General features: G+C 47.9%; 1 protein-coding gene and 1 long non-coding RNA gene across 2 annotated transcripts; one reads left to right on the top strand and one right to left on the bottom strand.

Moving 5' to 3' along the window:
• Positions 1-46,621: 46,621 nt before the first annotated feature.
• EPAS1 (endothelial PAS domain protein 1) lies at positions 46,622-129,176 on the top strand. The gene is made up of 16 exons (XM_036121685.2): positions 46,622-47,189; positions 92,580-92,770; positions 100,989-101,140; positions 101,556-101,640; positions 105,071-105,189; positions 105,309-105,514; positions 114,201-114,307; positions 119,644-119,791; positions 120,470-120,684; positions 122,009-122,190; positions 122,650-122,760; positions 124,151-124,641; positions 125,373-125,499; positions 125,763-125,880; positions 126,199-126,366; positions 126,908-129,176. The coding sequence occupies exons 1-16, from the start codon at positions 47,164-47,166 to the stop codon at positions 127,057-127,059; spliced, it is 2,598 nt and encodes an 865-aa protein (XP_035977578.1). The 5' UTR covers positions 46,622-47,163; the 3' UTR covers positions 127,060-129,176.
• LOC144379237 (uncharacterized) lies at positions 91,648-93,838 on the bottom strand. The gene is made up of 2 exons (XR_013441837.1): positions 93,250-93,838; positions 91,648-91,882 (listed from the first exon to the last, which is right to left on the bottom strand). It is a non-coding gene; the product is annotated as an uncharacterized LOC144379237 (long non-coding RNA).
• Positions 129,177-143,625: the final 14,449 nt, after the last annotated feature.

The following is a 143,625-nucleotide window of genomic DNA, read 5'->3' as shown; positions in this document are numbered from 1 at the left end:
TTTCTATTCTTTAATGCTATTTTCTATGTTACCTTCTCTTCGACTGTGTTTTCCCCTTATTTGCACTGGTATAGAGAAATGCAATGGACTTTTGAGTATTGATTTCATATACGGGCAGCTTGATGAACTTTCTAGGTTTTGAGGATTTTTGTCTTTGTCTGCAGATAGGTGTGAGCCTTTCCATGTTCTTCCTCTTCGATACTCTAGAGGTCCTCTCGATCTGAGGCTGTTCAGTTCTCGTTTATTCTTTAATTTCAGGAAACACATCTCTGCTACTTCATAAGATGTTTACTCTTCTCCCTTTTTACTTCTGCCTCTTTCTGGTAACGCCTAATCCAGATACTAGCATTCCTACCTCTAAAATCCGTATCTCCTTAACTTTCTTTGCCTGGTTCCATTTCTTTCCCCTTTCTGTTGGAGAGTTTTTTTCCATTTCATCTTCTGGTTTATCAATTCATTTCTCAGTTGTGACCATCTGGCTATTTAACCATCTATTGTGTATTTTGTTCGAAACGGTATGTGTTCATAACTAATATTTCTACTTGGTTCCTTTTTTATGAGCTCTTCAAGTGGCCAGCTATTTTGTCTGGGGGCTAGTTTTCTCCTATGTGTATTGGCTACTTTGTTAGGCAGTAATTATGGTGGCTGGGCCAGGAAGATTCCAACAACTCAAGAGATGGCCAGTGAATAAAGCTCGAGGTGGAGAGAGCCTCAGGCAGCAGAAAACCGTAGTTCTCTATCCATCCGCCCCAGCAGGCATGGTGCCTGGGGTCCAGGATTCTTTCAAGGACCCATAAAAAATGTGTGATTCCTAATTCATTTTAATATAAGAAGAAAAAATGAACATAATAACAATGCATATATAATCATGAGTCCAGCCTGGATTATATTAATCTTCATATTAACACAATCCTAAAATACAATTTTTAATATATTTTAAAAAGGAAAGGTCCCCCAGATCCTTTAAGGTGAGCTCTGTCCACTCCCCGCGCCCCATAAAACATCACTGCTCACTCTCCAAAACAAGTCTCAGGTCAGGTCTGGTCTTCACCCTCCCCTCCACGCCCCAGACACAGAAGTGCTTTAGGAGGAGACACTCCTTAGAATGTAATTCACCACCCCTGGCGGTTGGAAGGAGATGGAATAAGCAAAGAAGCCCGTTGGTCCCCACCTGGTTTTGTCAGGTCCTCTTGAGGCCACAGCTCCGGCACTGCCCTAATTTCACCTCTGAGGCACCGTAAATATGGGGTTTGACTCAAGGAACTGCTTGTGGAAAAGCAATGGTGGACCGCCAACAGCTCTTTCTATTTGATCCTCCCAGGGAGCGCTAGAAGCTGGAGTGCTTGCGGCCCCAGGCCAAAGTCACCACCCCCACACAACAAATCAAAATAGCTCCTGTCATCCCTGGGGGTTCCCACAGTTTTCTATCTCACAGATCCTCTGGGTTGATCTTGGAGGAAGAAAGCCAGCACTTGTGCTCCTTAAAGATGCAAATCTTACTCTGTCACTGGCCTGGCTGAAGAGCACTCAGGGGTTTCCCATTGGGTTTCCGGATTCTTAGCTGAACTCCTTTAGCAGAAAGGAGAATTCATTATAACCTCCACTCTTAGCCTCTTCCTAGCTCTCCTCCAAGGAGAGTTACTAACCTGAACGCTCTAAGTTGAGAATTGCTGGTTTGGTTCCTAAGAGATGGGCGTAAATGCTGTGGATGAATGAGTCACATGCATTCACTTCTCTTTCCCCATCCGGATAGATAGGCAAGTTGATTTAGGAAATTAGACCGTGCCTTACTCTACAAACCTGGCCCTATAACTCCCGTCTCTCCTTGACTTCCTCCATACAGCCCAGACAGAAATTGGTGAGCTCACAAACTTTGGAAGTGGGCCTAGGAGGAAGTAGGAAGTCTTATTCAGCTTACAGTCTCAGCTTCCTGCCTCAACCCAGCTTTTGTTCAAGATCTGCGTATGTGCAGCATGTAAGTATAATTTTGATTCCCTTTTGGCTCCTGTTCCTTCCAATGGGAACTTTCTGGGGCTGAGAGGAAGAGAGAAGAAATGATACACAGGGCAGGATTCTGACTTCCCAGGATTCCTGACCACAAAGTCATCAAATACCAATAGCTCCTCTTTGTTCTGGATGGGAAAGGTTGAGCAGCCCCTCTCTTCCTGCCCTGTCATGACAGTCTTGTTGCCATTTCACCTCAGCCTGTGGTGTTCCTGACATACTGGTCCTTACTGAGTGTTCCCAACATTTGGCATGGGGTCTGGCACTTGGCGTGTGTGTGTGTGTGTGTGTGTGTGTGTGTGTGTAATGGATAAAGTTAAGTATCATTCCTCCATTTCCTGGCTATAGCTCAGAGAAGCTAAGTCATTTACCCAGAGTTACACAGATCTGGGACTGACATCAGATTGGTCTGATTCCCAGCGCCTTCTCCTCTCCACAGGGCCAGGCAGAGAGCTGCTTACCTGACATGGCGCCATTTTCATCAGGAGAGAGAAATTTGGGCTCACAGAGATTACCATGCCCCAGAGCTGACGGCTTGCTCTTCTTGTCCACTTATCTGCTGTCTATCTTCCTTACTAGCTGAGATACTGTGGGCATAGTTCTTATTAAATTAAGCATGAGATGAAATCATTTATTTAAAGCCTTTTACCTGTCCATTTCCCCAGGGCAGTCTTTTATTAAGTGATTTCTCACATTTTCCGAGTGACTCAGTTCGTTTGATGGATGGTATGCCGGGGGAAGATCGGGAGAGGAGAGAGACCAGGAGACAGAGAATGCTGTAACAAAGGCGGCCTGGGTAGCTGGAAAGGAGGCATGGAGATAGGAGAGGGTACCTGAAGCCTGTGGTGAAAGACCTCAGCTCCCAAGAGCCCTTGAAGTTCATAGAAAGTCTGCCCTTTCTGAGCCATTCCCTTTGAAGTGCTGATTTCCCCCAAAAGAAAAACACAGCTGCTCTTTAAAGGGGCAGCAGGAGGGCCTCAGGGCAGAAGACAGGTCCTATGTTTCCAGAGGCGTGGGAGAAAGTTGGAAGGGTCTAGAAAGACAGGGAGGTTGGAGGTAATACCAGAGGCCACACTTCATCCAGAGCAGAGTGTGGAGGAGACTGGGCCCCTGTGAGGAAGAAAGCCTCCCTCTATGTGATTCAAGTCCTGACATGGTGATAGGGCCCAGACAACCAAAAAATGGCCACAGTCTTACTACCACTACGATCAAGATTTTGGTAAACTCCAAAGTATGAGTTAGGAGAATTTTTGAGAAGGAGAAGCAACTAGACTGGGAACTAAGACACTGAGATGCTGGCTGTCACTCTGCTCTCTGGACTCAAAGTTCCCATTTATCAAATGGAGGTGTTAATCCAATGGCTCTGTTGGGTTCTTTAAGTGAGGTAGGGTCTTCTGCCTGGGTCGAAGCTTCCTGATGATGCTCTCTGGACCATGACCACCAACTTGATCCCTATGGGCATCCGTCACACCACCATGAATGGATCGCATGCAGGCTTCTTGAGACCCACACTCTGCCCTGAATCTCAGTGTATGCAAAACATTTTCTGACATGCTTCAGAGCTTGGAGCAGGCTGGCCCCTCAGGCAGCCTGATAAAATCAAGATTATTGACCTTAGATCAGGACACCTGGACCCTAAGACCAGGTCCCTGTAGGAACCAGGTTCCTAATATCAGGTTCTTAGTCAAGTCTCTGATGTTTCTGGGATTCAACTATAAAATGAAGAAAATAATGCTTATCCTTCTGTCCCACGGGGTTGACAGATCTGAATGGCATGACTATGTATGTGCTTAGAAGAACATAAAGTTCTCCTGCAGAGCACTAGTGTGACCAATGCTGACATTACTATACAACTGTGAAGAGGAGACTCTTCAGAAAAACAAACCCTTAATTGTATGAATGAAGAAATGCTTTCCTGGGGTTAATTTAAAAATATATCATTTCCCTTAAAGAAAGGGATTATTCCAAATTGGCCATACAAGGTGCTAGCCAGAAACACTGTCCCCTACTGGGAAGTCTGGATGCTGCTATGACCCCCCCACCCCCCGCTAGAGATTCTCATCTACATAGTCATCAGGCTCGGTGCCATATGACACCCCTTTTGGCTACAGCCAACAGGACAAGAGTGAGCAACCCTAGTCAGGCAAGATAGCAGGTGTGAAATCTCTGTCCCCTCCACCCAGCAGTGTGCTCCACTGGATGCTGATTGAGCAATCCACAACATATGTAGGTCCATCCCCCATCCCTGACACCTTCCTGCCACCCCACAACCTCGTGTAGCCATGGCCTCATTCTTTGGCTCCACTGTGTTTCACAATTCCTCGAGAGAGTTATCTACACTTGTTGTCTCCTGCAAGGAGAAATTCTTTACCTCGCCTTATTTTTTAAATTCATTCTAGTTAGACTTCTTTCCCCTAGCCTTCCACTCTTGAAGGAGCCATTCATGGCCTTCAGCTTGCAAAGCTGATGGCCAATTCTCAGTCCTCATCTCTCCCCACATCTCAGCAGTTCTTTACATGGTTGCTCACTCTTCTCTTCCTTGAGGTCTTTCTTCTTTTGATGTCCAAGGCCACTCTCTCTTGGTTCTCCTCCACGGTTGCTAGCAGCTCCTTCTTGATCTCTTTTGCAGGATCCACTTCATTTTCTTGATTTGTGAACACTGAGGGATCCCAGGGCTCAATCCTCAGCTCTTGTCTTCACCATCCATGCTTGCCTCTAGTTGAGCTCATGCAGTCCCGGGTTCAACCACATAACGCTGTTGATTCCAAATGTACTCTTCAGTCCAGATCTTTCCCTTAAGTACCACTCATATATTCCATTCCTATCCAAAATGTCCACTTGGATCTCAAACTAAATGTGTTCAACACCAAATTCCTGACACTTCCCGGCCCCCTCCACCCACCCCCAGTATTTCTCTATCTCAGCAACTTTTTTTCCCACTTACTCAAGCTATCAAGTCATCCTTGACTCTCCTCATTCTTCTTCTCTCTGTGTCATCCATCAGCAACTGTGTCAGTTCTACCTGGCCACTCTGTGCCACCACCCTGGCCCGCATCACCCTCGCCTCAGCGAGAGAGCTGCCATGGGCTCCCATCTGCTCCCCTCACTCCATCCCCATCCCCAGTGCCTATGCTCACTCATAGCTGCCAGGGTGATCCTTTTATAACACAAAAGTAGGTCCTGTTATACATGTCAAAACCCAGAGGATATGCACCAGGAAGGGTGAGGCCTACCATGAGTTATGGACTCTAGTTATAATGTGTCAGTATCAGCTTAGCAATTATAACAGACGTGCCACACTAAAGTAAGATGCAAATAATAGAGGAAGCTTGGGGAGGGGTGCGTTGGAACTCTGTACTGTACAGTTGATTTTTCTATAAACTGAGACTGCTCTAAAAAAAAATTATCTATTAATGTGGGGAAAAAAGTAGATGGCAGCACATCTCTAAACCCTCCGGGCTTCCACCTGGCTTTGGGCGGAGGGGAAAGGCCCCTATGATGATCCGCAAGACCACTTGGTGAGGGGCCTCCCATCTCTTCTCCCAGCCTCTCCTTCCCCCCTCGCCATGCTCCAGCCACAGTGGCCTCTCGCTCTTCCTTCAACACAGCAAGCAAGCTTCTCTGCCTCCCCACTGCCTGAGAAGCTGCCCCCCCCACCCCGGCCCTGCTATCTCCGTACTTCCCCCGCTTGCTGTGTTCAGATCCCACCTTGAAGTTCACCTTGTCAGAGAAATCTCCCTTCCTGCTCAGTGAAACACAGCATCTCCTCTCATTCTCTCTTCCTTCAAGATGCTTTCTCTTTCTCTGCATGTGGCACCATCTGGCATTTGACCTGGACGTGTGTGTAACTTTTTCTTGTCTTCCTTCACTAAAATGTAAACACCGTGATCATTACTGAAGATCATTACATTACTAAATGTAAACATCTCCCAGAGACTTGGCTACTTAGTACATTTAATGTTTCCTATTAGTTTTTTTTTGAAAAGCCTAAACATGTCTCCTCCATGCAACAGAAGGATCTAACTCACACAGAGAGGTAATAGAGCCATCCTCATGCTATGTCTAAAAATTCAGTATAATGTTTAAAATTATTTACCTGCTTATTTTCTTGACCAACCTCAACTTGTACCAGGTTGCTGGGAATCAAAAACCATAGGTGATAATACTGTCTCAGAATTTTTGATGTTACAAGTAACAGCTTTTAAAATAAGTCTTTCTTTCCATCTCAGACCATTTTTTTTTTCTCTTCCAAATGGCAGAACGGTTGAGTCTCTAGGGCTATGAATCCTGTTGCGCCCAAGTGTGAGGAAGGTTTCTTATGTTTTTTTCCCCCATCCTAAGTTATTCGTCAGAAAAGAGGGAATCATTCAGTCGTCAGGTGTTATGAATGCTTTTATTAGCAGTACTCCTTAAATTATTTTTAACAGCAAAGAACTGTTGGCAGAAAAAGATACATAAATCCAGTGCCTCTAAACTCTGGCTGGAATCCTAGGGGGATTTCGGAAAGTAGTGACTGGGTCCCACCTGAGAGCAGTCACATCAGAATCTCTGGGGGGTGGTGTTGGGCATTGGTCTTTTTTAAAGGCTTCCCAGCTGTTTCTGTGTGCAGCTAGGGCTGAGAGTCCCTGCCCTGAAATGACCTCAATCTTTGTTCATTTTGTATATTTATAAAAGTCACTTCTCAGAGTCAGTATTCAAGGAGCTAAAGAAATTTAGCTTGGATTTTGTCATTATTCTTGGGGTGTAACTTCCCTTCCTTCTTATCAATCCAGTCTCAGGAAACCGACAAGCTCAGTCACACTGAGGTGTCAATGCTGATAACAGTCATGTGTTAGTTAGCCTTTTGATAGGACACCCCTTGCCCCGAACATGAGGAGCCCTGGGGGTCTTCTGCATCCACGCCCCTTTAGCCTCCATCTAGGGGGTGAGTGCCTGCGTCCCATAAGGCTCATCTAGATTCCCAAGAGGTACTCTTGGGTTCCACCCATAAAAAAATAGGGCATTCCAGGGCCCATAATCAGCTCTGAGACTGTAAGCAGGGCAGTGTCCCTTTAATTTGCTGCTGGAATTGGGCAGTATCTGAGATCGAGACCTTTTGAAATATTTATCTGCTTGTTATTTATCTGGGCAGGGTGCAGAGGAGAAGAGAGGTCCTGGGAACTATGCCCAGAGCCAGAGAGAGTACAGGGAAAACTTTGCTAAATTTGTTTTAATAACTTTTACTGTATTTTTGTATTACAAAAGTAATAACTGCTTACTGGAGAAAACTTGGAGTATGCAAAAGTATAGAGAAGAAAACAATCACCCGTAATCCCACAACCCAGAGACATCCAATGTTAATGGTCTGGCATATTTCCATATAGACCTTTTTTAAGCACACACACAAGCACTGTATATAATTATACATAGTGTTGCATCCTGTTCTTTTTTCTTTTAACATTATATCATGAGCATATTGCTATGAAATTGGAAGGTTTTTTTTTTTAACGTAATTTGGAATGGCTCCAGAACTTTCCCTCATTGGCTATCTCACCATTTATTTCACTGATTTCCTATTGTTGGATATTTAGGTTATTTCCAAGGTTTCATTTTAATGAAGAGTAATGAGACTGGCATCCATCTACAGATCTGCTCACATTTCTGATTCATTTTTAGTTTAATCTGTGACTAGAAAGGTGACACGGTATAGGAAAAAAAAAAAAAAGCACATTTTTTTCTTCTTACTTTTTTTTTATCATTGAGGTAAAATTCACATAACATAAAATTCACCATTTTAATCCTTTTTAAGTATGTGATTCGGTGGTTTTTAGTACATGCACAATGTTATGCAATCATCACTAAGGTCTAAATCCAGAATGTTTTCAAAACCCCGAGAAGAAACCCTGTACCCATTAGACTCTCACTCCCCATTTCCCCCGTCACCCCCTGCACCCACTAATCGGTTTTTTGCCTCTGTGGCTTATAGCACACTGTCCTTGTACTCAGGAATACCACAGTTCGAGTCCTGATCCCCCTACCGACTAGGCTTGCCACGATAGCAAGTTCACTTAGCTTTCTTCAGCCTCAGAATCTTAGGTAAACAAACTGAGTTCTTGGCAACTTAAATGAGATACAATATGGGGAAACTAATGACACAGAGTAGATGCTCGATTATTTTAAAAATAAAAATACTACAGCGGAGGGGCACCTGGGTGACTCTTGGTGTTGGCTCAAGTCATGATCTCAGGGTTGTGAGATTGAGCTCCATGCTGAGTGTGGAGCTTGCTTAAGATTCTCTCTCTCTCTCTCCCTTTCTAAAATTAATTAATTAATTAATTAAATAAAATATTACAGCTGAGATGGACTTTTGACAATAATGTACTATAATCTACAGAAGAGGAAACTGAGAGCCCATGGGAGAAAGTAGCTAGGGTCCTCCCAACGTTGTGCTCGAGCTTCTGTCTACACTAGTTTGCAGATGTATTTTGGACTAACAATGCTCCACGTTTTGTGAAAAATACAGTCACTGCCAATGGTTGCCCATGGCCCTCGGACCCGGAGGTCAGCAGCTAGTAGAGATGTCTCCTTTTGCACACACACCTGCAAAGGTGTGAAATAAACCAAAGATGACAGTTGCAAAATATCACTCCATAGATTGCTTCCTGATCAGAAAGGGGGAAAGGCAGCTCTACAGTGGAGACACATACTGGAAACCACCTTAGCTACGTGGTGAAGCCTAGCATCCCCACTAATGGGACAAACTGACATCACGTCCTCAGGACACAATATCACCTAGGTAGTATTCTTGCCAAAAATGTCTGTCCTTCCACTCCTGAGGATCCAGAGACAAATCCAGAGACAGTCTCCAAATGACTGGCCTGGGGCTCTTCTAAACTATCACTGCAAAGAAAAGGAGACAGAGGACCTGGTGAAGAGTAAAGGACACTACAGATGTGTGTCCATCCGCATTAGGTAGCTGATTAAGAAAAAAAAAGAGTCACAAAGGAAAGTATTATGATAATTGGGGAAGTTTGAATATGGACTGTGTATTAGATGATATTGTATCATGTTTAGTTTGTTTCTTTCTCTTTTTCTTTTTTATTGATTTATAATTGGCATATAACATTATATTAGTTTCAGGTGTATAACGTAATAATTCAGTATTTGTATATATTGTGAAATGATCACCACAATATGTCCAGTGAACATTCCACCATCCATAGTTACAAAAACTTTTTTTTTCTGAGGAGGAGAACATGTTTAGTTTCTTCAATGTGATGATCATACTATAGTTAGGTAGAACTATATCCTATTCTTAGGAGATACATGCTTAAGTGTTTGGGGGGGAGGATCATGATGTATACAATTTATTCTCAAACATTTAGCAAAAAAGAAAGTGTGCATGTATATAAAGAGAGAGAAATAAAGCAAATGTAAAATGCTAACAGTAGGTGGGTCTAGATGAAGTGGGAATGGAGGGGTTCATCTTACTCTTCTTTCAACTTTCCTGGATTTGAAGTTTTTCCACATAATAAAGGTAGGGAAAATAAAAATAAAAAATAATGGAATCTTGTCCAAAGAAATATATTACTTGAATGAAAGTTCAAGCATTTAACAAATTTTAAGCCAATATTTAAACATTGAGGAATTTCACTTGAAAATCTAATTTCCAATTTGTTTTCTTAGAAAACTATCGAATTTGGCCACACTAAACCCATATTTTCAACAAGGCAACTCAACTACCAGCATTGTTGAGTGGTCTCTTTCTGCTTTAAAAGGTTGCCCCCACTCCAAGGATGCATGCTTAGGCTCTTATATTCACTGGCATTGACCAAGAAAACCTTGATGATGAAAAATTTGCACACCAAAATTTAAATGGAGAAGGAGCGGGTTCTGGACCAGAAGCACTCAGAAACCTACAGAGCAGGTTGGGTTGCCAACAGAGCCAACCAAACCTGGAGGCCCCTAAGAGCATAACCACGGCACTCCTCCCAGACAGATGGGAGGTTCACTGAGCCTCACCAAGGATGGGGGCTGAGCCTCCTACTTCACCTGGGGGCACCTCAAGGGCCCCATCCTCACCAAATGAGGGGCTTCTGTGAGAGCAGAAACCTGTAGGTTTCTGCCTTTATGTTCATGCCAGAGAAAGGTGTTTGCTAAGGCACAGCCTTGACAGCAGGCAACCAACTAACATTTTAGGAATCTCAACCACACCAACATGTACAGTGACTACTCCTAACAAAATATTTTTCTTGGAAGCCTATGAATTTGTTGGTGGCCAACCCATCACCATGGTGCCCATCATCTTGGCCAACCAATCACAGATCAAAGCAGGTTGTGGCAAGAGCAACAGTTCATGTCCTCACAGAAGATTATGACACTTAATTGACTAAAATGAATCTAATTAGGAGACACATATACATGCCTCACATGACATCATCATAATAGGATAATGTCCTTCACACTGGTGGAGGAGAGAGAAAATCCCAATTCTGGTCTCGGCTTCACCACTGACTCACTCTACAATCTTGGGTGAGGCACTTAACCCATCTGAACCCTGAAATGCCTCATCAATCAATTGGAGATAATTGTCCTGCCTTGCCTACTTCATAGGGATGTTGTCATGAAAGAATAAGATAATACATAAGAAGGGTTTTTTTTTTAATTTTATTTTATTATGTTATGTCACCATACAATACATCATTAGTTTTTGATGTAGTGATACACGATTCATTGTTTTTGTATAACACCCAGTGCTCCATGCAATACATGCCCTCCTTAATACCCATCACCCCCCTGCCCTCTAGAACCCTCATTTTGTTTCTCAGAGTCCATAGTCTCTCATGGTTCGTCTCTCCCTCCGATTTCCCCCCTTCATTTTTCCCTTCCTTCTCCTAATGTCCTCCATGCTATTCCTTATGTTCCACAAATAAGTGAAACCATATGATAATTGACTTTCTCTGCTTGACTTATTTCACTTAGCATAATCTCCTCCAGTCCTATCCATGTTGATGTAAAAGTTGGATATTCATCCCTTCTGATGTCTGAGTAATATTCCATTGTATATATGGACCACATCTTCTTTATCCATTCATCTGTTGAAGGGCATCTCGGCTCTTTCCACAGTTTGGCTATTGCGGACATTGCTGCTATGAACACTGGGGTGCATATGGCCCTTCTTTTCACTACATCTGTGTCTTTGGGGTAAATGCCCAATAGTGCAATTGCTGGGTCATAGGGTAGCTCTATTTTTAACTTTTTGAGGCACCTCCACACTGTTTTCCAAAGTGACTGTACCAACTTACATTCCCACCAACAGTGTAAGAAGGTTCCCCTTTCTCCACAACCTCTCCAACATTTGTTGTTTCTTGCCTTGTCCATTTTTGCCATTCTGACTGGTGTAACATGGTATCTCAATGTGGTTTTGATTTGAATTTCCCTGATGGCTAATGATGATGAACATTTTTTCATGTGTCTGTTAGCCATTTGTATGTCTTCTTTGGGGAAGTGTCTGTTCATGTCTTCTGCCCATTTTTTGACTTGATTATTTGTTTTTTTGGGTGTTGAGTTTGAGAAGTTCTTTATAGATCTTGGATACCAGCCCTTTATCTGTAGTGTCATTTGCAAATATCTTTTCCCATTCTGTGGGTTGCCTCTTTGTTTTGTTGACTGTTTCCTTTGTTGTGCAGAAGCTTTTTATCTTGATGAAGTCCCAAAAGTTCATTTTTGCTTTTGTTTCACTAGCCTTCGGAGATGTATCTTGAAAGAAATTGCTGTGGCCGATGTCAAAGAGGTTACTGCCTATGTTCTCCTCTAGGATTTTGATGGATTCCTGTCTCACACTGAGGTCTTCCATCCATTTTGAGTTTATCTTTGTGTATGGTGTTAGAGAATGGTCGAGTCTCATTCTTCTGCATGTGGTTGTCCAATTTTCCCAGCACCATTTATTGAAGAGAGTGTCTGGGCTTGTGGCCAGAGGAGAGAAAGGTCTTCCACTCTGTTGCATGCAGGTGGTTTGGGCAGCCTCCTTCTCTCACACCTGGTGACCCGGAAGCCAACTGGGCACGTAGAATGGGCTAATAAGGGGCTGTAGTCAGGAAGGGCTGAGAAACCCCACACCTCACCTGAGGCCTGATAAGAGGGCCCCCCAAAGTCACCACTTCAATGAACCAGATGGCATGAAAAAAGTTTCAAAGTAAAGCAGCCCAATTTTCCTCTTTGGATTTGTTTAAATTTCTTTGGGGTGGAAAGCTGTGGACAGGAAAAAAGACTCCCAAGCCGTCAAAGCACTCCAGTGATAAGAAAAGAGGCAAGAAATGGTTGAGGGAAAAGGTGGTCAGTGTGGGGCTAAGGTCATGCAGAGGAGGCACCCTGGCCCAGCACCCGCAGGAACGTGGAGGCTTCCAGAGCCGGGGAATGGGGAGAAGAGCATTAGATAATGGTTGTTTGAAATAAGCCTTTTTTAAAGAACAATGTTTTGCTTGTGTATAAGCACACACATGTAATGAGAGCAGTTTACTTTTTTTTTTAAGGTATTTATTTATTTATTTGAGAGAGAGCGAGAGTGAGAGAGCACAAAGCAGGAGGGGTGGCAGGCAGAGGGAGAGGGAGAAGCAGGCTCTCTGCTAAGCAGGGAGCCCGACGCGGGACTCGATCCCAGGACCCTGGGATCATGACCTGAGCCAAAGGCAGACGCTTAGCCCACTGAGCCACCCAGGCACCCCGAGAGCAGTATACTTTCATGTGGTTACTTCTAAATCCTAATCTGAAATGCTTCAAAACAAGCAAAGAGATGGAAAGATACAGTAGAAAAATGCAAGCTGTGTAAGTATGCATGCAGAATTACCAAATAAGTCCTTTTCTCCTCAAGTAATTACAGTTCTCGTCCTCCATCGGACTCCCTCCAATATGGTCACTGCTCTTAGGCAATCCTCTAGCACCTCTTCTGCTCATCACTTGTGGCACAAATCCCTTTCTTCTGGCACTAGTTATTCCCTTCACTCAACAAGTGTTTGGTTTTTGAGGACCTGTTACGTGCCCGGGCACTGTTCTAGAGGCTAGAGTGCATCATGAACAAAACAGATAGAAATCGATGCATCATAGGGTTTATATTCTAATGGGAACAGATGGGCACATAAATCAAGAAATAAAACGTCCTTATTTATAACATATGCCAGACAGTGACAGGTACTGTGGAGCAGCAGAAAGCAGGAAAGCGGAACAGGGAATGTGTGTGTGGAGGATGGGGGTATGGGTCCGGAGCCTCACTGAGGATGGGTTTGAGAAAGCCCTGGGGAGATTGAGGAGTGAGCCACATGACAATCTGGAGGAGGAGTGGTCCGGGCAAAGGCAACCGCAAGTGCAGAGCTCCTGAAGCAAGCGAGTATGAGCAGGAACAGCGGGGGCCAGCGTATTGAAGAGAGACTGTAGGGAACACAGGGGGAGATGACAGCAGTTTGGACCAAAGTGGTTGTGTCGTAGCTGATGAGACGTGGTCAGCTTCTGGATCTGTTCCAAGGTAAAGCCCACAGGTCTTGTTGATGAATTGAATGTGGGTATAAAAGAAAGCATGAAGTCAAGGTTGACTCCCAGATCTTAGGACTGGGCAACTAAAGAATGGGGTCACACTTAAGAGAGGGGAAAGATGAGAAGGGGTGGTGGGGGTTGGGGAAGAGCGGGAGGCTGGCTTTCGACATTTTGAGTTTGAGTTGTCTGTTGGAGATCCAAGTGGAGATGTTGGGTAGGCAGATGGATATGAGAGCACAATTTTGGGAAGTGGTCCAGGCCAAAGACCTAAGTTTAAGAGTTATCAAATTTATGTTATTTGTGTTCGGGTAGGTCCACTGGGACAAAAACCATGTCTTATTATTCGCTGAACTCCCACTTAACTTAGGAGTGATTTGCCTACCCATAGTAGAGATCCAGTAAATATTTATAAAATACCTGGATGCATCTGTCTGTGAAAATAAAGCCAAGATTAATGGAGATGTGAAAACAATGGCACCCCCCTTCCATCATGCACAGATAATGGCAAAAGCCCAAGATCTAGAATGAGCTGATCCAGACATGAGTCCTCGTTCTGCTGCTTCTAACAAGGTAGTCTTGGCCAAGTTACTTAACATCTCCAAGCCAGTTTCCTCATGTGTAGAGTGGGAGCAATTTCAATAGCTACATCAAGGGTGATTATGAAGATTTAAGGAGTCCATGAGTGTGAAATGTACAAGCACCTTACAGATGGGAATTAGCTGAGAGAACCAGGCAGGGCTTGGTAAAGACACAGTTCTGTTCTTCAGGCTTATGGCTACCTTCTTGTTCACCTGAAGGACTTTGAGTAGAAACCCTAGAAGCTGGGATTCAGAATGCAGCAGGGTGGTCCCTCCCCGGCCAGATACTCCTCACCCCTAAAGGGCGAGTTTAACACCATTACTCCCAGCCCAGCCCAGCCCACACTCTCACTGCCCAGGGAATTTTCTGGACCACCTCAGGCCAGACTGAGCTCTCCCTCCTCACCTCCTATAGCAATGGACTCCAAAGTACCAACAATTTATCTCCTACTTGGGTAAAGCTGGAAAATACTGGAGATTTACTCAGATTTATTTTTTTACCTTAAAGAATGAATAAATAAAAGATTGTCAACATCAGTCATTAGGGAATGCAAATTGAAACCATAATGAGATACCACTGCACACACATTGGAATAAAAACAAAACAAAACAAAAAACATAAATCCCCATGACCCTGCTAATACCAAGTGCTGGTAAGGATTTGGAGCAACCAGAAGTCTGATATGCTGCTGGTGGGAATGCAAATGGCACAGACATCATGGGAGATAGTTTGGCCATCATATAAAGTAAAATATACGCCTACCATATGATCCAGTAATCCTTCTCCTTGGGATTTACTGAAGAGAAACAAAAACTCATGTCACACAAATACCTGTATGCAAACGCTCATAGCGGCTTTATTCATAATTGGCCCAAACTGGAAACAACCCGGATGCCCTCAACTAGTGATGAACAAATGATGGTACATCCATGTAATGGATGGGAAACTGCTTAGCAATAAAAAGGAGCAAAGAATTGATTCAAACAACCTGGATGAATCTTAAATGTATTTTATAAGTGAAACAAGCCAGAGCCTTGAGGCTGCATGTTGCGTGATTCTGTTTATATGACATTCCAAAAAGGCAGAGAACAGATCAGTGGCGGCTGGAGGTTGGGAGGAGTTGGTGACAGAGAGCCAGAATGGGGGGACTTGGGAGTGATGGGATGTTCTGCATCGCGTGTTTGTCATGGTGGATACACTACTCTATGCATTTTCCAAAACCCATAGAAGTGAACATAATAAAAACTGAATTTTACAATATGTAAATTAAGAAAAAACCAACCAGGATATGGGATGAACTCAAAATAGAATACAAATTGTAATAAATGAACTTCAGTGTATTATAAATGGATAACGTCACTATACTCAAGGGGGTGAAGAAGGAAAGACCTAACCTATGTAATTCTGGAAACTGGTATTTTGACTGGATGTTGTCAGGTTAAAGGAAAAATAGACTGTATACAAAAATAATGTGGTTAATAAATTAGTTTCTCACAGGGATATGCATTAGCAATTCTGAAAATGGATATAATTATATTGGACAAATAAGTAAATATATTATAGATAAGGACAGCCCAATTTCTCACGGTCAGAGCAAGAAGTTACAAAAAAGGAAAAGGGGAAGGCCAGAATGAACTCTGTGGTGTTGGATCGGAATCAGAGGTATCAGCATGAAATCATGTTTCTTTGTTTGCATGGCATATTATACATAACATTTCCCATTTTAACCATTTTTAAGTGTAAAATTCATTGGCATTAAGTACATTCATAATGTTGTGCAACCATATCTACTATCCATTTCCAGAACTTTTTATTCCAAACAGAAACCCTGTAAGCATGAAATAATAATTCTCCATTCCTCTGTCCCTCCAGTCCCCGTTAAGCTCTATCGTATTATCTGTCTCTGTAGATATGTCTGTTATAGATTACTCATGTAAGTGCAATCATGCAATATTTGTTCTTCTGTGTCTTGCTTATTTCACTTAGTGTACTACTTTCTAGGTTCATCCGTATTGTGGCATGTATCAGAATTCCAACCCTTTTTAAGGCTGAGTGATATTCCACTGTATACTATAATGTCTACGCCATGTTTTATTTATTTATCCATTCATTTGTGGATGGACACTCATGTTTTTTTAAATTCATATTTATATACAGATAGAAATATGGAGACACGAGTGTCCATGTATTAGTACACAGACATATTTTCCTGTCTCTGTCTCCTGAGAGGGCCAAGAAGCAACTATTCTCCAGGGGTAATGAGCACACCTGGCACCCAGATCTTGGTTTATGAATACCATTTTTTTTTAAAGATTTTATTTATTTATTTGAGAAAGAGACACAGCGAGAGAGGGAACATAATCGGGGGGAGTGGGAGAGGGAGAAGCAGGTTTCCCGCAGAGCAGGGAGCCCGATGCGGGGCTCGATCCCAGGATCCTGGGACCATGACCTGAGCCGAAGGCAGACACTTAACGACTGAGCCACCCAGGTGCCCCTGAATACCGCTCTTCAGTAAAAGGAACCAGGGCTCTTTGGAGAAGTGGTTGATTGCAGGCCTGGGGCAGGGAAAATGTGAGATGAGTCTGAAGCATCTTGTGAACCCAGAGAGTTAGGAAATGCTTTTAAAAGGTCATGAGCATGTAAAAAGGTACAGAAGCCAACGTTGAAGGAGCTCCTGGTAGCCAAAGCCAGAACAATTGGAGGAATAAAATAAGTAATAACCTTAGATTATAACCACATCCATGAATTCATACCAATACAAATAATTGAATAAATAAATAAATGGAAGTGAAAGAACAGCTCTCCCTTTCAGAAGAATTTCAACTAATAAACGTAGAAAGAGTATATAAATGTGGAAAGAATGAAGGAAATGGGAAAACCACCATTAGAACACCACAGTAATCATTGTTACAGGCTAATCCGCGCAGATGCTGAGATTAGCGGGCAAAAGTCTGAGGAGAAAGTAAATATTTGCATAATGTCAAAGCACCTCTCCCAAGGTATTTGTCATTGACACAGGGGCACACTGTAGCTCGACAGTGGGGAAACCCAGCAGACACTCTCTCAAGCAAGACATGACCAGAAGTGAGCCCCTGAGGTGACACGCTGGAAAGAGCGCAAGGGCTCTGTGGTATTCTTGCCGAAAATATAGAACCACAATCTAAGCATCAGAAAACATCAGACAAATCCAGACTGAGGAAAATTCTATAAAATGTCGAAGTCAGGAGAGACACTGAAAGGCAGAAGCTATCACAGAGTGGACCAGGGGACAAAGGCAACATGACAAGTAAATACAGTGTGGGATTCTGGACTAGCTCCCAGAATAGAAAATGTATATTAGTGGGAAAATTAGTGAAAATCCAAATAAAGTCTGTCATTTGGTTAATAGTATTGTACCCATGTTACTATCTTTGTTTTGATAATTGTCCTATGATTATGTAAGACATTAACATTGGGAGAAACCGGGAGAAGGGTGTGTGGGAACTCTCTGTGCTATTTTTGCAACTTTTCTGGAAGTCTAAACTTGTCTGACTAGTGGGAGTTCACAGTCCGAAAGATCTGGAGACCACCGCCTTTCAGCCTGAGCAGAAAGTCCTGCAGCTATCGAGATTAGTCAAACTCACAGAGACAGAAAGTAGAAGAAGGTGGTTGCCAGGGGCTGGGGTGGAGGGGTGGAGAGATGGGGGTTTAGCGTTTAATGGGCACAGTTTCAGTTTTGCAAGATAAAAAAGTTCAGAAGTGGACAGTGGTGCGGGCTGCACAGCAGTGTGAATGTACTTAATGCCACTGAACTGTTTGCTTAAAAATAGTTCTGATGGTAAATTTTATGGTATGTGTATTTTACCACATTTAAAAACAAAACAAGGACTGCAGGGTTTATGGTCAGCCCTATACTATCTTGCTTCTGCATCTTTCTCACGGGTTAGACGTGTCTTCCCAACATGGCTTCACGAGAGCTGGGTCTGGAAGCCCACTTGTTCTTCAAGCCCGAGTATCAGTTCATGCTTAATCCACCGATAGGACTCGACAGGAGATGCGGAGGCTCAGAGGGCAGAAAGGCAAATTCTCTTGGGGGGAGCTATGAAAAGGTTTCATTGAAGGTTATCTTAATCTCCCAGAGACAAGATGCGCCTTCCCTCAGATCTCTGAGTCCTGGTGACTCAAGGCTCCAGGGGTGACCTGGGAGATGCTGCCTGCCTTCTGTCCCCCTTCTCCGCCTCCTTGAGGAGGAGGTTGTGTGTGTTCCTTGGCTCTGTGGGATTTCCCTTTGGGATTTATGCTCACTCCATGTGTATTTATGCACAAAGCCGTCTGCATAGGCAAGGTTCTGTTGTGGTAATAAACAATCCCCAACTTTCAGTGGTTGGAAACATCAGTTTGTTTCTTGCTCATTCTGCACATCCACCACAGGTTGGCCGGGGCTCCCTCTGGGTTCCAGGATGATGCCATAGCCATTATTGGGAACACAGAGGTAACTGTGGGTGGGGGCTCCAGCCTTTGCCTGGAAATGACCCAGGTCACTTCTGCTCACATTTCATTGCCTAAAGCATGTCATATGGCCCAGCATGACTTAAAATAGGTGGGAAATGACAATCCTCCTGCAGGGAGCTCACTGACTGTTGGGGGACAGTTGTACAGTGCACCGCACTGACCCAGCTCCCCAACACCTCCCTCACCCCTGGGGGAAGAAATCTGGGGCTGGAAAGAGCTCCATTCCCACCCCACCCTCACCCCACACACTCTGCTCCACTGAAAGAACTCTTAATGCCTCTACCTCCTGCAGTTGAGGACTCAAAGCCCAGTTAGGGGGATTTGTTGGTCCTCTCCATGTCTGTTCATTTCCTGTCCCATTCCCACACTCGGGGCTGGGTCTGCCCAAATGGTCGCCCGGGTCCCACCCTGCTCCTTTTGAGAGAAGATTCATGGTCATTCTCGAGGAGCACATATGGGCAGCTCACAGGGGCCACTGTGTGACTCATTTGGCTTCCCAGAAGCTAATCAACCAACTGGTGATTAGTGATACACCAGCCTATTTTCCCCTCTGTTCCTACTGGGAATCGGTGACTGCAATCCTGGAAGATTAGGAGAATCCCTATCACTTATTTACATTTTTAAGAGCAATAGTGTTACTGAGTTTCTTTTCTTTTTTTCTCTTTGATAATATAATGTAATCTTTATATAAGATTGGTCCCTTAGCAACAGATAAAGATGCAGGAGGGTTCAGTGAGTGTGTATCTGTGTGTGTGATTTAGTCAGATTTCACCTTACGCTAATTCAACAAATTACTCACTTTCTATACCAATTCACAGCATTCTTAAAATAGCCAGTTCCCCATTGTGCATTTAAAATACTAAATTGTTTTCACAAAACTCTGATTTACACCCAACTTTTCGGGAGCATTGTTCCTTTATAAAGCAAAGCCTTTGCTGATGTTTCTCAGCAAATTCCTAGAACTATAGACAATATGGAAATGGAAGGTCCTGGATACAATTGTAATATTCGTGACTCACCCAAAACTTGCTTCCCTTTTGGGATGGGGGATTTCTGGCAGGGAGGAAAAAGATTTATTCATTAATTCAACAAATATTTGTTTTGCTGAGTGGCTTCTAAGAGCTGAATACTCTGATAAGTAGTGCAGAAGATGCAAGGAAAGATTAGCACCCATTCCACCCTGCTTAGAGTTCACAGTGTGGCTGTGTGATTGTCTTTCATTTGCATGCCATCCTCCAGAGGCAGCTTCCCGCCTGGAGACCAGATGGGGAAACTGACCCCTGGACTGGTCTGGCCGCTGGCCCTGTCCCATACAGCCCCTAGCCGAGACCTCTTCCCTACCCTACTCTCCCTGGCACATGTCCCCTCAGTAGTCGTTCTTGGCACACACAGCTCCCTCCCCCAGCCCAGTGGCCCCCCAGGGCCCTGCCCTGGCCCCAAAGAAGGCAAATCACTCGACACAGGGAGCCTCGAAACTTGGGCTTCTCTTTTTGCTTAAGTTAATTCTTGGTTATTGTCGGGCATTTACATCGTACCACATCAGGGCCGAGCGTGATTGGCCTGTAGGTGCCGGTATAGGTAAGGGCTTCCCGGAGCGGGGCAGAAGCCTGGGCGGGCTCAGGAGCCAGCTCCGAGGTTCGCAGGTCTGTGTGGGGTCGGTGGTGGTGGTGCGGCCCCGAGCGCTTCCTCTTCGCCAGGACCTGCGAAACCTGGTCAGTCACAGTATCAGGCAGATGGGACTGTGTGACGGAGACAGGCCTCTGGAAAAGGTTGGTCCCTTCTCCAAAGTGAAAGCACTCGTTGCCCCAAAAGGGCAGATAATTCTAATATTCATGGAAGGGGGGACACTACTACATTGAGAAACTTCTCCTGACCTGCCGTTCAGTCGCAAGGCCTCAGATGTGGGACAGTGTTCCAGGGGGGTTAGGAAGATGACCTAGGCTCCTCAGAGGCTGACCTGAGGGAGGTCTATGACATCTGGGGAGCAGATCGTCCCAGAAAGCCAGTGAGAGCAGGGCAGGGCAGGGTGCAGCCCCGAAGAGACCCCTGGGGCCCGTGCAGAGGTGTCGCCTAAAGCAGACCGACTGACCGGGGCTTCTGTCGGACTGTCATTTCTCTCCCTGGGAGATTATTGCTGTACACACAAACATCCTGCAGTTAGTTCCAGGGTGGGATTTTAAGAGGTGATCTGACTAGCACCATCTTCTGCCTCCAGACAGGAGGATGTCATTTAAGCTTCCTTCGAAGTTTCTATGCTTTTCCTCTCCTCAGGGTTACCCTAAATCTGCTCACCTTCTTCAGAATGTGCCCCTGCAGGAACTACAAATCAAAACCACAATGAGCTAACACCTCACACCAGTCAGAATGGCTAGAATTAACAACTCAGGAAATGACAGATGTTGGCGAGAATGCGGAGAAAGGGGAACCCTCCTACACTGTTGGTGGGAATGCAAGCTGGTGCAGCCACTCTGGAAAACAGTATGGAGGTTCCTCAAAAAGTTGAAAATAGAGCTACCGTACGACCCAGCAATTGCACTACTGGGTATTTACCCCAAAGATACAAATGTAGGGATCCGAAGGGGTACGTGCACCCCAATGTTTATAGCAGCAATGTCCACAATAGCCAAACTGTGGAAAGAGCTCAGATGTGGTATACATACATATATATATATATATATATATATATGAATATATGTGATGGAATATTACTCAGCCATCAAAAAGGATGAATATTTACCATTTACATCAACATGGATGGAACTGGAGGGTATTATGCTGAGCAAAATAAGTCAATCAGAGAAAGATAATTATCATGTGGTTTCACTCATATGTGGAATATAAGAAAAGGCACAGAGGATCATAGGGGAAGGGAGGGAAAACTGAATGGGAAGAAATTAGAGAGACAGAGAGAGAGACAAACCATGAGAGACTCTTAACTATAGGAAACAAACCAGTTGCTGGAGGGGAGGTGGGGGGGGGATGGGGTAATTAGGTGATGGGTATTAAGGAGGGCACGTGATGTGATGAGCAATGGATGTTATAAGCAACTGATGAATTATTGAACTCTATATCTGAAACTAATGATGTACTATATGTTGGCTAATTGAATTTAAAAAAAAGAAGTAGAATGTACCCCTGTAGAAACATTGCTTCCCCTCTCTTTCTGCACTTGATTCCTCCATCAATCCCAGACTGGACAGTGGGACCCGGCTGTGGTGGGCAATGTAGAAGGCAGGAAGCTGCCATGCTCGACGTGGGCTCAGACCCTGCTGTTGCAAGGGGAGGCTCAGACTGTTACGGAATTGAGTTGAAGCCTGCATCCGTGCCCCGCCCAAGAGACTTACTGGCCTCCCGTAGTGACTCCTTTCCAACTTTCCCTGCCAATTCCTAACCAAAATTCTTTAACCCCATCTCAAATTTTTTTTTTCCTTAGAAATAAATTACTAGACAGAAGTTGGCTTCTTCCGTGCTCTTGTGGTTTTTATAGGAAGGAATTCTCTGTACCCTCACGGCCCCCTGCTCCACCCAAAACCCCTCCCCACAGAGGAGAGCCCGGTTAACTGAGTGAACAGTTAGGGAGGGGAGCAGTGTCCTGCCAGGAACCTGAGCTGACGTTTTTACTTCTATCTGCTGTTTCTGTATTTTGGAAATTTTGTGGGGAAAACATGGGTGTTATATATTGACCTCCTCAAGCCCCAGCAGACCCAGACAGAAACCACAGAGACATTTTCAAGAGCTGGCTTATGCCCCAGAGGCATATGGTAAGCTGGGTGCCCAAGGCCTGGCACCCCATGTTACCAAGTACCCTTTTGTGTCTCTAAACCCGTTCAATGTTGCTCTATCTCTGTAGAGTCTCCTGACATGTACGGATGCCTGGCTGGGTCCCAGAAGCTGCAGAGTGTTGAATTAGACACTGTGCCCAGCCCTGTGTAATTATCCAGAGTCAAAATGAGTCAGCAGGCAACCCAGATTAAAAACTGTGGCTCCTGACTCAGGCCCACACTCACAGCGCCCACAGTCTGCTGAAGGAAATCTCTGAAGGAAATCTGGGGGGGGCGGGGAGAGATAATGAGGAGCCACCAGGGAGCTAGACTAGATTCTGGGTGAGGCAGGAAGGATGATGAAGTGTCTCAGGAAGGAAGTCAGGACCCTCCAGCACCCATTCTTCCTTTGTAATTAGAACCCCCCTCCTCTCCCCCCCCACCACACCCCACTCCCCGCAGCTCTCTGCTCCAGTCTGATTCCCTGGAGATCAGAAGTACTGGCCAATACCTCCTGTTCACAAGAAGCATTTGCTGTAGCTGAATTCTGTGCCCAACCCCTGAAATGGTGACATATGGAGGGCCTTGTGAACCTAGATAAAACATGTTTTTAAAAGGATTTTAGGCTAAGCTACACTGTCTATTTTCTGAATTAATTGTGGAGGATTCCCTGAGGACTTGACACTTGATGACTTTCATGGAGCAGTAATTGGATGAATATTCCTGTAAAGAAGTCCTGAAATTTCTGAGCCCAGTGCGAGCCCAAATTAAACACTTTAGAAGACCACTCTGTCTTTAACCAACTCTATGACTTAGCCAACCCGGAAGTAAACAGCTCTGGGTGATTTGATAGCAGGGTGAATCCCAAGCTGTCATGTCCATGGCTAGTGGATTGATCACTTTTCAATCATCAGGGATTTCCAAGTACTCTTGGGAGCATCTTTGACATTGCACGGATCTGTTCAATCATAGAGTGGGAGACCTACGGGAGGAGCCAGGGCATTTAGCCTAGAGAAAGGAATACTCAGTCTACTAAAATGGGAAGGTTGCCTTGTGGATATGGATCAGGCATGTTTAGTAGGGCCCAGAGAACAGAACTGTTTTCAGTGGATGGAGGTAGTGAGTTTTCTGCCACTAGGGAATTTAAAGGGAGACTCCGTGTGCATCAGTCAGAGGGGCTGTTTATGGCACCCATCAGGGTTGGCCCCCAAGATGCTTCCCACCTGTTATGGGATTGAATGTTTGTGTCCCCCAAAATTCATCTATTGAAGCCCTAACTCCCAATGTAGTAGTATTAGGAGGTGGGGCAATTTAGGGGGTAATTAGATTTAGATGAAATCATGAGGGTGGAGCCCCCATGATAGGATTAGTGCCCTTCAAAGAAGAGGAACAGACACCAGAGCTGCTTCTCTCTGCCATGAAGTGAGAAGGTACTTGTCTACAAGTCAGGAAGCAGGCCCTCACCAAGAACGGAATCAGCCAGCACCTTGATCTTGGACTTGCCAGCCTCTAGAACTGTTGGCCACCCTGTCCGTGGTATTTAATACAGCAGCCCCAGCTAGGACACCCGCAGAGCCATTGATTTCATGGGAATTCAGGAGATGAGGTTGAGCCTACACCAACCTTAGGAGATGCCTAGAACATTGTAAAAATGAAAGCAAAGATGTCTCCTTTGTCCCCTCACATAAGCAGAAAAACCTGCGGTTCATACTTTCATTGGATTGTGGATAAACAGGAATCTGCAAAACTTCCATGTGTTTTCCTGGGATCTGGAGGGTGCTATTTAGAGGTGCTGGGTTTCACTGCATCTTCTAAATCCCCCACTCACTTGAAGATTGCAATGATAGATGTGGACCTGGGTTACCTGGAAGTGACAGCGGCTGGACCCCTCTTGCCAGAGACGACCTCTCAGGTGCCCTTTTCTGTCCTTCTACTTCCCCCACCCCCTCATTCATTCAGTGACAGTGGAGGTCTAGTTCAGAAGCAGAAAATAAAACTTGCAGGAAACCAAGGAAGTAGGTCGCTTTTTATGTGGGGAGAGCAGGTGAGCCTTGAGAGACCCTTAGAGAGTGTCTCTGCCTCCCACCCCCCTCCCTTCCACACCCAAACCCCTGCACATCCCTTCTACCCACAAAACTGTCCTGGCACCTTGGTCCCCAGAAGGCTGAAAGAGCAGCGCCAAGGCAGGAATCCAGGACGTTCACTCACTCAGCCAACCTCCAAGCAGTCATCATGGAAAAGAAAATAGGAATCTGGTCGCTCTTCCTTGTGCTGATTTTATTTTAAATCTTGACATATTTTAAAGTTATGAAAAAGTGGAAAGAATGATCTACCCAGCCACCTGGAGTTTCACCACCTAAAATTTAAGCTAAGATTTTTTCCCCCTTGGCTTTCAATCATTGAAAATTTCAGGTAGAGCTGAGTGCCCTTGTGTTCATGCCCCAATCCTAGTCTTACATTTCCGTGTGTTTGTGGAGCTTTCTGTTTATTTAAGTAAAAATAATGTAATTCTAAAATTACAAACGGGGCTGGGCCCCCATGATATTTTCTGCGCTTGGGGCCCTGCTGCGGGGGGGGGGGGTGGTCTCTGGGGCCGGCCGACCCCAAGTTGGTTCTCTCTGCCCCGCGAGCGGGCGGGAGCTACCGGCGAGGGGGGTGGGGGGCTTCCTAGAAAAGCCCGCCCAGGCTTCCGCGGCCTTGGCCTTCCCGCGGCGAGCCATTGTGCGCGCGCCTGGGGACCGCGCCGCGGGCCGGGGGGAGCCGTTTCCGGGACGCGCGGCCGGGCAGCCTGGCAGGGCGGCCCCGCCGAGGAAGCGCTCGATTCTCCGAGTGGCACGTTCGCCTCGGGCCCTGCCAAATGCCCCGCTGGGCGGAGGTGAGGGGGCGGCGCCACGCTGGGGTCCAAACCAGGCCCTGGGATTTGCAGGGGCAGCCGGGTGCGCTCACTTCTTGGCCTGGTCCTTCCTTCCTTCCTTCTCCTAATCGGTATAGTACTTCGGACTGCCAAGCTCTGTGTTGGCTGCTGGCATTACAAAGCTTGGTTTCTGCTTCATTCATTCGCTCATGCATTCGTTCCACGAGTCCTTACCGAGCTCTGCATGGGCCAGGCAGTGTTCTAGGCGCTGGGGATACCCGCACGGGTCCTTGCCCCTGAAGCTTTCATTCTAGCAGAGAGCCAGACTACGAGCAACAGATGTAATAAGTAAATATACCATACTGCCCGTGGTAAGTGCTGTGGAGGGAAAGAAAGAGGAGGAGGTGGGGAAACCAATAATGGGAGTGGAGGACCGATTTGCCAAACAGCTCTCTGAAGGAAGAACGTTCTAGGTAGAGGAAACAAGCAGTGGAAAGCTCTGAAGTGGGAGCTTGCCTGGCAGAATGTGACTTATACAGAGATGGGTTTTCCCCTCAACCACCTGTGCCTCACCTAGACCCCCGGAACTCAACTGAAGGAAAAAAATCTCCCTGAGACAGGGCCCACAGTGAGTGGCCGCATCTGTCCCCAGTGGCTCCCCTTGGTCTGCAGAATCACATTTCTTCCCCTTGGGATATGGAGGTATCCTCATTATCCAGGCTTGCTTTCTGTCTCCAGTCCCATGTCTGACCCCTCTCCACTTGCCGTGTGCCTTGCAGCTTGACAGGGGCCACCATGCTGCCTCAGGCCTTGGCACACAGCATCTTCTGGAATGCCGTACACATTCCTGAACCCGCGTCCACCTGACAAGCCCCTCTTCTTCCTTCAAGAGTCTGTTCAACATCACGTCGTCCATGAAGCCCCTTTTCACTTCCCCTTGAACGTTCCATCCCATCCTCTGCTTATGTGATGCCTGGCACAGACCTCGACGGGCAAGTGTCTGGCCACATGGCAGTTACGTGTTGACTTGTCGGTGGCCCCAATCGGCCATGGCCCTCTCTCCCCTCCCTCTATGACCTCAGCATCCGGCACCTGCCTGGCACGGAGTAGGTGCTCCGTAAAGGCAACTCGACGGAGTGAGTGAACACCACTTGGCTGTTTTGGTTCCCTGAGCACTCTGGGGCTGAAGCAACCAGTCCATGGCTTGCTCTTGGATATTTAACACACTGTATTCACAGCTGTGGACTCCCGGGTCACGGATTTCCTGTGGGTGAGGGACTGGCTGGGGGGAAAAGGTCTTCATTTTAACCACAGAAAATGGCTGGCTCGAGGGGCATTGTTGTCCGAGAGAATAGAAGAGGCTGCCCCCTTCCCTGACCCCACCCTAGCCCTGGGTGCCAGGCTGTGCCTGGCCACACAACTCCTGGAAACCCTGGTCAGAAATGGGCTTCCTCTCCCTCCCACCAGGACTCGGAGCACTCCCAGGGCAGCGGCACTGACGAAGAGTGCAGTGGACCGGCTGGCCAGCCATCCCTCAGCCCCCCAAGGCCTGCCTGCCTTCCCTTGAAAGTCATTGTCCTTTTCTTCCCATTCGGACATCCACAGTCCTGATCCATCCCCTGTCCTCGCACATGGATGGCCCAGAAGGTTTTCTGGCTCACCGCCTTGTCTCCATCCCCCATCAGTTCCTACCTTCTCCTGCCAATGTTAGAATCATCTTCAGACACTTCTGTTTTCCAAGTCTCCCAGCAGAGAGGTGACTCTTAGCGTCAAAAGTCAAAGTCTGGACACCCAAACCTGGTGTCCTGGGTCCTCTGAAAATTGAACCTGAACTCCCCTGTGTTCACTTTTTGTCTTTACTCTCCCCCGTCACCAGCCTCCTTGCAGCAGTCTACCTTTTAGCCTCTCAAGTACTGTCCCAGCTCTGAGCGTCACCTGTCCTGGATGCCTTCCCTGGGCCTCCCCACCTACCCAGTCCTCCCAAATGCTTCTGCATACAAACCTGTCTAGATAGCCCTGGGTCACTCGTCTCTGAGCCCTGGATCACGTATGCTTACTACCTATGACAGTCATTTAATACCTAGAGAGTTGACCTTGAGAGCTTTTAAGGTCCCTTCAGTCCTGCAGTTCTATTCTGCCCAGGTATTTTTGCTGTCATTTTTTACAAGTTTACTTCTCCATTCACAGAGTAAGGGTCTTAAGGACCAGACCTTACCTTGGTCAGTGGGCATGTTCTGTGCAATAGCAAAGCCGGGTACGCGGTCGTAGACTCAGTGTGGCTTTGCTGATGGGAAGTTTCCAGACCCCACCCCCAGATATTCCTGTCTTCAGTAGTTCCCTGCTCAGCCCTCATATGCTGGGACTGCCACACACATGCTTCTGAAGGGGAGCTGAGAAATGCATGCATATTGAGGGATCGGAGATTTCATACATTTGTCCTCCAAAGGGAATCTGCATCGCCAGAGGTGCCTGGGAAGAAAGAGCATGAGGACACCACCCTTGAGCTTTAATAGTGGAATGCCACTTATCAGCAAGGGAGGAATGGTTGGCATGGAAACCTTTCTTGGAGCCATTCACTCATACCCTGCTTAGACCCCCAGAACACCGTTCTAGACAGGGCAGGGGGCACGGGGCTGGGGGGCTGGTGGGGAACAGGATAGAAAGAGGAGAAAGGAACTGTCCATTTACAAGGAAACTCACCTCTAGGGCCTTTACTCCATGGAAACCTTACTTCCCTAGATGTGAGAAGAAACCTTGTGGCTGGGTTGTCTGGGAGGAGGCGAGCAGGTGTCATCCCTGCCCCTCTGTCCCCGGTCAGCAAGGCTGCCCAGAGGTCCTGCCAGCACCTTGCCCTGCGGAAGAGCTGTGGGAAGGAGCTGACTCAGTCCTCTTGGACCTGCGGACCCACTGGGGAGACAAACGTTACTCAACTGTAGGAGAGTGGGCCAGACTGCCAAGGGCACAGAAGATTCAGGATGGGAAAACCGGGTGTGGGGATGCAGAGGGAAGGAGGGATGAACTTGCATTTATTGAGCACCTATGGTGTGTCAGGCACTGTGCTAATCACATTGATGTCTGTTACCTCCTCTAATTTCCCCCCCAAATCTTGTGAGATAATTGTCATTAGCTGCATTCCCCAACACAGTTTATTTCCTCTCACACCCTTTCTCCATTGTTCTTTTTTCCTGTTTTTTTTTTTTTCTTTTCTGGTCATAAAGTAATTAGTGTTCATTATGGACATGGTATATGAAAATAATATAAAAGTACAAGGAAGAGAAGGAAAGTCATCTCTAAACTCACAACGAACATAAAGCCATTATTAGCACTTATATGTGCATATTCCAGTTTTTAAAATTCATCTTAAATATATGTGATATTACCTTGTACGCACAATTTTCTATTCGTTTTTTTTTTTTTACTAACTTTTATCCCAAAAATATTTTCATGTCATTAAAAATTCTAAAACAGCATCTGTAGCGCCTTCGTGGGGCCCCGTTCTGTGGATCCACAACTGATTTTCCTGTTTCCCAACTGCTAGGCATCTGTTTTTCTGTCATTTGAAATTATAAATAATGGTTCAGTAACATCTTGGTACTGACATCTTTCTATGAATTTCTGATTTTTTTTTTTTTAAGGATAGATTTGAAGAACAGTTAGGGGTCAAACAGTGTAATTGCGATTTTAAATAGCAGTTTTATTTTCTGACTTCAAATGTGAGAGTTGTTTATTGTGAAAAATTTGGAACACTTAAAAAAGAAAACAACATTCCTAACTTTTCAAGTGGCTATTATTAACATTTTGGAGTGTTTATTTCTCCGTCCTTTTTCCAATGACATTCATATGTAAGTATAAATAAATGTAGCTGCAAAAAATTGGTATTACATGGGATATCCCATGCTACAACCTGCTTATCAGCAAGCATTGTATTGTGATCATTATATTATTGATTATATTTGACAATATTACTTTTAATAGCTGCACAATTCCACTTTAAGGATACACCACACAAATTGAAGCATTCTTTTACTCATGGTCATTTAGAGTTTTGTTTCCAAAACTTTCCTATTAGTAACTCTGTTATGAATATGTGAACATCTTGAACATCTGTGAATATTAATCTGTGACCTCATCTCTGATCATATCCCTTCATACGCATTCCTAGAAGCGAAGTTACTAGGTCAAAGTATACGAGTGTTGTCAGAGCTGTTGGTACATCTTGCTTAAGTGTGTTCCAAAAAGCATCCTAATAACCAGAGATCGTCTGTCTTACCATACCATTGCAAAACTGATTATTATTCATTTCTTTAATTTTCACTTTTATTATTAACGATCATGTTTTGAAATGTTTATCAGCTACCTGTACTTCATTTTTTAGGAATGTTCATGAGTCCTATTCACCTTCCTGTTTTTGTCTTTAGTGTATTTCTTGATGTTTTAGATGAGCTCTTTATATTTTAAAGATATTAACCCTATGCTTATCATATTCATTCTTGAAGAATTTTCCAAGTAAAGAAGAAAAGATCTCCATTTTTATAAATGAGTAAACCAAGACTCAGTGAAGAAGTGAATTATCCAAGGTCGCCCAACTGGCAAGTGGTCTAGCTGGGATTTGAACCCACATCTTACTGGCTGTAGAACTCTTGATCAGAAAAAAACAAGAAGAGGAGAGGAAATAATGGTAGCTGTGGAAGCCTCGGTGGTGGAACTTGGGCATGTTCTGTAGGATGAGTAGAAGTCAGCTGCTGGAAGGGTGGGGGATGTTTATGAAGGAGGAGGAGGAACACAGTGCTGGGGGCCTGGAAGCCAGGAAGGGGCCTGGCCTGGTGCCAGCTGTGCATCTTTCTGCTCATTACGTCCGAGCTTAGGGACACGCTTCTGGCATCCCTGGTACCTTCATGACCCTTCAGAGGACTGCCTCCAGCAATTACCCACATCCTCTCCAGATCTGTGTGCCGTCCCACAACCTTTGGTTTGTCCTCACCTGTATGTTCCTGAGGCTTTGAGAGGCCCCTTGTTACCTCTTGCACTGGTACTTAGGGATGGGAGAGGCCCTGGAGGCCACATCCTCAGCAGGGTCCAGAATCAGAGGTCTTCGATCACCTTTTCTTACCCAGTTACATTTCTTCTAACCTTCATTTCTGTGGATGCTTGCTAATTGCCAGGGAAAGAAAGAGGAAGAAGGCAGAAGACTGGATTGTCGATTTCCTAACGATGGGTGCACACGGTCTCCCACCTAGTATAGAAGCTCCCCGACGTTCCTGCAGCCCCTCTCCACCTCTGCCCTTCCTGCCCCTAGCACAAGGCCTGCACTGAGACTGGGCTCAGTAAATGCTTGCAAATGACTGACAGGGGATGCAGCCTACTGTGGAAAGGCTGTCAGCTCTCCCCCCTCCTCCAGGAAGGACCGGATGTAAAAACAGCAAATAAATGCAGCAGTTTGATTTTTCATTCTGGGGTCAGGCAGATGCCCTTTAGAGAGAGGGCAGAGGCGGGGAAGGGGGAGGTGGCGTTGGAAGGGGAAAGAGGGGAGGCCTCTTGTTACTTGCCCTCTTCTCTTTCATGGCTCCACCTGGACCCATCCTCAGGGAGTTTGGAAATGCCTAACATTTTATCTTGCAGTTAACTGCACTATGGGAAATGGATGGAAACTTGCAGATTTTGGAGCCTTGGTGGAAGCAGGGATGGAAGGACAGAGAGGCTACAGTGTCCGTGGAGGCTGGAAGAGAATTGTGTTCTGCAGGTTGAAGGGAAATGAAAACACATGGAAGCATGATTCACCGAGCAGAATAAGGAGCATCAGAAATTATTATATGGGTGACTCTAAGAGAACAATTTCTCCATTCTTAATTTCTTTAAAAGGCGATGGTCTATAGCAATAACAACAACAATGTGTCCTGGGCTTATATTCAAGGAATAACATATGTGACAACAGAACAAAGGGGGGGGGGGGGATGGTAAAGGGTTTAAGTTCTCATATGCAAATTCCAGGTCAACTGTGCTAAATTGAGGGTGCATATTGTAATCTTTAGAACAAAAAGTTAAAAAATCAAACAAAGAGGCTTAGCTGCAAATCCCAGAGAGGAGGTAAAATAGAATACTAAATTATAACCCAAGACTGATCTGAAAGAGCACAAGAAAAATGAGCAAAGAACCAATGAGAAAGCAAACGGAAAATAAATGATAGCACCTATTAATTATACTATCATCCATGAAGGGAAGAAATGAGATGATCTCTAAGGTCTTTTCCAGCTTCTGGTGTCTCTGATTTTGGCCCACACCCCCGTGACAGTGCCTACTAATGGCTCGGAGGCGAGTTTATGAAGACGAGTTATGGCAGAATTGGGAGGAGAATGGGTCTGCTGGTTCGGGGGGCTGTGATTGGCCCCTTGAGACTGTAATTATGGGTCTGCCGTTGCGCTTAGTGTAGCAAGTTGAGGTGATGATGTGGGGCAGAGTTAGAGTCAGAGAAGCTGCCCATCAGGCCCAGGGCGCAGGCCCGGATTAGAGTCCGTCTGCTTGAAGTTCGCTGCTGGATTTGGCTTCACTGGCGGGCTCGGTGGGCTGAGAGGAGCCGGGCTCAGGACGGGGAGGCTGGGTGGGGCTGGGCTGACCCAGCAGAGCTCCTGCGGCCTCTCATAGCAGCTGCTTGAGGAAGGTAGGCCTGTGTTTCCCATCCTTAATAACCTCTCTCTCCCAGGACTTCTCTCTCTCTCTGCTAACAGTGCAGTGCGATAGCCATTCATTCAAAACCCTTTACTGATGACCTGATATTACCTGCTCACCCGCCGGGTGCTACTCTAGGTACTGGGCATGCTGCAGGAGCAAGACAAAGTCGCTGAGCCCAACCCCGCTGGGGTTCTGACGGGGGGAGACGGAAGCAAATGTGATTCCGGGGAGCAAAACCAGGCCGGCGGGTGGAAATGGAGAAGACCCCGTGCCTGCCCAGCGAGTGTGGTGAAGGGCCGGAGGGGAGGAGGGGCAGCGAGCACAGGAGGCCCGGAGCCCGGCGCCTTGAGGGCAGCAGGGCGGCCTGGGAGCTGGGCAGGACCGGAGCTCGGAGAAGGAGCTGCAGCTGTGCCAGGAAGGGACTGTCCTCCACTCCGGAGAGAAGCCACGTGAGGCTGTAAGGAAGGGAGTGACATGGTCTCGTCTAAGATTTAAAAGATGACTCTGTTGCTCTGAGGAGAATAGCCTGGAGCAGCGACCAGAGAAAACCAAACAAAGGAGAACAATGGGCAGCGAGATAGGAGTCCTGGATTCCTCAGTGTGCGGTGTGTGATCTTGGGTGCGTCACTTAGTCTCCCTCGCTCCTGTGTTATCTGTCTGTCAAATGCCAAGAGTAGGATCTAGGCTATTTACGTCATGGAGACATGGGAGCCAGCGGTGATTTAAAATAGTGCCTTTAAAGGACAAAGGGCTGTACAAAACAAAGGCGGTGGCATCTTCTTGCCCCTCAGGATATTGGGCACGCTAAATTCCGGGGATGAAATGGGGCCTGTGTAATAATAACTTGAGTTCGTTTCCTCCATGAACATCATGGCGGCATCTGAGACTTCCCTCGAGCGGGGGCTGGTTAGCTCATTTGGTGAATGAGGCCAAACTCAACTCCAGTGCCAGCCAGATTCTTCCCCTCCATTCCCATACCAGGTCACAGCTCATCAGACAGCTCTTAACTGGATGTCACTGGTCACACCGGCCCCACCGAACCAGTGGCCGCCCCCCACCGCTGAGGCAGCCCCCCATGCACGGGAATGAGCGCACCCCCCTGCCCCGGGGCTGAAGATCAGCTTCAAACCAGCCCCGCTGCTGAGCTGCTTCGGCCCGCCGAGGCAATGGCCTCTTGAGAATGGGGAGCCTCGCCCCGGCTTCTCACAGGGGCCTGTGGGATCCACAGAAACCCCTGGGGAGGGGTTGGCGTGTTAGCCATGTTGTTGCTTCTGCCAAGGGAACTACCTCTGTTGTCACTGGATTGGGAAAGAAAGCCTGTGACACATCCAGAAAGATTTCTGTGTTCCTCCAGCCCTGCAGGCTGGATTCCAGCGGAAGGCCATTTTGTGAAACACGTGCGCAAGGCAAAAACCAAACAAACAAAAAACCGCAAGAAGCCAGACTCTAGGCACACATACCCTTTGGGCGACATGGAGGTGATTTTTGGGCCTCTGCACTGCGTGTGCATTAAAGCTCACTTCGCCCTCACGGCATCCCTCCGAGTAGATATCATCATCCTCATTTTACAGACTGGGAAACTGGTATTCAGAGAAAGTAATGGATTTGTCCAAGGCTATCAGATGGGCTGCAGAGCTGGGAGTCAGCCCCGGTCAGCCTGATTCCAAAGCCGCGTGCACCCCAGGCCTTAGGCTTACAGCCCTAGAGCATTCAGCGTACCTCTCCATTGTTCTTTTTGTGAAGGCCAGCACTCCAGATATTCTGGGAAACCCTCAGGCCAGAGATGATTGAGGACAAAGTCAGACCTCTTGGGGCTGGTTTGTCATTTACTCCATCAAAAGACAAATACTCAATCAGCCAGCAAATATTCATTAGGGGGCCGGGCGAGAGGTCTAGCCGGCAGGCAGGCAGGAGGTGTGCAGATCCAAGAATAATTTTGAGAGCAAGATGCAACCATGTCTATACCCAGAGGAGAGACAGTGCTGGCCACTGAGGAAGAAGCTGACTAGGGGCTAACAGTGAGTCAGGGTCAATGAAATGCAGACAGGTGCAAAAGGCGGATGCTGTGGGCTCAGCTGCCACCATGGGAAAGCTAGAGGGCCTGACTGCTTCCCTTTCTGGCACCTGGGACTCGGGTCCTGGATCTCTCTGGAGTACAGCAGAAGGCCGACCCAAGGCCCCTGGGAGCGCCAAGCACAGACTGCATGCCCACCTCGGGCTAGCCCAGGTGCCCCAGGCACAGACCCTGACCCCACTATCCATTTTCCCTCTCAGCACTGCCAGCAGCTAGCTGATGACTGGCTGAGTGGTTGAGGCTGCCCAGAGCCTGGATGCAGGAGTTGAGCTAGGAAAAGGGATTTCTTCCTATGTAGGGGGGAAGCCCCTGGGGAAAAGGGAAAATCAGTGGGAAAGTCTATGTGGGGCCAGTGTAGTGCCCTCTAATGTGTGCGATTGGGCCCACAGCTCCTCCGGGGTGACAAGGTGACAGGGCGTGGGCTCACCTGCTTGGCCTGCTTCAGGACCTCAGGCAGGGAGAAAGGGCAGAAAAACCTGCCCTTCCTGCCATGTGGGCCTCCCTGCCTGCCTCCCTCCCTCCCTCTCTCTCAACACTATTTTAAAAATGTAACTAGAGGCTTACCTGGTCCCCACCCATCTGCTCAGGGAGAAGGGGAGGGAGTTCAGCTAGATAGCCCTACCCTAGTTGGTGGGGAGGGGGGAAAGTGGGTCCTCCCTTCCAGAATTAGGCTCATTTAGAAATGGCAAAGAGCAGAAGAGAGGGGTCTTTACTAACTCTTAAAAAAAAAAAAAAGGCCTCTTAATCTTAAATTGATTTAAAATTATATCGCATACTAAGCTTTAAATATATGAAATTTATATTAGCGTGCAAGATTTAGTGTTTTTTTAGTCTATTCTGAGACTATTCCATCTTGCTAATGCTTTCCCTTTGGAAACCCATAACAGTATAAGAAACTATGACATTGATAGGACATTAATCATCACATTTGTATCATGGTTTCTAAGGTGCTTCTGGGCACAGTGTTGCACCTGACCCCGTCCCTGAGTCTGTGAAGTAGGAACCGCTAGTATCCCCATCTTGCAGATGAGGATGCTGGGACTCAGAGATGTTGAATGCGTCCCTGACCACCTAAGAAGTGGAGACCAGAATCTGGGCTCGGGCTTGAGATTCCAGGCCCACAAGTGGGCTCCGCAGCACCTTCCTGTGCACAACCTCTGGACCCAAAGGAGAAAAGGGCAATGTTTAACCTGCCTGCTCTTCTAGCTCTGCCCCAGCCCAGAGCACTGAGCTCACACAGACCTGGGTCAGTCAGATTGGGTCCTTATGCTTATATAGAGCTTTAGACTTTCCCCATTCCGTGGCTCGTTAATGTCTTCACCTTTCTCTTAACTTGGAAGAAAAATGTCGGAACAAATGGGAAATGGGATGTGTTTGTTCCTCATGCCTTCTCTTGAGCTCTCTTGGCCAAACCTCCTCAGCATTTGTCGTCCCCATGCCCAGCCCAGTGCTGGGTTACTCAGCACTGGCCCGAGTGACTTCAAGCCACAGAAGCTGGCTGGACTGGCACCTCGCGTGTGTCTTTCCCACTGGTTCATCATAAACAGTCCAGGCAGGCCTGCGGAGAGGGGCCTCCTCACCTCTGCTCTCTCTTATGCAGATACTAGTGGAAGTGGCCTCCTTATCTCTGTGATCATCATGGCTGGGCAAAGTGTGGTCATTGAAAGCCTCAAACTCAGTAGAAACTTCTGAAGAAAAAAAAAGGAATATTTACTGGGAGAGAGGACTGGGGAGAGAGAAAGGAAGAAGTGTAGAGAAGAAGAGAAGCAATAAGCACAGGGAGCAGGTAGGGGGTGGGATTGCCCAGGGCAAGACATGCAGTAGAAACTTGCAGGGCCTGGGTCCCTCTGGGTCCACTCGTCACAGCTCTGGGCTTCCTCCATGCTGCTTACACCTAAATATCCCCTGAGCTGGACTGTGGGGAGAGTTTGAGTTGCCCTTGAACCTACTTAACACCCCCAAGATACTAAGGCCTCCACAGTCACCCATCTATACTCCCAGGGTCATGCATACAGACCAGCATCCCCTCAAACTTCAGGGCTGTAATAATTGGCTCCTTGCTTAGAGCGGGTATACCCAAGGAGATTCTAGAACCCACGGAATTTTGCTCTGATGTTAATACCTATTGTGCAAAATTCTAGTATAAATTGAGCATGAAGGTTTTGTAAAAAATTGAACTGAACAAGAAAGACAAACTGTCCTTATGAAGGCCTGGGAAAAGCTACCTGGTAACCTGAGCTAAGGGCCACCCAGGTCAAGGACATCCATGCTCCATTCCACATATGCTCCCAGAGTTTGCAGAGAAATACTCACCACTGGATATTGGTATCATTACTGCCACAATGGCCACGTAATTATTGGGAGCAAATTCATGGGGGGAAAGCTGGAATGTCATGGCTAACAGATGAGGGTCACATTCCTTTTCTAACCAGCACAGGTGTCATGGTCATCCTCCAAAGGCCCCATCAAGCATTATAAGACAGGTGTTCTAAGTGCTCCATAGCGCCAAGACGAGCTGGTAATCTCAGATGACCATAGTAACTAAACCTCCTCGAAGGGTCTCTTGTGTTGCTTCTGTATGCCCTGCCCTTTGCTTTGAGAGTGGTAAGAGAGGATTCAGTCCCTCCTCCCAGACCAAATGCTTTTCTGCCACTTCTCTGACTAGAAAACTCCAGGTCACCCTTGAAGACCCAGCCACAACGTCACCTGTTCTGCAGACTTTCCCTAACATCCCCACCCACAACCAGGCTGACAGAATCATTCTCCATTCTGAACTCCCAGAAAAACAGGGTTTTAAACTTACCTGTGTATTTTGTCTGTTCGAAAGTTTGTCTCCAACAGTGGACTGTGAGTTTAGAGGGTAGGGCTGTGTCTTATTCATCTTTCTAAGCTGAATTTCAACCACATTGATGAATAAGAGCAGGACATTTGATAAATGCTTAAGAAGGGAAGGATGAAGGAATAAATTTAATTAATTAAACAAAGATCGGAATACGTATAAAGGGGATGAGGCTTCAAGTGCAATGAAATTTGGAGAGAGAATTTGGAAAGGTACATTTTTATTTTTATCTATTTTTTTTAAGATTTTATTTATTTATTTATTTGACAAAGAGAGAGAGTACAAGTAGGCAGAGCGGCAGGCAGAGGGAGAGGGAGAAGCAGGCTCCCCGCAGAGCAGGGAGCCCGATGCAGTGCTCGATCCCAGGACCCTGGGATCATGACCTGAGCTGAAGGCAGCTGCTTAACCCACTGAGCCACCCAGGTGCCCCGGAAAGGTACATTTTTAAATGCTGTTGTTTTACTACTTTTAAAATGTGCTTTCTATTCTTTTTTTAAAAGATTTTTTATTTATTCATTTGAGAAAGAGAGAGAGAGTGAGCATGAGTGGGGGGGACAGGGCAGAGGGAAAGGGAGAAGCCGACTCTCCGTTGAGCAGGGAGCCCGATGCGGGGCTTGACCCCAGGACCCTGAGATCATGACGTGAGCCAAAGGCAGACACTTAACCAACTGAGCCACCCGGACGCCTCTGTGCTTTCTATTCTTAACAGGTAAAATTACTGTGGAGTCGTCTATGGGTCTTTCCAGAACTCTTCTAAATATGGCCTTACTTATGAACCTTGGGCATTATGAGTTTCACTTTCATACACAGTGAACTCTGGGCTCCCTGCCTTGGCATCATCTACCTAGAACTTTGCCACTGGCATGTTTTTATGTCACAAGGCATCTCTCTACCATAAATGACTGTTTGATGAAGGTCCACTTTAACTTAGCCTAAAATAGAATGATTAGGAGGGCTTATCTGCTGTAATGTAAAATTAACGATTAAGGTAAGGCATTGTCTAAAGGCTTTGAAACATCTGTGCCTCCGCTTGCCCTGGGGTGGGTCATTGAGCACACTGGTCTCAGCCGGGCTTGCGACCCCCAGCATCCATGCACCAGAGACTGCAGTCCTCGGAGGCAGACGGAGAGAAAAGCCTCAAAGTTTAAAATCTTAAGTATTTACAGGCACATTCTCAGCATTGCATCCCTGGTTTTCTTCAAAGGGCAAAGACAGAGGTATGCACTCAGAAAAATGAAGCATTTTAAATGGGGTTTGTGCAGGAACATATTTCTGGGCTTGGCACCTGTGCTCCATGTGCATGTATGTGTGTGAATGCATAGGTGCATTTGGGGCCGTGTTAGTGTGTGCCCCTGACGCTGTCCCCTCTAACCTCAGTGCCACAGAAGGACCCAGCTGCAGTCCCAGAACAATGCAGACAGGAAAAGCCTTTATGTGGCCATGGAAATCATAAAGGGGCAAACTGTTCCCTCATTCCTTGTATATTAATAAGTTTCAAAACCAAGTCCTGTAGTATCCAGACGCCCTAAATGTCACGTAAGCATCCTTCTCGCTTAACATAGATCCGAAGTCTCAATTGTCTCCTGCTATCTCTGACCATTTCTTGAATCTGCAGGCACTTTGCTGGGGAGACATGACGATGAGTTGTGGGTCAAGCCATTTCTGGGCTTGTGAGGCTTTTTCCTCCCATTTTCCTTTGTGCTTCTATTAGCCTAAATCTGAAATTTAAACCTGGAGAGTGGGCCAGCCAACACTATGAACTTCTCTCCGCAGCTAAGCCCCCTCGCAGACATTGCTGGGTGCTCTGTGGTCTGCCCCAGGGTTTCAGGATGGCAGGAGAACTGTTCTAAATGACATCAAGGGAAGGTGAGGTGAGACAGTGCTGGAAACCAGCTCCTGCCGAGTCAAACTTTAGCCAAGCACCTGCCTAGATAAGATGCCCAGAGTGATTAGTTTTCCGTGTAGGAAATGGAGGCCCTACAGAAGCAGTTTATGCCCTGACCTAAGTAGTCCACAGAGGGCCTCACATCTCTGCCAGCTGAGGCTTCTGGGGCAAAGACCACCACTTAATTCAATGATGCATAGCCAATCCAAACATCAGAGCCTAAAGGCTCTAAGATCCAGCCCTCTCACTTTAAAGAACAGGAAACTGAGGGCAGAGATAGAAAATTAGTTGTCAAGGACTTATTTTTTTTAATTTTTTTTTTTTAATTTGAGAGAGAGAGAGTGGGAGAATGAGAGAGCATGAGAAGGGGGAGGGTCAGAGGGAGAAGCAGACTCCCCGCTGAGCAGAGAGCCCGATACAGGACTTGATCCTGGGACTCTGGGATCATGACCTGAGCCAAAGGCAGATGCTTTACCGACTTAGCCACCCAGGTGCCCCCGTCACAGATTTCTTATCTGACTGGAAGTTCCTTGAGGAATGGCGCATGTCTCGTTGATCTTGGTATCACCAGTGCCTAGTAGGATAGCTGGCATATAGTGAACATTCACCAGATGCCGATCAAGTAAATACTGCATACAAATGAATGAGTGAATGAATGAATATATCAGCCAAGATTCTTACCTGCAAGTAACAGAGATTATCTCCAGCAATTTGAGAAGAAATGATTTATTAAAAAGGTTCTGGTTATCTCACAAAATCTCTGAGAGGGGTGTAACTGGAGGGTCAGGCTCAGAGGTGGAGGCAAGCAGGAATAAAGCCCCACACTGGAACCCCGCTGCAGGTGACTGTAGTTCACATGGCCAAGCCACCAACTCACGACTCTGGATGCTGATGCTAGAACTTCTGGCACCAAGATACTGTCAGCAAGGTGGCAACTGCTTTACAAGGTGCCTGCTTTCCCCAGATTCAGTGAGATTCAAAGTCTGGGTAGATGTGTCTGATTCAAAGAACCCGAGTCATATGTCCACACCACGGGTTCTAGAGAAGCTGAGATTATCTGGCATTTTTACTTTCTTTAGTGAAAGGCTTTTCTTTAGTGAAGCCTTGCTTCATAAGGTGAGTGAGGAACTCCCCAAACATAGAAAGGTTCTCAGGTTTGGATGCTAAGGAGCTAAGGAGAAAGATGTCCCTTACCACAAATAAATTAAGACAACGGAGGTGCAAGATGTAAATACATTGTGCATTTGGCTAACTCTTGCCTCTATTGGCCCCCATTTGGCTGACTCTTGCTGCAGGATGTCCCTCCCTCTTGCTCCTCAGTCTCCCCATGACTTATTTCTGGGAGGCCCTGGAGCATTTTTCACAGGTTCTGTCTGCAGCTGCCATTTTTTCCCTAGCCTTCTACAGCACTCCCTGTGATTTCCATAGTTAAGGCCCTCTACACAATTAGTCAGTACATTTGCCACTTGGGCCCAATGTTTTTCTGGTCACCTCTTGAAGCCCTTTCTTTTTTTTTTTTTTTTTTTTTTAAAGATTTTATTTATTTATTTGAGAGAGAGAGAGAATGAGAGAGAGCACATGAGAGGGGGGAGGGTCAGAGGGAGAAGCAGACTCCCTGCCGAGCAGGGAGCCCGATGCGGGACTCGATCCAGGGACTCCAGGATCATGACCTGAGCTGAAGGCAGTCGCTTAACCAACTGAGCCACCCAGGTGCCCCTCTTGAAGCCCTTTCAATAGATCACCAGCACTGTGGCTTCCGACATCAGCCACATGCAAAGCCCTGAAAGGGGCCTCAAGAACCCTGAAAGAGTTAGGTCAAACAACTGGGATCTGTATCATGCAATCAGAAGGCAACATTATTATTTTCTTCCATTAAACTTTTAAGTGGTCCGTTTGATGGACTATTTAGTTCCCACTTCAAATAAAATCTCAGTGAGGTCCCAAGACTTTTAAAGTCACTTTTTAGTAGTAAAAATAAAAATTCCTTTGCTCATACTAAATAAACACTGAAGTCCAGTAGGTAATGAAAATTCTCAGCTTTACCCCTACTTAAAGCTCTGTCCTCCCCAACTTAGATTTGCTTCAACCTGGAAACCTGAGCGGACAGGAGGGAAGATGCTATCTGTTGCTTGCACCCTAGGATTTTGGCTGATACATTAATTTGTTCATTTATACGTTTGTATATTTGTTTGGTCAGCTTTACTGAGTGCCCCTTTTATGCCAGATGCCTTGTTGGGCACTGAGGAGCTTCAGATATTTCCCTGCCTAGCACCTCTACACCTAATCCCTCCACTGGCCTACACTGGCCCCTCTAGCCTAGGAGAGGGGAAAAATAGAATAGGAAATGTCGTCATCTTCTTCTTCTTTCTCATCTTCTTCCTCTTCCCCCTCTTCTCCTTCTTCTCCTTCTTTTTACTAGCATGGGTGTAATTTCTCTTTGGTTTTCCCTGGCCATAGCAGCTATTTGCCTCTTCGGTATCTTTGTAGATTCCTTGGATAGTCTCCTCCAACAGCAATCCCTCATGGTTCCAGAAGGGCCCTCCTCCAGAGGGTCACTTGTGGTCTTCCTCAGCTTCTGCCTCCAATGGTACCTCCATCTCTTTCTGTTGAGACCTTTTTGAAGAGATGCACGTGGCAGGATCGTCTTAAAAATCCTCAGTGGGTATTCCTCCTGTGAATTCCACATCTGGTCTGGGAACATCATGCTCTGTATTGGACCTTCTAATCATTGTCCCGATACCCCTTCAGGAATGAAGGCCTTTTTCCCCCTGGGTGCTGTTGCCTAAGGCCACAGGCCTTGACTGATCAAGGCAGAGGTAGAAAGGCCTGACCCCTTTACTCCACTTTGGGACAACTCTGAAGAGCCATTCCAGCTTCAGACACCCTAGGGGTTGGATGAGACCTTTGTGGAGGCTCTACTTTGCCCTCTGCCCAGTCCTACTTCTGTCCCTTCCCTCCCACAGGCGCTGATCCCCAGGGCACTCCCTCATAAACCTGCTGAATGCTAATCTCCCTCTCTTGTTGACTTCCTGGGGAATCCAACCTGCAAACACACCACTGCCATGACTAGGTGAGTGGGAGTAAGCCTCAAACCCAGCCCTCCACATGGCTCCAACAGCCACTTTAGCCAGCCTCTCACGGGGGGGCGGGGGGGGGCAGTCTCCTGAGTCCCTCAAGCTGCAGGGGACGAGCATCAGGCTTTCCTGTGGTCTCCAGTAAGCCCCAGTCACTGGACTTGGAGATAGCTGAAAGGCAAAACTTTGTCCACGGTGTGGGGAGGGGAAATTCCATGATGTTGACAACTCCATCCTAGAAATCCAACTTCTAGTCCTTGTCTATATTGGTCCATACACTCCCTTGAGGTGGGCTTTGACTACAGCATGCAAAACCATTTCAAAAGCTCTTTTGCTAGTTCTATATTTCTGTATTTTGAAAGTGAGCTAGACAAAGTCCCATTTTGACACCCCTTACAGGCCAAAGCAACACTATAGGGGTGAGGAGGGTGTCTCTGACCCCCAATTTGTGCCATTCTTAGTTACCAGACTTCAGAGCAGTACTGCTTGAGGCCTAATGTCATCATCTCTCTTGATAGTAGCACCTTCATTTCTGCTCTAAGGTGGGGCTGGCACATCCTTCCTATAGGCCATTCCTCCCACAGAGATCGCACCCACCAGCCTAGCAGATGGGCCAGTCTGGGTGAGGCATCTCTTACTCCTAGCAGTGAAGATGGCTGGGACTCTAGCTTTATCTTCCTTATTCACTCTCTCCACCCTCCCACCCACCACCACCAAATCCTTACAACACCTATTGTTTAGAGCATATGATTTTGTGCTCAACTTTTATATTTAAAACGTTTTAAGAATATATAAATTATATATATATTAATTTAAAAGTAGTTTGGGAGAGGAAGAAAGGAATCATTACGTATTGATGCTCACTGATTTCAAAAGCCTTAAAAAATAAGTAAATGTGTATCTCATAATCTGGGAAATGCAGTGGGTGCACAACTGGATTGGCTTCTCCTGGAGGGAAGGGAACCACCGTCTCTCTCTCCCTCCAGATTGATTCCTTCCATTCTCCTTGAATCCGCATAACACAGTGGCCATGGACCAATGACTCCTTCACTATTTGGTGAATGACTAAATGACAAACACACAAGACCTTTCCTGGGCAAAGATATTAGTCTCTAAGTCACTGATAATCCAGGTGTGGGGTGGAGAAACTGGTTTCTTTAAAACTGGATCCTTCTTCTTGGTAAGCACTAAGAATTTAAGTAGAAACAAATGTTCAACCCTTTCCTCAATAAGAATCCCAAATTCTTTTTGAAAGATGGCAAAATCTGGATTTGTAGGGTCAAAAGTCATGTTTAACTGTAGATATAGCATATGTTCTGGCTTTGGCCTGAAGCCAAACACAGGAGGTATGGTTTTCTGGTCATAGAGTTCATTGATGAGCGTGAAGATAGACTCCTAAAGTCACAATTTAAGAGCCGGTTTTGTTTGGAGGACTAACAGGCAAATGTGAGGGAATGGGTGACTTCCCTTCCAACCCAATAAATGGCGGGACTAGGGCCCGATGGTTATTACATTAGATAACACATGTGCAGGGCCAGGGCTACTACCACCAGAGAGTGAATGCCCCCTGAAATTTTGCACCCCAGCCCTGACATGTGACAATACATTGAAAGTTGTAAAATACTAAAGAAATAGCCCAGACCTCCAAGATCTCCTCTCCTGTTAGATCCCACCCATCCCAACCTAATTTCCAACCACATCTTGGGTCATACTGTTACTTTAACAGGATTACCAAGGCCCTCTGTCTTCCACCTGCCCACCTCAGCCCAGGTGTCTGCTCTCTACCAAATCTGTAAGTTAACAATTTGTCTCCATCTATCCCATCCTCCTAAGGGTATGTATGCTCTACAGAGGAGAGAGGAAGCTAGAGACCCAGTCTCGTCCCGCATTAAAACAAGTCAGTATTCTCCTGGGGTCACAGACTGTGTTGCCAAGCTGTCCAGTCTAGGGTTGGGGGACAGGTAGAGAGATTTGCTGGGAAATGGGCAGCTGCTCCCATTTTAAGCAGCTTGGGAGTTTTGCCTAGTGATGCCCTCTGCTGCCCTCTGTGGCCAAAAGATCATTGTCTCTAGAGACACTCCTCTAAATCCTGGAATCCATCTCTTTCCGCCATCATCTTTTAAAGCTTTTCTCCTGCAGTGCTCCGTGGGCATTAAAAAGTAAAATGGGACACTCTAGCCACAGGCCTGTGTTGGGTTTACACTCTCAGCTCCTTCCTGCAGAGGTTGTTTAACTGAATCCTGGAAGAAATCTTAAGAGGTCTGCTCTAAGCAAGGCTGGGTCCAATCCTTCTATATAGGGCTTTTGGTGAATCTCTCAGACACTGCCAAAATCCCAGACTCTTCAAAGTTACTCCCTGGGATTTTCATAATATCCATCCAGTTGTTTATCGGAGCTTGGGGACCTTTCACTCAGAGGGCAAAATCCCAATTAGAAAGATGGGCAGTCTGGCCATGGGGAAGGAGCAATATTAATATGTAGATGTGTTGAGTGACCCTTTACCTTTCCTCTTTCTTTTTTTTTAAATACCAAAATATCTAATTTCATAAGCTCAGCATTGCTGAAATGTTCTGTGTAGGTTGGAGGTGTTGCTTTGTGACTTTTAAGCATAGCCCAGGACTCAGGAATTTTCTCCTTCCTCAGGCAGTAAACCATCTGAGCACCTGGAAGCCACCAAAGACCCTGTTTCTTCTCCCACTCCAGCACCAAGTGAGATAAGTAAGCTTATTGTCGATTAAGGAAGCACTGTGTCTTACCAATCTCTTTATTAAGATAAATAAATGTGTCCACTAGGACTGGGTGGCTGGAGAAGCCCAGTATGAAATCACTCCATTTCTGAAACCTACCAGCCTCAAGAAATGGCTCCCTAGAGAGATTTGCAATCTTTGTTTGAATCCCTTGACTGTCAGGCGTGATGTTTGATTTCAAAGTCTGTGTACACAGTGCTCATGGCTCTAGGAAAATGAGAAAATATGCCTGGTTCCCCAGTTCTCGGCAAGTTTTCTCCTCTTTTCTGCTTTCCAGTGCCTTCCAAAGGCCCCTGAAAAGTAGCCCCACCCCTCCTGGCGTGCAAGGGAAAAATATGTTTTCTTTGTATTTTGGTAATAACACAAACCTATACCAAAAAAAGTTCCATTTACGATTATTTTTTCTTGATATTTATTTTTGCATTGTGGTAGGAAAAAAAGCTAGCATTAAATTTACCACCCTAATCATTTTAAAGTGTACAGTGCAGTAGAGTTAAATATATTCACCTTTTGCACAAGATTCTAGAATTTTTTCATCTTGCAGAAGCAAAACTGTATACCCATTACACACTAATTCCCATCCCATCCCCCCACAACCACCTTTCTACTTTGTTCCTATGAATTTCGTTACTTCAGATACATCATAATAGCTGAATCATAAAGTATTTGTCCTTTTGTGAATGGCTCTGCTCACTTTGTATAAAGTCCTGGAGTTTCATTATGTAGATTATTTAATATAAAATCTGACAAGGCTTATGGGGAAAACGTAGAGCAAGGCTCTCAGTGCAAGGGCTACCAGTCCCGTGGCCCTTGCTTTCTCTTCTCTTCCACTCACACCTATGAAACTTTTCGCAAATCTTGGAAGACTGAGCCTTCCCTGTCCCATCCTGAGATCTGGATCAACATAATGCAGGTAGTAAATGGGGTGGGATTCTTGGGAGAGCCGATCGATCGGGTCGGGGCAGAGGCACGTGGAGCATAGGTGCCCGGGCCAGCATTTGTTGAAAGCAGAGTTTAAAGCGCAGCTGGAAAATCCAGGAGCTCTAATGGCCTGCCCCTTAGATCACTGATCTCTCTACACTCAACACCTGTAGACTTGATGTTCCTGGCGCTTCAATAAAACATTGGAGACACATAGGGCAGGCCTGAAATCCTGTGGCTTGAGGACACGCTGTCAATTCTTATCCCCAAATCACACTAGGAAGCCAGACTGACTTGTCCAATTCTGAATTGGCCCAGGCCCACGCCTTGATGGTCAGGTGTTGGGAGCAGGGCGCAGGAGGCCCTCGCTTGGAGCGAGGGCCCGCCTCTCCCGCATCCTCACCAAAGCCACACAGTCCAACACGACCCCGCAAGCAACAGGTCTACCAGTTGAGGGAAGGGAAGAGCAGGTAAAGCCCTAGCTCTATTTCACTGCACCGTTTTCCCCAGACCCCACAGGAGCAGGTGATCCGTCTCCCTGCCTCTTCTTTCAGACGGCAAAGTCAGCTGCGTTCTGCCGGGAAAAGCGCAACGCCTAGGCTCGGAGCGCCGCTGCTGGGCCCTCGGAATTATCCCGAGAGGGCCCGGGGGCGAGGCAGCAGAGCGAGGGACGCGGGAGCGGCACTGCGGAGCGGCTCCGCGTGGCGTGGCAGAGCGCGGGACCCTCGGGGCTCACAGTCCTGCCCCGGTCCCAAAGGTACGGCAAAGGAGAAAGGACGCCAGTGCAAAGGGGCACTCCCGCTGTCCGCAACACTCCCGGAGACCGACTTCTCGCTGCCGGCTAGCCCCACTTGGGTTGCGCTTGCCCGGTGCGGAGTCCCACCTTGCCACAAGCCACCCCGCCGACCTCATAAACAACTTCTGGAACTGCAGAAGGAGGAGGCGGGGCGGGCGGGCCGCGGCGGAGCCGAGCGCGGGGGCAGGGGGCGGGCCGGGGTCAGGGCAGAGGCTGCGGCCGCGCCTCCCCATTGGCCGGGACGCAGTGGGCTGCCCGGGCGCGCGGCGCGGCGCGGCGCGGCGCGGGCGGGGTGGGCGGGGTGGGCGGGGGCGGGGCCTGCCGGCGCACGCCCGCCCCCGCCCCCTGCGCCCGCGCCCCCAGCGCCCTCCCCCGCCCTCCCCCGCCCTCCCCCGCCCGGCCGCAGGAGTTTTTAAAGTGGGCTGGCGGCCCCGGGAGCCGGACATTTGAGAGCGGTTCACGACACAGCCCCTGTACCCAACACAGCGCTAGCCTGAGGCGGCTGTACAATCCTCGGCAGTGTCCTGAGACTGTATGGTCATCTCCGCGGTCGCGCCCGCCCGGCCTTGGACTCTTCCAACTCCAGTCGTTGCAGCCACTTCTTATTTTTATTTTTATTTTTGAAAACCCAGAAAAGTGACTCCTCTTCGTGGGAAAAAGGAACTAAGGTCCCGCTCTCGCGGCCCTCTTTTTGGGTTTGACAGCCTCCTCCCACTCCTTTCCCCGACCCCGCCTCCCCGTGCAGGTTCCTCCCCGGCACCTCTCTCCACCCTCCTCCCCGCACCTAGCCAGCAGCTCGCAAACTTCCACCTGACCGTGCGGGGCGCTCGGGACCTGCGAGCACCTAGGACCTTTAACACCGGCCCGGGCCACAAGGAGTAGGCGAGGGCCACAGCGAAGGCGGCGACTGCAATCCCCACCGGCCGGGGAGCTCAGGTGTCTGGCGTTTGAGAGCGCCACGGCGACAATGACAGCTGACAAGGAGAAGAAAAGGTAAGCGGGCGTCGGAGCTGGTCTAAGGGGGATGGCCACGCCGCACGGGGTGGGAGCGACCGAGAGCGGCTAGAAGAGGAGTCCGCAGGGGTCTTTGAGGCCCGAGGATCGGTGTGGAGGGCTTTGAGGGGGGAGAGCAGGTGCCCCGTCTGTGGACGCGGCGCTTCGGCTTCGCCGTGGAGGGCTCTGTGGCCCGAAGAAGTCGCGAATCTGCGCGCGCGATGAGGCCAGGAGGCCCAGGGAGATGGCCCTGGAGGTCGGAGGGGCTGTGGCGCGCGGAACCTTCCCAGATCGCCGCCGCTCCAGCCCCCCGCTCAAAATTCATGTGGCCAGCATGTTGAAATGTTTCTGGGTTGACTTGACCCAGGTCAACTTTGGACTTTCTCAGGTTTCGCATGGGGGGCACCATCCACTAGTCTCTTTTCCTTGGGACCCCACGGGTCCTTCCAAATGAGCTACTGTGCTCGCACTGCGCCCAATCTGGCCAGGGTCCGGAGGCGGAGCGCCGCGCTGGGACGCGCCTCCGCGGAGGGGCCAGAACGCAGCAAAGGGCCCTACTCCGGGTTTGCAGACCCCACTGAAGCTTCGAGAAGCCCCCTTCCTGATCCCGCACCTTGACTCGGGAGGAGAGTTGTGTGGTGGGCAGGGTTGCCTCGCGAGGGCAGATGCGTTGGTGTGCGGGGAGGGAATGGAGACACTGGGTGCCCCCGGCAGGTCCCAGTGTCTCTCTCTCAAGAGCACAGAGAAGGGCAGCCACGATCCGCCCGTCTGCCCTCGCGAGCCTCTCGGCACTGGGTGAGAGGCAACTCCGGCCAACTCTCACTGCCTTCCCGCCCCCGCCCCCGCCCGGCTTCTCCCCGCCCGGCCCTCTCCCGGCGCGGGTGTGAACGCACCGTGCGGCCACGCAGGCGTGGGTACGGCCTCGCCTCCCGCGAGCGTGCGAGGCTGGCTGCCTGGCCCCCTACTCCTCTGGTCTCCGCTGGGGCTGCCCCGGTGCGCTGGCGTTTTCAGCCCCGCCCTCCGCGGCGGCTTGGCGGGGCTGGGTTTCGCGGGTTGCGGGGCGGGGGGGGGGGTCAGAAATGGAATGAACGTGCGGCCTGAGCCCGGGCGGATCAGCCGCAGGGCTGCGGGGCGGTCGTGCGGGGATGGGGGACCGAGACGCGAAGGGAGCGGATGACTAGCCCCGAGAGCTCAGTGTCTGGGTTGATTTGCTCTTGTTCGGACTGCCACTGTGGGACCTGCGCCAGAAACCGTGTATCTTCTGGTGGAAAGCGGCGGTTCCCACCTCGGTGCGCGGAGAAGGATTTGATAAACGGGAGCGAATCGCGCGCGTTCTGGCCAGGCGCCGGGGCCCTCGCTCCTGGGTCTCTGGGGGACCCGGGTTCCCCTTCCCGGCCGCAGCTCTCCCTCCCGCGTCACGGTGGCGGCCCCGGACCTGAGCTGGGTGAGGGAGCGTGGGCCCCCGGGGCCTCGCAGCTCCCTTGGGGGCCTGTGTCTTTTGAGGGCGGCAAAGCAAGGAAGAGAGCTTAAGATCCCAACGCATTTTGTAAAACCAACATAGCCTGCATCCTGATGCCAATAATAATGACTGAACAACCAAAAAACAAAATTATAGTCAGCTCTTCTGAGCGCGCTTTGGGCTCTGGAGCCGGCGAGGGAATTTATGGTACATTATACAACTGTGATGCCTATCAGTGACTGTCGCAATCGCGGAGGTGGGGACTGATGGCAATCTTGACAGTTGTGTGAAGTGTTAGCTTCTCCCCGCGGCTCAGCGCCGGGTCCTTGTGTTATGTATATTAATCGTCGCCAGAAACTTGGGAGCAGGGGAAATAATTACTTTGACCCGCTGTAATGCCTCCTTCGTTGGAGAGGGAGGGAGCTGGAATAGGAGATGGAAAGAAATTGGGTAATCAGACTCCGAATTACTCTCCAGAGCGGCGGGTTTAAAGAACGGCCGCGGCGATCGCCTGGTGAGCCGCCTTGATGGCCGCTGCCGGGCCGCTGCGCGGAGCTGGTGGCCGCGCCGAGTGTGTCCGCCCTCGGCGACTTGCTTGGTTGTTTGGGTTGCAGACTGGCCGGACAAACAGCGTGCCCCTCGCCTTCCAGAGCCCCGTGAAGGGTTGTCTAATTTCTCTCGGGCTAATTGTTTTGAAATCTGTATTTACTTTTCGCGTCTGGCTGTTTGTTCGCTGCAGGCTCCTTGCGGGACCAAGGTGAACCAATACATTCAAAGTTAGTGTGTCATCTAAGTGTCTGTCCTTAGCTTTCCAGAAGTACCAAGTGCAGTGTGATACCTGCTGAAGGGGCTCTCATGATGATGATTCTGCAACATTGGTTCTTAAGATTTGTCATTCTTCTGGTTCAGCAGAGCCGTTTTCTTTCCCAAAATTCAAGATGCACAGAACACTTGCAGTGTTCCTTCTAACAACAGCCCTCAAGAAGTGGGCGAGATTATTTTTGTTCCAAAACGTTCATGCCTCGATGGATATGTTAATGTTTAATAATAAAGAGTTTGCTTTCTAAATGTTGGCTGGCCTGCTGGCCTCCATGGTGGATATCAAAGTGCATTTTGGTGGTAGTGGGCATTCCTATTGATCTCAGAGACAGTCAGAAGCGGAAGCTTGCTAAGGGTACTGCACACACTTACCTTTCTGTATCAATGTGTCAGGTGGAAGTGGTGTGTGTGGAGGGGTCTCATTAATTAAGGTTCTCTTCGGTGAAGAGCTAGAAAGTGTCTGGTGCGCCTGGTTGGCTGAGTCGGTTGAGCATCTGACTCTTGATTTCAGCTCAGGTCTTGATCTCAGGGTCCTGAGTTCAAGCTCAAGCTCAGCAGGCCATTGGGCTCCATGCTGGGTGTGGAGCCTACTTAAAAAGAGCTGGAAAGTGTCTCACTTCCTGAATAGAACAATTTCTGAGTCCTTTCCCTGAGAGAGAAGGGTTTGGATGTTCTTAGGTGTGTGGGGATTGGAGAGTGGTTCAGGTAAATGTAAATGAGATCTTTGGATAATCCAGGAGCAAAGTCCACTCCAAAGTCAGACCCAGCTCAGAGCACCTTTCTGGAATGCTTAGATCACTTAATGCAGGGCCAGCGGTGGAAGGGGAGTTGGAGACATGGACCAGAAGTTTTCAAACTACTCTTCCCCCCAACGCCACCCCCCCACCCTCACCAGCTGGACTTAGTTGTTCCTCTGCTAAAATAAAATCAAAGCCCACCTTTTCCCAATTCTGATGGGAAAACTATTGCTAGGCAGTTTTTCTCAATGTAGGTGTATTTTCTATAAATATTCCTTTATCATTTGATTTCTCTGTCCACAGCATTACCAGAAATCACCAGAATGCAGGGATGATAAGGAGTTGGTTTAACACCTTCTAGGTTCAGGCATTTCTTATTTAATTCATTACAGCTTTCACGAAGTTCAAAAAGAATGCTGTGGTCTCAGGTGTTTTTTCCGTGTTGCTGATGGGGAGCTTAACAATCATCTTATAAGCGCTCATGGAAATCATCTAGTTTGAGGCCCAGAGAGGTTCAGTGACTTTTCTGGTCACAAGGAAAGTTAGTGCTGGTAAGAATCAGAACCCTGGTTCATTGCTTTCAATTAATTATGTATTTTCCAATTGTTGACGAAATAGTATCCCCAGCCCTGAAATGCCTCTAAACAGTGAGAATGATTTCCAAAGGATTACAGTGCCCTCTCCCCCACCCCTGCCAAATCACTGAACCTTGTAGAAAGGAGATTTGCTCTTCTAGATAATTATAAAAGACTTCAAGCTGCAGCAGCAGTGGCTCTGTTTGCTTTTTGCAAAATAGGAAGCAGAGTTGGCGCAGGTTCCATTGTCTATAAACTTCGGGAAGTTTGAATTCAATTGTCTTAGTGCTCTCCCTTTATTTCACTTAGAAAAAAAATTTACTTATCTGTGGACCTCATTAAAGAAAACCAATGCAAGGACTGTTGCCCAGCAGAGCAGATTGCTTTGTGAAGTAGAGAGCCCCATGTCCGCGGAGACATTCAAGCAGCTGCTAGATTGACTCCTGTCCTGAGTTGGCATTTTCTCTGGGAGTGAGAACTGTGAGACTCAAACTATTTAATTCACTTAGAATGTAAATCAGTCAGTGTGTGTGTGTGTGTGTGTGTGTGTGTGTGTTGCATATGTGTGTGTAGGGTGATCCTCAACTCTCTCTAGGAATTTATGGTATAAAATGTTTACAGATAGAAGGAACCAATTAGATTAATTCTCAATGCTCCAGGATTCCAGCCCCATACATTTGAAAATACCTGCTGTCATGTGTTATCTCAAGATTTAGGCATTTCTCCTTTTCAAGAAATCTATCCAGTAGCATTTGCTTTTTATGTATTTTCCCCAGTTTTGTCTCATACCAACATGACTTTTCATTTTAACCTAATGAAGCTTCCCTTTTGCTTCTAGTACTGCCCATCACTGATAGTTCACCACTGATAGTTCACCTGGTAGGGTTTTTGCCAATGGTGTCAAGTTAGCGATGTTTCCTCACGGAGCCCCCAGTCCCATGATGTCTGTTTTCATGATGAAAAGCAGCTCTGCTGTTCACACCCTGATACAAATCAGTAAGACAACAAATGTGTGTTGAATACTTGCTCCTACTCTGGATAAAATGCTAAAGAAGAGACTAAGAAATAGGAGATATGGTGCTTTCAGTCGCTTAGTTTGATTGGTGGGGGGAGGAGGACACATAAGGAAGCTTATCCAAATATATAGATAGTAGCAGCTTACATGTAGCTTTTTTGTTGGGATCAAATCTTTTGAAGCTAAAGATGAGAAGCTCTTAGTAGCACTTCAGGCTGTAACAGTTATTGAAAAGTATTGTGTGGGTTGGTGGGTGGGAGAGGTGATCCATAGTTTTCCTTGGACTCATACAGGGCAGATGCTGACCACCAGCATGGAGACTGGCTCGGGTAGGGTCAAATGGGGGTAGTCAGGGTTGGGGGTAATGAGAGTAAAGAAAAGGCGGAGGGTTCAGGAGTGTTCCCTCTTGTGTACTTCCATATTATGGACAGAAAGGCCCCGAAGATGAATGTTTGCTGTTCTTTAGCACTTTTGGGTGAGGAGCACAGGAGGAGGTGTCCAGTAGGGCTCTGGGAGTGATAGGGTAGAGGTTGTGGTCCCTCTGAGGATAACAGTACAGACAGCTATGACTTCAAGAAGGCCAAGAAGAGAGAGGGAGCTTAACCTGGGCTTTGTGAGTAGGCTTCAGGGGGTGGTCTGTGAGCCTCTGAAATTGGGTGCAAGATATTATGTATATAAGCCATTTTTTTTTTTTTCCCTGAGGGAAGTCTGCCCAGCTCTCAGTAGCCTTTCAGAGCTTCTGTGATCTGAAAAGGACAAGCCCTTGTTCTTCAGCGTCTGGTTCGGTGACTGCCTTACATTTCAGGATCTTTCTGTTCAGGTCCCAGACAGTTCCCACATTTCACTGCCAGTGTCTCTCCCTGTCTTGGAGATGGGGGAGGGGTTTGGTGTGTGTGTATCTAGTAAAGATTTTGTGGTGCACTTTAAGCTTACCTGTACCTGGCTGGCCTGTCTACCTACCCACACAGCTGCCTTCAGTAATGGAAGGAAGGGGAGTGAGCGCACAGCACAGGGTTAGTTCTGGTGTGATTCATTTCCTTTTTCTTTTCTTTCTTTTTTTTGGGGGGGGGAGGGGCAGAGAGAGAATCTTAAGCAGGCTCCACAGCCAGCGTGAGCCCAATGTTGGGCTCCAGTCCCACAACGTGGAGATCATGACCCAAGCTGAAATCAAGAGTCAGCCGCTTAACCGACTGAGCCCCCCCAGGCACCCCATGATGTGGTTCATTTTCTTAATGCTCTTAAATCAGCCATGAAAATTTGTCCTCACATTTTCCATCATCCCCAAACAATTATTTGGAGGCCCTTTTATGCACTAAGAATGTGTGTGTCCTTAAGAGAAATAATATATGCAGTAGGACAAAACCATAAAACCTGAACATTTTAGTCTCCTTTGTGTAGGCTCTGTTCTCAGAACGTTACATGGATTAACTCTTTTAATCCTCCCAACAACCTTGTAGCATAAGCCCTGTTATTATCCCCATTTCACTGATGGGAAAGCTGAAGTATAGAAAGGTAACTGCCAAAGGTCAGATCGGTGGGAGTGGGATTTGAATTGGGCCAAGTGTCTCTAGATTCTATACATTTAACCAGAGGTCCATTCCCCTTTACCTTTTCTAAGCTGTCTATGAAGTATTTAATACCATGCCTGACCGTGGTAAGTACTCTATAATGATAACTGCTTTTGCTGTTGTAGTTATAATTATTATAATTACTTTTTTGTGACTCATCCCTGTATTGAACCTCACACACAGACAGGGATTGAAGATCTGAAGGGTGGACTTGGAAGTCCTGGAAATTCTTATTTTTCGTGGGTTTCCCTCAACTCTGACCGGAGGTGGTTCTCTACTGCCCCCAAGAAGTTCAAAGCTTTCCACCTCCCGCCCTTCACTGGTGGCAAGACTTCAATAATTACTTTAGCCTTCAGACTCCATTGTGCAGGAGAACCTGTTAGAAGTCTTCCTCTGTGGCTTCTGAAGAACCATCTCCAAATCAAGATGCACAAGACTTCCTCTGGCTCTTTTGATCTTTTGAAATTGCACGGACAGGAAGGAAAGAATGGATGGAGGAATAAAGAATAGCCAAGGCTGTTGCAATAATAATATGTTGCATTTTTATATACTCCTCTCCCTGAGAAGCCCTGAGCCTTCACAGCCATCCCAACACTGGCTCCGGCACTGTGAGCCTAGGAGGGTTTTCTGAGCTTTCCCCATGCTGTAAAATATAAGTGCACCAACACATCATAACCGAGAGAGAAGCAAGTCCTATGGGCAGTTGCATATCATCGTATGTGTGGTAGTTATGCATGGGTATGTGCTCCTCACAGCCTCTGTGATTTCCAGGCAGAGTTTGGGTGTACTTTGTTGCCAATTGTCTGGTCCTGTGTATTGAAAGCCACAGACTGGCATAGGAGTATGAAGTCAAGAAGGGTGGCAGGGCCCTTTGAGATCTCTGGATCCAAAGAGACAGGTGCAGAATGGGTTAGAATGTTATCTACTTGGAAGGGGCCTTTTGTTTTCCTAGTTTCTCTAGAAATACTGGTTTGCTTGACAGCCTCAGGCTGTTTCCAGGTGCCACGTGTACATCGGCAAAAACTCTTACATGGCAAGACCACCAGAAGCTTCACATGTTCCCAGGAGGCACACACTTCCCCCCTAATTTGAAAAAGTCTTCAGTTTTAACGTTATAAGTAACTTCTGTGCAAGATAATGACTCTGGGAAGCAGTTCCTTTTCTCATGTGGGAAGATACTTCAGAAAGGGTGGTTCGTTAGTAAGGAGAATGACCCATTAAAAAAAGGGTATTTATCTGTCACACACCCACCTGGCATTTCCCCAATTCTCCAAAGCCTTGGAAGTGGATCGTTAGAACTCTCTTCTTATATGCCTCCTGTGACTTCCTGCATCCCCTTTCCATGGCACCCTCCAATAAAAAAAAAAAAAAAAAAAAAAAAAAACAACGAAGAGGTTAGTTCAAGGAATCTTAGCAGATTAGTGGTTTTACTGAGTTAGGCTGTGTAATAAAACACATGAGCAAGGAAAATGACTCCATTGTGCTGTATTCGTGATGGCGCTGCTGGAGGGTACCCCCATCACTGTGTCGGCTTCCTGCGAATGCTGGGGGTACAGCCAATATTATAGTTTTTGTAGAAGTTAATCAACTCTGTGACTTTAGTTTGGTTGTGACTTTAGTTGACTCTCTCAGTCTCATTTTCAGTCTGAGACTCCCTGCTTTTGTGGGGAGTCAGTGGTTTGCTATGAATAAGAGACACGTGGGCTCAATCTGAGACCATTCAGAAGCCTTTTATAAATCCTTTAAAATACATCAGTTAAGGCATATGGTTATTGGTGGCAGTAATCCTTTAAGTCACTGTGCTGTGTCTAGCCATACAGTGTTTTTATCCTCTGTGTCTTGATGTTGTATTAACAGATACATGTATTGTACTTTGATACAAAATTTTCAAAAAAGTTTTTTTCATATTGTCACCACTGTGTATAATATTTGTCCTGACTGCCCCTGGGTTGGGGGCAGGGGGAAGGAAGGGCAAAACATTATCCTAATTTTATACTTGGGAAATTGAGCTGCTAACAGAAGCAAACCACACTGTCTGCAGTGAAACCTACCACTGGACCCAGGTGTCCTCGGTGAGGTTAGGCCCCTAGGCATCCCCTGGGGCTCCTGTTACAAGGTAATAAAGAACCAAGAGCACAAAAGGTGTGACTCAAACTTCAGTAGTAACTATTCTCATTACTAATGAGTAATTACAGCAAATATTTACAGGCCTCCTTCCTACCTTTACAACTTCCTGTTGCTGAAGCACTTTGGAGTATTGAGAAAGATTGTCCTGGAAAAAGACGTCATACATAGTTGCAGGAAAGAGTGGCTTTAAGCACACACCAAAAAAATTGGTTGCTTTGCTCTGTTTATGAATTCCACAGGGAAACAACAGAGAATTATGCTCCTGAGGGGCTGTTTGAGGATCCATTCCTAGGAACTTTAAAACAAATTTTTAAAAAATCAATTCTGGATGATCGAATATCTGGGAAAATGGGACCCAATATGTTTTTACAGATTATTCTAGAAATAAAAAGACTGCAAAGTAAAATGTTTGAGTTCAAGCACAGGTCATTTGGTCAACACTCTTTTGTGGACATAATCTCTACAATATTTTTCTGAATGAAGACAGTTGTGCATAATGGAGTCAGCCAGGATATATAAAATACACCATGTGGGTACCACAGGGAGCTAGAAGACTACCATTCACTTAATAAAGATTCCAGAGTAAATCCTGATAATGCTCATTTCCTATACACTTGGTTTAAAGAGCACTCCAGTGAAATTGCTTTCTTCAGTATCTAAGCCACTGTACCCTTCTATTTCTCTCCTGTGTTTCCAAGAGTCCTCAGATGCTATTTTCGAATGGCAGTATTCACTCCAGTACTGGCTAAGGCTGATGAAGCTAATTTTGGTGCCCCGGGTTAAGGGAGAGAGAAGTCCTCTACAGAGCCAAAAGGGCTTTCTGGTGCCTGGGGTTGGAGCAGCGTGGTGTTAGTAGACACACCACGGTTCACCTTTAGAACCTTTATTTGTGCGCTTGCACAACAAATGTTTACCCAGATATTAAGAAAAGTATGAAGGTCACATTTTGCTGGTAAGAGGGGAGCTTCTATAAATGTAATCATATCACTATGCAGCAGGAGGCTGTCTTTTATTCTATACCAGGGACTTAGGGGAATTAATGGTGGGTGAGGCATGGGAACCAGGCCCTTCTCTGTCTTTTGGCTTCCTTGCCTGCACGCTGCAGGTCCTGGCTCAGCTGATGTGCCCCTCCCATTAGGCGAGGCCCTTTGGGTTAGTCGAGAAGTCAGAGGAAATTGTAGTCCACTGTGTGGCCCCACTCTCTGGAGTCTTGTGGTGCTCCATGGAAATTGGTGCCCCGTCCATTTCCCTGCTATCTGACTGGCTGGGAAGCAGGCTGGCTACTAAAATAGCTTTCCTAGCCTCTCAGGAGAGGTTTGCATGGTGCTGATATTGCCCCTATTTTAGGCAGGGCTGTCATGTCCTGGGAGCACAGAGAGTCTTCAGGGTGGCAAAGGGGTTTCTTTTGTTGTGGATTTGAGTGTTTCTCCTAAAGATCTCCAAGGGTTAGCTTTGCTCAGAGCCTGAATGAAGACATGGATCCCTGGCCCAATTTCCTTCCCAAGGGCAGCCTGCATGGCAGTGCAAGTTCATTTCACTGACAGTAAGGGACCCCACCCCAGCTCTCCCCTCATCTACCATCCCTGGACATGCCTTCTGAACTCCAGCTATGCAGGCCCCCTCCCTCTGCCCTAAGAGCTTTCTCCCCCCAGGTCACAGGACTCCCTCCCATCAGGATCCCCTCAACCTCCTCCTTCCATCTTGGACTCTCCTCTCCTCTCCTTCTACTCAAATATCCCCCCACTTTCCTAGGGTGAGCCCAAGGGCTCCCACTCCAGCAAAGCCTTCCTAGTAATTCGCATGCTGGCACCTCCCCTCCACCCCTGCGTGGCTCTTCCTTAGGTTTGCCAAAGAGCCTGCCTGATTCTGTTTCCTTGTTATCTAACGACATTGTACGCGTTGTTGTCTTTCCAACTAGACTGCGTGCTGCTTAAGGGCTAGGATGTCTCATTTTCTGCTGTGCTCTGTCATACTTTCCACATTTTGAGTCCCTAAAATCATACTTCATTTTTAAAAATGATAGAATTGCTTTTTTTTTTTTTTTGCCGTCCCTTGGGTTACTTGGGAAGCCTGCCTCTTGGGTTCTGCTTTTCTCATTCATGTAGATTTGAGCCCTTTACTCATTTTCCTTTGAAAAGAAAGAAAAACTTGGGGGAACCACGGGCAGGTCTTGTTGATACAGGATTTTACATAAAATGCAAACATCAGGCTAGTATTATGTTAATGTTCCACACACCAAGGCAAGTGTCAGCCAAACAACAAAGTACTCCAGCTTTAGTCTCAAAGTTTAAAAGGCCGCATGGGAAAGCGTATGCAGGCAGAGTACACAGCTCTCAGCTCAGAAATCATCTTCCCTGGGGAGCCGTCCCTGAGCAGCTGTACATTGGTTACCCCTTATTTATGTAGTCTTCGGTCTGTACTTTATTATTTGTATAATGCTTTTATAACTTTTGAGTGTGTGTGTGTCTGTCCCTGAAAACATTTAGGTGGTAAGCCCTTCATAAGCAGGGACCAGTCATCTTTTTCTTTTCTTTTTTCATATTAAACGTGTAGTTTTATTCAGGTTTGATTTTAACAAATGTTTAACGAAAGAAAGCCCACAGGAAAGGGTGGAGCTCACTGATGCCCGAGGAGAAGGCAGGTCCCCTCCCCTCCCCTCTCCTCCTCTTCCCTCCCCAGCTAAGGGGATTTGAGAAGAGACAAAGGCAGGGGAGGGGGCTGGTCCCCAGTCTGTGGGGTGGGGCTTGGGGTAAAGGGCCATGGGGAACAAGGGGCGGTCCTCTTTTTCTGTTCTTTCTTCCCATATATGGCACCCAGAACACAGGCCCACATTTGGGCCTCAGTAATTCTGTGTCCAGAATTTGGGATGCTTAGTACAGAGGGTTAGAGGGACAGGAAGAAAGCTTCGCTCAGATCAACTTACTTATTTTCCTTGATCACCCAACAGGCATGTAGTGAGGTCTGTGTGTAAACATTTATAGGTTACCTGCCACATTCAGGTGTCATGCCATGCAATGAAGTTACAAAGAATCATTAGATGGACCCTGCCCTCAGGGATTATAGTCTAGTTTTGAGTTAAAGAGTCCCTAAAATTGTTTGAAACATTGCGAGATGGTTATGTTGATGGGGACCCTAGACCCCTCTTTAAGATGTCACTATCTTCTTGGGTAGTTGAAACTAGCTCAGATAAATGATGGAGCAAACAGAGGAATATTAGTAATTAAGTGAATGTGAATAAGGGGAAATAGATCTAGTGTGTTGCGAATAATTAGGAGATCAGCATTGATTAGAAGGCCATTTAACAGAGGAGCATTAAGATCTAGGTCTTCAACATTGGGTAGAACTTAAATAAGCATATGGGTATGGGGCATTCCAGTTGGGGTGAACAGCTTAAGTCAAATGAAGAGGCAGTAATAAACAGGTTGGGCATGCCAGGACTGGTGAGCTGGCTCCTTCCACAGCTGAGTCCAGAGCACTGTTAACGGACAGGAGGTGAGGACCAGGCCTGGGCTGGTATGGGGGAAGTAGGAATAGTCCTTCCTGAGTCATATTGTGATGGAATCTTTGGGCTGTCTTGGGGCCATGAGAGCATGCCTGCCTCTCTTGAGAATAAGTGAGACATGGGAGAGCTGCTCAGGGCACCTCTGTTACCTGCCAACCAGGAGCCTGGCTCTCGTGTGAACACCACAGGGTACCTGGAGGGGGCTGTGATTATTCTCCGTAAGAATGACCTCAAAGACTAGAAATGTCCCCCCGTATTGCTTAGGAGATCAGTCATTGCCAATGTGCCTGAATCACTCTGGAATATATATATTTGGACTGTACCATCCCTCAGGCAATAAATACCTCCCAGTGTACAAAACCAGAGCTGGAAGAGGACAGCTTACCGTATGCTAAAATAACTTCCTTCAGGCTCTGAGGAGGGGTGCAACCACCCTTATCCTGCATTCTCATTTTGATGATAAAGTCTCTGTGCCCTTAATACTTTGGTAAACCCGTCATTCTATCCCTGCTTGCTCTTTCTCATTCCAGATTCTAGGGCTTTGAATCTGATCATTGTAGAAAGATAGGGAAGTCCCTTCAACACAGCACTATTTACAGGGAGGGAGACAGCCACATCCAAGTCAGGTCACCCCTTTTGTCAGTCTCTACCGATAACTGTTAAGAGCATCCCTCGAGCAGAGCACTGCAACCAGGCTGTTCCTGGCCCCATCTCCTTCCTGTTACGTGGCTACCCCATTCCCTAAAGCCTGAGTTCTGCTGGTCTTGGGCAGATGCTGCCAGAAGAGAAAGAAAAGGAGTTGTCTGTGGAGTCACCAGGGTAGGGCCTTTTCCCTCCCCCAGCAGGTATAACCTTTCCCCCAGAGGTATTCAGAAGCACTTGAGGTCATGGTTGGACACTTGTGAGCAGGGCCCTGGCCAGAAATCCCGAGAAGCTCTGGAGAGGCTCTTACACCGGGGACCAGCAGAGTCCCTTCAGTGCATGCTGTCCAATGGTACTTTGAGGGAGGCTGTACCTCCCGAATGTGGTTAGCTTGGGATTTAATCTTATCGTGACATCGGTATGCCTCCATCTCTTAATCCTTCTCTGTCCCCTCAGTAATCAATCAGTAACTGGTCGTTGAAGTGGGAAACTGCCACCTAGTGCTGGCATGCTAGCTTTATTCAGTGGTATATGCTCAGTCATCAAAATACCTGCTCTGTGCAGGCCGCTGAACATTGGGGCTGAACCCAGAGAAGGGTCTCCGGAGGCAGGCGGAGGGAGCCTTCCTCATCGGGGATTGCAGGTGACCAAGAGCTGCAGAGCCCAGTGCAGCCCAGACGTAGGACTGTCTGTGCCTTGAGCAATCCCCAGGAAGCTGCCTTGGGGACATCCTAAGAAACCCCATTGGCCAGACAGTGGTGTTTACTCCAGTCTGGCCAGAGCTAGAAGTTTGAGTTTGGCATCTACCTAACCACAGCTCCAGGTAGGCCTCAGGAAGGAGAAGACAGGTGTCCTGACCAAGCTTATCTGTGACTACACCATTGGGGTCTGGAGTCTGTGAATATACCCTATCTATTCCTTTGTGGTTTTTTTCCCTTCCCTTCCAAAGTAAAAATTCCTTTTGAAAAAATTTCGACGTTGCCTGTGCTGAACTCCTAGCAAACTGCTCTCCCTGCTTAGACAAGAGTGGGGAGGGGACCCCGGGCACATTTGGTGGTGGTGTGGTCACCAGAGCCTCTGGCCAGCTCCGGGCCTTGGGATATCCTGGTGACCAGAGCATGCAGGCGGAAAGGAGCTCTGAGCTGACTGTGGACATTGATCCCTTCTCTCCGGAGCCGTTCATTTGAGCACACTTGAAACGATTTTCCGTATTCAGATGAACATAAGCCTTGTGATTCTACAGCACCTGTAGCCCCTTATATGGACTCCACTCGGACAGGATTAGTGACCACAGCCGTAACTCTCCTTGACTTAGGTCTTCTGGGCCTCAGCAGGGCACATGTTTATATTGGAAAGGGACAAACTTCCACCCGCCTGAATTTCTTTGCCTCCAAAGTCAGTGTCAAGGGATGACCACAAGAGTTCCATATTTCTTAGCCTTTGTTTCGCCAACCAGATTGTAAATGCTCCAGGGTATTTACAATCTGTTTGGCAAAACAGATTGTAAATCTTCACTTGTTTTGTGTCCCTGGCAAAGCTTGCCTCCCCACGAAGGTCACAGGAGCTCTCAAAAGTCCCTAGGAGTCGGAAAGACTGTTCTAGATCCCTTTCTGACTTGTGTGACCTAAAACAGGTAATTTAACCTCTCTGCGTGTTTCACATTCCAAAAGGGGGATTAGACACACTGACCGCTTTCTAAGAGTACTGTCAGGAGGTTGAAATGAGCTAGAGTTTCAGTAAAACCAGGCATTTAAAAAGCATATTACACTTCAAAAATCATTTTTGCAACCATTATCTCACTACAAAGACCTTTGAAAGGATAAAGTGCAGTCTGTTAAGGTACCATTATTAACAAGCACAGCGGTCTAATCATTCGGCACATCGTTACCTGTCGGAGTGACTTGACTGTAGTTGGAAGGGAGTGTCAGGAGAATCTGAAGGGAGATGCTTTTCAGGATTATGGGCTCTTACCAACAGTGATTTCGGGTTATGAGTTATATTTTTCCCATAGTCTGAGATGAGAGGAAATCTGATAACACCAAGAGACCAAGGAAACTTCCAAGACTCTTGAAAAATGGTCTGACTTGGGACGTGTCCCTTTCCATGCCTGGCCTGCTCTCCCCTCACCTGTGGAGATAGAGGGTCCATACCAGCTGCCATCTTGTGAAAAGTGGGAATTTCCCTTTGACTTTGCACTCCCAGATCTCTTGACCTAAAGGGCTGTACGCACACCCCATCTGCTCAGGTCCCACCTGCTGCTTTGCATCTTATGAGTAAGATCTCATTGTGGACTCCTGAAGGGACAGAGTCTTTAAAATAAAGGTCAGGCAACTTATGGCAAGATCCAGAAATGGGGGGCATACGAGTGCCATGACGATAACCTGGGCCTCCCGGTGTTACTGGAAGTGGGAAGAGGCTTTGGGTGTGAGGACCCTGGCTCTGCCACACAGGGACCATGATACTTGGCCTCAGATCTGCAGCATTCCTGCTACCTTTTGTGCCTGAACGTGCCCTTCCTGCATCCCCACGCGCATCCAGCCAGAGACTTGAGCCTGAGGTCTCAGCTTCAGTATCACCTCCTTGGGAAGCCTTTCCCAACCTTCCTCGGTTAACTTCCTTCCCTCCATTCCTGTTCTCCTGTTTATTTTTTGTAACAAGACTTCCCACATGCTGTTGTTGTTGTTGTTATTATTATTATTTTGGTCTACTTATTATCTTTTGCTCCCCTCTAGTTTTAAGATTCTAGAGGGCAGGGACTGTGCTGATTTGCTCACCACTGTATCCATAGTGTTCGGGGAGTGCCAGGCACATATTAGATGCTCCTGAAAATAATTGCTAAGTGAAATAATTTATCTAGGATTGCTGGGTCTTTGTCCTCAACTCTACACTTCTGTTTCTTACATGTGTTTGGTGCTTAATTTTTTTTTTTTTCCAAAGCTGATGATGTAGATTAAAGTAGTTGTCATTCTCATCATGTAGATGAAACCATTGTGACATAAAAATGTGATCACAAAGCCAGAAAGTGGTGGAGCCCATGTTAACAAACCCCCAGGCCTAGCCTCTTTCTACTGTCTCTCTGGGCACCCGATTTTTGTGCTGTGGTGGTATTGTTTGTCCTGTTTGGCAATGTTTACACCGGAGGAGTAGGGGCCATTGTGTGTTGGTGGCGTCTGGAAATACACAAGAGAGTCCCAGGAGAACACCACTGGTGGTTCTTACCACGATTAGCAATTTGTCAGGCCAGGGGCAGTGACTGGGTGGGTGTCCCTCCCTATGTGGCTGGTCTTGCCTGCTCCTGACAGAGGCAAAGGGGAGTGGGAATCCTTGGACCCCAGCCCCATTTCTGTCTGGTCCCGTCTGTCCCACCTCTCACATCTAGTCCCTTTTTGCTTGGGGAGTGTCCTGTTTGGGTATCTAGTGGAATTTCTGTGGTCTGGTGGAGAGGAAAGAGGAGTGCTAACTGGCTCAGTGACCTCTGAGCATCAGTTTCTTCACCTTTAAAATGGACCAGTAGGTGGGAACCAGACACCAAGATCCCTTTCAGGGTTCTAATTCCATTGTGAAGTGAAGTCCAAGGGGAGCCTGGTTTCCAGTGCTTCCTTAGGGAAGGAGGATGAGCTGTTAGAGGTGATCAGCGGGAGCCTGGAGGAAGCCTCTCCAATTTCCTTGAACACCGCCCCCCCAACTCCAAGAGGAGGTTCTGTTAAAGTGGACAGGGGCCGAGACGTGGCAGTCACTATTGGGCATGGAGTGATGCTCCAGAAGAGGGCTGGGTCCACTTCCACAATAGCAGCAGGACCGTCCTTGAGAAGGAAGGGGGGTGAAGTGTGACAGAATGCACACTGCGCAGTGGTTTCTACCGAGGGAACAGCTATGTTATCAGGAGGAGCAGTGGCTCATCTCCTAATGCCTGAGGAGAGGGAGGCGGGCTGCTAAGAGAACTGGCTCCCACCTGCCGCAACCACGCCGCAGTCTGTCGCGGACCCCCTCTGAGCCTCTGTTTTCCACACTGTTAGAAGTCTGCTCTTGTCTCTGCCTGCCGATTGGATTGGGCTGGGAAAACAGAAATTGCTGCTGGGGGTTGGGGTTGTTACTGCCACGACTCCTATATGCAGGAATAGTTATTTATAGATGTGTGTGTATAAATGAACAAATCTGGAGTGCTCAGGCTTGATAGGGACATGGGACAATGGACACAAGCCCCCTGATCTGAGGCAGTGAGCAGCAAGCCTGAGTTAGGAAACCGGGGGCCTGGAGAGGAGCAGGCTCAAACATTACCGAATGGAGTCGGGTTGTACTGGGGGGAGGGGAGCACACTGTGGGACAGAGGTGAGTCACCATGCATGAGTGTTGGGGAGTCACCTTGAACTTGGGCCAAAAAAGTAGAAATATTGGGATTTGGGTTTATCTGCCTTTAATCAGGTACATCAAGTTCTGGATGGCCGCCCACTGGCCAGAGACCTGGGGTGGACGGCTCTGCCTTGCCGCCCTGGGAAGGCTTTCTGCTGGCTTCAGCCCCGCTGAGCAAAGTCCGCTTGTTCACTGGAGTTCACACAGACTCCTTGCCAGGCCTGCCCAGAATCCTGTCTCCTCTGACTTCCTGTGCTCTTGCATAATATTTCCTTGCTTCTTGAATGGCTGCCCCCAGCGCGGGGGCAGCTCACTGACCGACGCTGCTGGCTGGAGAGCAGGATATGGAGGGAGGATGGGTGCGCATGGACATCACCCAGGGGTGCTCTGGGCCCTGTGGGTCGAGGGTAGGAGGGACGGTGCTCCCCATAGTGGTTGGTGGAAGATTTTAGCATAAGGGTAGTTAGGGAGACTGTTCAGGTATGTACACACACACATACACCAGTCCCCACACATCTCTCCTGTAAAATTATTTTTAAAGTAGCTAAGTTTTTTTTTAATTATAAAAACTATACATGTTCCCTGTAAAAAGACCTAGTATAGGAGGGTATCAAGATTAAAAATCAGCAAAATTTTACCACCCAGAGGTAACCACTGTTAACATTTTCTTGAACCTACTTCTACATAATAAATATGGATGTGTAATCCAGAATGCTATTATATCTTGTGAAAAATGCATTTTCTATACAGCAATATATCAGAATTATCTCATAGCTATCATGGTACATGGATTTACTAAGTAGCTGTATTAAGTTCCACTTACAGATGTATCATAATGCAACCCCCATTCACTGACATGTCTAGGCTCAGAAAACAAGCTATAACCAGCCCAAAGATTATTCTCAAACCTGAAAAGCAGCATCTCTCCCATATTCCTGACCAGTGTGTTAGCTCTGGTATCCCAGAAATAACTGCAAATTAAAAGGTGTTTTTTTTTTTTTAAACCCATATAGGGTTTTCTCTAGGCTTAGAATAATTCACATGGTTGCATAGATGAGACTGGGACGATAGGGCTGTCAGGGCTGGGCTGGGTCTCACTTTGGATAAGATGATCTCCCAGTGTGGCCCATATATCTACTTTGAGCAAGGAGCCACTAGCTGGGAGAACAAGTTTTTCTTCAGTGGTGTCCCTGTGCCCAAGACTTCAAATAAGCTCCATTTAAAATTTTAATTGGTTTCGCCCTTCTGAAATTTTGTGACACAATCCATATCTTGTAAAAGGCACGCTTTTTCTTTACACAGTAGTGTATTTGTGATACTAAAAACGTTAATGTGTATACAGTATCATTCAGATGTGTTACAGTTAGAAGATTTTTAAAACTCGGCTAAAATAAATGGTATCAATGCAATGTTTCTATCCCAACCCTGAAAGCTGAATATTTTCAAGGGTTGTGACGAGCTACTTCTCTTCCACTGCTGATGGCTGTTGGAAGTGTGGCGTAGATTTTAGTTCACTTCAACGTAAAGATGATGCCTGTTCTTTTGAGGGCCAGGTGTCTACAGCATTTGCTTAATTTTCTTTGAATCATTTTTAAACTGGATTGAATATTTCTTTGATTTAATCAGGAGTTTTAGTTTGAGGCTGGGGTTCATTGCTTGTGGTTGGTAATTGCTTGTTAGGTTTACTCTTGAGTCAAGACAAATTGTTTCCTAGTGCTTTCTGTTTCAGACTTTTCTTCCAAATCTAAACCTTCGAAAGCACGATAATGCTAGTCAATTTAAACACATTTATTTAAAACCTCTCAGGCATCATTTAAAAAAAAAAAAACTTGCAATCAAAATTGGCACCGATAGAATCCAAGTATCTTACCCCATTTTGTTTACAGTTGTCTGCTGTCTGGGCAAATAATCTATTACAACAAATTTGCGTAATTATAGTCTCTCCTTCAATTTCTTCATCCTGGACTCCTTTTTCTAGAATTACTGGTGAGACTGTTATTACATCAAATTCCCTGACTGTACTCCTGAAGAATTAGGAGGGGGGTAAGAGTGAGAGAAAATAATATGTTGCCTGCTTTATGGCGTTTGCAGTATGTAGACATGTAGCAAGTTAATTTTGTCATTGCTCCCTTTCCTCATCCTTACCTGATTTTGGTGGGGTCTTTGCCATGTGGGCACATTTGGGAAATGGGGAGGGACGAGAAGACTGAATCGGTCCTCAGAACTATGCGGCAGGACTTTGTTGAAATTGATACTTCTGTACAGTGAACATGGAGCAGCTGTTGGCCTGGCAACCCCTACGTGGAAAAGTGCACGCTGCTTGCAGATGACTTTTGCAGTACTCAGTGTTAATCTGATAAATGGCTTTTTTAATAGTAGTTTCTGGGCTAATGGAAAGGTCGAAGCAAACCTTCATGAACGGGAAGAAGGATGGGGATTTTGAAGCCACCGAGTGAACACGCTGCAGAGCCCCAGCCAAATCTCCAGTTTCAGCTGAGTGTCGCTTTTTCACATCAGATATGCTTAGAGCTTGGCAAACTGAAGAAAACTGGGAGTGCTGTTTGTCTTGAAAAGGTGTAGCTGTCATTATCATTTCAGATTTCGAACATGGAGATGTTTTGGAGTCCTTTTTATTCAAGACGTTTACTTTGAGACTTAAGGACTACTGTAGAAAGTTGACATTGTGGTGTCTTTTTCCTTTGCTGATGGTGGTGGAGTGAAGGTGGTTAATGACTCTTTTTTTTTTTTTTTTTTTACTGTGGTAAAAAAATATATAACATAAAATTTATCATTTACGCCATTTTTAAGTGTACAGTTCATTTGGCATTAAGTACCTTCACACTGTTGTGCGGCCGTCGGCACCATCCCTCTCAAGACCTTTTTCATCTTCCCACACTGAAAAGTCCACTAAACGATAACTTCCCATTCCTCCCTCCTCCAAGCCCCCAGTAGCCACTGTTCTGCCTTCTCTGTGAATGTGACTACTCTAGGAGCCTCAGGCAAGTGGAAGCATACGATATTCGTCCTTTTGTGTCTGGCCGATTTCACTTAGCAGAACGTGTTCAAGTTTCATTCATGTTGTAGCACATGTCAGAATCTCATTCCTTTTAAGGCTGAATAATAGTCCATTGTTGTTTATACTGCATTCTGCTTATTCTTCCCTAAATGGGCATTTGGGTTGTGTCTACCTTTGGCTATTATGAATAATGCTGCTAGGAACATGGGTGTACAAATATCTGTGTGAGTCCCTGCTTTCAGTTCTTTGGGGTATAGACCTAGGAGTGGAGCTGGATCTGTGTTTAAATTTCCCAGTGCGGGGCTTGAACTCATAACCCTGAGATCAAGACCTGAGCTGAGACCAAGGGTCGGATGCTCAACCAGCTGAGCCACCCAGGCGCCCCCTATGTTTTTTGTTTGTTTGTTTAGACTTTATTTATTTATTTATTTGAGAGAGAGAGAGATAGCAAGAGAAAGCACAGGTGGGGAGGAGAGGGAGAAGCAGACTCCCCACTGAGCAGGGAGCCTGACGTGGAACTCGATCCCACCTGGGATCATGACCCGAGTGGAAGGCAGACGCCTAACGGACTGAGCCACCGAGGGGCCCCAGGCGCCACCCATGTTTAAATTTTCGAGGAACCACCAAGTGTTTTCCATAACCGCTGCACCACTGCACCTTCCCACCAACAGCGCGCGAGGGTTCCAATTTCCCCACATCCTCACCAACACTTGTTGTTTCCTGTTTTTTTTGTTTTTGTTTTTAAAAGCCATCCTAGGGGATGGGAAGTAGTATTTCATTGTGCTTCTAATTTGCATTTCCCTAACAATTAGTTTATTTGTCCTAATGAATATATTGGCCCATGCACGATGGCCTGCACGGGAGTGGAAATCACACCCGTGGGTTATCCCTGTGAGGCAACTGGGACTCCCCTTGCAGTGATGCTTGTTGGCCTAAGAGGTGAAAGGGAGGGAGGTGCGGGCGTGTCAGTAGACCACCTGTTCTCAAAGTTCGTACCGTGGAGCAAGTGAAACTAGGTGAAACTGGAGAGACCTTTGGGACTGAAATAACAGCAAATCTTTGGATGTGGTTTAACAAAGGCAAGCCCTCTGTGGGCTGGACCTATGCTCTGTAATCCTTCCTGCTTTAGCAGGATGTGTAGGCGTAAGTATCTCTCTTCCCTGAGAATAAGCACTGTTGGCACTGGCTACAGAAGCCTGAGCCCAGCTTCTTCCCTCTCCTCGGGGAGGAAATCCCCCAGACATCTTGCCAGGGGGTTGTGGAGGTCTTTGAGCTGCCCTGCTAATTTCTCCACCTGGAACCGTATACACACCCCCTCCTCGTATCCACCCCCTAAGTTCTCGCGTGGGCAGCTTGTGTTTTGTCAGGAAAGGAAAAGAAGTTGGAATTAAAGCACCCAGGGTAAGCTTGGCACTTTGCTGGTCACTTTGTAGCAGATGGAAAACATGACTTCTATAAGACTTACAACTTAATGTACGACTCTTTACGACAGGGGTTCCAAACTTTAGCATGCATCAGAACCAGAATTCACAGTCCTGGGCCTCATCCCCAGAGTTTCTAATTCAGGAGGTCCGGGGTGGGGCCCGAGAATTTATCTAACAACTTCCCAGGTAGATGCTGCTGCTGGTCTAGGGACCACGCTTTGAGAACCACTACTTTGTATCAACCCTGTGAAATAGGTCTTATTTCCATTTATAGATGAGGAGCTGAGTTGTAGAGAGGCAAAATGACTTGCCCCAGGTCACCCAGTCAGAGTGCCCAAGCCCCGATTTGAAGGCGGGGCCCTCACTCCAAAGCCCCTGTTGTTCCCATTGTACCTGGAGGGGTACAGATGCACAGCCCTTGAGCATCCCTCGCACGGTCCAGCCCCAGGACAGGCAGTATCAGCCACGCATAGCACCTCTGAGCACACAGGCGGCCTTAGAATCCTTCACACGCCGCTCCCAACAACCATAGCTACCTAGCAGTGGGGGCTGAAATTAGTTATACCTGCACCAATGAATTTAGCCTCCCGAAAATAGAGACATTACCAAAGAGCAATTTGTTAACATCTGAAAAGAGCCCTAGCCTGAGCTGCAGTCTCCAGTGCTTAGGAGGAAAGTGGTTGGTGGATTTGGAGCTGTGAGAAGCACAGCCCCCGCAAACTGTGCTGGGACCTGATGGGTCACCAACGAGAATCTTCATTTAGCACCCAGGCAAAGGCAAGATCTTGGCTAGGGGCCTGGACCCTTAAAAAGTTTTAAACTTAGACGACATTAATAAGGAGATTTTTTTAAAAGCCACCATAATTTATTTAATTCATCTCTGCTATATTTTACTGAAAAATCGGTTATTCCATTATTTCGCACTAAGTTCAGTGATGGCTAGAAAATAGTGCTTGATAAACAGTAAGACTGGTAAAGGTAGAGTAGGTGCCAGAGGCAATTGTGTCCACACTTGATGAGGTCTTTCAACAAATGGGCAGAAGGAATACATATACTTAAACAGTGACGACACCTTGAATTTACATAGCATCTCTGAATCCCAAAGTCATCCACAGATTTCTCTCTTGTGTTCTTGTGAAATGAGAGATTGATAGAAAATTGATCTCACTGATAGATCGGGAAGAATAATTCATTTTTTTCTCTAAAAATTGTGAATTGTATCAGGCATTGCCGCTGTTACATTCCTTGGACACTCGCTTATATGTTTTACAAAGGGAGTAAATGGAAATAAAAGCAGAGTTTTACAGAGGTCAAGAGTGTTCTGAACTATATTTGTAAATCACCAAAGTAAACTGATTGTATCAGGTGTGATTATCCTGTCTTCTGAAATAACCCACCACCACCTCTTGCATGTTTCCGCCAGCCCACACAATGTGTGGCCCTCACCGCCACCACCACCAAGTATTTAATCTGTTGCTATTATGTGTATAGGGAGCTCTCTTGTTTCATTGGCTATTTATACTCAGCCTAAAAGGAAGGGCAGGATGAATTATGATTTTATACATCTCGGGTGCCCCATAATATTTAGCAAGGCTTTTGTAGTAGATACTCGATAAAAATTCATTATCTGAAAATACAGATCTTTTTTAAACTTAAAAAAGAAGCAATGTAATGTCTGTAAGCATACGTGTAAGATAGGTGGCTATGTATTCATCTACCTTGTATAGCTGATCCAAGAGTATGTATAGGTATCTGCGGATGTGTTTGCATGGACGTATTCTTTTTAAGTGATGGATGACTTTGCATTTCAGATCCGAATTGGACATATGATGGGGTTGAGGGGAAGATTGGAGCTGAGGTCACATGTACAGCGTTGAAAAGAACACCAGTAGGGAAGGTGTATGTATGTTGGAAGTGGAGAAGATAACCCTGAGAACAGACTGGTGCAGGGCTGTCTCTGGCCAAACCAGGAAGCAGTTACAGGGAGCATTTATGTTTATTACCTTGAAGGGCCTTCCTGGGTTCTTCCTTCTGGGTTGTTTTGAGAGGAAAGACTTTGTGGTCCTTGACCATCTCCACCTTGGAGATCTCCTTTACAGAGGAAAAATTTCTCTGCACATTCCTAATGCCCATGTTTCTATATGAACATGCTTGTAGTCATGCTATCTTTTTTTTTCTTTTTTTTTTTTTTTAAATAAGACCTCCTGTGTAGCCTACCTGGCAAAAGGAGGAAGACAACTTCATCCAACAATATGTCTGGAGACAAGAAAGCTTTCCAAGATGCTGAATGGGTCTTCAACGAAACCATATGGGATTGGAAGTCAGTTTCATGCAAATACACAGCAGTGACTCAGTTGGCCATTGAAAGCCACTGGCCATGGCCATGCAGGTCAAATGAAATAGATCAGCAAGAACCCGTCATTTAATGGTTAAAAATTTGAACATCGGACCCCTAAGAAAAAGGAGGGGTTCCTTCATAATGTCGCTTGTCCTGGCTAATAGTATATGTGCTTTGAGCAGTCCATCTTGGTTTGGGAGTAGCATGTAGATGTTGGGAGCACAAGAAAAGGAATGATATCATCTTTGCCCATTTTGGCTATGATGACGCTCCATGGTGGGCAAGACTGGGGCTGGTTAGAATGAACACTGGTCATCTTTGGGCAACTCCTGGATGCCAAGGTTTTTCCACAGTAAGTTTTAAAGCCACGTATTAAAAGCAGCTACGTAAGTGGGAAGCTGACTGCACCTTAAAAAAGGCTTAACAGGAGAGGCAGAGTCCTCTGTTTGGAGCCTGTTTCATTAAATGTCAAGGGTAGAGAAATTCAAAACCAGTGAATGTTCCTGCTCTGCACTGAAAATGGATTTGGCTGGAGCCAGTCTCACAGCCGGCACGAGCCCTACTTCTGTCCTGCTCAGTGTGGGAACAGACTTCAGCTACGGTACTGGGTTGGGAAGTTCCCAATTGACAGAGATTGTTTAATATTTAGGTATGGTCTGTAGCTCGTTTAACATTGAAAGAGAAGAAAACAGATCCGGTTTATCTTTTGTGTGGACCTGAACTTCCCAGGTGGAGCAGAAAAGTCCCCTGAGGACAGGCTCCTGGGAAGAGCCCCCCTCCCTACTCAAGTGCCGAGAAGAAGGCTCCCTGAGGTCTGATGGCCCATCGCTCTCCGGTGGGCAGTGGTTTGGGATGTGCAAGGTCGGAGTCTTGGATGAGAAAAGGTTTTAAAAGTCATTATTGTGTTATATAAGAATATTTGTGTCTTTTGAAATTTTTCACGTAGTTATTTTTTGGAGGGAAAGCAATTTTGCCCCATCCACTGGGGATGGGAGAGGAGTGTGAAGAACTCTGTTAATGGGAGTGTTTCCTTGGGGCTGAGAGACTGGGGGAGACACCAGGGGTGCGGGTCCTTCATGGTAAAATCCCTAATAGTCTCAGTGTAAGAATGACCAGGAACCAGTCTGTGGTGGCCTCCTGGCAGTTCAGCTGAGAATCAAGGCGCATCAGGTCGGTAGAGGTTACTTGTACGGTAGCTGCTGAGCTTTCACGTTGTTCGGCAGGAGGATGTTGGCCTGCCGGCCAGTGCTATCAGGCAGGTGGGAGAGGATGCATTCATCCCCATTTTCTCTGTGCCTGCCACTGGATACAGGAAAACTCCACTGGGATGTGCACCTTCACTTCCAGTAGGTTTTAGGTACATTTATCCATGGCTTCTGTATGGATGAGAAATTTGGTGAAAAACTTAAAATTCCATTACCATGATGGTTTGCAGAATTCGTGTTAGGGCTTTTTGCTTTTGAAACAAGGATACAAAATATTGAAGCAATAGAGAGCTGTAGATACAAGGGTAGTGAACACCCCTCACTCCTACCCCATTTACGTCCTGAGCAGAGAAAATAGCGCTGAGCTGTAGTGCTTACTTCCTGCAAAGAAAACTGTAATTATGGGGCCCGGTTAGTCTTCCTAAGGGGCAGCCTTGGGTGTAGCATGGACGCTGCTTTGAGTATTTGAGAAAAGAGTGGCATTCACTGTGAAAGGGAATGACCCTGTGCTGCTGGGATTGGGGCAGTTCCTTCCAGCCTCAGTTGCCTCAGGGATAGCCTGGTTCCCTCTCCTGTGTGGGTTGCAGGGGACCAACTTATGCTCCTGGAAAACACTTCCACATAAGCCTCCAATCCCAGCTGCCTACTTAAGGGAAATAAGACATCTTAGAGTAACAAGTAGCTTAAGGATATGGGCCAGCATGAAGTCTTCTGCACAGAGTGAAAGAATAAGGGAATGAAAACCACGAATAAGCTGCAGAAAGGAGTGGCTGGATCACCTGCCTGGAGGACGAACCTCCCATAGGACTTCATAGTTGTGCAAGACTTGTGCAACGTTTGGCCAGAGTGGAGAGGCCTCGGCAAAGGCATTTGCACTCCTAATAGATGCCTAGATCCTCCATGGGGAGGACAGGTGTGAGAAGTTCTGCACAGCGTTCTAGGAGTGAGAAATCGATCACCTTATCTAGCCTAACATACTTTATCTGTATTTTCTTGGAGGTTTTTTAAAATTTTTTTACCCCCCCCCCCCATAAATACCCTCTGTAGGGTAGGCAGTGGCCTGGAGACCCTGGAGGATTAGGGGAGAAGGAGACACCTTTGTTCCTGCCCACTTGAGCTCGCTCCAGTCTAGTGCACGCGGTCACAGTCAAGGCAGGAGATGGTAAATGCCATGCTGGGAAGGTGGGGGGAGTGGCTCTAGGCTTCTGGAGGGCTCTGGAGTGGCAGTAACAGTGTAGGCCCTAGAGCCAGATAGGCTGCTCTCTGGTCCTGACTCTGCCGCTTATTAGCGGAGGCATCTCGGCTAGCTTGCTGAAGTACTCCCTCCCTCTGTTTCCTCATCGGCAAGATGGGGGGCCTTCTAGTAGTGCCTGTGTCAGAGGGTATGTCTTAGTGGCTCATGAAGTTGGTCTTAGCTCCAACGGGGGTTGTGCCGCTTGAGTCAGTGAATGATGCCCTCTAGCCCTCAGTTTCCCCATCTGTACATCGAAGGGACCGGCTCAGACGGGATTAATGCTGACATTGTGTACACTCTAAAATGGTATTGTTCTGTGCCTGCTGCCTGCCGTGTGCTCTTCCCAGGACTGTGCTGAGCATGGTGGCAAAGAGCAAAGGTAGAATCTTTGGCCCCAGCCCTCAAGGAGCTACAGTCTAAGTGAGGAGAGGACACTAAGATTCAGGAGAATATTAGAGAGTGAGAGAACATTAAAGATTTAAATCTTGGTGCTATGGGTGGAAAGAAAATAGGAGCAGAGAGTATAGAGGGGACCAGAGCCGTCAGGAGATTTGTAGCAGCCATAAATCCAACAGAGAGGACCACAGAAGCTGTAGACAGGAGCTCCGGCTTGTGTACCGAACCCCAGGATTCTCCAACTTGGAACATGGCATTCATATTTAAAGCAGAACTGCAGCAAAACCACAGTTACATATTTAGGATGGAGCCGGGACAAAGTCTATAAAACTCCTCGCGCGAAGCACCAGTAGGGACGGAAACTATAAGGAGGCTCACCCTGGTTTTCCAGATCTTCTTGGATGATTATTCCAGTAGAACGTAGCGCCTGGCCCAAAGCAGGCACAAAACAATCCCGTGGGAGAGCCCAGTGCTCTGCCCTCCGTAGCTCTGGGCAGAGCGGCCCCGTGCGTCCCGGTGGTGTTCTCAGCCCCTCCTCTAGAGGGCGGCACACAGAGGCGGCGCTGCAGAGCCCTCCAGCCACCGCTCTGCCAGAGCTCCGTGTTGCCTCGGGCCTCTTGAGCCATCAGAGATGAGTTCCCCATCCTCTCTCCCCAGCGGCGTTGGAACTGAGGTTTTGAGGAAACTTCGGCAGCAGCCTCAAATCTCTCCTGCAGCCTGACTATCCCACAGTTGCTCAAGGTAGACATGCACATTGGGCCACGAACGACCCTGGCCTCCGCAGGTCACAAGAGACTTAACAGTACTTGGCAGAGACTGCCACGTGAGCGGTGTAGACAGTAAGCGAGGTCACCTCGGCCAGGGAATGGGGGACACCTCCTGGAAGGGGTGAGCTGGGAGTTTGATTGGGCCTTGAAGGATGTGTGGAGGCCAGGCCAGGAGATAAGATGGGTAGAGGCATCAAGTAGTTATATTCCCCCCTACTTGTATCCCCACACTTCCTCCTCACTAACCAAACCTGGGAGGAGGCAGGGCCGGTTAGATCTGGCGCTTTGTCCTCGCGGAGGGATATGAGTGGAAATGAGAGATGAGCCGTAAGAAGGAACTCCCTGGCCTCAACCGGTCACGGAGAATTCCTGCTTATCCACCAAGCAGTCAGTGATGGCGCGGCTTGATAGGCCAGTTCGTGACATCCTGGCTTCAGATGAACAGACCACAAACCCTCACACAGCTTTCTGCCGAATTTCCTTCCCAGTAAAAACCCAGTAATCTTGGTAATAACTGTCAGTACATTTTATTTACGGAGCATCCTCTGTAAAGGCACAAGCATGGGTCATATTTGCCGTCAGAACACATGTCCACACAAGCACCCGCAAAGGTAGGGAGGACAGATGGGGTCACGGGGGTTCATAAGAGGGAAAGGTACAGTGACCTGGCCTTACAACCTTTCAGAGAAAATCAGAGATGACAAATGTTCAGAACTTGAGCCTGCCCTCCAGGCCAGTATGCTAAGCACCTTTCTTCTCTCCCAAATTTTACCCTTGGCTCATCCGCCCCCCTCCTTCCTTTCATAAAAAAAGTTCTCTTTTCCCAAATAAGCAAGATGGAGTCAAACTTTGCAACCCCAAATGTACGAAATAAACATTATTCCTAATGAGCCTCTGGGAAAGTGCTCACCTTTGAACTTGGCCAAGGATTATAGAGGAAAGAAAAAGTCTTAAGAGCTTGATAGAGTGTTAGAGCTTCCTGGATTTTTGAAGTCAAGTCACATATTACAGTTCTTTTCCTTAATAAGGGCAGCTCCAGAAATCCTTCCTGGATGATTAGACCATGTCCAAAAGTGGAGACCTCTGGTTGGTCCCTGATGCTGGTTTGGAGATCGTCATCTGGGTGCTAGGCAACAACAGGACAGGAGGTGCTGTTTCTAGAATGCTCCTCCTTTCTGACTCAGCCCCTACTCTCTGGATCCTTGCAAGGCAGGAGAGGAATATGTAGGCTAGCCTGCAGAACAGGAAGATGCTCAAGGGAAGCTGGAAGCTAAAAGGCAATAGGACTGAGGAGCCCTCTCTCTATGGCAAGTTTTTTTTTTCCCCCCCCTGGAGATTTGCGTGTTCATTGGCCTGTGCTCATCTCTATTTCTATCTCTAAGAAATAGAATAGTAAGATTTTCATTAAAAAATTTTTTTCCTAAAGATAAAAGCACCACTGGCTATCTGCATAGCCTCCGCCTGCCCCCTACGGAATATTACACCTTTTAATTTCTCCAACCATCCCCTCATAGCCGAGAAGTTTACTTAGAGGCATCAAGATGAATCCTACACAGAATGACTTAAATCCAACTAAGAATGTGTAACCGCTGACCATATCTTGGTTGAGGGCCCAGAACATTTGTGCTGCCCTGTGTTTGTTGTAACACATAGAAACAGCAGGACTATGTTCCTTGTTTCCGTTTTCTTGAACCTGTTCATTCAAGTTTGCATCTTAATGCTTTTGCTCATGAGAGCATCAGACAAGCTCTGTGCTCCCCACTCCTTTGATGTGAATTGCACTGGGCCCTCCTGTTCCCACAGAAATCTGGGGTGAGATGCTTCATGGAATCCGGAAGTATGGATGACCATTTCTGAGCGGTTACTGCCTCAAATCCCCGCACACAAAGCGAGGCACACAGAGATGTTTAGTGGGCCACCCTGAACTGACACGGTCCCACGCGCAGGCTGTCTCCTCTCCAATACCTGTGTAGGGCAGCTTGTCTTTTCAAATAAGCCATCCTGCAAAGAGCAGGTTCCCTGGTGGCCGTGAGGTTTGTCGGAGGTTCTCTGGAATTGGCAACTTAGCTGTGACCTCAGAAGTCTTGGCTCCGGCAAGGCAAAATCTTTGCACTAAAACAGGCTCAGTGCCCATGGAGATAATCACCTCTTGTAATATCCACACAATCATCTCATTGTCAAAGCACAAGGAATGCAAAAATAGAAGAAATGCCACAACAGGGTTGCCCCATGGTCCAGCTAACCCAGGGTTCTGCTTCTGGCTGAGGGCACCTTGGGACACCTTGGGAGGGACGGTCCCAGCCATTGTTCTGGACGCCAGCCCCGATTGGTAAGGCCCGTGCTCCTAAAACCTGAGCCAAGTGCCTCTTTATTAGACCTCACGGTGCCTAATTCTGCTCCATCTTCTCGGGGCCCCTTCACCGCTTCTTTGTTGTGGCCAACTCCTATTTGTCCTTACAGTCTCCCTGAGGAAGCCCTCCATACGGCTCCCTTTCTCCCTGCAGAGCGGGTTATGGCACCCTTTGTGCTCCCAGAGCACTCGCTACTGATTTCTGCAGCGATAGCTTCAGGACCACTGTGTCCTGAGCGCACGTGTGTGTCTGACACACACGGTTCTAAGCTACGTGGTTGTGTTAGTCTGCACGAGCGCTCAAGGAGGCCGGGACTTTTAGAGTCACTGTTGTGAGGGACGTGAGGTTTAGAACAACCTGAGGAGCTCTCGCCGGGTCACAGAGGAGATGTCTGAGCCCCACAGCCCAGGCAGTCCTTTTGGCCCCATGCCCTGGTTTGCTTGTCTGTCTCCCTCACTAGGCTATCCAGCTTGTTGAGAGACAGACAGACCTGTCTTTCCTTCCATATTCCCAGTGCCTGACACAGGGTGGACACTCAGTAAATGTTCAACTAATGAAAGCTAAAGCTCGCCAGACATGAACACCAGCTGGGATTTAAATTCCAAAGAGCCACACTTCTTTCGAAAATGCTAAAATGCAAAGGAGTACTTGCCTTTTAGCTAAGTCCTCTGGTTGCTTTAGAACTTTCTTCTAGGTGCTACAGGGTTGTGGGGGGTGACCGACTGCGGTGGGTATAGGACCAATGGGTTTGTCACAATCTCTAAGGCAATCAGAAGTCACTGCAAGAAAGCAAAGCTGCATCTGACATTTAAAAAAAAAATAATTAGGGGAAATAAGGAAGCAGGAGGACAGAAAAGAGCATCTCTTAGTTGATTCTGGAGAAAGGGGCCTTTTCCTTCCAGACACTGGCAGCCCTGTTGGGAGTGTCCCAGGCGTGGCTGAGAGACACTCGTGAGAGCCACTGAGGTCACACAGCCACCCTCCTCTCTGGTCTCCCCGTTCTAGGGCTAATCTTCTAACGCGTTTAATCGAACACTGTACGGCCTCTGAGGTTTCAGGGACTCTGGGGCTGTTTTTTTCCCTGGGCTTAAAGTCTCTCTCTGCTGCTGACTCATATGTTAATTATCGCTTTCCACAAAGTAGAATTAACAGTGCTACAGCACTCGCCCGCCTGGGTGTTATACAACCGTTTTATCTGCCAGGGTGGAACGGAGTCTGCGGGACAAGCTGCTGTGTAGCCAACGGGCCCTTCTTGCGCATTCAGGGCCACGGGCATCAGAAACACAGAACCGCGCCTGGGGTTTTTAGAGTCGCTGCGGAAGAGGCTGCTGGGGGGCCTCTGTTCCACCCAGGAAACAGAGGGTTAACTGCCCAGTCTTTTGCCCAAAAGTGTGGCCAAGAGTTTCAGTTCGCTGTCACCTGTCAGCGTTAATGGACAGAACTGGTGTTTCACAGAAAAAAAATATCAAATTGTCTTCTCTTTGACTGCTGGGCTGGATAATGAAGTAAAAATGACATTATCTCTAATAAAAGTGATCTGCAGAAATCGCTGATAAAATATCAGTAACAGAGATTTGCCATTAGCAGGTTAGCCAGATAAGGGGAAGCAGCTGGGTTCTATTAACCCCCTCCTGGTCTGGTGTGTGTGTTGAGGGGGTGGGATTGAGGTTTGGAAACTAGATTTTTAAACATTGAAATTTGGGCTAATGGAGAGTATTTATTCCAAAGTGTGGGTCTTTCTCAAACCCTACTTGCTGACTTTTAGGCTTGTCACTGGGTTTTTAATTTGTTTGGTGTTTGTCTCTTAGGATTTTTGCCTTTAGAAACTTTTTTGGGGGGGGGTGCTTGGCCCATTTTCTCACTTCCATGTTACATCACTAAAGGGGTGGAACCGTGGCCAAGCCCTGGCATCTTCCTTGTTAGAAATCTGACTCCAAGAAGGGCATCTCTCCATGTGACATGAAGGCTTTGGGTGATGGGTGGTGTTGGGCAGCAGATTGTTTTGTTGTGTCAAGGAGCTGGGATCAGAGGTAGAAACCCCGCCAAGTCTCACTCATCTGGTGGGGAGAAGAGGGGGCCGCCCCTGTCTAGGCTTGTACACCGTAAGTGAAAGCCGAGTGGCATCTGGCTCACTGAACACCCCCTGTGATGTGGACAGCAGGCTCAGCCAGCACCTTCTGTATGAAAACATCCCTAGGGTATGGGAACCTGTTTCCTGGGATGGTGAGGAGTCATCATTGTTAAGTAACCTAGTGAGGAGGACAGCCACCGTCACTCCTCTTTATTAACCCACTTTCTACTCAGAAAGCACCAAAGCATTCTAACTCTGCAGTCCTAATCCTATAGCTGGACGAATCCCAGCTGCTTTGGCCTTCACTCCAGCTCGCCATGCTGTATCTGAAAGAGATGAAACTGTTATTTTGGGGGTAAGGTCCAGTGCCAGGCTCTGTGTACGTAAGAACTTGGACATTTGCCTCTGCCCTCAGAGAAGACCCGTACGATAAGGAATGCTACCTTACAGGTAAGTGGTATCGATCAGTTCTCCAGGTGTTCAGGGCAGGAGTGGGGGATCAGTGTGGGCTGTGTAGAGTGATCAGAAAAACCTCTATGGAAGTGGTGGTTCTGAATATAGGATTTGGAGTATAGGAGAGGAAAGATCACATTTCGGGTGGAAAAAGATAACCGGGTGGCAGATAGGGGTGCTGAGTTATGAGGTCGGTGTGAAGTGTGGTCTGGCTGGAGCAGGGAGGGCGCTGCTGGCTTTCGGGAACGAAGAGACCTTGAGGGGCATCTAGAGCTTGGGCTTCACCGTGAGGGCAGTAGGGAACCACTCCCGCTTCTAAATAGGGCGGTGACATGCTGAAATGGTCCAGGGGCAAGAGGGGTGGATTGGTGAGCTGTTCCTTTCCCTGAGGTCTGCTTGGAATTGTATGCTTCTTGATCAGGGAGCAAGGGGAAACAGCCAGAAGATGGGGGCTAGAGTCTTTGAAAATAAACAAAACACCACTGGAGCCAGAGGAGGTGTGCGCCCTTGGGGAAGTTTGCTTTTTGTCCCATGGGGTAGTGTTTATGAGTTACTGTTCAGCGGGAATGCCAAGGCTCCAGCCTGTGGTGGCCCACGAGTTGCTGCCATATTTAGAGCACAAAGGGGCTCGTTTCCCCTGATGTAACTACCGAGAAAGACGGGTTCTCATACTTGCTGTCCAGGACGGCAAAACTACAGGCAGCAGAAGAGGGATCCAGGTTGGGTTCTGCACTGCCCATCACCTGGCACCTTGGACACTACCAGTGGGGTAGGCAGTTATCCGATCATCTGACTTTATTTACCAGTCTTTTTATTGCTGAAAGCCCTCCTCTGTGCTTGGCCCCTTGTGGATACTCGACGGTGTTTGTGGAATGAATGCATCCCCACCACTCTGACTTTGCCAGCCTTGTACCCTGCTCCAGCCTGTCTCCTGACCCCTGGCCACCACCCCCCATTTCCCCAGCAGTATCTTTGTCCTTGTCATTCCTCCTGCCCTCCGTTTGCTCCCTCCACCCCATCCCATACCTGAGCCTCCTTCACACCCCGCCTCCAGCACCCAGCTCTCCCTGGATTATTCAGCCCTGTAGACTTTCTCCTGGCACACTGACATCCACAGCGGCTGACTGCCAGGCCAGCCCTGCAGCACTTGACTCTGCCCTTCGCTGCAAGCTCCCCGAGGCCAGGAGTCATCATTCCAGGCTTCCTGCTACTGCTCCCAGCCTGAGCACACCAAGAGGGGTTCATGAATACTTGCTGAATGAGTGGAGAGGAAAGGCTGTTGCTGGGGAGAAGAACGACCCCATTTCCCAAATTGCTCAAGATCATCATTTGAAAGCATGATAGTAACTTGGGGAAGACTTTGGCATTTCCCGTGGCTTTTGATGACTTCTCTACAAAGGAATGGAATGTAGCTTCCGCAATGTGCATGAACATCTCCCTTCTCGTGGTAGTATGACTAGGACAGGCAAAATGGGAAGAAAGCAAAGCCTGGCACTTGGCCATGAATCAGATCCCACAGCTCTGGACAGGCGACCATGTAACCGACTGACAATTGGAGGAAACCCAGGACAGAAAGGGTCTCTGAGATTTTCTTTGAGTTCCCCTTTCTTTCCTTTTCTTTTTCCGTTGTCTTTTCTTGCTTGCTTCTTTCTTTAGGGAGGAGAGAAGGGGTTATGGGATGGGGGGGTGGGTAGAAAGGGAGAGATTCTGTCCCCCCACCCCCTTTGCTGTTTTGAAATACTTTAAATACCAGGCACCAGAAGTCCTGGCATCAAATTGGGATTAGTAAGGCAGATCCTGGGGTACTTCACTATTAGCATATGATCAAGCATCAGTCCCGATTCAAAGACTAAGCAAACGTTCTTTGCTTTGAAATTAAGGTGTCTGAAATGAAAAGGAGAGAACTGACCCTTAAAATCATATTCTGTACAAGGAAAGAGTTCTCGATGACAACCATCTACTCCAGTTAGGGCTTTTTAAATGCTTTCATCCAGTATGTGTGATGACACTGCCAAGGGAAATTCTGCCCCCTCCTTCCTGAAGCTACCCAGCGCTGGCCCCGGAGGCGGCCCCGGTCTGTGTTCTCATGACACAGGGATTATTTTTGGCATCGCACATATTTTCTCTAACGTTCTTGCCCGCCCCCTCCCCTTGGTTGCCTTTTGAGGAGTGGTTGTTTGGGCCACGAGGTGCAAATCGGGGGTTAACTCGGTTCAGCACGGTGAAGAGGGGGAGTGGGAGAGAGGACTGTCGCCTTTGCCTCCTCTGTGGTCCCCAGCCCCTCTCCCCGGCTCATGAAAGAGCCTGCTTTGACTAGGCTCTGTGCTCACCATTCATCCCCTTTGCCGGCGAGCTGAGGGGATATCTAGAGGTGCCGCTGGGGGCTGCACCTCGGGGATGGCATCTTAATGACTCAACTTGGCGGGCGTTAGAACAGCCCCATTCAGAGTGAGTTCACTCCCTGTGCAGTTGGCTCTCTCAGCCCCTGTCCATAGATGTTCTCTTGTTCACACTGCATGAGGAAATGGAGGTTTCCAAGTGGGAAGCAGCCTTCCTGGTGCCTTAACTCTTCACTGAAGGGAAGAGGAGCTGCCGAGCACTAACTAGAATCTCAGAAGGCCCAGCTGCAGCTCCTGGGAGATGCAAGGCCCCTGGGCTGGGGCTGGAGGCCAGGGCAGCTGGGATCGCTTTTGCTTTTGCCCCGAGAGGGAAAGGAGAGAGGAGTAAAGGGCACGCTTGAATTGTCCTTACAATCAGTTAGCAAATATTTACCCAGTTTGTCTGCCGTGGGCCAAGGTCCCGTGAAGGATGCACAGAAGTCAGTGTTGTGTCTGCGCCCCCTCTCCCCGCAAAAGCACCAGGGTACTCACAGACCAGTTATAGCAGCAGGACGTTGGCTTAGAAAAGCCAGCAAGACAGGGAGGCCTTTAATGAGAGCCGGTGAGTAATGTGGGCAGGAAGCGCCCGTGGAGAAGGGAGCGAGGGTGGCTGTGGGAAGCAGGGCTTGGACTGGCCCTGAGGGAAGGAGTTTTACGAAATAAAAGGGGATGAGATGATGCAGGTAGGGCGGGCGTGAAGAAGGACAGGGACATCCAAGTGGGGCTAAGTGAAATAATCCCATAAGGAGATATAAAAAGAGAGGACGATTCTCCCTGGCAGAAGAGAAGTTCTGGCTTGTTAGACTTTAGGTGGCTTTGGCTAAGGATGGCATCAGGGTAGCACTGACCCTGTCAATGATGACATCTCCATCGTGTCCCTGGGTGTGGTCACAGACCAGTGGAATCAGCGTCATCTGGGAGGTTATTGGAAATGCAGATTTTCAGGCCCCAGCCCACCCCTGCTGAGTCAGAAACTGTAATCAGATCCGGGGGTGATTTGTGTGCAAAGTCAAGTTTGAGAAGTGCTGGTCTGTGCCGCTCTAGTTCAGAGCCCAGATTTCATTCAAAGAGTTGGAAACACACACACACACACACACACACACACACACACACACACACGCACCTTTGAGTGTCTCTCTGCGCTAAGGCTCTTCCTTGATGGAAACCTTTTATTCTGATTGAGAATTGGATTAGAATTCTTATGAAAGACCTAGAACGGTGAGAGACTTTGAGGAATTCACAGAACAGAAATCACTTAAGTGGTTTTCTTTCCCTCGGGAATGTGTGGTCTAGCTGGAGAGACAACTGCTCCGGAAGTGAAATAAGTAGAGAATAAATAACAGCTGGCTCATGCAGTGTGGCATCGCTAAAGCCGGATATGCAGAAATCTGCAGAAGTGAGGCCTTCCTGGAGAAGAGGGGCTGTGGGAGGCCCTGAAGGATGGGGATCCCTTATCCAGGCCGGGTGGATGAAGGGCACGTAGGATGCGGAAGACAGGGGCTTTAGAGGCTAGGGGGGACTGGGGCAGGTTGCTCCCACCTCCCTCCAGAGAAAGTGCATGCTTCATGCTGGCGAATCTGTTCTACATCTCCTCTCAGGCACTTTTTTCTTGGTCTTTCTGCTCTGCAGTTTCTTCCGTTTTCTTAGCTGAACACAGTGGTGTAGGATCGGGGCGGCTGCACATGCAGAATGGCTTGAGCCACACCACAGATCGTACTGTTGGAAGCCTGTGGAACCCCGGGGGAAGGAGGCTGTGGATGGATAGGAGCTTTGGAGAAAAGCCCTCAAGGGGGGGGAAAGAGTCCCAGACCCAGAGAAGTGGTGGCAAGGAAAACAGCATTGGAACTAGACGTGTTGTGGTGATTGCTTTGCAGTGTATGCAAATTATCATTGTGTTGATACCTGAAAGATATAATTTATATGTCAATTATACCTCAATAAAAATTTTTTTAATTAAAAAAGTTGGCCTAGTGAGAATGAAACTCTCTGCAGACTCTCCCGAGAAAGGAAGAACTTTTTTTTTTTTTTTTAAAAGACAGACCTCTCCAAGCAGAGAATGTATATCCCACTGGGCCTGGTTTGTCGATGGAGGGCCTGACCTAGGGCAAGAGGGTGACCAGGATATCCCCTTTGCTGCTTCCCAGAGCAAGAATTCATCCAATTCAGTATCCTTAGAGGGCTTCACCCCCAGTACACCCAGTCAGCTAAACTTCTTGAACCTACAAGAGGAATCTGCTCAGCACATTTCTCAGAAGGCTGCAATGCAATCAAGGGGATAGGACTTACAGTCAAATGACAGGTTTGAGTGCTGGCTCCATCCCTGGGTGATACTGGGCGTGTCACTTAACATCCTCGGGATCTGTTTCCTTCTGTGCAGAATACCTACTTTATAGGATTGTTTCAGGATGAAATCAGAGGCAGGATGACGAGAGTCCTGTACCACGGCAGGTACCGCGTGTGGCCCCTTCCTCACTGTGGCAACAGGATGTCAGCCTGCTGAGGTCAATTAGGCTCTTGGCTGGAGTCTGCACGGTGGAGGGGTCCGGCAGGAGCAGGCCTCAGAGGCCAGAGAGAGCAGTGGAGGGCCAGGCAGGGGCCCCCTGCAGCTGCTTGCTTTGCTCCCCTTTTCACGGGTGCAGATGCCACTGAGCCTGCTCTGTGCATGCACTGGATGTGGTAAGATCGGGGGAGACGGACAGACACTTCACTTTCACAGTGGGGGAAGAGTCCTGCTTACCAACAAGAGCGGCCGTCTTTGCAGACCTGGAATTTCCAATTCCACCGTCTCTCTTTGGGTGTGTTAACATGGATATGGCACGAGGGAAAGAGGAAGCCTAGGATAGCCTAGGTGACTGGGCAGGGAAAGAGGGAAAGTTGCTGAGAAGGTGTGCACATCCTGCTTTCCTTCCCCACCCCCACCCCGACCCCCATACCTCCCTCTGCAGCCCCGCTCCGTAGTGGTTGTCATCGGCCATGGTCCTGGAAACGCTGATGTTGTTCAATCCCCAGCTTTCAAGGGGCAGTCACTGAGAGGCAGCTGTGGGGAGCGGGCAGCCAGCAGCATGTGTGTCCTCTTTTATCATAAAAAATAAATTAGAGAGCAACACCTGGTACACAGTGACCATTGTGTTGTTTATAACACCTAGAAACTAGAAACCATGACCGAGCAAGAGTATGGTGCGTTGTGATATGCTCACAAAATAGGATGTGGCTGGCTCTCGTGAAAACTTTAAAGAATTCTTTAAAATGTGATAAAATATTAAGAAGCCATAAATCTAATGAAATCTCAATTTGTTTTATTTATACCTTTCTGTACTTTTAAAATTGCCTACACTAAACGCGTATTACCCTTATCTTCACCAAAGCATTTTTTAAAAAGGAAACGATTTAAGATAAGCAGGGTTATAGGAGGGTAATGAATAACGAAGTTCTATTTGCCACTGTCGGACATGTCTGGTGTTGGTTGGCAGTGGGCTCCCCGATCATGTGTCCTTGAAAAAGTCAGAACTCGGGGCTTTTGTCCCAGCTCCACGCATTCCCATTGCCTTTCTGAGCTTCATTTTTCCTCATCTCCAAAATGGGGATGATGGTACTTGCTCTTTTCTATCCTGCTGGGTGAGATTTACAGATTAGCTCATAAAGTGCTTTATAAACTGTAGTGATTGGTACAGTTCCAAAGTGGTATTACTCCTAACACGTCAAATAAAGAAAACCCTGCTAAGGCTTGGGCTCCGTGAGGCTAAGCGTGGCCCCAGTTCACCACGGTCACTCCTTTATACTCGCCTGGCTTTTCCCAGCTGGGCTGGGGACTGCACCTGTCCTCAGATTATATAAGGAGCTGGGTCATCTGGAGCCCCACATGGGCTGTAGCTATGGGGCTGCTTGGTAATTGGGTGTGCGCTCTTCTCGGAGGCTGCCTGGAGCCCAGAAGCCCACTAGATAAGCATCTCCAGTGGGCCCCAAGCAGAATTGACCATTAGAGGGCCATGTTGGGTGGGCCCCAGACATTACTGTCAGCTCTGAATGCAGTCCAGGCCCGCTCTCTGGGGATACGGACCGTCTGAGTAGGTCAGGGAGGCAGGAGCTCGGCCCCAGCAGAGGCGAGGTTGGGAGGCTGAAGTATGAGACACTTTCCGGGATTCCCCCTTCAGGGAAGGGATGAGTGGAGACATCCACTCCTGCCGTAGCCGCCCGACCCCTCAGCCCCTCTTTGTATCCCCTCTTCTAGGACTGCTGGTATACTAGTCTGTAGTATGTCTTATCTCCCAGTGGGGCTTGGTCTCCTTCAGAGCAGAGCCCGTGCCCCTCACCAGAGGTGTGCATGTAGAAGCAGATGGATGCTTTTTTTCCCCTCGTGGAGGTCTGTCTGATCTGCCCAATTCCTCCTGAATTTCTTCTAGTTTGACTGGTTAACATTGATGCCTTTACTCCCCTCTATAATAGATTCATATGCTAATCACCACCGCCTTTGGATAAACGTCAGAATTCACCCAGGAGTTGGCCACCAGAGTACCACCCGGTTCGACGCACTTTTGCCACTCCTTTGGAATTGCCTGTAGAACCAAAGACCATTCTTTGGAGTACCTTCAATTGTGGCAAGGCCTTATCTCTGAGGGCACATTTCATTCTTTCAAACAACCAACATCCATCCACAGCCAAGTCTGGTGACTAAAGGAGGTGGGCGAACACGATAATATTGTTTGGGGTTGAAAATGAAGTGTGTTCTATGAAGTGTGATGACTGATTTTCTTGTGTGGCTCTGAAATTCATTCTAAAAGGCCTCCCAAAATACTTAGAGCAACGGTTAGTTTCAGAAACAGACCCGGGTGTCAGGCCTCTGAAGACACGTGATCACAGGCGTAGGAGCCTGTGGTTTGGTAAACCCTCCAGGTGATTCCGCTGGAGGCCGAAGTTGAGAATCCCTGCCCTACCAAAACAGGACCAGTGCTGCCACAGAGTTTAGCTGAGGATCAGATGAGATGGTCCATGAAAATGCACCTCGCCCCAGTGCCCATAAATACCAGTTTCCTTTTCCTTCCACCAAAACCAAAGAACAGAAAACAAACCTTTTCATTTTGAGCTGACTGCTTTGCAATACTGGTTCCCAGCCCTGGGTGCGCATGGGAATCACATGGCAAGCTTGGAGACCCCCGATGCCCCAGCTGCACCCCAGCCCTATTAAATCAGACTCTGGGGGTAGGGGTATGAGCAGCCAGGATTGAGAAGCACCCGCATTGGCTCTGCTCTGATATTATCCAGCCAGCTATCAGCCCCTGGGTGTGGGGGCCCAGCCATTCCTCCTGATCTCTGGGACCTGAAGCTCCTCCCTTCGGGCAGCCCTTGTGCACACAGCCTCACGGAAGAGTCACGAGACCCCTCCCCATGGCATTTGACCTTCATTTCCTCCACTCACACCCTCCTGCGAGTTGGCACCAGCTTAGAATTTCACCACCAACCCATAGACTGGTTCAGGCTGGCTTAATTAGCTTCAGTCTCCCTCCCTCCCGGCTGAAATCCATTCTGCTTCTAGGCCAGCTAACCGTATAGGGTTAACAGGCCTAGTGTTATGGTACCCTGGTGGCCCACAGACATTAGGCACGGAGTCCTGCTCCTGCTGAAGGTCAGGAGAGAATAGCTAATTAAGGAACCAGCCCCATTGGTGCAGCTGGAGACATCCTGGGAGCCCCCACACCAGGCTGTGTTCACCTGGAAGTCGGCAGCCAGGATCATCTTGATCAAGAGCTGATAATGGTTCGATTATTGACTTAAGCCAAGCCTGGAGCCAAGATCCAGAAGTGAAGGAGACATTTATAAGATAACAGAGCTCTGGACACAGGTCTTTCCTGGCTGAGATGTGGCATATACCCACAGGAGCTTGAGGTCAGTTTTGCTTTCTCTTCTGACCAGCTGCCTGCTCCTTAAGTGGTTGCTTCCCTTAGGATCAAATGTTTCAGAGTGTGAGTTTCCATGGTAAGCATAAACTCGTAGGTATTATCATGTCAAAGAAAAGGACAGAAATGTGTTCCCCACCTGCAGTGTGGAGAGGAACATTCCTACAGGCTGGACCTGCAGCCTTCAGGGAGTCACCTCGAACGTACCCCCCTCTCCACACCCCAGGCCCGCAGTGATGGAGGCTGCATCCCTCTCAGGCCCACAACACTGACCCCTCCTTCCTCCCCCACCCCATGCAAACTCAGTGCCTCTTAATCCTACTGCTGAGTCTCCAGGTCTTTTTCCAAGCTGAGTGGGTGCTCCCTTAAGGACAGAGAATCTTTATGTCACTGTGTCCTTTTCAAATCTTAACCCTCCCCTTCTCCCCGTGGTGTCTGTGAGCATCCAATTTGTGGGCAAGTGTCTAAGACGGCATGTAGCAAGTTAGAGGTGTGCGATCAGCAGCAGTTTCCTTGCTGCCTGTGGGAAAATCTTTGATTTTGGACCCGGAAGAATTCAGTTGGAGACAATGTCTTTTATCAAGTTACTGAATCTCTCTAAATCTCTGCCTCTTCATCTATTAAGTGGGGATACTAGTTCCTCTCCCTCGGGGTTGTTATGAGAAACAAATGAGATAGCACATACAGGGGGAGAAAGTGGATTCTGACCCTCAAGCGATGTAAGGGTGGTGTTCCGTGTCCTTCTGGGGTCAGCTGAAATCCTGCCTCCCTGGGTAGGTTTCCGTGACCTTGCTCAGACTGACTCTCGTTTCTTATCTTAACCGTGTACGCTGTTTATTGCCCGTACGTATTTCCGTGGTTAAAGGAGGTGTTTCAGGTTGTTGGCTCCCTAACAAGACCACATGCTCCTCACAAGCAGGGTGCACCTTATCTGCAGTGCAGTTGCACGAGGCCCAGCACGGAGTTCAGTAAATGCCTCTGGGTCTGCAGGAGGATACCATTAGCCAGGGCCATATTTATGTTGTGTGTCCCGTACACCAAGTATTGTGCACCCAGGACCACCCTGTGGTTGCAGGAGAGCCACCAAGAAAGACAGCAAGCACTTCGTAGAAAGAGCAATTTGGAATAAGAAATAAATTTGAGTCTTTTCTGATGATTTCGAAAACTTAAGATAAACCATTGTTTTACGAGAAACCAGAGAATTCTAAAGTGCCATGTCTAGAATTGTCAAAAAAAAAAAAAAATGCTGGTCTGTTGCAGGTAGTTCTAGGACCTATCTAGAGAGAGAAAATAAAGTGCAAGTATTTTAGGAAATGAAGCCTCATTGACCTGAGAAGCTTCAGCAATCTAACACAAACTCGTCAAGATCAGCCTGACCCCCAGTTACACCTCCAGCCCTGGGACCGCGTTGATTTGGCGATGAAGAAGAGCTGTTATGGCCAAACTCTGAACGTGACACTCAGATTTGCCAGGTGTCATGATAGTTTTCATCTGTGGAGAGCTTTCTAGTATTTCCAACCCTTGTACACTCATCTCCTTTGATCCTGACAAATAAGATGTGAGTCTCTCCCATTTTACATACAAGGATATAGGGGCACTGAGAATGTATTCTCTAGCCCAGATCACATGGTTAGGTAGTCTTGTGGCCAGTATATTAAAAACACCAGTCCTCCTGACTTCCAGCCTCCTTTTCTACTTGCTAAGAGGCCCAATCCGAGGTAAATTGCGTGAGGAAGTAGGCCGTGTGTGCATCAGTTAGGAAGGTCTTACCTTCACACTTGGCGTTAATTATGCTTGTTCTTCAGTGTTGCTAATTAAATGAGAGCAGTGTTACACATTTTTGTTCTTCCAGGAGTCAACATTAGACAGATATCTCTGGGCTGTGTCAAGGTTAACTAGATAATCTAATTAAAGTCATGCTAGCCCCAGAGTGCAACTGTAAAAACAAGGTAGCTAAAATGGAGCTCATGGCTTTTAGAACAAGAGGCTGCATGCGATTCTCAATCTTTCTAAATGTTAAGATGTTGCGGTTTCTTTATTTCTTGCTAACACCGCTATCTCCTGGGGTTAAGCAGTGGAAAGAGTATTAGCCTAGGAAGTGATGGGTTCTAGCCCTCGCTCTGCCACTGATTAGCTGGATTGCCCTAGGTGAGTAACTTAGCCTGGTCTGGCCTGTTTCCAGATCTGTGGAATGGGGGCAAGAGCAATGCGTGTCTTGCCCATCTCACATGCAGGTTGTGAAGATGGAATTAGACACGGAGCACCCGTGTGTCTCAGAACTTCTAAGTGTCTGCTCGCTGACTGCATGCTCTCCAAGGCAAGCAGGCATTGACTTTGTGACCTTGGGCAAGTTACACTTCACGTCTGAGCTTCTGTTTCCACATGTGGACTCAGCACCTGCCATATTGTCATTAGGATTATAATGTCACATATGTAGGGTCCTTGGTGCGGTGTTGAAGCACAAAAGTGGGTATGAATAAACTGTGTGGTCGAGGGAACATGGTAGGACCCAAGTCTCGAATGCCATTGCCAGACAGAGCATCAACTCCAGGCTGCATTTTTCCCCTCCTGGCTCTTCCTCTCTGCCTTGTCTGTTCTTGCACTCCAAGGAAGGGGCAGTAGCAAAGGGAAACTGTGTGCCTGCAGACATTGGTATTCATGTCGCAGCCTGTGCTGGGGATCCCTTCTACCCAGGATCGCTTCTCTAGATGCCCTAATGACTGGTCATGTGTTGATGATGCTTTTGTCGGGGAGCACAGGTTGGTGCTAGAGAATGGAATCCAGCATCTTGAAGACGCTGGCTCTCCCTTACCTGCTCTCATGACAGACAGGTGTGAAGTGTACAGTTTTGGTGTCCTGTCCCCTCCCAGCCTCCTTCCCTGTGCCAGGACATCTGCAAACCTTGAACAGTTGCTTTTGCTCCAAGGTCAGGTGTCAAGATTCACATGCAAATGGGAGGGACTCCTATACAAACTACTGTTCAAGCTGGGGTGTGGGAGCAAGCCGGTCCTAAGGGCTGGCTCTGAGAGAGTGCAGATGGTGGGGTATGGGTAGGGGGTGAGGGTTCAGAGAATGGACGTGGGGGCAGCGGAGGAAACAGGAGTTCGGGAAAGGAAACAGCAAAGGGAGAGGGGACAGGAAAAAACAGTGTCACCCATTTCACTATTTTTCTGAAGGTTCTCCCTGCCCATCAACAGCCGCTGGGTATTCTTCCCACAGTCTGAATATATGATGCATAATCCATCCAGGGAGCTGGGTGCTCTGTTTTTTTTTTTTTTTTTTTTTTTTTTTAATGCAGCATGTTGTAAAGTGAAACAGTGCCTCTGCCCAAATCTTGAGGGGTTTGAGAGGCATGTCAACATTCCGTGAATCCCAAAATACCGATCTCTGGCCAGATAATAGGCTGCAAAACCAAACAGAAGGAGAAGCCTCGGCTGGCTTTGGAAATCTCAAAAGGGAGGACAGAGGGAGCGAGCTGGAGCTGGTTGGAGGAGGTCTTGAGAACCACGAACTGCATTGGACAGTTTATTGAAAAATACATTTTTTTTAAAGAAAAACTTGTTTATTAAACAAGAAATACAGGTTATTTATAGAAACATAAGAAAATACAGACAAGTACTAAAAAAAAAATAATAATAATCCCCCCTAGCCTCACTAATGGATGAAAGCCTAGATTCTGGGACCCACCTGCCTGGTGTAAAGTCACTTTCCCACGTACCTGCCCAAGGGTGCAGGTGAATTACCTCACCTCTGTGCATCTGTTTTCCTCATCTGTAAATTAGAGATAACAATAATACTACTTCCAAGGGCAGTTGTGAGAATTCAGGAACCTAATGTAGTAGTACTTAAAACAGCTCCTGGAATACAGTAAACACTATATATGTGTAGCTATAAGAATAATATTTTTATTATTTTACTCTATTTCGAGACTTTTTCCTATGTAATCTATAAGAAGTATTATGCAGAATACCTATATTTCTATGAAAATAGGTTATACTATACTCTGGTAACATTTTTACTCCGATCATTTTTTTCAGGGACTGATTTGTTACTAGTATTAGCAACATGGACTGCTTACAGTTGGGATAAACCTGTGGTAAAGATTTTACATAAATTATCATATCCAATCCTCACAATAACTCTGTGGGATGATTACTTTATTACCATTATACAGATGAGAAAATAGAGTCTGAGCGGTTTAAACAGTCGATGTGTACAGAGCTGGCAAGCGGAGAAGTTAGAATTTCAATCCAGGCAGGCTGGCTTTTGAACTTGCCTGTGTTAGGACTTAACTTAATCTTATGAGAAGATTTAGGATTTCTTTAAGATTTCCTGCAAGAGGTAGGTTTGGGTGTGTGTCCTCGTTCCTTGTGTCCTGCGAAGAACAGGAAAGTGAGCGTGAGACAGGCTGCTAACCTATGCTGACAGGATGAGAGAGAAAACGTGTTCGCGCTCACTCCTTTTTAACCCTTGCCAGCTGTGTGCTCTGGGACACCAGGCTGACAGGTGTCTGGCTGGCTGTTTCTTCTTGGGCTTGGGCTCTAATGGCATTTCTAGTTTTTACCGTGGAGATCACTCTCTGATACAAAATGGGATCTGAGGTCCAGTCGTGGGCTTCATGTTTTCTAAGTGCGTTTTATCCAGAAAGAGGGCCTCGAAGCAGTTTTTCAGCGTGTTCTCCAGGGCCTTTGACACAGCCACCTGCGCCCGTGGCCCCAGCCTCCTCACACTTCCCTCGCCATCCCGGGGTCCTCATCCCAGTCCTCAGATAACCCAGGACCAAGTCGCAGGTATTGCCAGGTGATGAGTCGGGAAGTCTGCGCTCAAAGCCCTGGTGTGGGCAACACAGGTGTGCGAGAGGAGGGAGGCAGTTAGAAGCACGAGCACACGCGAACGCAGGGCTGCCGGTGTACGGCAGAGGCCGCGTGTGCTTGGACGACAGGTGTGAGCCGCATCCACTCAGTGGGAGGCTCTGGCTGCACCACAGTGTGGGGCCCTGGGGATGTCCTGACCAGGGGCGTGAGAGGATGACAGTGACATTTCAGGAACTAACCCCTCCTCTCTGAATTCAGGAGTAGCTCGGAGAGGAGGAAGGAGAAGTCCCGGGATGCCGCCAGGTGCCGGCGGAGCAAAGAGACGGAGGTCTTCTACGAGCTGGCCCATGAGCTGCCCCTGCCGCACAGCGTGAGCTCCCACCTGGACAAAGCCTCCATCATGCGGCTGGCCATCAGCTTCCTGCGCACACACAAGCTCCTGTCCTCAGGTGAGCCTGGCAGCCTCCCCCGGGCTGGTGCCGACGGAAGCTCCCCCGTGGTGCGGGAGCGGGGAGGCCCCTGGGAAGGCGTCTGCTGAACCTCCGCCCACACGGAGGCCACCACTGGGGCTCCGTTCCTTCGTTCTCAACCCCTCCTTTCCGGCAGTGACCCTTACAATGAATACGGCCATGGGGCGCCGAGCAGGAATGGGACCAAGGGAGCGCATGGGCACCCAGAAGCTGAGGAGGGCAGCAAGGGCCCGGAGAGCAGGAGACGCTTTTGCCAGCTTCCCACTTGGCCGGCCAGCCGCCAGACCCACACTCCACTCCAGAGCGTATCTTTAGGAAGCACTTTCGTGCTTATCTTGCAGCTACCTTCTCCAGAAGGGCAGCCGTGTGCCCGTGCGCTCTTTTCCCTCTCACTAGCCAGCATGCCAGACAAATCATGTGGTGTCTCTCGCCTATAAAAAGGGGTTAAAAGCACTTACCGCACAGGGCATCTGTGAGAACGAGAGGAGGTGAAGTCTGCCGCACCTGACCCGGCCATACTCCTTCACGCTGCAGAGTCCTTGGCGGATAACAGCCTCCCCACAGAACCAGCTAATTCTCACCCTCCCTGGTATCACAGCGACTCTCAAGTTCACAAAACTTTTTTTTTTTTTTTCCCCTCCGAGTTCACAGTCTTCAAAACACCATTTCCTGTTCGTCCTGACCAGAAAGAGGCAGCCTGGGGAGCTTTCCAGTTTCAGATCCTATGTGACAGTCCCGTCTGGTCTCGGTTTCATAAGGAAACTGGGTGGCAGGTAGTGCCTCTCCCATGTAGTGGAGCTGCTGCAGTGCGGCGCCCCAGCCGGGGAGCCTGAGGGAGGCAGGCAGGCAGGGGGAAGGTTCTTTTGTGGTTGGTTCTCAGTTTTCCTGAGTGAGCCTGGTGCCTTGGAGCTGGTTGACTCTGCCATCCTGTTATGAATGGCTATTCTGGGAAAGAAACCCAGAGCAGAGGGAATCCAGTGCGAAGCGGGGAGGCCGGACCAGCGTGTGCTATTCTGGGCCCTGGAACACAGGAAGGATATGGGGAAAGAAAGACTTTCAGAAAATAGGATGACCACTCAGTGGGTCCAAGGGTCAGAGGGCTAACCCTGTACTGCAAATCTAGAGTCTCAGAACTGAGCAGGCAGGAGGGGGAGAACCAAGGGCAAAGACACACTCTATAAATACTTTCAAAGAAACAATGCCAAGGAATGGCAGCTTTGTCATAGATGCGACTGAAGGAGGGAACAGTGACCTGGAGACACCATCAGAGGGCACATGTGTACCTCTTTCTTTAAAGAGGCTTCTCTTTCTGGACAGGTGAGGGCAGTGTCTGGTAGTGTTGGAATCATCTTTACATACACAGAGTCTGCAGTGGAGGATAGACGGGGACCCTTTCCCCACACTAAGAAGCATCTCTTCAACTTCCCTGTTATGGTACTTGAAATTCTACTCTTAGACATGAATGCCTTTGGGTGAATCATTGCTTCCTTCCAGCACAAGGCCCATTCCTCCACCAACAGAGACCCCAAAAGGAGTAATTTATGCATCCTGGGATGTCTCTCTGATTGAATTTGGACTTGTAGAACATTGGAGAATGATGAGAAGTGAGGTACAAAAATGTTAAGGTGGCTCAAAGCCTCACACTTAGCATGTGGTGAATCTGCACCTGGAATGCAAGTCCTCTCGAATCTGTGTTTGTGAGAAAGACAGGCATGGGAGGGCAGGAGCATTCCACAGACCTGGTCAGGCAAAGACGTTGACGAGGGCTCAGTGTGGGGGGCAGAGAAGGGTTCTTCCTTGGCAAGAGAATCAAAGTTAAACAGAGGCACCTGGGGGCCAGCCCAGAGCAGCGGGGTGCAGAGATGGTCCTCACACATTCCATGAGTTGTCTCTATCCTTTCTCTTGGTGTGCGGTGTTGATTTCCGTGCTCTCCCCCACATAATTATCCTTCTCAGTGGTTCAGAGGTTGGCTTGGAGAGGGCCGTGAATCAGAGGCTGGGTCCCCTGAGCACGTCTGCCTTTCCTGTGTGCCGGCGTGAGCCCCCCGCATGCCAGCCCCACCCCAGGAGATAGGACTACAGCGAGACAGCACGCACCCCCGCTTGGGAGCTGTTGCAAGTTGTGGGCACCAACTGCCTGCCCTCTGGCGGGACTTGGCCCCAGACTGACCAGAGCCTCAGCATGTCCGCTCTGGTCCTCTCTGTCCAGGAGCAAAATGACAGAAAAGGATAAGAAGTGTCTACATTTGGCCATCTGGTCCTGGTGTCCTTGACGGAGCCATTCTCATAAAACAAGCATCATCCAGGGGAGGAGGAGGAGGTGGATGGCTTTTCAAGGCCCCGTTTCTCTGCCTTCTCTTCCAGTCCTGCCGCACATTCTTTAGACCAATTGTGGAAATCATTTTCAGGAATTGCGTGTGAGATGGGGTCGTTTTTTTTCTTTCTTAAATCACAGTTTGCTTTTTCAAAACGTGGATTCCCGTGGAAAGGAGCACAGGACTTGTGGGCAGAGCGACCCACACTGGAACCTCAGTTGTACAGTCTTCTTTACAAGTTTGTGAGCATCTCTTCACCACCTTTGAGCTTTACTTTCTCGTCTGCACAAGGGCAATCCCAGTACTTGCCTTGCTGTGCTATTTGAGGATGGGGAGAAGTGGCTAGAAAAGCCCTTCTCCTCTTGTCTGCCACATCTGAGGCTCTCCGTAAGTGATAGCTTAGAAATAAAAGTTATGATGAACAAGCAAATTGATTTATACTAAGTATAGGCTTCTGGAGAAATGATGTCAGCGGGAACCCAGTGGAAACCCACACTCATACTGTCTTTTTACCCACCGGTCAGCAGTGCCTATCAAAATGCAGAGTAGCCAAGTTTTTCCAAGTCAAAACAAACCACAGATTCATCACTGAAGCATTTCTAACAAAGGTGAGCACCAGGGTTGGCTCACTTTAAAATAGGAAATAGCTGGTTGCATACCTCAGAGTTCAAAAGGCTAAAAAAGACCAGGTTTTGCTTTAGAAAAGTTTCTTCTTTACTTAGTAACATGCTTCCCTTTGATTTTCACAGTAGGCTGTTCTGTGTGGGAATGTTGGAGAGGAAATCTCAGCACTGAGAAATTCAGGCTGGGAGTCGGGGCAGCTGATTGAGATTCGTATCACAGGAAGCAAACTGAAACAATAGCTTTATGATATTAGCTTCCACGCTGGGCAGAGAACAGAACACACTCTGACGGGAACATCAGTGAAAATACCGCTTGATTGTCTTAAATCCTCTTTCAAGATGAGCGCCGCAAACCATGACCAAATGAGGCTCACTTCTGCATTCAGAGGGCATTAGACAGCAGTAAATATGCAAAATTTGTCTTTCACTACAAAATTGATTTTTGGCTTCCCCACACTCAGATGTGGTGAAATCAAATTGATTTTACACGATTGCTAGAGGTCATTGTGTAGCAAGGTTTCGAAAGAGAAATGTCAGGTTTATTATTGATGCATTGGCATGAATGAATCGATTCATTCATGCTTTGCCCCACTCACCTCCCAAATCAAGGCCTTTTTCGGTCCTTTTTGGAGAGGAGCTGAGAAGCCAATTCATGCCAGGATGTTAAAGACTGAAAGCAGCTAATGTACAATCTCTTCCAGAGATAATGACCTTGTTCAGATCACTCCCTTAACTTAAAAAAGTCTGGTCAATCAGCAGGTGTTTGCTGACCCCAGCCCTGTGCTATGTCTTATAAAGGGTATACAAGAGGTAAGATAGGATAATAAGTTACGTAAAGAACAAAGGAATGAGTCTCTAATGGTGGACTTTCCAGGCCCTTTGGGAGGCCAGCAAGATCAGGTAAAACACAGTGCCTTCTGCCAAAGATGGGAGGGTCGCCCAAGCCTACTACCAGGTAATGGTAGTGGAGGGTCTACGGGCCTGGGAAAGCTGGAGTGAGGAATCGGTTTTAAAAAGAAAGCCTCTGTAATGATACCTAAGTGGTGTCTGAACCAGGAAGATCAGATCAGCATGGTTTTAAGAATCGTCAAAGAACTTGTCAGAGGGGGAAACAAAGACGATGACCCTCTGCTAGAATAAAGACCGATCCTGACCAGCAGGGCCTTCTCACAGTCTGGTCTCAGAGACCTGGTCTGGAGCATCTCCCCTGCCACCCTGCCACCCTGCCTGCTCACCCCAGACGCCCGGCTCCTGCTGCCCACGGGGTCCCGCCCCACATGGGTGGTGCTGCCTGAAGGAAATGAGCGGTGCTCCGGAAAAAGTGCTCCGAAACCTCAGCCCGCGCATATCCTGGCTGTGGGGAGTCGTCATCAAAGCCTGTTTACTGGGGCTATTTTTAGCATTAAAGAATCTTGTTGTGCTCCCCAGGCTGAGCATGCTTGGTCTTAGCACAGCACCTCTGATTCCGATCCCTCTTCAGGGGGGTCAGACCCTGAAGGGTCCTGGGAAGCAAGTAACTGAGACCTAGAGCCCACGGTGATTTAGAGACCCCACGGGGGGCTTCTCAAGCACCTACTGTGGGCTCCTCTTTATTTAGCACCAAAGGTTTCTTCTGGATTGTCGTGTAACCTTATGGTCTTATGGTGGTCTATCTTCGTCTTCCCCACCAGTCTGTAGATTCCTTGAGTGAAAAGATGGCTCTTACACCCTTCAGTATCCCTGATTCTCCCTAGGATGGGACTGAGCACACAGGGACCCTTGTTGACAGATGGCCTGACATTTCCTGCCTTGTACCCAGCGTAGGGCAGACACATAGTAGGAGTATAGTAACGGCGTAGTGACTAGGTGACTCTTGTATGTGCCTGACACTGAGTCGGAGATCATTGATGCCGTAGGGAAGATCTGATGCTCCCAAGAAAGAGCAGGAGAGGACGCAGAGCAGTCTTCAGCAGAGGGTGACAGGCATGCGCCCCTGGCCCCTAGGGTGAGGGTCTGCCTCCGGCCCTGCCGTCTTCACCCTCAGCCCCAAGCTGACAGTGAGCCGGCCGGGTTCCTACAGAATCCCCCAGGAGGAAAAGCAGGTGCTGCAGGAGCGAATAGTTCCACAGAGGAAAGAGGCCAGGTTGTCCCAGGGGTCCCTTGGGGCAGGCCCGCTGGCTTCCTGGTCCTCCAGCCATTGTGACTTCAGTTCCAAGATGTTCTGTTTCCATTCGTGGTCCCTGAGCGCCCCTCTCCCTTCCTCCCAGAGGCCGGCTGGCCGGCTGCTCTTGCCAATTCACCACCTCCTGGAATCAAGTGTACTGGGCACGGATGGAAACCAGTTTGGCTGGGTTGGAACTGTTAAAAACAGGAAATTTTAAGCAGAACTATTTCCTCTGGGCCTAGTTAACCCAAATAGGGTTGTCTTGGGATTACACCAGATTTTGATGTCAGTGTTGCCACTGAGATCAAAGAAGTTGAAGAGAAAAAAAGTCTTCTCACTAGGCCAGAACTCACAGAACTGGCCTTTGCTGTCTAGAGAAGGTGGTCACCTATCTGGTGTGATTTAATGGTGCTGGAAACCTCTCCTCACCCATCCCCAAAATAGGTCACCACCTGCCAAAACAGTTGGATTTTCCCAGCATTAAGGGTCACTCCTAGGACCTTGAGTTATGGCAGTGATCCTCAGCCTGTGGTCCTAGCAGCGTCCACGTCACCTGGGAACTTGTTAGAGAAACAGATTCTCGGCCCCCACCTGAGACCTACCGAATCAGGGACTCTGGGCAAGGGCTTATCCAAGGCCAGCTTCATGAGTGTGTGACCTATGCAGTCCCACAGGGCTCCATGCTCAGAGGGGCCTGGACTTGGTTAAATTTTTCAGCAAGAGGCCCCACATTTCCCCACTGGGGCCCACAAGTTATGTAGTAGCCCCAGGCCCTGAAATCCTTGCTTTAGCAAGCCCTGCAGGGGATGTTGGTACACGCTCAACTGTGAAAGCACTGAGTTCCATCACCATCTCTCCTAAAGCCCCTATTCAGATATGGCCGTTAGCTGGAGCATCAGCATTGGCAGTGGCCACACCCCCACCTAGAACTTGGGCTCGTCATCATCTGTTCAGCTGACTAGTTAGTTGGCAGAAACCCTAAGCGGGGATCACATGTGGGTATGTGTGGGGTATAAGGCCATCCCCAGATGGTCTCCCTTCCCAGAAGCTAGCTAGGGTGTGAAGAGGAAAGAATTTCCCTCCTCTGTTCCACCATTTTAGCAAAACAGAAGGGAAGTCACCAGGATGCTGCCCTCTGTAGCCCAACTCTTGGCTCTGAAGGCGAGCCCACCCCTGGATGGGCCTGCTCTGTTCCTCTGTTCTCTGGCACATCTGCTGATCTTGTGTCCGGAAGGTGGCTTGTCCCCAGTGCTGCCACTGAAGCCCCTTGGTAGAAACCTCTCCTAATTTGGATTTGTTCTTCTCGAGGAGTAACAGCATATAGCCCAGAGCTTAAATTTAGGGGCTCAAGGGAAAAGAGAACCAAATAAACCCAGTGCCCTCGCAGAGAGGCCTTTGGACCTCATTTCATAGTATCCCTGCCTTCCTTGCCAAGTGGCCCAGAAATCAATTGCATTTTACATTCCCTAGAACAGTCTCAAGTTGGAAGGTGCCTTTTAGTTAAGTAAATATTAACTTTTATAAAGGACAAATTACTCTCTGATCCCCTTGTTCTATAAATTAAATGAGGTCTACTTGGCGTGATGTTTGTCCTGGATGAATGCAAATTTTTGTTAAGTAAAGGTATATTTGGAGTTAAATAATACAGTAGGAAAAGCAGGGCCGAAATAAAGTCTGTACCTGGGGACAGCCAAGGGCCTGGGGCCTGAGAACTTTGTTTGGGACAAGAGTGGAGCCTACATTTTGTCTGCTGTGTTGCAGCTAGCAGAAGTGTTCTTGAAAGGCTAGGGCTACTCACAGTGGTTGGCTGGGGAGTGGGTGCCTCCCCAGGTTGCCCCTAGCAACTGCTTCTCCAGAAGCCTGCCGTGAGTGCAATGGCCTCCTCATGCGGTTCTTGCCCCTCTGGTCTTCACTGTCTCTCTGCAAACCATCAGCATGCCTTTGCCAGGTGATTCTCCCCAAAGCAGTGCTCTGAGATGCCGCTGCTCCAGGATGCCACACCCACCTCAGCAGCCCAGTTACTAAGTCTGGGAAATGGAGCCTCCTCTTTGGCCAGATGGGTATCTTCTTAGTCCCCAGGGAGGGAGCTTGCTCTAGGCTCTACCACCTCCATGTTTGCCCAGTGTCTGCCCAACCCAACCTGGCCCACAAAGTTCTTTGGCTTTACAGAGTGAGTGCCTGTTTTTCATGAGCCTCTTCAAATGCCCTTTTGTGGAACAGTTGTCTCTGACCACCTCAGAGTGATCCCATGAGCACTTACTGTCTACACTCTTCTTTGGTTGCCCAGCTCTGTTGCCCCTGAGTTTTTACTTAGATTTGCGTCTCTGTGTGCTACACATCCCCTGTCTAGGCTTTGAGCAACTTTAGGGCAGCAACAGGATCCTAGAGGGAACAGAAGGGAAGAAAAATCACAGTGATTGGTGGTGTTTTGGGCATTTTAAATACTTATTTAATCCTTACGACTCAAAAAGATAGAAATTATTATTTCCATTGGGCTGATGAGGAAACTGATATTCAAAGAGGTCATTAGCCAAAGTCATAGCCTAATAAGAGGAATAGAACCTGTGTCTCTTTGACTCCATAGTCCATAAATGGTGAGGAGTGTACTGCTGGATTCAGCTCTGAGCCTGCGAACCAGTCTTTGCAGCCTCTGGCAAATGAGCAACTGCCTCTCTCTAAGCCTCGTCTATAAGACGAGACAAAGAATAGTACCTACCCCCAGGCATTGTAGAGATTATATAGTATGCTCAGTGTAGTACCTGATGTGCAGTCATTGCTCAGTGTACATTAGCGGGGAAGGTTATGGTTCCTAGTATCACTGTGACTTCTGTCACAATCATGACACCTGCTGCCGCCGTTATCCCTAAGCCCAACAGTATGCTGCCACGACAGCTTCACCACCTGCAAAGCCCCATCAGGGTGTCCTCTGTGTAGTGGTGCTTATCAAATACCCGCTGCTTGGGCATGTGCTGGACTCTTAGATTGTTGGCAGTGTGCACTTCTGGAAAAGTCCACATAATGCCTTTGAGGCATCCCTGGCAGATGTTTGTCCGTGCCAGTCACATCTGTCTTAGTACCACATTCATGTAAGCCATCCGACCCCCCTCTCTTTCCAGTTTGCTCTGAAAATGAGTCTGAAGCTGAGGCTAACCAACAGATGGACAACTTGTACCTAAAAGCGTTGGAGGGTTTCATTGCCGTGGTGACCCAAGATGGCGACATGATCTTTCTGTCAGAAAACATCAGCAAGTTCATGGGACTCACACAGGTGACATCCTCCTCTGGCTCTTTCAGAAAGGGAAAATGTTTCCATTTGGGGGTAGAAATGAGTGGAGGGTACTGATCGCATTCCTCCTGACCTCTCCCTGCCTGTGCCCACCCCGCTCCTCTCTAACCTCAGGTTACAAGCCTCAGGAACACAGTCCCAGCTCCTGGTGTTGGGGTAGGCATTGCTGGTGGACAACTCTGCTGACTAGATTAACAGACGAACCCTTGTAAATCAAGTCTCTGTCATCAATGACAGTCCTTTGTTATGTCCGCATGTCTGTGGACAGCACTGGATTGGGATAAAAAGACCTACTTCAGTCTGCTCCCTGTCTCCCAACCTGCAAGGTGGCTCAGGGGCCTCTTGGAGACTTCTTCAACAGTACGAATAATGAAGCCCAACCTTGTTTTTGAAACAGGTGGAGCTAACAGGACACAGTATCTTTGACTTCACTCACCCCTGTGACCATGAGGAGATTCGTGAGAACCTGAGTCTCAAAAGTGGTAAAGTATTCTTCGCTGTGTGTTTCCTTCCTTCTTACACCACCTGGGAGGGGATCTGCATCCCCTTTGTCTACAAATGTAGGGTTGATGGATCAGGGTCATCATGATCCAGAAAAAAAAAAAAAATGGCATCCATAAAAGATCCAGCAGAGCTTGTGGCACAGATGGAGAGCACTGGAGGGACTTGTCCTCAGAACTGTCTCCTGCTGGCCCTTCATGGTGCCTGATGCCACACTAGGAGGGCAGTCCTCTGGGTTAGGACACTGTCTCCAGCAGGTCTCACTGCCTGAGAGGCCAAGTCTCTGCCAGATGGCACCACCCAAATCAGTACACTCCTCTGTCCCCAGATGTTCACGAAACCTATTGCTCTTGTCTGTCATTGTGTAACATACCACCCAAAGCATGGTGGCTTAAATGATCATTTTATTACCCGTCATGATTCTGTGGGTTCTGTGAGCTATTCTTTTGCTCCATGTGGTATCAGCTGGGCTGCTGTTGTCTGGGGGCCGTACTAAGTGGATGACCAGGACAGCTCCCCCGCACCTCTGGGACCTTGTGGCCAGTAGCTGGAGGCTGGGACTCAGCTGCTGGCAGAGCTGGATCTCTCTCTCATGCCATGGAGTCCCAGAGGCCCTCCCTCTCCAGACCTCTGACATGTCCACTCAGGGCTCCCAAAGTGCAAAAGTAGAAGCTGCCAGACTTTCTGAAGGCTGAGTCCTGAGACTGGCCCAGCATCACTCTGCCCTTTTCTGTTGTTAGAGGGAGTTATAAGCGAGCCCCTGCTCAGGGTGGGAGGGAAGTACACAAGGCCACGAGTATCAGGAGGCACGCATGACTCATTGGGGCCACCTTTGGAGCCTAGATACCCTGGGAGCCAAAGAATGAATCTGGTCCCCTGGTAATAAGACCCACAACAGGTAGTTTTTGATGGAGAAGAGATTGAGAAGATTTCATATACTATACCCTACCTGTGGGGGTATCCAGCGGATGCCTGTGGATGGGAGGGCCCACATAAGCAGAAAGCACTTTGCAATGACTGTTGGAGCTTCTGCTTCCATCTCTTGTCACTGGGGACCTTCAGGCAAAGGCACGGATGAGGATATTGTCAAGAGGACTGAAGCTTTGAGCAAGCGGAAGTGGGGCTCAGTGACTTTCACGGTCCCTTCTGAACCAGAAATTCCAGCACTGTTCTGGGCAGATTGTGCCCATGTCTGTCCATCTCCTTTAACATCTCTCACCTGTCACTACCATGGGGTGCGTGCTTGTCCGGCCTGACCGACTGAGGCTGCGGCACCAAGCCTGCGAGGCTGGGCTTTTGTTAGCGCACACGCTGCAGAAACAGGTGCCCCGCAGGCTGCTTCCACCCCTGTGACGGGCTGAGCCCACGAAGAGCAGCAGTACAGCCCCCTCCCCGCCTGGAGCTCTCACCCAGCCCCTCTGCTCTCCCACCTCGAGGCCTCAGGCCACCTGGCCCCTAGAGTACACAGGCTGGAGAGCACTCCACGGGGCTGTTCAGTGTCTTCTCTGTGCTGCTAAGAAATCTCGCCTGCTTCTATGAGGCAGGGGCTGTCAGACTTTCTGAATCTCTTTCTAAAGCACGTGCTCAAAGCCTACGAAAATCAAAAAGTCTCTTCTCTACTCCAGAAACTCTTCGGCCTTTCGGTTCTCAGTCTGAGTTCAGCCACTGACCTAGTTTCAGTCCAACTGTGAGACCTGAACCAGGTCACTACATTGCCCTGTTCCTCAGAAGCTCTCCTTTTAGATGAATGGTATTGGACCAGGCAAAGTCTAGGACCTTCCAGCTCTCAAGCACCATGATTCATAGCATGATTCTATTCCATTTATCTGAGTAGAACGTTAGGTCTCTTGGTCCATGTGTCAAGGACTCGGGATCAAATTCTATGAATCAGCCAATCCTCATTGAAGGCGCCGGCCTGAGTGGACTCATGATCTGGAAGCAAAGGGTTAGTGTGAACACTGAGAGGAAGATAAGACCATGAGGCAGATTGTGGAAGGCTTTGAAGGCCGGGTGGAGGGCCTCGAACTTTATCCTGTAGACAGAGGGGAGCTTTTGAAAAGTTTTTGAGCAGGGGTGGGGTAATCTGACTGGGGCTATGTTTAGAAAGACTAATCAAATGGCAGAATGGGGAGAATCCAGAGGTTAGCAAGTTAGGCCACAATAGTAACCCATGCCATGGCCACAAACAAGTCTCTCCAGCCCACTTACTCCCAGCACCTGAACTAGTCCTCAGGGTAGGTCCAGACCCTAGGATATAAGAATACCTCATGATTTGTAACCCCCACCTGTGAAAATTAAAATTGGAAGGAACATCATTAAGTTTTGGAGAGATGGTTTTATAAATAATCATGATGGAGGAATGTTCTTTCTTAAAAAAAAGATTCACTTTCTCACTTTCATGTTTAAGATAGATTCAGAGATGTCAAAATTCATTTGACACAGCTTTCTGGGGATACATCCATCAAATAAATCATGGCCCTCTAGAGGTTTATGGAGGGGTGTGACTATTTGAAAACAAGGCTCTGGTTTGTTTTGTGATGCTGGCCAGGGGGCCGGAGTGTACCTGGGAAGGTCCGGACTGGAGATGGTGGTGGTGGAGGCAGAATTTCGGCTTGGACACGGGGGGCTCAGCCAGCACTTACTGCATTCATCGCTCTGTTTTATGGAAAGTGGGAAAAGCTCTGAGTCAGCAGGCATTTGGAGACCACCAGGAAGGAGGCTGTGTCATTTGTCTTGGTGATTTATTTAATTCTGGCTGAGAAAGGATCTGATCCATGTTGAGTTCATCCTCAAAATGAACTTGCTCACCAAACCCAGGAGGCTTGGGCCAGCGGTCTCTCTTGAGCCTTGACACACGTCACTTTAGGGAGAAAGCTGATGGCACAGTGTCCCGAAGACATCTGTGGCGGGTTGAAAATAGGGCACCGGAGGGTTGACGTTCGTGGGGGACAGGGCTGAAGACAAAACAGGGGTGTCTGAGAGACCTTTCTAATCTGAGAGGTTTATCCCCTTCAGGAGACGGTGGTCTCACCCAGACTGTCCCTTGGACTTCCTGCTAGAGAACGTGGGCCTGCCCTAGGAGAGACGTACCCAGATTACAGCTTCCAGTCCCTTGTTGCCTCGCTGCTGTGAAGTGAGCACTGACAATATGCTAGGTGCAGGGGGAAATAAAACAGTGTAACAACCCTCAGAAGCTTAGACCCCAGCTGGGGAGACAAGCTGGAGATGAGAAAACATTAGTCCCCAGGCCAAGATGAGACTCAGCATTCATGGCAGGCGACCGGTGCTAAGGGAGCAGATCAGTGGGAAGTATCAACAAGGCATTACCCAGAAAAATAGCACCAGGGCGCCTCTTCTGAATATAAACATAAAACCACAGTCAACCGGTGCCCTCTATTCTTCCCCATCCAGGCTCTGGTTTTGGGAAGAAAAGCAAAGACATGTCCACAGAGCGGGACTTCTTCATGAGGATGAAGTGCACAGTCACCAACAGAGGCCGGACTGTCAACCTCAAGTCAGCCACCTGGAAGGTAGGATGACATCAGACCTGGGTTGGAGTCCCCTCTCCCCCCGGCCCACATCCCACAACCCCCTCCCCCAAGACCATGCTCTTTGGCCCCGCGTCTGACCCTCCATGGCTGGTCTCCAGGTCTTGCACTGCACTGGCCAGGTGAAGGTGTACAACAACTGCCCCCCTCACAGTGGTCTCTGCAGCTACAAGGAGCCCCTGCTCTCCTGCCTCATCATCATGTGCGAACCCATCCAGCACCCATCACACATGGACATCCCCCTGGACAGCAAGACCTTCCTCAGCCGCCACAGCATGGACATGAAGTTCACCTACTGTGACGACAGGTGGGGGCCCGGGAGCGTGTGTGCCGTGGCCAGACTGTCTTACCTGCCTCTGTGTGTGTGTATGTGCGCGCGCGCGTGCACACGCGCACCTGTGGGAAAGGTATGGGTCTTGGGCATTGCTGGGTACAAGTTTGTGGACGTGTGTCTCTGTGTCATCCCATCAGTGCAGCTCAGGGGCTCCTCGTCCCATATACGGTGGTGCCCCATTGAGGCAGCTTCAGGGGCTGACGCCAGAGCGGTTCTGCTGTGTAGCTGATTGTTGATTGTTGTGGTGTGTACACAGTTCTCCACATATATGTCAGGCTCCTGAGGAAACTTCCAGGCCAGTCTCCATCCCCAGGAGACCGGAGTCTGGCGATCTCCCTCAGCACTCGCACTTCAGAGGCAGGCTGGGAGCTTCGGGGTCTGGCCTGGAAACTGCCCCACGGTTGCACGACTTCCACTGTTCTCTTCCACTAATGAGCTCTTCCCTCAGCCTTTGCTGCTTCTCTGTCACCTCCATTCCAGCCACTGCTAGCCTAATTTTGAACGCTTTTTGATAAAGGAAACTAAGCTAGATTCTAACCCCCAAAACCAGGCCCCACTGGAATTCTCCTGTGGGACAGTGATGTGGTTCAGAGTATCAACTCTGGCGAGATGACCTAGGTTCAAATTCAATAGGAAATGTTTGGCGTGAGCAGTTATTCTTACTGCAAGTTGTTCTTTATTATAAAGTTGTAGAAAGAGTACCTAAGATTGCACGTGCCCCTTCTTAGAATTGGCTTCCACTCGAGGCAAAGTCGAAGGATTTTTAGGATCCTTGAGTCATTCCTGTCCCCTCGTTTTGACCACCATGGTGCCAGGACCCAGGACCCAGGCAGCAGGTCAGTCTCTAAGTAGAAGGAGTGCTCTAACCTCATAGGGAGAAAATGTCACATATGAAGACTTTTGTCCTGGAACTCTGACACAGCATTGATTACAGTGCTTAATAGTGTTGTTATTGGGATCAGGATGAAGACTGGAGATAAAGATTGTCCCAAAGGCAGGCACTAGAGAAATCCATTCTGTGTGTAAGGTCATTCCTCAGATGGAGGCTTTGCGTTCAAATGAACATTGTGGGCGGAAGACACACTTCTGTAACGTGCACCCCTCTCTAGGCTCTCGAGATGCCACGGGAAATCCCACTGTGTAGCCCACAGGTCTGGCTGGAGGATGGGGCAGCGCTGTAGACACCTTCATCCAGCCCGGAGCAGTGGCTGTGGTGCTGGGGATGGAGCGAGCACCTCTGAGTGAAGCTCAGCCCTCAGGTGGCCCCGCAAGCACTGGGGAGACCCTGCAGTCCGAGAAAATGACTTACCATCTCTAGCTAATAGAAGACCGGCATTTTTTTTTAAGCTTAAGACTTTGATTCTTGTTAAAAGGAAGAAAAAAATTCTCTGGAAAGCATAATCTGAGGTTGTCCTCCATTCATTACCTTGTTTTGAGTGAATTTCAGGTCATTTCCTGAAAGCAGTGCTGCTTGGGATAGAAGAGGGGACAAAGACAGGAGGAACTGTCCCAACAGTGGGCGAAGAGGAAGCGGCCGCGGAACGGGGAGACCCCCGCGTGGACTGCTTGCCTCGTCTGGCTCAGGGCTTGCCGGCAGTCGGTACTGGCTCGGACGAACCTGTGACTTAGGGCTTTGTGACTCAGGGTGTGGAGGGCGATACTGCGTCTCCGTGCTGCTGGACACACTGCATTTTCAGCAAAATCCTGCCTTTCAAGAAACCTAATTACACGGCCCCAACTCGGAGTTCGGTGGTGCTGGAGGGATGAAGGCAGAGGCGCTTAAATACACAGAATGCTGTGCCTCACGGAAGCTGTGTTTAACCGATTAGCAGATTAGTTAACAAGGGCACAGACAGGGCTTAGACAGTTTATAAAGTGACTATTTTAAGTCCTTAATCCCTAAGTGCTATTTCTCTATTGCTTTGATGAAGACTGGGATTTTTTTGGTTTTGGTAGCTTGTTTTGTTTTCGCTTTCATTAGAATGGGGTAAGGTGTGCACACATGCGCCCTCTCTCTCTCCCTCCCTCCCTCCCTCCCTCCCTCCCTCTCTCTCTCTCTCTCTCCCTCTCTCCCTCCCTCCCTCTCTCTCTCTCCCTCTCTCTCTCTGTCCCTCCCTCCCTCTCTCTCTCTTTTCTCTCTCTCTCTCTGTCTCCTTAATACCCTTCTAAGATCAATGCTTCAAAAACCAACACTTACATACGATAGCTAATCAGGGGGGAGTGCTTTCCATTTTCGTTAAATCTAGGAATTCACTAGATTTGATGACATCTAACACACACTGAGGGGTGATGATTTCTTACAAGGGGATTACTCTCCCATAAGGAAAATTGAAAGAATTTGATGAAAATATAAGGCAACTGGAATCCACAAAATCACTTTTAAAGCCAGTTTAGCACTTTTTCTTCAATGTATGAAGACCACAGACATAATTAAAAAAAAAAAAAGAAAGAAAAGGGTCATGGAGAAAAGGGAAGGGAGAATGGAGAGGGGAGGGAAATAAAACAGAAGAGAGAAAAGCAGGCTGTGGTCTTGCATTGAACTCTCAGGTTCCCAGAGTCGCTGGAAGCTGAAACAACCAGCTCTGGAGCATCTGGAGTTGAGTAAAGGCACGCAGGTGACTCAGAATGCATTTGTCCTGCTCCTCTTAATAAAGGGTCAGAGGACTGTATTAGGTCTCCTAATAATTATCTAAAACATAGTAAACATTTTAAAAAGTAAATTCTGTGACACTTCACGTCTGTCACATTTACATGTATGTGGTTGACTGCTCTTGACCAGGGGAGCAATGTGGTGGCAAGGCTAAAGGAGGGTGTCCTGATTATCACTGTGATCGATGATGAACTGTCTCCATTTATGATTCACAGAGCCGTTCTACTCCCTTTCCTAAAGTACTGAGCAACCAGTGAACAACCTGGTATTTACTGAGCACGTGCTCTGTGCCTAGTTAATCCTGTGCCAGAGACCATTCTATCAAAGAAGTAAAAGAGCTTTTTCCTGATTTCCAAGAGTTTAGATATTGAGACACCAGCCACCTAATGAACCACAGTGAATGGTACAAAATAGAGCATTCCCTTCCCTGAAAAGGGGGAGAGAGGTTATTCCCAATAGTTTAACTCTAAAATGGGGGTGGTTCTTAAATTCATGTGGAGGTGCCACCTAGTGGCGAAAGAGAGTCACTGTGAAGGCAGCCGGGTATCAGGGAGGATGGGGCTGGCTGCGTGATTCATATAACCCCACTGTGATTTTATCAGTTGTAGGAGTCTTCCTGTTTCTGAGAAATAAAATATCCATGCAGATTGTGTAGAGAGGATCGGTATCAATAGGGAGAAAACGGGGTCACGGTTAACAGTGAAAATTTCAGATTAACAAAGCGGATCATGTAATCTTTACAGTTAGAGAAGCTGAAGGCAACCCTGTTTTGCCGTTGGATTGAGGCCACATAGGGCATACTAATACCAGAAGTTTACTAAATCGGATAAGTTAAGATGCCTGCGTTTCAAATTCTGTGGCTCAAATTTATGATGAATTATTATTCAAAGAAGTCGGGAAGAGTACAGATAATAGTGAGAGAAGAGTTGGGGATCATAAAGAGAAGTCCAGTGAAGAAAATTATAAGGAGCCATGAGTTGTACGATAAATACACATCAAAACACCTGGAAGGCAAGAGTTTTGAAATCTGAGAAGAAGATAGGCTAACTTCAGGCAAATTCATAGTAAAAGATTATACACTTTCATTGCATAAGGAGATACATTTAATAAATTATTTTTATTTTACCTTTTTTGTAGAGGATGGGTGTCATTTTAAAATTCAGAGTGATATTTCAGATTAATACATTACATGTACTTTTTTAGTTTCCTATATAGTATATTCTAAATACTTTTGCAGATCTACACATTATTAGCCTTTCTTCACACGTCTTATATGAGAAGGTATAGTGAATTTCTCTAGATCCTTGAGTTAGAAGAAACTTTAAGTGCTCTCCTTGTGCATCTGTGTCTCCTCCAAATGCCAGTGTTCTGAAATCAACCCAGAGTTTGAGCACATATATAAGAAATGGTTACATACTATCCTGTCTAGTCTGCTCCAAATACTCCTGGAAGAGGCAGCTCTACAAATTCTCTTTGCAATTTATTTCAAGGTTTAATCGACCTCATAATTCAAAAATTATTCCTTCTACATGATCTGCTCCACTCTTGCTACAGTTCAAGGCAACCTTCTGCTTCCTGAATGTGGGTCTCAAGGTGGTAGAGGGCAGCTGTGGCATTTGGTGGCACTCAGAGCAGGGTCGGTCCCGGATTGAGCCAGGGCAGTCTTCCTGGGTATAAAGTACCTGTGACACCTGTAACACATCACCCCAACAAGTTGAACATGGATTGCCCCTGAACCACAGAGCTGGTTTTATAGACTTCATGTACCCACATGACATGTGAAGAAAACGCAGGGCTTATAGCAGAAAGCCTTGAAATCTGAGTGAGTGACTAGTCTGGATATGATTAAGGAGATGCTGTGCCAAGGCTCATAAGCACCTATAGAAACCAAAATGAGGTGCATCAGGTTGTTGCCCGGGAGAGACCATCACCAGAAGAGTGGAAGGAAAGAAAGCAGACTTTCATATAAGCACAGTGTATTAGCAAATGCATTCTTTGGAAAACAGGTGGTTACAAAGTCCTTAAAACTTGTATCCTCTTAAAGAGTTTAAAGTACTCTTCTAGCCATCTTGTTGACGTGATGAATTGACGTAGCAAATCCTTCACGGGTGTCGGGAGCAGGGGTAAAAGCCTCGGCCAGACCTTGCTTGACTGTAGGCAGTGGTGGTGGCAGTCCGCGCACGCGGCGGCCAGGGCCCACGTGCACCTGCGCCTTGGTGCTCTCCCGGGAAGAGCGGCGAGCCGTCTTAGCTAGGCCTTTGCTGGACTCCCACTGCCGCTTGAGGCAAGGGCATGGACACTGTAGCCAAGAGAACCGTTTCCTTCCTGGCATTCGGGCACAGGGAATCCATGCTGAAAAGAGCCTCTGAGCACCTAACGGTAAAGAACAGTTGCAGGACGATAAGTAACTATCATTTTACGTTAGGAGGACATCTCGAATTCTCAAGTCCAAAGCCCGGCGGTCTGACCCGCTTATTTACTCGGCGTAACACTTCAGAATATAATGACCCTTTTCCTCTGTATCTTCTGTTCTCTTCCTCTTTCGTCTCTCTCGACCTCCTACAGCTGCCCGTCGGTGTCTACATCTCTCTCCTCACCTCGTCCTTGATCTCTTTCTTCTTCCACTTCACTGTTCAAGAGTGACCTCTATTCTTGCTTCTGAAATCTGGTAAATGAAGCCCTTTTAACATTTCCCACTTCTCGAAAACAGAACAGCCCTACTGAGTTGACTTTAAATTTATGGGTGACCCCAGACTGATTTTTTTTTTCCAGTGACTCAGGGCTCTTAATTAGAAAGAAAGAAAGAAAAATTCCCTGCCCCTGATGGAAAGAGCAGATGAAACTGTTATCACAGCCCAGCTCCGCAGGCTTCTCTGGGACCCGGGGAAATTAGCAGGGAAGGCCCTTGTGTGCTGTAGGAGCTGACCCTATAAACAAGCCGGGTTCATTAGCCTCCCAACTGGCGTCTGCATGCCTGCAGATGGAGGCGAATGACCATTAGCTTCAAGTTGGGGTTTCCTGGCTTTGTGAAGTTTGACAACTCGAACGTTCTTCAATTGTGTTTGGGGTATGTGTATTTCCCAGTTTTTATAGTAGTCTGTTTAAAGGAATGAAGAAGGAGACATTAAATATTTATTTTAGTTGACAAGATAAATGAAGGCCACTCCTGGGAAGCGAGCTGGCGATTCTGAAATCTAGGTTTGTTTGTGCACTTCCAAAACATGCCCATTGTGTGCCTTTGAATGCTTGGTACAGTAATTAGATTTTAAAAATGTTTTATTATGAGGCTGATTATAATAAACATTTACTTTGAACATTTTAAAGATTCTAATCTTGAAAGAAAAGTTCATTGCTTCAGGGAGTGGTACCATATCTTTTCCAGAATAGCCTCACTCTGGAGGGTCTCTAGAAAATTCTAGCCCTGCCCAGGAACAGAAGCAATGTATCTGGCAAATCATCAAGCCTGTTAATGGCCAGCTCACTGTCAGCAGGCCCCGCTGGTACAATTTCTCTTCCCAGGCTTAAGCTCAAAAGGCACTGGACCGGACAGGAAAGCTGTTTGGTTTCAGAGAAGGAAGGGCCAGCACTGTTCTACCGTCTTCTTACTCTGCCCCAGTCTCCACCTCGCTAAGGTGCCGCTGGGCACCAGCCCCAGGATCAGGCTGCCAAGGAACATGAGTTCAGAGACCTCTCTGCTCTGGGCCAGGTGAGGGGACAGATCCTCCTGGTCTGAGACCAGCCTGCTGGAGCAAGCAAACTACTGGAATCTCGCTGGAAGTCTCCACCAGGCTGAATCAGCTGAGGTCTAAGCAGCTCAGCCCGTTTGGGCTGCCCCTTGTCTGACAAAGTCTTTCACCCCTAAGTTTCACTGAGGCAGAGAATTTTTCTCTTCTCTGACCACGCCAACACCAGGCATAACCTCCAGGATGAAGAAAGGATGGATTGAATATCGCGAAGGGTCCCGCTGAGAGCTGTGTGCATGAGTGTGTGTGTGTGTGTATGTATGTGTATGCGTGTGTGTGCACGTGCGCACTGACATGCATTAACAGTTAATCACGTTCTAGGAGAGAAAGTAAAGTTTTATTGCCCAGATCCCTTAGCAGTGCTGGGGGAGGCAGGGCTCTGGTTGTACCTTGGGTCCTAAGAGAGACTAGATCTACCAGTCAGCCACTCAGGTATTTACTGAGTACCCCTTGTAGGGAAGGCCAAAGAAGGAAGTGGTCCCTGAGTTCAGGGGTTGGCAGCTGAGGATGTGGGTAATTCTCTGTGACGTGGGTTTGCCTATTAGGGCTTCATGAGAGGGAGACGTCACTGAGGGCTGGCGGAATGAGAGGGCTCCGTGGAGAGGGTCAGGCCATGAGCTAGCTTTGTAGTCATTAGGGCTTGGAGAAGAGGGGTGAAGAGACAATGTCAATGCTCTGCAGCAAGAATGGGTTTGCCAGGTGTGGGGAACTTCGAGGGGAGCGGTCTGCCAGGGCACAGGATGTAAGACACGCTGCAGGCTAGCCAAAATCACAGTGCGTGGAAATTGGAGACCAGATTCCAGAGGGTCCTGGAAGCTAGGTGGACTGTATTTACTCTGGATCATGGTAACGATAGTGGTCGATAGCAGTTGGTAATAGGGAAAGCTGTAGATGCTTAAACGGGGTGGGGCAATAGGGAAATAGGATTTCCATCCTATTTTAGGATGATTTATTCTGGCAGACATATGCAGAGGTCCTTTGGAGCGGAGAGAAAATAGGGACAGGAAACCAAGGAGCCCCTGCTTCTGCTCTCTGCTTTTGCTTTCCCTTCTGTGTTGTTAATTTCCATCGTGGATAAATGACAGGGCTGGACTCAGAAGTCATACATTCTGAAATAGAGCTCATAATCATAAGAGTATAGCAACACTTGTGACTGGTGGTAGGCCAAGTAAACAAGACAATGAGCCCATTAGAAAAACTGCAGGAGACAGCAAAGCTTACAAGACATTTAGGTGTGATGTGGGAAAGTGGCTAATCGGGTGGTTCTTGGGTGGGGCTTCTTTTAATGATTCTGATACAGAGCAAAGAGTCCTAAGTGTTAAGTGATCCTTCATGGTTCTCCACATTTGTCTGTTTTCTGTCCGCTTCCTATGAAACCTAGACACGTTATAAGAAGAAGAAAGGGACATTTGGGACGGCCGGGCCCTATCGTTTCAGAGCTGCCCATTTATCGGAGTGTAATGAGGAAGCACATTTCTAATACCTTGATTTTATATTTCTTCCTCTCAGCACTTCCTCCCCACCCCCTTTCCTTGAAATGGGGAGGGGCAGGTAAAATACCATGGAAGGCAAGCCCACTGTGCAAGAAGTACCTGAGGTCACCAGGCAGGACCTGAGGAAAAGTACTCAGAGGAGTGAAGATCAAACAGACAGGGCGGGCTCTCCTGCCCGGGGCTCCTCCTCACTCGCTGCTTATCACACAAAGGTCGTCTCGACACTCCTCCCCACAGAGACCACACCATTTTCACTTTTCATTTGTATCCCCCAGTAGTAACATAAGCTTGGTCTGGTGATCTAGAACTCTGGTTTTCATTCTTGTTCCGTCCCGGGACATTTGTGTGGACATCAAGGGGATTGTCTGCTCTCCCTGGATCTCCCTCTTCGACAAAAACCAGGGGGTGGAGGGTGTGAGAGACCCTTCCAGGGGTTGTTGGGAGACTGGGTGTATGTGTATATTGGAGGTGGGGGATAGGGAATCCCCTGACTCTCCAAACACGATTTCAGGAAGTGCAGGAAGAGTAGGGCTTGGGTGGAGCCACAGTTGCAGGTTGACCACCATGTTTTTTTAACCTGGATGAATGGGATGACCAGGAAGCCTGGAGTGTTTTCATCTGAATGCATGCATTTCCCTGCACAAGAGGACACCTTCTGGATTTAGCTCCTTGAGTCCCTGCCCACATTCATATAGTCTCTCTTCCCACACGGTTGGGTTTTTTTGTTGTTGTTTATTTGTTGTTTTTTTGTTATTTGTTTTTTTTTAATTCAGAATCACAGAACTAGTTGGTTACCACCCTGAGGAGCTGCTTGGCCGCTCAGCCTATGAGTTTTACCATGCTTTGGACTCAGAGAACATGACCAAAAGTCACCAGAACCGTAAGTTCCTGGAGCACCCTGTATCTGTGGCTCCCTTGTATCTGTGGAATATGGCCTTGAGTGAGGTGTGACCAGTGAGACCAGAGAAGACCTGCGTCCCTCCTTCACAGAGCCACCATCTTGTGTGGCAGACAAGACCTGTGCCCTCAGGATGGTTAGAGATCCGAGGCAGCCACCAGCCCAGATGACAACTTCACGCAAATTAGGAAAAGGGCCCCTTCCTCTGAGGGCACACACCCATACCACGGCCCGCAGCTTAGACAGTGGAAGGTGGGCTGAATCTCAGTCCCCACATTCCATCTCCACCCAGCGCCCCGTGCGGCCAGCAGTTGGCACAACCCTGTAGGACAGCCCTGTAGAGAGCAACGCAAGAGGACACATAGTCAGCTGGGTTGTGGGCTATAGAAGCAGGTACAGCCGAGAAGAGGAGACCTGGGAGAGTTCAGGAAAGGAAAGCACAGAGCCCTTGAGTTGGACCTTGAAGGATGGGGGAGGGTGGGGCTCAACCCGTGAAAGTAGAAGGGCAGCAGCTTCACAGATGTGTTGAGGTAGGCCCCGGTTCTCCAGCGGCTCACTTGCTGGGTCAGAGAACTCAGTCCGAGGCTGTCCAGGCAAACCAGCGGTGACACATGGACACTGTGCTTTGCAACTTTTGAAAGAAAACCTGAGTTATGAAAGGATCCTGGAACAGCACTGTCCGATAGAACTTTCTTTCTTTCTTTTTTTTTTTTTTTTTAAAGATTTTATTTATTTATCTGACAGAGAGAGAGAGAACAAGTAGGCAGAGAGACAGGCAGAGGGAGAGGGAGAAGCAGGCTGCCCGCTGAGCAGGGAGCCCGATGCGGGGCTCGATCCCAGGACCCTGGGATCATGACCTGAGCCGAAGGCAGCCACTTAACCAGCTGAGCCACCCAGGCGCCCCTGTCCAATAGAACTTTCTGCAAGGGAGATGTTCTACATCTGCGTAGTCCACATGAAATGTCTAGTGCACCTGAGGAACTGAATTTTTAAAAACTTAATTTTGCTTAAATTTAAATTGCCACCCTTGGCTAGTGGCTACCCCACAGGACAGGGCAATTCTAGTGCCTTCACTTGGCCATATTCCCAATGCAGCCTTCCTGTTTGCAGGCGATCCAAGACATCCTTGAGTCCATGCCGCCCGTCAACATGCAAGGACCCTGGGTCGATAGCCCTATACTTGGCCCACTGGGGGACATAGAAATTTATAGGATTGCTCCCCAACGGAAGGAGGAGGAGGGTTGTGAACTCTGTGGGAGCAGGTGGCTCATCTCTCTAGCCTCAGTATCTAGCATAGCGTTTGATAAAATGTGGGCACTAAGTCCGCAGTAAACCCAAGGGCAACACACATATCTGGGAAAGAATGCTTCAAAATAAGTGCTGACAGTGGTGGAGACAGAGGTGCCGAGAAGATTGTAGGAGGATTAAAAATGGGTAAGGTAAGTCTAACAAGCTTGCCGGTGGCCCTGCTGGTCTTGGGCCCCCAGGATTAGCTGTGGCTTGGAGTGGCAGTGGAGAAAATGGAGATGCTGCTCTCTGTCCACCGTTTCTAAATCCATCGTCTATCCTAAGGTTAGGACAGCTGAGTTCAGAGCAGCCAACAGATTAGCAACCCCGTAAACTGTATGTGAGCGCAGTTCATATCCTCTGATGGAGTGAGAATCTTCTCTTTCTAATTTCTCTGCTTTTTCCTCGCGGCTTTGGGGTTTGAGCTGACAGTACAAGAGGGCCCCTTATGATATCTCAGAGAAGTGTTGGCAAAAAACCAACCAACCAACCAGCCTAGATTCAGCCCCATTCGGGGACCCAGAGAATGAGGGAGGGAGGTGAAGTGCCTTTGTGTGCCCGTGGATGTGACCCAGCCCTAGCCTGCCCCAGCTTTGAAACTGTGGGATGTGGTGCCAGCTTTCATGCTGGGATTCCCCATGCTTTTCTGTTACTCGGTAGTTCTTGCTCCCAAAGTCATCCCAACACTGTGACTCTGGGACCTGGGCTCTGGCCCAGCTGACCCACGGATTTCCCAGGGCCTGGCTTTCTGGGCCTTTCCTCCTTTACATGTAAAATTGGGAAAAGTCCAGCTTTTTTCCTCAGCCAAGGGTGAAGTCAAAGCAGGGGACAATAGTAAAAGTTTCTGGGAATTCCTGGAGGACAGTATTATACTCTGTCTTCTGGGGTAGAAGGGCTGAGGAAACTGCTTTCAAAAGGAACAAAAATGATGACTTCTCACTGGGCATAGAAAAAGGATTTTCTCCTCCTCCTTAAAAATCTTTGACCCCTAAAACAGAGCTGGGATAAAAATTTGTCATATCAGTTTCCTGCTGACTCCAGGGGGAAATATGGTGCTTTTTATTGAATCCATATATTGAAGCATTAGGCACACTTAAAGGTAATTCACACCCGAAGAGAAATCACAGGCTCTCTTCTTCCCCTGATGGAGCCAAGTAAAGCTGCCCTGAGCTCAGCGGCCTCATACCCAGCCAGCAAACCCAAATCCAGCAAAGGGAAGTCTGTGTGGGTTGGAAATTGGGTTAATGCCAGCTAAAACAGAAGCATCTATTTCTGTCTCTCCACCTGTGTGTGTGTGTGTGTGTGTGTGTGTGTGTGTGTGTGTGTTGCTGGGTTTGTGCAAATAAAGTTGTACCACAGACTCACACTAATGCGGCGGGATAATTGGAGGCCCAACTTGGAGGCTAGTTCAGGTTTATACACCAGCATCCTGAGTTTCCACACGAATGTGTGTTTTAGCCTGTGAACGTTTACTGTCGAAATGAGTGGGGAAGCTCTGTCCTCCAACCAGATTTAGATAATTGAAAGCCATCATTTCCAAATGGATTAGTAATTTATACATCGTTACTGTCGGGGGTAGGGGCTGGGGAGAGTTGGGGGGGGCGGTTTCTCTTTGTTGTGTGAGGACATTATGTGCTCTTAGGAAAACAAGATTAAAGGCCATAAACGGCCTATCTGCCAAGGAGCAGGCCCCTCACCAAGGCTGGCATTAATGAACAGATGGTTAGAAAGCAGACGTAATTATATTGTACTGTCAGAGCAGGCCCTCGCCTGCAATCACTAGAAATGCAGTTAAGACCTTTGCTCGCTGTACTGCTTAATCAAAAAGAATAAGAGCCCTGAACTTTGTCTGCATTAAGATCCGTCTAAATAAGTTAATTCCAGGCACTTGAAATTGTGCAAAAATTGTTTCTCTGCAGCAAGGGGGCCTCAGTGGGGCACCTCCCCCCAGGGAGGACAGCAGTGATTTCTTTGGCCGAGGGGCCCATGACAATGCAGGACCACAGACACAGCAAATCGAGGCTTCCCAGTGAATGGCGGCCTGGGGGTCGTAGCCAGAGAGTGCGGGGCTGGGAGTGCCATTGTCCCACTCAGAGTGCGTCGCTCCTGTCCTGTGTCGTGTTAAGCAGGTCACAGTCCCCCTGGCCTTAGTTCCTTCATGTCCAAAGCAGGTGACATCTATCCTCTCTGCGGCCCAGTATTGTGTTCAGAAAGACTAGACTAGGGTGATACGCCACTTTGGAAAAGAACGTGGCAGCTTCTTACAAAGGAAGCATGTACTGAGCCGGTGATCTGGCCACCGTCCCCCTAGCTACACCCACAATATGTGTCCATACAAAGATGCGTACACCAATGTTTATAGCAGCGTTATTCGTAATAACCGAAAAAACTGAAAACAACTTAAACATCCATCTACAGGTGAATGGATAAACCAATTATGGTACCTCCATACAATGGAATACAACTCAGCAATAAAAAGGAACAAACCCCGAATACCTGCATCACCCTGAGGAATCTGGAAAACATGCTGAGTGAAAAGAAGCCAGACACAAAAGAGTACATGCTCTTGTATGAGTCCACTTATATGCAGATGGAGAGAAGAGCAACATATAGTGACAGAAACCAGATCAGGGGTAGCCTGGGACCAGGGGTGGCGATGGGGATGACCTGGCAGGAGGCCTAAGGAATTCGGAGGTGGCGGACTGATGGGAAAGTTGTTTACCTTTGTGGTGACAGTCGCATATACATTTGTCAAAACTCGTTGGACTGTGTCCTTAAAGTAGTTGCATTTTTAAATTGAAGGTAAACTAAACCTCACTGAAGTTGATTTTAAAAATGAAAACCAAACCACGAAAGCTTAGATTGGGAGTCTCACATTTAGACTGTGATCCTGTCTACTGTTTCCACTGAGGGGCCCTTTCAGCAAATTACCCGGGAGTTCTCAGCCTCAGTGTCTTCAGATGTAAAACATGGAATCGTGATAGACACCTCATGGTGTCATAGCGAATTACACGAGCTGATGGTAACACTGATCCTTACGGACGACTTATGTGCCAGGCAGTTCTAATTGCTTTGCAGCAATGAGTTCATCTTGAGGCAGTTTTGAACCCTGCAAAGCACTGCACACAAGTAAGTTACTACTTCCTGCACCTTGGAGGTAGGTGCTTGTTCCATTTTTGAAGTGGGTAAAATGTGCCCAGAAGAACATAAAGGTAAAGGACCACAAGCGGCCTTAGTAGGAACCAAGCTGCCCTCCTCAGCCTCGCAAGCCTGGTGAATGGGGAGGTGGCCCCCGAGCCTACCGGGAGAACGGAGTGCAATTCTCCGTGTTTACCGAGAATCTGGATATTCTCCCGTGGGGCCCCTCGCAACGTTCTCTACAGTCCCGGGTAAGAGGTGGCTTTTCCTATACAGCATTTGTCCAGGACGTTCAGTCCGCATTTCTGCACCTGATCAGCGAGCCAGGCAGATGTGGTCCTCAGTGTGAACAGCTGTCGTATGCCGGCTAGCTAATAAGGAGCATTATCATCATTACTATTATTTTTATCCGCACCTCGTTTTGCAGAGGAGGAAACCAAAACTAAGAGGGACTGTGCTTTTCCCAGAGTCCCCATGCTAGCAAGATTTCCTAATGCTTCCATCATGCCTCTTCCAGTTCTCTGTGATTTGAGGAGTTCGGAGGTAGGATTCTGAAGAATGAATTCCCAAGGAATGAAAGTAGATGGACAGTTTGGAAAACTACCAGAAATTCTAACATTAGTAGACTTTAATTTAAGGAGATTTATTGATTCCTTTTTAATGGGAGCAGATGAAGCCTTCTGGACTGGGCAATGTGGGACACCTTCCCAGTGCTTTCTTACAGTAAAAGAAATGTTAAATGAGCATTTAGAATAATCTGGAAGAGGAAAGAAGTCATGAGGAGGTCCTTGTGTCCTGGTGCCCGGTCTTGTCTGTTTCCCCGTAGACCGCCCTCCCCATGAGGTCTCGCTCCCCAGCCTCCCTGACCTCAGGCTCCGTTTCTCCTCCCCTAGTGTGCACCAAAGGGCAGGTGGTGAGCGGCCAGTACCGGATGCTTGCGAAGCACGGGGGCTACGTATGGCTGGAGACCCAGGGGACAGTCATCTACAACCCTCGCAACCTGCAGCCCCAGTGCATCATGTGCGTGAACTACGTCCTGAGGTAAGCATGTGAGGGCCGCAGGGCGGGGTGTGCAGGATGCCTGAGCTCCCCAGACTGAGGGCAGCAGGCTGAGGGAACGCACACCTGCCCGAACCCCGGCACTGCGTCTTGCGAGCTCTTTGTGCCAGTCCTTAGGACCTACAGGATTTTCATGGCTGTCTCGGGAACTGTAGGACACCTGGGGTTGCCCCTTCCTGGTGATTTTTTTTTTTTTTGTCTGTGTCTCTCTCTCCCCCCGCCCCCATCTGTCATCTGTGTCATGCCTCTGACCCACGTGGGGAGGCAGATAGCATAGTTGCCACTAATGAGTATCTTCTGAACGGGGAACAAGGAAAGAGATACTGCTTGGGCTTCCTGGGAGAAGATGTAACAGCTTCACTCCATAGTGCCTGGGGAGAAAGTTGGAGATGGTCACCGCTAGAGTAAAACGAAAACCTAGCCCTCACACCCACATACACACTGCACGCCCAGAGACATCCATATCCGGAGGGCATGCTCGGGCTTGCTGCCTCCATGATTCCAAACCTCACTGTGTGGTTCTTTACAAAGTGCTGGCACGGCGTCCACACCTCTGTTTTCGCCTGAGAGGGTTAGCTATCTGGCTTTCCATGTGTCCGGGGGTATGACAGGATTTTGCTAGAAAATGTGGAAGGTCTGAAGCACCTCTCGTCCCATCAGTGAGATCGAGAAGAACGACGTGGTGTTCTCCATGGACCAGACGGAGTCCCTGTTCAAGCCCCACCTGATGGCCATGAACAGCGTCTTTGACAGCAGTGGGGAGGTGGTAGTGTCTGACAAGAGTAACTACCTGTTCACCAAGCTGAAGGAGGAGCCCGAGGAGCTAGCCCAGCTGGCGCCCACTGCGGGAGATGTCATCGTTTCTCTGGATTTCGGTGGGTGCTTCTGAGCTGAACAGGGGCCTGCTCAGCCCTCTCTGGGTGGGGAGGAGGTTCTTACTGTAACAGGCCTCCCTGGCTTAGGGCTTCCTCAACCCCTGCCCCTTCCCTGGCCCTGTGAATCCTCTGTCGGAGGCCAGACTCTGTGCTGAGTGCCATCTGGCGCGGAGTAAGAGGGTCCTACTTCGGACTCTGCAAAGTGCCAAACGGGCGGGGGTTTTGGGGGCTCTCTCCTGAGGAGCCAGCAGATTCTGCAGCACAGGCGGGGGGAGTCTGACATGAGGGAGGGGGCAACAGGAGAGATGCTCTGAGGCCGCTGCCGTGTTTTCACAGAGAGGGTGGCTCTCCCCCTGGGCCTTAAAGGACAGATTGCTCGTTTAGGGAGAGGGCCAGGCTGAAATGGTAGGAGAAATAATTCCAGAAAAGTGGAGGGAGAAAAGATGCTGGCCCAGGATGAAGCCTTTATGTGCACTATTTCTTTAAAATGCTGGCCTGTCCACGGGGTGCCTGGGCGACTCAGTTGGTGAAGGATCCGACTCTTGATTTCGGGTCAGGTCATGATCTCAGGGGTCGTGAGATCAAGCCCCATGTTGGGCTCGGTGCTGGGCGTGGAGTCTGCTGGAGATTCTCTCTCCCTCGCCCTCTGCCCCTCCCCCCACCCTGTGCACGCGCTCTCTAAAAAATTAAAATGTTGGCATGTCCAGATGTGTGGCCCCAGGCAGAGTTTTTGGCCCTGTCCCCCTCCCATGCTGGAAACACCTTCGATGCGTACCTGGGAAGCCCCTTGTTCCCAGGTTGTGACCCCCATCACCCTCCCCAGCCTCCCGTGCCTGCCCCAGGGCTAGCAGCACCTCCCCCTGCTCACCCTACACTGGCTTGGCCTCTTTGGAAGTGCTCTGGAGAGGCCACGCAGGGATCGTGACTTCAGAAACCGTAAAGGGCAGTGGCCCCGGGACGCGAAGTCTTGCAGTGGCCCCGGGACGCGAAGTCTTGCAGTGGCCCTGTGTTGTGGCAGGACTGAGGAACTCTTACAACCTCCTCCTCGGGGACATTCCCGACCCCTTGTCAAGGAGGTGGGCCCTAGTGCCTGTAGTCTCTGACAAGGAAATGCTCCAGAAGGGCGCTCCCTTCCAAGGAAGGCAGTTCGTTGCCTCACAGTCCCGGTTCGGGGCCCGTAGTTGCAGCGGGGCCTTGGAGACTGAAAGCCCCAGGCATGCTTTCCGACCCTCTGAGGACCTTCCGTGCACCCTCTGGGCTTTCTGTGCCCGGGGGTAAGGCCAGGGGTTGTGGGTGGTAACCAGCCAGGCCCTTGTCTCCACAGGGAGCCAGAGCTTCGAGGAAGCCTCATCCTACGGCAGCACCCTGCTGCCCCCAAGCCAGCCGTGGCCCAGAGAGCCGAGGAGCCAGAGCGAGCCAGGGAGCCTGCCCGCCTTCACCGTGCCCCAAGCGGCGGCCTCCGGGAGCGCCACCCCAAGTGCTAGCAGCAGCAGCAGCTGCTCCACGGTGAGCACCCCGCCTTGGGGTGCGGACATGGAAAGGGTGGGCTGCCCCTTTTGGCTGCTGCAGGATGGCCGAGTAGACGGCCCACCTAGGAATATGGCCCAGAGTCCCCTAGGCGCGTGGGGACACTTATTGCCCGCTGTTCCAGCTGGGTGCTCTGTGTGCACCCCCATCTAAATGCTAAGTTCCTTGAAGGTGGGGGCTGAGTGGCACACAGCTTTGAGCCCGTAGCTCAGGCACCGGGCAGGGCCGTCACCATCCTGCCCGGAGCAGAGAGCTATATGGTTTCTGGAGCCCCGCCGGCCACGGCCTTCTCGTAAGGAGGGGTCCCTGTCCACATACTTGTGTCTCAGACTGGGGATGAATCTGGGAGTCTAGGAATGTACTGCTCCTTTCACCTTGGACTTCTGGTGAGAGCAGTGCCCTCCTCTTGACTTAGTCACTCTCCTTCCTGGCCCCCAGCCCAGCAGCCCCGGAGACTATTACACATCCCTGAATGATGATCTGAAGATTGAAGTGATCGAGAAGCTCTTCACCATGGATACAGAGGCAAAGGACCAGGGCGGCACCCAGGTAGACGGGCCGTGCCTGCCCGCTGGTGGGTGGTGAAGGCTCACACCCGATCTTGCAGCTGCATCCCTTTGTTGCAGAGACCAGTGGGGGCACTTGGCCAAGGTCCTGATCTTACATGGGAAGTGGAGCCTGGGCTAGTCCCCTTCTCCCACCTCAGTCCTCTGCTTTGCAGGCCCCATCCAGCTCGTGCACTCTTTACTGAGGCCAGGTTTTCATGTGCACCAAGAAAGCAAACTACCTGATCCTTTCTTAAAGAAGCCCTATGTTTAAAGAGGAGATCCAGAATTGTGAGAAGTTTATAAACCACAAGGGACAATTACTCTCCTCACAAACACATTCATCTTAGGATTCTGAAATAACAACTTCTATTTTAAATGCATCTTAGAAGGATCTCTGACAGATTTTCATTTACACACAACTTTTCAGGGATGCACATGGGCAGTGTCCTTGAAAGGGACTGGTGTTCCTGAAAAATTACAAAAACAGGGACGAAGTGGGTGGATGTTTAAGGCCCCCTTTGTCTTAGTTCCAGTTCTTCTAACAAATCCCCTTGCTGCTCAGCCGGTCTCTTCGTCCTGCCTGGTGCAAACTTCCACAATTCGGCACAACTTCCCTACTTGAACCCTTCCTGCTCTCTCCTCGGAACTCCTGAGGGGTCCGTTACTCAGGACTTGATTCTGTCTGCTTCTCTTCTTCCACGGTGCCATGCAGCGCATCATCACTAAGCTGCACACCGCCCCCCACCCCCGCGCCACCAGCGAGGGCATCATTTTTGCCGTGGGCTTTTGGGTACACCCCGTAGTGCCCGTCAGGACACTGGGAGCTTAAGCACGATGCCCGAGAACTTTTGTGAAAGGCTCTCTGCCAGCAGGGCGCTCTTACTCTACAAGCAGGCCACAGACGAAGCCGGGGTGCGCACTTTGTGCTCACGCCTGTGCAGGAGAGGAGGACAGAGCTGTCCCTGGCTCCCCACGAGCCACTGTGTACACCACGGGCCTCAGGGGCAGCCTCACTGGGGCCACAGGAGAGAGGGTGGGGTTTGGACAGGAGACAGGAGAGAGGAGGGCGTTTCAGGTGGGGTGAGGCAGGGTCACCCATGCGGAACGTGCAGGGACCACCGAGTGGAGCGTGGAGATCTGGGGCACACACTGAAGGGGGCGCAAACCCCTGGAAAGGCTAGCATCCCAGGCCAAGAGACAAATCTGAGTTTTCTGTTGGTGGGCCACAGGGATCAAAGGCTGTGCTAGAGCAAGGGAGGGACACTGCTGAAGGGAAGGGGTGCAGGAGAGGGAGGGCACAGGCAGGGCTGCGAGGGATGGACGAGGGGCTGGAATAGCGTTCTCGAGGTGATGCCCACCTCACCGCGCCTTTGCCTCTGCTCTGTCCTCAGACGGACTTCAGTGAGCTGGACTTGGAGACCCTGGCACCTTACATCCCCATGGACGGTGAAGACTTCCAGCTCAGTCCCATCTGCCCCGAAGAGAGGCTCCTGCCGGAGAAGCCGCAGTCCACCCCCCAGCACTGCTTCAGCACCATGACGAACATCTTCCAGCCGCTGGCGCCGATGGCCTCCCATGGGCCCTTCCTCCTGGACAAGTACCAGCAGCAGCTGGGAAGCAAGAAGATAGAGCCTGAGCACCAGCCCATGTCCTCCATCTTCTTTGACGGCGGGAGTAAGGTGTCCCTGCCGCCGTGCTGTGGCCAAACCAGCACCCCTCTCTCCTCCATGGGAGGCAGATCCAACACCCAGTGGCCCCCTGACCCACCATTACATTTTGGGCCCACTAAGTGGCCTGCTGCAGATCAGCACCCGGAGTCCTTGGGGCCATCACTGTTGGGCGCCCCCCTCACCTCACCTCACCTCTCCATGTTCAAGAAAAGGTGAGCTTCCCTTGGCTGCGTCAGCAGAGGCGCCCACGGCAGGGGGTGGGGGGGAGCTCTGGGGCCCCAGAAAGGCTCCCTGTTCCTCCCCTGCCACAGCCTTCCCTGTGCCCTGAGGGTGGAGGCCTTGGGGGGAATCACCCCGAGGTATGTGAGGACACATTTCTGTCAGGCCGAGGCGGAGAGAAGGGGCCTGCTGAGGGCCTTGACCACCACCGTGTCTCCCTGCAGACCGGGGCTCATCAGCCGAGGCACAGATGCACACAAGCATTTGACTGACTCTTCTCTTAGTTCTCTGCGGGAACCCTGGTTGAGAAGAGCATAAACGGTGCCCTTCCTTCTCCCCTGCCTGTGGGCTGTACCCAGTGAGCCTCTCTGGGCTCCTCCCAGCTCCCCAGCAAGGCCCGTGTCAACCCGTGGGGCGCTCACTGGGCCGGGTCACGGTGGTTGATCTGGGGCTTCTCGCTCCCTGGGGCGCTTGCCCATCGTCACCGGGGAGCGACAGGGCAGAAGACTGAGATCTTCAAGCCCAGTGTCACCCACTGTGCAGCCACAGATGAGGCTGCCCGGATACAGCTGGGCGGGTGGGCAGACGTGGAGGGAGGTACAGGTCACGTGAACCGTCAGCATCTCAAGCCCACTGCCCCTCCTCTGGGACTCTGAGCCAGCACGGGCAAGGAGGGGTGTGGGGCCCCCAACTCCTTCACGGCTCCCTCTCTTGGGCTCGGCAGGTCTGCAAAGGGCTTTGGGCCCCAAGGTCCAGATGTGCTGAGCCCAGCCATGGTAGCCTTGGCCAACAAGCTGAAGCTGAAGCGACAGCGAGAATATGAGGAACAAGCCTTCCAAGACGTGAGCGGGGTGAGCCACCTGCCTGGTGCCGTCTGGGTTCCCTCCACGCCCCGGGGGGGTGCGGCTGGGTGTGGAGACAGGGCGGAGGGCGGAGGTCCGGCCAGCCCGGAAACTCTCGCAGTGGCTGTGAGGGCCCAGAGAGCCTGCCGGGGGCAGCGGGGAGAGGTGTGGATGGGGCCTTTCAGAGAGCACACCAGCCCCCGTGCAGGCCCACCCTACCCCCGACTTCGTTTGAGGACCTGGTTCTCTGGCCTTCTCCCCTCTACATCCAGGGCGATCCATCAGGCAGCAGCACTTCGCATCAGGTGTGGAAAAGGATGAAGAGCCTCAGGGGCAACGTGAACTGCCCTCTGATGCCCGACAAACTGCTGAGCGCAAACCTCCCCAGTGGTAAGCAGCAGCAGGCCCAGGCCTCCTGGGGGGCTGCGGGGACAGCATATGCAGGGGCCCCTCTGGGTTCCCCCACAGTCTCAGCGCCTGCCTCTCTGAGCCTTGGCCGAACAGGACAGGGTCCCATGCTGCCCCCCCCCCCCCCCGCCGGCACACACCCACCTCCCCCTTCGCACTAGGCTCAGATGATACAGTCAGGAAGTGCTGGGCACTCCAGTCCTGAGCACCTTTTGTGAAGGAAGGGGGCTTCGGGGGGTTTTCAGTCTCTCCCCTGCCTGGGCCTGGCACTGCCCTCACTTGCTGGCATTGGGCTTTCAGACGAGTTCACCCAAAATCCCATGAGGGGCCTCGGACAACCCCTGAGACACCTGCCACCACCACCCTCTGGTGGGACCCCTGGGGAGAACGCCAAGAGGGGGCTCCCCCCGCAGTGTTACGCCCCTCCGTACCAGGACTACAGCCTGCCATCGGCTCACAAGGTGTCAGGTGAGTGCGTTCGGGAACTGGAACCTCTGGGCAGCAGGGCTCAGCTCAGGACGAGGAGGGGACTGCCGCCCCAGAGGGCAGCTGCCTTTCCCAGAAGGAGTACAGCAGGGGCTGCATGCCATCTGCCCCCAGAGTTCTAGAAGGGACATCCAGGGCTCTTTGGACCGAAGAGTCCCCAAACCCATGTCTTCTGCTCAGGGTTTCAGGGTGCCATATTGCCTACTGCCTCCTTCACAGCAGGGGCATTGCTCTGCCTTCGGGCAGGAACTGAGCTGAGGACATGCACAGAGAATGCGCTGCCACGAGGTGGCCTGGAGAGTTCTGGGAGGGTTAGCCACCGGACGCCCCCCCCTTCTACCCTGGACTGCCTGTGTCTGTTCCCATCTTACAGATCCTAGATACCATCCCAGAAGGGTTGCTATTTGACACGAATATAATCGGTGGCTTGGGGGAAACATCCCAGAAGCCCTCTTATGAAGGAGACCCTTTTTGGAATGTTTGACTGAGAGCTTTAAACACACGGTACCAACCATTCTTTCAGGCATGGCCAGTCGGCTGCTCGGGCCCTCCTTTGAGCCCTACCTGCTGCCCGAATTGACCAGATATGACTGTGAGGTGAATGTTCCGGTGCCAGGAAGCTCCACGCTCCTGCAAGGAGGGGACCTCCTCAGAGCCCTGGACCAGGCCACCTGAGCCAGGGCTCCCCCCTGGGCGGGCCGCTCCCCCCGCGGCCCGCGCCGCCCTGCCAGCTTCACTCTCTACGTCTACTTTTGCAACTAGGTATCTCTAACACCAACACACTTTTTACAAGATGTACCTACCTGGCGAACCTGCCCACGTCACCAAGTAGTGGCCTTTTTCTAAAGATGCTCACTTTAGTAGCTGTATTTTTAAATACACCGTTTTCCCTGCTGCGTTTTATTCTGTCAATGAACATGTTCTTAAATTTTGTAAGATTTTTCTTTCCCCAACTTCGATTACTTCTAATTTATATTATTCATGGGTCCCTCTGTCTCGCTCTCTCACACACACAGTATCCATACTAACGAGTTTTGTGTTATGTCTGTTCTCTTGTCGGGAAAGCTTTGGCTTCATTTAACTAAAAAAAGGTTTTGTTGTTGTTGTTGTTGCCAAAGAGAAACAAAGTAATTTTGCTATCCAAGCTGGATTTTCGTGGCCTATTCCTCTCAAAGCCCTTCTCCTTTCTTTCTTAAAACTAATCACCCTATGGTAAATTTCCATCTTTTTTCTCTTTTTAAGCCTACCTTAGCTCTAATCTTGACACAACTTTTGGGAAAAAGAAATGTGAAGGGTGAACTCCAGCGTATGTGGTTGTCTGTGAAGGTTGCGCAATGTGGCTTTTCCCTCACTGTTTGGGGTTCTTCTCCCGCATTCGGTGGATTTGTTTGTTAATTATTATTCAAAAACATAACTGAGTTTTTTTTTTTTTAAAGAAAACTTATATCTGGGTTAATGTGTTTATCATATATATGGGTACTTTGTAATATCTAAAAACTTAGAAACGGAAATGGAATCCTGCTCACAAAATCACTTTAAGATATTTTTCATAAGGTGTTGGTTTTCTCTCTCCTGGTGTTGCCGACACTGCAATCGCTCGGCACTCCCCTGGGCCTGTCCTAGCTCTGCTCAAGGTCTCTCGCTGTTGGCTTTTTGCTCTGGGGATATGCCATGGGCCTGACAAACAATCCAAGACGTGGAATCATGAAGTGTTGGGAGCATTGCGAGCTGTCTTCTCATGTTCTATATGTATTATGTATGTATGTATGTATGTATATTATTATTGCTGCCAAGAGGGTCTGATGGCATGTTATGGGGTGAGGGTGGGGCGAATCTAAGGGAGGGGAAGTGCTTTAATTTTTCTTCAGATTTTGTTGCTAGCCCTTCAAGTGCACTGAGCTATGGGACTCCAAAGGTCTTTCACGTGGCACATTTGGATATTTCCAGAATTACCATGAGATGGTTTCAGTGGGAATTCAGGAAAGAAAGTGAGGATTCAGAAATGGTGCAGTGATCCAGCCCACGGTCCTCCCAGCTTACCAGCCCGGAGCACATGGAGCTGGCCTGAGGGTGCGGAAAGGGGGTGTAGCTGGTCCTGACCAGGCCCGCACCCCTTCCTCCGCCTGCTGTCAGGTGGCCCTGCCAGGAGCAGCAGGTAGACTTCCTGGTTGGCCCCTAGCCTCAGGCCTTCCCCAAGGTCTGTCACCTGAAGTGACTTACACAGGTAGGAAGCACTGAAAATCAAGTGTTCTCAGAGCACTTTATAACCCACTGGTTAAGAGGGACAATACCTTTTGGTTTTTAATTACCAATCACATGGAACTCTTCTGTCCTGGGTACAATGAGGAAGTTTCTAGAAACACACACAAAGCACGGCAGGCCAAGAATTTGGTAAAGCTGGATGGACTTATTGCCAAAAACACAACAAAAACCTGAAGTTCAAAAGAAATCTAGGAGAAAAATGACCTGGTCACTGCCTTGACCACATCACACTGTAGCACCGCTTGGCCCCACGCACGGCGGCAGAACTTGAAGGGTTACTGACGTGTAAACGCTGGTGTTTGATTTCCTGTGTGTGTTGCCTCAGCATTAAGGGCATTTTACCCTTGCAGTTTTACTAAAACACTCTGAAAAATATTCCAAGCTTCATATTAACCTTACCTGTCAACGTAACGAGTTCATGAACATTACTGTATTGTCAAACTCCTACTGACAACATTACTATAGAGGAGCTTAACTTTATAAGGAAATGTATTTTGACACTGATATCTTATTAAAGTGTTCTGATCCTACCAGTGCTGGTGGCTCTTGTTTCGTGGAGACTGGTCACAGGCTACACCGACGTAAAGGAAAGCCTCTATTAAATAGTCCGCAGACAGCGCACGCGGACCCCGAGCTCTGTGAGGCAATGGAGGCCAGCCGACAGGAAGGACAGAGCAACATGAACGCTTGGGAACCTGCTCAAGACTGGGCGCCATTGTTGTATCAGCCATATTTCCGCCTAGTTTTCTGTCTGCCACTGGGCCCTTTCTCGTATCCTGGGGGGGTGTTGGTGGGGGGTGGTTACCCAAGGATAGAAGTCACGGTCGTGCTTTCAGAAGGCTACATGAAACAGCGTGAGAGCTGTGCTGGTCTACACGTAACCATCTGCACTTCGAGATGAAGGTTTGAAGGGGCAGCATGGGTACTAGCAGTCAGGGAGGACCTCAGTGTGGAGGTGGCAGGGCTCCAGCGGGGCCTTCCCAGGGAGAAGGTAAAGGTGGGAGGGGAAGGGCCAAGACTGCCTCAGGCAGAGACAGGGCATGATGGGTTCCCAAATTCAAATTTTACTTTTCTAAGTCGTGGCCTGCTTATGAACAGGCAGCTGTCCCTATAGGGCCATGCAGGGGCTGGGGAGAGAGCCAGCAGCAGCCTCTGCTCACAACCGTCAGTCCTAGAACCAGCCCTTCCAGCATATTCCTTTGAACTCCGTGGTCCCAGCGGGAACTGCTTGGCCTCTCAGTGGCCTTTGTGAAATCGAAATCAATCCCTTCACTTCCATGACCACCCAGGCAGAATCAGGAGAAAAGACTTTTAAAATTTTAATGCTACCCTCCCACACACACACACACGGGTTTTTAAAATGATACTCATTTGGTGAAGTCATGATCTCTCCAAGAGCTTACCAGCTAAGAGCAGAAACAAAAGCAATTCTGAGTAATTCCCCTGTATGAGGTGGTATACAATGATAGAGGCCCAGGGCCCACATTTTTTTAGGTAGTCCCTGTCTCAAATACTGGGCTTCAGTGTCCCCAAGTGCACTAGTACTTGGGCCAAGGACCCCCATCTTGGGCTCAGAAAGCACAAAACTAATAGATGCAGATGAACCCTCAGTTGCTTTTGGGTGGAATCCAGGTCCTGTGGGAGTTCAGAGGCAGCCAGGAAAGATCAGCCTGGGCCTCAAGAGGGGAGAAACCCCCCACCGGAGCTGGGAGGAAAGAAGATAGGTAAGACAGGGGTGGCAGGGAGGTCATTTCAAGAGCAGATGAGGAGGACAAAGGCATAAGGCCAGAACAGACAGCACATGCAAGAGACGCTGGGGAGCAGGCAGGACACTGGGATTGGGGAGACGGCAGCCTGGCCACTCACAGCACAGGCCTGGAGTCAGACAGACCTGGGCTCAGGTCCTCACTCTGTGGCTTCTAGCTGCGTAACCTAGGGAAGCCCCTTAATGCCTGAGAGCCTGTGTCTGCCTCCCCGGGAACTGGGCATCGTAAGAGTCCCTGCCTCATAGGTGAAGGCTGGAGATATAAATTTGGGAATCAACAGCAGGTAAATTGTACTTAACTCCACGAGACTGGATTAAATTACCCAGCAGGTAAGAGCAGAGACAGAGAGTACAGTTCTAAGGTAGAGCCCCGGGCCATGTAAGTGCTAGTCAAAGTCAGAGGAGGAGCCAGCAAGTAGAAAAAACCCAGGAGTGTTGCATCCCAAATGCCATGAGAAGGGGGTGTTCCAGGAAGAAGGAACAGTTAACTGGGCCACACGCTCGACTGAAAGGTCAGGTACGAGAAGGAAACAAAATTGGCTCTGGGGTTTGGCAACATGGAGATCGTCATTGACCTTGCACAATGCATTTTGGGTAGAGAGCACAGCACAGCAGCTTGATGGGAGTGGTTGAAGAATGAGCTGGCTGGAGCAGAGAGTGAATAGAGACCACAGCAACACACAACTCTTTCGGGAAGTTTCCCTGCGAAGGGAAGCAGGGAAATGGAGTAAAGCTGGAAGAAGAAGCTGTCTTGCTTTCTAATATTTAATGAGTTTTTGTTTTAGAATAATTTTAGATTTGCTGACAAGTTGCAAGAATATTATAGAGAGTTCGTACATGCAGTTCCCTCTATTGCTAACGTTATCGTGGTACATAAGAAACCAATATTGATATCATTCTTATTATCTAAGATTTGTACTTGATTTAAACTTCCTTAGTTTTTGTCTAATGGATTTCTTTTCTGTTCCAGGATCCTATCCAAGATACCACATTGCATGTAATTGTCATGTGTCCTCAGGCTTCTCTAGACTGTGATAGTTTCATGGTCCATCCTAAGGAGTCATTCAGACTTCCCGTGTTGTTGATGGCCTTGACAGTCTTGAGGAGTGCTGTTCAGATATTCTTATATAACAGCATCCTTCAATTTGGATTTGTCACAGGTTATTGCCATGGTTAGACAGAGATCATGGGCTTGGCGGGGGGGGATGACAGCAGACATAAAGACCCAGTCTCATGCCATCATATCAAGGGTACATACTATCAGTGTGACTTCTCACTGTTGATGTTAACCTTCATCAGTTGGCTGAGATGGTATTTGTTGGCTTTCTCCCCTGTGAAGTTTCAGATTTTTCTCAGGGAAGTTATATTTCAAGATGAGCTGTAGCATATGGAGTGTTTGCACAGTGATGGCAGAGGGAGAAATTGATTAAGGCAGGCAAGAGAAGGGATCTTTGTGGGATAATTTCATTGAGAAGGTGGGATGGGCACAGATGGGATCTAATGCAGCGTGGATAGAACCACGGGCAGTTCATCACTTTAAAGGAGGGAAGGCAAGGTAGAATAAGGCTGCAGCCTGTCAGGTGCAATTGGTGAGGGGAAGATGATGAACAACCTCCAATCTAATTGTTTCCATCTCCACAGCGATGGAGGAGGCAAGACCATTAGCGGTGAGAAGGGGAGAGGCTGTCAGAGTTCTGAGGAAAGAGATGTGTGGAGTCCCCATTTTAGGAGGCCAGACTGATGGTCAGTATCAGATGCTCACATGAGATTTTGGTCACAAATTGACCCCTGGCACAGCTGTATGTTTTTCTCTGACCACACTCTTCTACCCTAAGGGAGGCCGAATGGATGGTTAGTTGAGGTTGCTAGGTTGGGGGGGCAGCTGGAACAGCATGTTAGAAGGAGTTAGGAATGTTTCCAAGAGAATGACTATTATGACGGACCATGAAAACTAAGTTGTGTGAGAAGGAAAGAAAAAAAGTTGAAGAGGAGGATGACCAGTGAAAAATCAGTAGGCTCAGTGAACGAGAGGTCCTAATGAGGTCAGGGAGGGGTCAGGTGTGGAGAAATGCAGATAGTCATTGTCAGAGGAGAGGAAACTGAAAATTGAAATTTCGCTCATACTCACATATGACCCAGCAACACCATAAATAAATAGGTATTTGTCTTAAGTGAAAACTTTAGATTTACATAACATCTGCCTACAAACATTTATGAATAATGCTGTTATAATTATCAAGAACTAGAAATAACCCAAATGTCGTTCAACAGGGTCATGATCCCAGGGCCCTGGGATCGAGTCCCGCATCGGGCTCCCTGCTCTGCGGGGAGCCTGCTTCTCCCTCTGCCTGCCGCTCCCCCTGCTTGTGCTCACTCTCTCTCTCTGACAGATAAATAAAATCTTTAAAAACAACAACAAAACAAGCTGTAATCCATCCCTACAATGGAACACCGCTCAGCAATCTAAGCTGACTAACTCGATTCACACAGCACCATGGAGGAGGTGCAAAGGTATCATGCTGAGTGAAAGAAGCCAGCGTCAAACAGTACAGTCTATATAATTCTATGTATGTGACATTCTGGAAAAGGCAAAAAATACAGGAACAGACAGCAGATCATTGGTTGCCTGGGGTTAGGGGTGGGAGAACTTTGAATAGAGGGGCTGCATGGGAGAGTTCTTTGGAGTATTATTATTCTATATTATTCTATATCCTGTCGGTGGTGGGAGTTATGAAAATCTGCATGTGCAAAATCATAGAACTGTACATTAGAAAAAATTTTACTTTATGTAAATTTAAAACTTTAAAAAAAATTTTTGAGATTTCAGAGGTGGCTGAAATAACACGGAGAAGGTGTGAGGAAGTGAGGAAGACTGACACTGCAGGTGTCATGATGATGCTGAGTAGAAAGGCGGAGGAGAGGTATGAGCTGCGGACTGAAATCACTGAAGGGGGAGTAACTAGAGGCCAAGGTTGACAGCCATGAGGAGAAAGAAGAGTCCTAGGACATGAAGGGAGTGTCGCAAAACTAGGAGGACCCCCTCCACCTTCAGGCCCTGCCTGATACCTGCCTATACGAGAGAACCTAGCCCCTCCCTGATGACTGCAGGGAGCAGGGGCCTCAGCAGAGAGCCAGGCTCCAGTTCAAGAGGAAGGGGAATGCACATTCAGAGAAGAGGGGAGGATCTAGGAAGTGACTGATGTCAGATGGAGTTCCAGAGAGTGTGGTGGAAGGATCTAGAGGGTAGGAGGGGCGGGAGGGATGGGAGATGGAAGAGAATGATGCATGTGCAGAACCTTCTGGGCACAGGGGCCAGGTGGTAACAGATGACCTGGAAGCCTTGGTTGGCCACTGGTGCCTGAGACAGAATGAAGAGATGATGTATCATCCTGAGCATCTCTTAGAGGTTCAAGCCAAAGGGTGGGGAGCTGACCTTTCCTGCAGCCTGCAGAGGCATGGAATGGCAGGGAGGCACACCAGCTTCTCCACCATGCCTACAGAGCTTTCTAGGCCCTTCTTAGATCCCACAGCAGCTAGGGACCATCACTGGAGTGTACTCACTGAACGTAAGGTGGGGTGGTTGCCTTCTAAGGCAGGTGTGAGGGTAGCCAGGAGGCCGCCCCCTCCCTCTCTGCCTGTTGGGACCTGGGTTTTACACTCTGTGGGTGGGACCAGCACTTGCAGAAACAGAGGAAGAGAGCTGTAGTTGGAGGACCCATTGGCCTGAAACAAAGGGACGTTCTCCTGTCCTCATTAGCCTGGTTGAGGCGAGGGCAGCTGAGCATGAACATTGACATCATTTGGGGGCCTTGCTTAAAAGCCAAGGCAGAGCTCCAACTAAAGATCTGGATGAGAGAGAGGACTCAGACTGGGGTCAATTGGCCCAGATGGGTGTGGGAAACGCAGAGTATATGCCTCCACTCCTGCTGCTGCTTAGAACATGCTGACCAGGGTGGCCTCTGCCATGTAGGCCGGTTCTGCCCAGCACCCCACATACCAACACTCTCTGGGCTGTGCTCAGGCCCTGGAAGCTTACAGTTCCACGAAACTACAGGCTAGGCAGCAACCCCAATATATTATGTCCCTCTCTAGCACCACACCTTAATAGAGATATAAACAGGAATTTGCTCACAGGCGGACGAAAATGTGGACAGGGCTCGCAACCACATCACCACAGTTGACTGGAGAAGTTGAGACAGTTTGTCCTGGAGGAAATAAGATTTGGAGGAGCTCAAAAGGCCACCTTCAAATATCTGGAGAAAGCATAGTGTATAGTTTTTCCGGATGGCCCCACATAATACAACCAGGCTTGTAGGTTCAGATAGAGTTCAGCTCAATGCAAATCTACTCAAGAGTAAACCTCCCTTCTCCCTTAATGTGTCTGTGTTTGCCTCCTCAGTATAATAAGGAAATTAAGTCTCTACTCTGATCACCAAACAAAGAAAGTGATGCCATCTAAGGATCAAGATTAAAAAAAAAAAAAAAAACCACCTGATTTCAAAACTTTGCTCAGATCTCAGCCTGGACTTTGATGGTCCCATGGAGCCCAGGACAAGCAGAGGGAAACTCTTACTGCCCCTTAAGTGTTCATCTCCTGTCTGGGCAGAAGAAAGTGCAAATTTTTTTGAATTTAGAATTTTAAAATGGTTTTCTTCATACGGAATTTATACTGCATGGTCTCTTATGAAATCAGTAAACTTAAGGAATTGTCAGAGCCAAGGGGAGCCTAAGGAGACATGACAGTTAAATATAATGTGGTTTCTTGGAAGGGAAAAATGACCATTAGGTAAAAAAGAAGGAAATTTGAATAGAGGATATACTTTAGCTAATACTAATTGTATTGTTGGTTCATTAATTGTAAGAAGTAGATTATACTGATGTAAGGTAGTAATTGGGGAAAGTGCCTGCAGGGGAAGTAGTGATTCTCTGTACTGTCTTGGCAATTTTTCCATAAGTCCAAAACTATCCTTTAAAGGAAAAAAAAAAAGTATTGAATAAAAAAAGGATGCCAGATAAAAACAAAGAAATGCCGGCGAAAATGGAGAGCGAAGGAAAGGATAGGTAAATGAGTAAATCTAAGTGAATAGTGACTGTTAAAGCAGTAATAATGAAAATATATTGTGGGGTTTTAAGTAACAGAAATTAATATACATGCAGGGCGCCTGGGTGGCTCAGTTGGTTAAGCGACTGCCTTCGGCTCAGGTCATGATCCTGGAGTCCCGGGATCGAGTCCCACATCGGGCTCCCTGCTCAGCAGGGAGTCTGCTTCTCCCTCTGACCCTCCTGCCTCTCATGCTCTCTGTCTCTCATTGTCTCTCTCGCAAATAAATAAAATCTAAAAAAAAAAAAAAAAAAAAGAAATTAATATACATGCAAACAATAGCATAACAGGTGGGAAGAGGTAAATGGAGTAAGTGACTTTCAGTCTTTGCATGGTCTAGGAAGTGACAAGTGCACTAACTTATATGAGACTTTAGTAAGTCAACAATGCATGTTGTAATCACGAGGGCAATCACTAGAAGAATAGTAAGATCGTGTGTAACTAACAAGCTAATAAAGCAGGGAAATTGAATCTTTAAAAAAATACATGATTATTCCAAAAGAAGACCAAAAAGGGGAGAAAAATGAACATAAAATAAGTGGGACAAACTGAAAATAAGATGCTAGATTTAAATCTAAATCTATCAGTAATTACATAAAATACAAATAGGTTACATATTTCAATTAAATGAAAAATGTCAGACTGGGTTTAAAAAATAAATAGAAGCTGCTTACAGGATATATGATGTCTAAATAAGACTACAGACAGAAGAACTTTAAAAGGACAAAAAAAGATATACAAACACACAAAAAAGCTGGTGTAGCGTACTAATATCAGATAGGTAGACTTTAAGGAAGAAGCATTACTAGAACACAGGGACATCTCATAATAATAAAATGTGTCAGTGCAACAGAAAGATATGATAAGTCTACGTACCTTATGAGTCTTAGAAATAGATACTACTCCAAGGAAAAATAGAAAATCTATACTCATAGTAGGGGATTTTAACATACCTCTCTCAGTGACTGATAGAACAAGCAGAAAATAATAAACAAGAATCAAGGAAGTGAAAGATGACTTTATAAATGGGAGAAAATATTTACAAAGTTGTATTTGATAAGGACTAATATCCAGAATACATAAAGGACACTTACAACTCAACAATTAAAAGGCAAATAATGCAATTTAAAATGGGCAAAACATTTTAGACATTTCTCCAAAGAAGACAGACAACTGACCAAAGATCATATAAAAAGATGCTCAGTGTCTTTAGTCATTAGGGAAATGCAAATGAAAACCATAATCAGATACCACTTTACACACCACTAGGATGGCTAACAGCTAAAAGATAGACAATAAGGAGTGTTGGTGAAGATGTGGAGAAATTGTAACCCTCATCCATTCCTGGTGGGAATGTACAATGGTATAGCTTTTTGGATAGCTGTCCAGCATTTCCTCAAAAAGTTAAACATAGAATTACCATATGACCCTGAAATTCCGCTCCTACACACACACACACACACACACACACACACCCAAGGGAACTGAAAACCTATGTTCACACAAAAATTTATACACAAATGTTTATAGCAGCAATATTCATAATGGCCAAAAAGGAGAGACAACCTAAATGTCCAGCAAATGATAAAAGCATGAACAAGATGTAGTATAACTATACAATGGAATGTTATTCAGCCATATAATGTAATGAAATACTGATACATACTACAACATAGGTGAACCTTGAAAACCTTATATGGAGCAAAAGATGCCAGGCACAAAAGGCCACATATTATATGATTCCACTTATATGAAATGTCCTGAATAATTAAAGCCATAGATACAGAAAATAAATTAGTGGTTGCCAAGGGATGGAGGAAGGGAGAAATGGGGACGGTTTCTTTTTGGGGTGATGAAATGTCCTGAAATTAGTGGTGATGGTTGCACAATTTTGTTAACATACTAAAAACTACTGAATTGTATACTTTAAAGGGTGACTATCATGGCATGTGAATTATAGCTCAATAAAAAATAGACAACGGTATAAAAGATTGAAGTACACAATTAAGAAACAGACCTAATGGCATATGTAGAGCCTTGTGCCCAGTAGCTACAAAAGAGACATTCTTTTAAGGGCAGATGGGGAATTTACTAAAATTGGCCATATACTAAGCCACAGTATTAGTACCAAGCAAATATTAATACATTTCAAGGGTTTAAAATGATGCAGGGCATATTCCCTGACCACAGTGAAATTAAACTAGAAGTCAGTAACGAAATGGAAGTTTAAGAATTACAAAGTCTTGAATGTAAGGATTATATAGTACTTCTAAATTGTTCATGGTTCACAAAAGATCACATTGGAAATTAGAACATACATTAAGTATTAATGAAAACAGTGTATCAAAACTTCTGGGATTCAGTTAAATGCATGCTTAAAGGGAAATTTATAGCCTCAAATGGATATACTAGAAAAAAATAAAGGATGAAAACCAGCGATATAAGTATTTATATCAAGAAGTTAGAAAACAAATAGCAAAGTAAACCTAACAGAAAACAGAGATAAGAAAATATGAGAGGAAAACAATGAAATAGAAAACAAATGTAAAATAGAGAAAAATCAGCAAAGCTAAAGTTAGTTCTTTGAAAAGAATAAAATTGATAAACACCTAGCAAAATGTATCAGGAGGTAGTATACAAATTACTAATATCCAATAATAAAAGATTATAAAATAATATTAGAAACAATTTTATGCCATTAAACTAGATGCAATAGACTAACTTCTTGAAAAACCAAACTAAGACTGACACAAGAATAGAAAATATGAATAATTCCATATTAATTAAAGAAAATGAATCCTTAAATAAAACTTTCCCACTAAGAAAACTTCAGTTTATGAAGAATAAGTGAACAAATTAAGAAGAATAAATTCTTTTTAATGAAGAATTGCTTCATTATTAAATTCTCCCACTTGGACTCCCTGCACAGCAGGGGAGTCTGTTTCTCCTTCTCCCTCTGCCCCTCCCCCCACTCAAGTGTGCTCTCTCACTATCTCGCTCTCTCTCACATAAATAAAATCTTTCAAATAAATAAATTAATTAATTCTCCCAAAATGTTTGAGGACAATCACTCTTTCTCAAACACATTTAGCAAGTAGAAAAAGAGGGAACACTTTGAACTCATTTATGAGATCCTTGATGCCAAAGCCTGATAAGCATTTAATAAGAAAGAAAACTTATAGGAGGCCAATCTCTTTCACAAATGTCAATTTCAATATCTTCAACAAAATATTACCCAATCAAACCCAGTAACATATGGAAAGGAAAATGCACTGTAAGCAAACTGGATTTATTAAAGGAAAACAAAGCTAATTTAACACTGAACAATTGATCAGTGTAACTTACCATATTAACAGAATAAAGAAAAAACTCAATCGATATAGAAAAGATATTTGATAAAATTTGAAATGCATTATTAGGAAAAAAAACTCTAAGTACACTTGGAATAGAAAATAATTCCCTCAATCTGATAAAGGATATTTATTAAAAACCTAAACAAACATCATACCTACTGATGAAATTAATACTAACACTAAAAGCTTTCCCCCTGAGAGAAACAAAGATGCCAACTACCATTACTTCTATTCAACATAATGCAGGAGAACCTAGCCAGTGCAATAAAACAAGAAAAATAAATAAAAAGTATGAGAATTAGAAAGGAAAAAAACTGTCATTATTTATAGTCTACATGATTGTGTATATAGAAAATGCAAAAGAATCTTCAGATTACTAAATTTAAATATATATAAATCAACTGTATTTTTATATATTAACAATTGAAAATAACATTTTTAAATATGTATTCAACCAATAAAAATATAATATCCAGGAATAGATCTAAAAGATGTAGAAGAGTGCTAAATATAAAACCTTGAAAAATATTGAGAAAAATTAAACATCAAAATAAATGAAGGGCTATCCCATGTTCATGAAAAGTCAATATGTCTAAGACATCAGTTCTCCTCAAATTTAGTTATATATCAAATGCAATCCCTATCAGAATACTAGAGTTTTTGTGTTTGTAGTCTGAAAAATGTATTCTGAACTTTATGTAGAAATGCTGAGCCAAAAGTATCCAAAACAATATTAAAGAAGAGCAAAGTTGGAAGACTTATACTACTGGATACCAAAACTTATTTTAAAATCACAAAAATTGGGGCACCTGGGTGGCCCAGTCGGTTAAGGGTCTGAATTCAGCTCAGGTCATGATACCAGGGTCTTGGGATAGAGCCCCACATCAGGCTCCCTGCTCAGCAGGGAATCTGCTTCTCTCTCTTCCTCTGCCCCTTCCCATACTTGTGCTCTCTCTCTCTCTCAAATAAATAACATCTTTAAACAAATAAAAAATAAAATAAAATCACAAAAATTAACAGTGTGATATTGTGTAAAAATAGACAGACCAATAAAACAGAAAAGACTGTCCAGAAATCAACCCACTCATACATGAACACTCATTCTATGACAAAGGTAATACTGCAGGGCAGTGAGGAAAGGATGGTCTTTTCAATAAATATAACCAGTCAATAGGATATACATAGGGGGGAAAATTATTCTTAACTCCTACTTTACATCAAACTTAAGATTTCCAGATGGAATAGAGATCCAAATATAAAAGACATACAAAGCCTCTTGGGTTGCCTGAGTGGCTCAGTTGGTTAAGCCTCCGACTTTTGATCTCAGCTCAGGTCTTGAAAAAAAGATATATAAAGCCTCTAGAAAATAACATAGGAGACCATCTTCATGACCTCAAAGTAGGCAAGACTTTTTGAACATGAAAAGGTAATTTACAGAACAGAAGACAGTATTTGTGATATTTACATCTGACAAAAAACGCATGTCCAGGATATATGAAGAACTCCTCAAATTGATTTAAAACATGACAGAAAAATAACAAGACTTGAAGAGATACTTCACAAAAGCTTTTATGACCAAAAAATATAAAATAGAGCTCAAATGCAGTAGTTATCAGGAGAATGAAAATTAAAACCACAGTGAGAAACCACTTCCACCCCCACAGAATGGCTAAAGTTGAAAACCTCTGTCAACATCAAGTTCTAGAGAGGATGCAAAGCAGCTAGAGCTCTCCATTCGATTTACAATGCCAAACATAAGCACACTCCCTTATACCCAGCTCTTCTACTCATAGAAATACTCAAGAAATTAGTCCAGCTGTCCTACACGACAGGTATAAGAATATACATACCAGCATTATTCTCAACGGCCCCAGACTAAAAATCACCCAAATGTCTGTTACCAGCAGAATGAACAAATAGGTCATCCTGTATTTTTAAAAATGGAATAAGCAGCCGCAATGAAAATGGATGAGCGGCCGCCACACCCAAGAACATGGATGAGTTTCATAAACGCTGAGCCTGAAAAACCAGAAGCAATAGATTACGAACTATATAATTCCATGTAAAAGTCTAGAACAGGCAAAACTAACCTATGGTATTAAGAGTCAGATATTGATTACCCTTGGGCAGAACAGTGAGTAGTGACAACAAACATGGGGAGGGGCTCTGGGATGCCATTCATAGGCGACTTCTGACCTAGAAGGTAGTCATATAGGTATGTTCCACTTGGGAAAACTCATCTACTATATACTTATGTTTTGATAATTACTGGTGCAGGTTTGTGGGGAGACGGACACTCTATTGTGGGTGGAAGGATAAATTGTAAATAACATTGAAAGGCAGTTTGGTCATATATATACAAATTGAAATGCCATGTATCTTTTGAGCCAGCAATTCTACTGCCAGGATTTTTACAGTTATATTTGCACATGTGCTCAGACATACATATACAAGGATATGCATTACAGCATTATTTTTCAGCCTAAATATCACGGCGTGGGGGAGGGGTTGAATAAATGACGAGGCATCTAAACAATAGCATACCAGTGTCAGAAACAACCAAACAAGGGTCGACCCAACCTGGCCCAAGTCCTCAAGCTTCATTCTAGGTTTACATACGCTGGACTGTCCTTGGAAGGACATAGGGGGAACCAACAGTGGTGGTCACCTCTTTGGCTGGGCACGAGGCGGCAGAACCACTATTGTACCTTTCGGATCGCGCACCACATCAGCATGTAAATACATCAGTCCAAACAGAAACAACCGTGTCCAGCAGTGACAACACCCTAGGATGCCAGAGGACAGGGTGTCAGAAACCACCAGGTCCAATCCCTCATCATGCCCATGAGGAGACAGCAGCACCCACCGTCCACATTCCTCCAGGATGGAAAATACTCTGGGAGTTAACTCTGGGAGTTAAACACACCCACGTGCCATCCCCCTTCCACTGTGTGCAGATGAAGCTACCAGAGAGCAGCTAAAGCCCCGGGAAATGTGTGCAGGAAAAGCAGGTGTTGGGTGGGGGGGGGGGGGACGTGCAGGCGACAGGGTGGTAGGGAGGCCAACGCCAAGGGTCCTGCGTGGCATACTGGGCAGACCAGAGGTGGGGCAAGTAGGAAGGAACTATTGGCAATGTTCTGCGGGTCCAAAGCAGGCTTGATAGAGCAGAGCCGGGTGCAAGTCCAGGGGCTCCACTTAACTGGATCTTCATTTCCACATCATTCAATAACTCCTCCATCTTTTTGCATGCCTACCAGGCGCTAGGCTCTGGGCTCGGCCTGAGGAACAGCACCGTCCTGGTGCCGGGGTCCCGGCGGAACCTGGGAGTGACAGAACGTTCTGGCCCAGCTCACAGACACACTGTGATGATCTGGGGAGACCATCTAGTGAGAGCCAGCAGACAAAGCCTCCTTTCTTTCTTGTTCTGTTGTGGTTTAATGAAATGTAAATGTAGCATTAAAGCATATTTTTGTCCTTTGTGCCCCTTTGAAATCTATCTTTTTAATTTTCTCCCAAATGGATTGTGGTAGAATTGAAGTATATTGAAAGTACTCAGACTGATTGGTCCTGATATATACCTACCACAGCGTCATCACAAAACGGTGAATGCCCCCCCTACCCACCCGCCTGAGTCTCCTGGTGCCCCTCACGTCCCCTCCCTCCTTCCAGCCCCACCCCAAGGCAGCCACTGTTCTACAGAAAGTCTTCCTGGAAATCAAATCTGCTATTCCTCTGCTGTGTTCCCTGGCCAACGCGGTGGGGACAGAGGTGAGGCTGAGCGTGGATGGTTCGGGCCAGAGGAATCAGGACACTGAAGGGCAAGCAGCTCTAAGGACACACTGGTATCCCACCCTCACAGCAAACTTATGGCTATGGCACATTCGTCGCCCTTTATGGACGGGGACAGGAGCCCCAGATCAGTTACGGGGCCGATCGAGGGTCACCTGGGTGGTGAGTGCCAAAGCTGGAGCTCAGTCAGCCTGGGTCCAAACCCCACACTCGCCCAGCTAAGTGTCTTCCCTCCAGGCCCTGTGGCCACAGACAGGATTGGCTGAACTCACTGAGGTCCCCACGTGGGCCCTAGAGGTGGCCTGCCCTGGGTGCACCAAGCCCAGCTCGGTGTCCTGCAGGATTCTTAGCACCCCTCCCCTCCTTAAGAAGGGAGCCAGCAGTGCCCAGGGGTAGGGTACTCAGACTTCCCAGCCAAACTGTGGCCCAGCTGATCTGAGGCTGCTGTGCCCAGGGAACCCCACCCTCTATGGGGGCACCTCCCAGGAAATCCCCAAGCTTCAACATTTTGGAAGAGGGCCCACACTGAGGACATTTTAATACCACCTAAAACCAACACAGCCACGTGCGCACACACTAAACATATTACTTTTGACAAATTACAAGGTATGTGCAAGTGCTTTATTCCCTCCCTGCCTCCCCCCTCGCCCCCCATCATCTGAGATCTGAGGGTCAGGCAGGGGCTGAGGGAGGTGAGGAAGTCAGGGACGGGGTATGGGGACTGAGGTGGGGGCTATGACTAAGGGAGGGCTGCAGGACATATCACTTGGGGACTTAAAAAAATCACCAGTGATTTTACACTTGGATGGGGCCATTTTGACACATCCACACCAAAATGGCTCTCTCTAGATGGCGGAGAGAATGTTCCAAGCCCTCTCTGGGCTTCAGCTTCCTCAGGAAGCATGGGGTAGAGGCTGCAGGAAGCACCTGGAAACAACACACATTTAAAGAGGGGAGGCTTCCTGGAGGAA

Source organism: Halichoerus grypus, chromosome 10 (assembly GCF_964656455.1).
Source record: "Halichoerus grypus chromosome 10, mHalGry1.hap1.1, whole genome shotgun sequence".
Classification (NCBI taxonomy): domain Eukaryota; kingdom Metazoa; phylum Chordata; class Mammalia; order Carnivora; family Phocidae; genus Halichoerus; species Halichoerus grypus.
The sequence above is the reverse complement of the archived record's forward strand: the minus strand, read 5'-3'. Positions and strand labels throughout refer to the sequence as shown.

Coding starts and splice junctions, on each gene's coding strand:
- EPAS1 (XM_036121685.2), top strand. CDS start 47,164: ATGACAGCTGACAAGGAGAAGAAAAG. Junction 101,641..105,070: donor GAACCTGAGTCTCAAAAGTG/GTAAAGTATTCT, acceptor TTCCCCATCCAG/GCTCTGGTTTTGGGAAGAAA. Junction 122,761..124,150: donor AGGACCAGGGCGGCACCCAG/GTAGACGGGCCG, acceptor CTCTGTCCTCAG/ACGGACTTCAGTGAGCTGGA.